The sequence below is a fragment of the Vanellus vanellus genome, assembly GCF_965231255.1.
Source record: "Vanellus vanellus genome assembly, chromosome: 3".
NCBI classification, from domain to species: domain Eukaryota; kingdom Metazoa; phylum Chordata; class Aves; order Charadriiformes; family Charadriidae; genus Vanellus; species Vanellus vanellus.
Genome location: NC_138907.1, coordinates 22,177,244 through 22,320,463, shown reverse-complemented (window position 1 = coordinate 22,320,463; position 143,220 = coordinate 22,177,244). Strand labels below are relative to the sequence as shown.

Below are 143,220 nucleotides of genomic sequence, written 5' to 3'. Positions count from 1 at the left end.
ACGAGGACTGGCAAGAGGCAAGAATGGTTGGTGCCAAACGCAAGACTTTATACTTAGGACCTGCCTTCTGAGGTATCTGTTGGCATACTGAAACATGGCTTATTTGTAAGGAGCTGGCAGTGTTCATGGTGCTACACAAGCTGTAGGAAAATATAAACAAACTGATACAAGCATAAAAGCTCTGCTGACTCATATTGGCTGAAAATTGGCCCCAAAGATTTTGTCACCCAGACAACCAGAAGGAAGCTAATTCTTCTAGTACCATAGGAATTGGCAAGACTGAGCTGTTTTCAAAGTCTTTTCTTGATCATGACTTTCAATTTTTGTTTTATCAATTATTTGGGCCCCTCCATAATGAGCTGGATTATGTCTGTCTTAACGCTTACTTTTCTGATAAATTCTCCAGGCTTGCTAAACAAAATAAGACATTTGGTGCTCAAAGCAGGTACAAATAACCCCATGGTTAAAGCGCTATCAGCATCTGTCTGTATCAAACTTCTCAGTACTTTTTCAGACTGACATAGTTGACAAGATGCCTGTTGAAATCCAGTTTGCAGTTGGATCATGTAGAGATATGGCCCTAGAGCTCTGAAGTGCTCTGACAGCAAGGTGACACCCTGCCTCTGGGACAAGGGTTTCTACCCGTTGGTTCTGCTGCAATGGAGAAAGAGGAGCTGGTTTCCTCTAATTGGCTGTACTTACAGCTATTGATACCAATACTGCTCCTCAAGTAAATCTCTCAGGGATGCCTACCCCACAGAATAGGCTGTCAGGACTAAAAGATGTGTCTGCAACTGTTCTTTCTCCCTTCTTCAACACTGACCAATACAGGAATTGATTCTGAGTGTACAACAGCACTAAAATTCAGCCAGATAAACAGCATACTTTTCAACTTCTGCATTGCATCAGAGAGGCAGAGAGGAGCAAAAGGCAGAGGGAGACAAGACAGGCCAAATCTTGGCTTTATAAAATATTCATGGAATTCTTACAGTCCATAGCACACCTTGTCTTGAAAGACTCACTACTCATTCTTCCACAAAGTAAATAGTGAGACTAACTTTCAAGGAGTTACGCTTCAGAAACTAGAATGGCCTTCCCTAAACTTCCATGATTTCACAGAAAACATACATCTGCAGACAGCAATAGAAAAGACTGGGTGGGCTCATGCCTAATCATTATGTGACCTAAATGTGTGTCTTTGTAAGGGACCACCACTGGCTTCAGCGGGACCTGAACACAACAGCAAAGAATCCAGCAACGGGTCCAAAACTCACATCATCCTCTGGATGGGCACAGGCCAGCTGAGAGTCCTGTGGGATCTGCATGAGAGTTTTGGAAGGAAATTCCCCATTTCAGCTAGAAGGGACATACTCACGCTATCCTGGACAAAGAATGGGAAAAAAAAAAGTATTTCTAAACTAGTTCCTTCTCAGTCCCTTGCATGCCCATTTCTGTGGGAGAAAGTGATTAGACCCTTGATATTTAGGTGAGCAAGCCATTTCCTCCCTCTTTCAGTTGAGATAATGCATTATAAGTATTACAGCAATTTCCTCATGAAGTTGAGGAATTCAGTACTTGGAACAAAAATATAGGAAAAGACTAGAAATAAAATTGTTTGTGGGTATAAGTGGAAACTGAGAATCTTTTATCCTTCCAAACCAGCAATATATCTACCTGCTTATTGTATTTATACAAACAAAATTATAAAAAGAAAATGGAGAGGCTATCAGAGTAGCACCGTAACTGCTGGAAAACTGTTTCAAGCAGTGCATAACTTTTGCTATAGTGTTTACACCCTGGAAAAGCAGCTTCACTGTGGAGAAGGGCATGAATGATATGCTTGCAGGCCACAGGAGAGACCCCAGCCCTTAGCCTGCTGGTGAAGGTGTGTGCCAATTATGTGGGGCAAAGGGAGACACAAATATCTTAATCTACATTGGGAAGAGGAAATCACTGTTTAGGAATGGCCAATACGTGCCTCGCTGAAGCAATGAGACTATTAAAACCAGAAGTTGTCTGGAGCATTAGCTCACCTTGCGGGCTGCTCTTGTAATCCACCAGGAAACCTAGAGCAACCTTGAGGTGCCTTTACATGATACCCCTCAGCTATAGGATTGCAACAGATTAGTTTTCACCCCCTTATGTCTGTGACACACAGCAGACAACTAGACCTATACGATGAGAGAGGTTCAGTGTACCACTTCACCAGGGTGGTGCTGATACTTCATGTTCAGATGGGATGTTTTACTCAGAGACCCACACCACACTGCATGAATATTAAGTGCAAAACCCCGTTACATGCCTCTGTAATGGCAAATTCCTTTTATTATGCAAAACTATAGGGGCTTGAGTGAAGGAAAGCCCAGTTATAAATAATTCACCCAAATAATGAAGCAATCTTAAGACCTGGGTAGAATGCTTCATGTGCAGTTCTTTCACGAAAAATGTCCTTTTTTCTTTTCTTTGCAACTTGGAGACTTTTTTTTTTAAGCAATGCCATATTTTCTGCCAAAATACCCCCAGAAAATTGACAGCCAAGTTCTTTTCTTAACCAACCAAAGTGCTAAATTTTTTGAAGGAATTGGTCCATATGAACACAATCTTTGGCTGATTTTCCTGAAAACCTTTGACGAATCTGTTTGCTCTCCAGCTCATCCACTTGAGGAATGGGTAGGCAGCTCAGCAATGTATCCATTGCTTCCTCTCTCCAGTTTCTGACCACTGGTATTGCTGCACTGGGACACACAGTGGGGCCTTAGTTATATGCAGAGCTCGACAAACTCAAGTGTCGAAATTCAAGTGTAGCTGGAATGCCTCCACCCTGCTTTTTGTCACTACCGGACAGCAAAACTTGCCCCCAATATATTAAAACTTGGGTTCTGTAACACCAAAGTTCATAGACTCCAACCCTTGCAACACCCCAAAGAGATAATATAAGCATTTTACAGAACTGAGACCCATTTCAGCCTTCACATGCTGGTCCAGCCATACAGCAGCAACTACAAAGCAGCACAGGGCCTGCACATATTTGTACAGTGCCACCATCTCTGTCCTTGGCACAGGGGCAATGTCAGGGATGGGGGTGTGATTGAGGCATTCTGTGCTCCAGAAACAGAAGCAGCTGGGTAAAGCGTCTGCAAGAGTACCCACGGGGGCTGCTCTAATTTAAACTGGCCCCTGAGCAGCTGAGAAGCTGAGGAATAGCAGCAGAGATGGCCTCAAGCCACTGTTGTACTCTCTTCCTGAAACTGCACCTTTTGAAGCACAGCAGAAAACAAGAGCAGAGTGTAAGAGAGCCAGGAATGAAGCTGGGCAGAACAAAGTCTCTTCACCCAACAAAGTTTCTTTTACCCAGACATCAAAACCACCCCAAAATTGCAGCCCTGCTGCAAGCTAGCATTGCTTGTTGCGTCACTTAAATAAGGACGAGGAAAATAGCTCAGTTTCTGATCATGTTTATCCCAGCTCCAGCACTGTACAATGTCATTTCACTTCCACAGCATTGCTTTTGAATTACCCCTAGGAAACCAGAAGCAGTCAGCCCCTCAGCAAACAGAACTGATCAAAATTTGAGTTTTGATCTAGGGATCATTCCAGACAGTCAGAGCGATCACTTTGGGACTTTTCCTAATCAGAGGAAAAGGGTTAAGCGGGTAACAAGCAAAGAACTCCACTGTGTCTTACAAGTAATGAATCTTAGTCAAGCACAGTGCACTGATAGCAGGACTGTCCATGTCTGATAGATTAGATTGGTTGCGTAAAGGAAACCGCTCTTCCCTAATAATATATGCTTTCAGTGGAAAGAGTTGTGAAAGGGGTGAGAGGGGGAGAGAGAAGGGAGCAAAGGGGAAGAAAAAATGGCAATTGAACATTTGTCCCACAACACAGTGAACATACAGAAGCTGAAGCAGGAAGCTGGAAAGTCTCCTGTGTCCCACACAAGCTCTAAGTCTCTTGGTTGCTCAGCCCTACCAGTGAGTGACTTTGGCAAACCCAGAGGGGAGAAAAGCATTCCCTCCTGCCACTGCTGACTGCTGAACATATGACAGTGGGGCACAAGTTTTTGCTTAGCAGAGGTAATTTCTCATTTGGACTCACATTGTACCTTAGAATTGGGAGGAATGGGATGGCCTCCAGATATGTCTCTAGATACAATTCAGGTTCAAGGACATGAACAGTTCAGGATTTTATTTCAAACCAAATCAAAGTTAGGCTCCTCCTGTAAATTTAACAGTGATTTTCTGGAGATTCAGGCCTGTAGAGCCTCCTGTGATCCACAGCATTTCTGGGAAATATTCTGGGAATATTCTTGGGCCTAACTGACAGATTCGAGCACACAAATGGATCCCTAGTCTCCAAATAATTTTAAATAGAAATGCTTGGTTTATTGGCCAAAATAATCTCAAAAACTGAGTCTGCAGTGCCCACAGTATGCAATTGAAAGCATTTCTCTAACCGCCTCTCTTCCCTTTCAGTATCAGTCACCCTGCCTCCCCTTGCCAGCACTAAATACAGATCATTACAAAAGAGAATGAAAACCTATTGCCAAGATTTCTTACATGGAAAGCCAGCATCCTCAAACTCCCCGAGCTGGCCAGCACAAGGCACACTGACCACATGATGAGACGACATTAATAAGCTCCCCATTGAAAGAGGGGCTTTCCTGAGCCCACCACACACCATGTGTGCACACTTGGCCTGGGAACAAGAGGGGACTCGTGGCACCCAATCTCCCCCAAGGAATCTCTTAGCAAGTGATTTACAGAGTTTCTCTGCCTCGGGGAAAGAGAGTGAGCACACAGGAACCAGCAGGCATGAAACCAGCACTAAAGTGGATTTCATGCAGCTGGTGTAGTCCTCAGTGAAAGTCACCTTCTCCTGCATGACCTTATTTCTCTCCCCTTCTTACTACGAGGGTAACCATATTCCCCTACTTCACGTGGGTGTTGCAACAGGAGGTGCATCAAAACTTCTAAGTACTGTGGTAATCAAGTAAACAAGTATTAGCTACCTTAAAAGACAACAAGAATTTGTTTTGAAAGCAGAGTGGGCTTTGTAGATTTATAATAACAAATGCAAAGCAACTAAAATAACAATGCCAATTTTTATGGTTTGGACTGGGGGGGGGAGTAACTAGTCTTTTTGCAAAGACAAGAAAGGCAAGAAAGCTGTATTTTTAGCCTAATTAATCAAAACTAATGAGCCCCTAAAACCCTATGTTTCTCTCAATCAGCATACTATCAGCAGTGACACTATACTAGCCTTTCTCCATCAAAGAGCAGCCCAGGGGCCATCTAATGACACTCCAGTGTGAATGACTCAGAGTTTCTCCATAAAGTAAAGCCTGCCTAAATTTCCAGACCAGATGGTTGAACTGTGAGACAATCCGTCAGATGGCCCTGAAGTGTTTAATACAATTAAGGATATGCAATCTGGAAATGCCCTGGGCTCAGACAATTTGTCCACAGATTTCTGTAAAGCTTCAGAAACAAATCTGCACAGTCTCCTTCTGAACAAGCTTAATGATTTCTTAGCCAACAGCAAGGGAATCAGCCATTACAAGAAGCAAATAGAACCCCTTGTTAATGCCTTCTCGCCCCTGTAATGGGCAAGATAGCAGAGGAACAGAACATCAACTCTTGACAAACATCATGAAATAGGATGCTTCTCAATAGCAAAAACTTTGTGTGCATAGTGCTTTTCATACAAGCAATGGAAACATTAACTCTCTCTACGATCCTCAAAGACTTGCAATTATACCTGCTGTGCAGTTAGGAAGACTGAGGCACATTGCTACATAGCTTGTCTCCATCCAGGGGGTCGTGGAGGAACAGCACATATGGGGCCTGCCTGCCTTTTCCTTTTACTCACTCTCTTCTCCCTTTCTTTGCTTTCCATCTGCACCACCATCAGCTTAAGGAAGCAGCTCACAAACCCCTAACAATCTCTCAAGCTCAGGAAGACAGCTTGCCTTTGACACTAGGAGAGACATAGGACTCCCACTGGTGGGGACAAGCTCACACTTCTCATTTCAAAATAGCAGAGCTGAGTGGAGAGTGACTGTGAATAGAACCACACCAATACATTGTCCCAGCTACCCTTTGTCAATCATCACACCAACAAGGGTATCTCAGTACCAGGAACAGGGGTACCTGGGAGCAACCATCCCACATGTGACACCTCTCACACATATATTTTGTCTACTGTGGGGTGAAGGGAGAGGGTTGCTGCCTAAAACATATGCCCGCATAGGCAGGAGGAGGAAAGGAAATGGGTGGAGGAGAGTCAAACTGAGAGTCTAAGCTGCTGGACCACAAAGCTAAAAACTATTACCCATGGGTGAGTTCAAGATCTCCTGCTGCCAGGTGTGCTTTGTGATCTGTTAAAGGGCAGCAGGGAGATGACCACAACACCATAGTGGGGTAAGTCAAATCCACTCCAGGCAGGGATTCATCCTCTTTGATCCCCAAGTAGAAATACATGAAGAGCTTGAGAGTGCTTACCAATAACCTGAGGTACACTGTACCTAAAGCATATTACATGTGTTTTCAAAACAAGCAGTGAAAATCCAGGATATTCAGTTTAAACAAATATAACTATGTTAGATCTGGAAAAAAAAAACAGATTATAATTGCATGGCTACAACTAAAACCTGTGTGTGCCTGGAGTCATGAGCTGTGGTTCCATGACTACTTTAAGCCAACATAACCACCAGCTGCTGACAAAAAACAACTCTCCCACTTCCCACTCCTGTTACTCCTTCCCATTCACACCAGCAACTGGGAGCTGCATCGAGCTGTATTGGTTTATGAATGCTTGTGCCAGCACCAGTAGCAGGATCAGAGAAGCAGAGGTGGTGGTGTGAGGCTGGAAGTGATTGTGGCATTGTCATTCCAAATAAATTCATCTGCCTTTAAAATATACATGCAACTGCTTTTCCTACCCCTCACCCTGACCTTGCAGCCCACAGTTCTGACTCTTCCTGCCAAAATGGTGCATGCCGTGCTTCTGCCAAGACCCATGGCCTCCTCTCTACGCTGAGCTTCACAGCACTGTTTTTTTGACACAGCATTTCCTTTTGACCCTGCAGCTCATGAAAGAGGCTGTTGTGTGGCCACACAAGTACCAAACTTAGCACTGCTCAACAACCAGAGGGGAAAAAAACCCATGAGACTGCGCAGTTGAGAACTGCATTGAGAACTGTATTTGTTGCACATGCTCAGATGGACAAATGAAGGACTTAAAGCCTTTACCACCAAACAGGCCTTACACCACCAAACCCCTGAATATTTGTTCTCATACATTTCTTTTCTGCCTCAGGTTTTCCTTTGTGATATAACTACGCATATAAGGAATATCCTCTTCCATTGTGCAAGATTTCTGATGTAGCTATTCCTGGTTAAACGGCTGTGCTATGTGTGTATGCGCTACACTTGACAGCATATCCAAAAGCAAGTGAAAACCTCCTACTACATATTTTATTATGTATAATAATTGGAAATTGTGCCTGTTAAGAACAGAGGGGAGAATCTGATACTAGAGTACAATCAAAGAGTAAACAGGCTGTAGAAGGCATTTCTGGGAAGATCCCATCTACCTAATGTCCCAGAAGGTCAGAACTCAGTTCAGTAAGTATACCTTTAACAAAATAGGATCACCAAGCCTGAAAATGCTCAGGTACCTCATTTTCAAGGGTACCTTAAAGGCTGTAAAACCAGAGGTTTGTGACACCTCAAAACTAAAAACATCTCATGCATTACTGCTTTAAATACCATGTTTTGTACCTTTCTCAAAATGCTGAGAGGATATGACAAACTTTTAGTGTTTGAGGTGTTAGGCTTGCTGCTGAATGCAAGGCAAGTTCACAGGGATTTATCAGGAGCACTTATGGGGAGACTGCATGCCTCCTTGCATTACACTGCACATGAGCCCACATGAATCGGTCACTGTTTGGAAACGTCAGCTGCTCAAAACAAGTTACAAGCTGTCTCATTCAAAGACTGGATATAGTATGAGCTCCTTTCCAACTCCTACACCACAAATTCACCATAGCACTTTGCTCAAGCTGGCAGTTGCAGCAACAGATACAAGAACTGCAGGAGTCACACTGATTGAAATGTCACTGTTCCCACCAGTAGACACTGCCATGTTTCTCCTTGAATCTTTGTACTAGGCTGATGGGTTTAAGGGGGTGAGAAGTGAGCTGGTATGATCTTATACATAAGCAAGTGACTCCATTCTGTAGAGCTGTCAAGCAGTGTTAAATTTATAGAGTTTTCATGTACATTATGTGCAAATAAGTTCAATAGATACCAGAACTTTCTTTAGTGTTACATGGGCAGTTGCACAAAGCTCAGCAGAGCTTGAGATAATTCTCCAATTTCTCCAATACATACTTGTAATCTTCTCACATGACCTGTCTCACACATTGCTTACAAGTTCCCCGTGCTCCGCATTCTCATGTCCCAAGATCTTATCCTGCATGTAACATCTGCCAAAAAACACCCTACATATAGCTCCAGGTACACTCTCAACCTGCTATACTTCCTCTCTCCCTAAGCTCATGAAAAACACCTTCCCTAGGCAGCTGTTTCAAAGAAATTCTTGTCTACAGATGCTTTGATAAACAGCCTATATTACCAGAAGAATGTATCTATTAGGTAGTGTAACCGGTAATTCTAAGATAGGGTCCCCTGGTGCACTTCCATAATGTTTTTGTATTGCTATTATTCAACAGAACTACTGATGAAAGTCAGTGGGATCATGAAGATAAATAGTAAAAGGCAAATAAAGTCTTCATGCATTGTGCCATGGTCTTTCTTTCAAAGACAGATAGCAACCTGCAAAATGCTGAGCTTCATGCTGTATGTGACCCAGCAGATTAGTGACATTATACATTATGAGCTGCCTAGCCCTGGCTGGAGTGTCAGAGAAAGGCAGGTGGGATTATAAAGGGAAAAGACTTATTTGGCCCCTGTGAGTAGTCTGGAGGTCAGCAAATCACTTCATCTTGCTCTAAATCTGCAAGGTGTGACATTTTGGCTGACAAAGACATCTCCCTTATTTTCTTTTTGATAGCAACTTTGGACAAATTTGTGTATGTGCAGTTTTATATATTCCAACTCTGACAGTTTCAGATGATGTCCTTTCCTGCACAACATGGACATTTTCAACCTCAGTGTGTAATTCAAATCTCATAATTTCATTGGACAATTGCAGATTAGAGCTCTGAAAAGCTCTCACTTTCTTCCTCCTGCTTCCGAGGCAAAAATGAAAACTGGAGGGGAGCACTTGATGAAGATTTTGCTGATAGGATCACCTACAGTTTTCTCTATTGGTACTGATCACAGCTTATAAATTCAGACATAAAGAATTATTTTTATTAAATAGCATCCCACAAGCCAAATTATTTTTTTCCATCTGGCAGCAGCTATGAGACAGAAAGGACGTTAAACATAAGCAGTCTAGTTTGAAATGTAAGGCCCTCAAAAGAATGTACAGATCCTGAGTTACATAGCTCAAATTGTCATCTAAAATCATTGGCTTAGACGTTCATATGCCCAGATTGTCACCTAGCATAGTTTACAACAGCATAGTATAAGGCAGGATCTGGGCTTCATAGTGTAAATCTGGTACACTACTTGCTCCAATTCGCTCCTGGAAGTAAGAAACTCTTATGTCCTTCACTTCTACTCTGACCTGCTATGCAACTTACGTAAATTGCTCACCCTCCACAAAGTACATCAATACAGGGACCAGTTGAACTCATGATCAGCCAGAAGAGCTTTGCGAAGCTCAACCTGTCATGTTAATTGACTAAGAGAGTCCACATTTACAATGTAGCATAATTGATGCTGCCAAGAGTACAAAGTGTCTTCACCTGTGCCTGTCACAGGAGCACCCAGAATCTAGGGTACACCCACAGGGACCTGCAAGGTAGCTACTGTCAGATAAGGTGATCATCTAAAGTCTGATAGCTATATCCAAACATAAGGAGGACTTAAGGAAGAAGCTTTCTCAAGGGCAAAGTGTTGTGGCCTTCCACAGGTGAAGACTGATACCACAAATCTGGGACTCCTTGCACAACCAGCACAAGTAAAACTGATGATAAGGCATTCAAAACAGATGGTAGGACATACACTCATACACAGTTCCAGCCTCTGAGGTTGTATTTGGGTACTATGTACTAGACCAACATCTACACATCAATTCAGCCTGGGCCACAACACACTGATCCACAGAAAGAATATCAGTCTCACTGATACTCCTTTTCCAAGCAATCCTTAAGAGAACATGAGCTTCGAGCTTCCTTCTGTTGCACCACAAGAGAGACACTAAAATGGGAACTGGGAGAATGAGCCTGAAGAAGGAATTTAAGGGAATAACCCTAGGTCAGAAGGATGAGATAAAGGTTTTCAGACTCTGCCAATTCATCTAAACAACGCTCTGGTCAGGGCCCAAGGGCTTTGGGATTTTCATCTACATAATCTTCACATTTATTAGACTGGCAAGTTTTCAGTTGTTTTTTTTTTTCTCTTGGCAAAGGTGTATTTGTAAAAGGAGAAGTATTCCAACTGAGGTGGAAAAAGTGGTCCCACCCTGTTTCCCCCAAACACACACAGAAGACACTAAGTGCACACAGCAGCAGCAAATAGCTGGTGTTACTGGTACTTTCTAACCTGTCCCCCAGCAGGTCAGGTGGAAAGGGTCACTCAGGGGTTTCTTCAGCTGACTTTTGATTGATCAGCTCTTGCTGAACCAAATTGTTTCTGTAAGTGCTTCTGTAATCAAACTAATTAAGAAACCCCTACCAGATTGTATTTAGTTTACACATTTAGCAGTGGCATCTGCACTAGCTAAATCAGACTGGAACAAGCACACCTACCTCTGGCACAGCATCCAGTGGAGAAAGCGTATTAGACTTCTGTTTGTTCACAGTTCCTCCTACTTTCCCTCAAACCCTGTGACCCTCTGTGACAAGAATTTATAGAACTAGAAGTCTAAAGGGGATCATTGCAGAGTAAGCAAGCGTAAAATGAAAATGGAAGAGGTAACTGGAGATTAGTTTAAACCTAGATTCATGTCGTACCATTATCACTGCAAATTCAGGAGTTCAGAGGAGACAGCAATGTGCTATTACTTCTCACTAAGCACGTCGGAGTGATTTAGAACAAGCGACTGTTGGTTCAACTAGAAACAGCAACTTGGTCTTGAAATTACCTTGACTTGCTACTTGCTGCTTTAAACATGAGCTGCAACGATCCACCTTCCAGTCTGCAATTTCTCATGAGGAAAAACAGCAGATCTGAGATTTTCAGCATGAGATTTGTAAAAACATCCCTCTGCTGGGACTGCTGAGGAACATTCATTGGGGAAAGAAAAAGGAGAAATGAACACCAAAGAAGAGAAAGTCTCTTTGCATTGATTTATTTTCCAGTTCACATTATTAGGCACTGAATTATCCATCTTCCACATAAAATAATGTATTTATTACCATCCATTTTCCAGACATCTCACAATATATACCAAGAATTCTCCTTAAAGAGAACTCTCAGCCCAAGGACATGTCTAAGGAGATGGGTACAAGATGGGCACGCTTCTTTGCCTTTCTTTCTCAGTTTAGTACACTAAGAAAAACTTGGGTCTCTCTACTCTTGCTTCATAGACATGTTCAAGGACTCTAAACGTTAAACATGTATGTGAGAGTTAACGGTTTAGGACTGACTATGTGCACTGCACAGTAATGCAAAAGTATCTGGTGGACTGGAGATTAAACTAGTGCTTCTGCATTACTGCTGATTCTTTTTCTATTCTCCAGAGGACTTTAAAAGCGTATATATTTATTCTGGGAAGAATCCAAACAAGTTTCATTCACTTGTCCTATAAAACCACAATAGTTGAGTGAGTCTTTAAAAGCATTTCTCTTTTTAGTGTTGTTTCCTATAGTACTTATTTATTCACCATAAATAGGAACGGATCAATTTTTATTTACTTGAAGATATGACCATTTTTTTCCAGAACTGCTTAAAAGAGACATTTCCCAACTGTAATCTCTTGTACCATATTAATGGACACTCTTGCCTTCAACCTTGAAGCAATTCTGCTTCAATTGTAGAACTAAATAAAAAGTTGATTAATTTTTTTACTAGAAAGCAATAGTCCACCACTGGCCAGATTTATCCCACTGCCAGAATTGCTTCCACCAAAAGAATAGCCAATTAAGCAAAAGGTTAAGCGTAATTTTCAGTAAGTTTTTGCCCAGGGTAGCACTGGTGGAAAGGTTCACCAGAGCTGGGTCCTCTATAGGTAAGACACATTTCAGCCTTTCTTTTTGTGATTTTTCTGGAACACCGATACAGAGTTTTTCCACTGTGTAGAGGAAATGCTACCAGAAGAAGAAAACAAGAATGCCTCATAAACACACCCACAACACAATTCCTCAATCCAGTAATGTCTTAACTGGAAGACTAAGAACATTTCATAGATAAGATGCTAAATTATTCCCTACTTTGTAAGGTAAGATGGATCTGATAGCCTAGAAAGTATAAAGCCACTGTAAGACCTAACAAATACCAGGCAAAAGATATGCCGTCTAATCTATATTTGAATTGCCCTGCTGATAAGGAACATGGTCTTAGCACACTGGGTTTCATGCTCTGGGTCACAGCAGATGACCCAACTTTGTTTCTGTCGTGGTTTGGCCTCAGCCAGCAACAAAGAACCACACAGCCGCTCGCTCGACTCCCACAGCCGTGGGAAAAATCGGCAGAAAAGGGCAAAACTCGTGCGTTGAAATAGTGTAATTTAACAGAACAGACAAAGGGAAGAAGAAAGAAAAACAATAGCATCTATAAAGGAATATAAGAACGCGATTACAGTACCGCAGCGACCGGACCGGCACCACCGCAGCCCACCCCCGAGTGGCGACTGCCCCCCTTTCCCCGGCTAGTGCCTCTTATAGCGGGGCATGGGGCACGTGCGATGGAATACCTCCCTCCCCTGCCGGCTCCTTGGGGAAATTAACCCCATCCTTGCCGGAACCAGGACAGTTTCACAGTTTATATTTCAGTGAATGGAATGATTCCCTGTTCCTCTCCTCATTCTCAATAGGAATGACTGGGGAGATTTAAAAAAAGAAAAACAACCAGTACAACAACAGATGAGGATTCCTGAAGAGCCGCAAGACATTACACCTCTCAAATGAAGACATACTAAAAGGCACACTTATGAATCCCATTGAAAGTGACACCACTTAAATATTTTGCTAATCTGAGATCTAAACAGGCTCAGAATCGTATATACAAACTCATCACCTCCTTTCAATTCCACTGGACATGTAAGTCCTGTTATTTACCAATATAACTTGTAGACTGATTTGATTATCATTTATTTCGCAGAAGTGCCTCTGCATCCTGACCCTGATCCCTTCCTACTTCTGACTACACAGAAATACTGACCCAGTCTTTCCACGGGAGCTGAATCAGTTCTGCTCCACATTGTGGAAATTGTGGGCTTGATAAATCCACTGCCCTTCAACCAGTCCTGACTGGAGATTACAAAGGAGTCACTTCTAAATTTACTCACATAATAGCAAAGTAAATTGGAACAAGTATTTCCCAACACACTAAAAGCATTAATACGTCAGTTACCGAAGTGAATTAAGGTCCTTAAGGTATCTTCTCTACCGTATGGCAGGTTAAGGCACCCTTCAAATACGTTTTGGTCAGGAGAAGAATTAATAGGCATGTATAAGCTTTGAAAGAGATCTGTCATGTATGAAGAGCAGCTGCTGATATTTATGCCCTACAGAGAAGCTCACTTGGAGTTTGATTACAATAGTCTAATGTTCTGATTTGTGAATTACACTCAAGAACCATTTATCCCCTCATGCAGATGCGATCTAACCTCATCAGTCCCATTTGACATTCTCAGTGGTGCTTTTAAAGCTTTTGGGCACATTTGAGCATGGAGTTAGCTTGACAATTCTGCTTGAGGGGATTTGTCAAAGCCATTAGAGTGTGCATTGGATGCCAGCGTCTGAAGGATGTAGTATCACCTGCATTAGCCTTCATTAGCTAGCCAGGACCTCAGTGGTATATATATCTGCACTATAATAGAGTGAACTAATTTAAAAGAGACAAGCTTCAACCCAAAAGCTTTACGCATAGGTTAATCCAAATCCTCAAGATTCAAAACATTTTCATTCATTCTCTTCCCATTCATTTTCAGCCCTGCATGACACATTACATTTGGGAAAGCCAAAGAAAACAGACAGTACCCTGAGGAATGCTGTACTTTCAGTATTTCCAACCCAATGGAAAGCAGGAAAAATGGCAAAGGAGACACAAACCCAATCACAAAGCTGAACTGTGGGTCCAAGCTTACTCAAAAGCAGGAAGGTTCAAGGGCCTGCAGACAGTTTGGTCCTTCAAAAGCGAAGGGACTTGGAAACAGACAATTACTCACTACTTTGAAAACCTGACAATACTTTGTCAGCAAAAGCATACTCTGAACAGTAGCACCTGCCTAAAAACGGAAGGAGGTGAGATTTTCCATGCTCAGTGGGCAGGCTTATGGAAACAGTGTCAAAAGAGGAGCTGATCACTCAAAAGCTGGTCTTCAAACCTTTCCAAAATGTGGCTCAGGAAAGCTTTACAGCAGCAACTTTAGGAGGAGGGGTTTCTACCAATTACTAGCATAAGGCTGAGAGCAGAATTGCAGCTTCCCAGCATTCAGGACCTATCACTTCTCAGATTCTTTTCTGGCTAATTTCTAATGGAAACCAGATCTAAGGAAAGGATACTCACCTGGTTTGCTATCCTAAAACAAAGCCATTGATAGATTTTATGCAGTGAGGCTGCAGCACATCTATGTATTAGTTGCTATTTTTGTTCACCTCATAAACAGTATATACCCAGAAATTGGTCAGAGTGTACACAGGACCCTCAGCAGTTTGGCAGCTGAAGACAACAAAACCAGAGTGCACAGAACTGCAGCCACCTGCGCAATCCATGTTCAGAACTTCAACCAGCAATGGGAACCAAGGGACTGGATTGCAGAGGAGGGCTTCAATACCACATGAAAATTCACAAGTGGGAAAGTATACAGAAACATTCCGTCCAACATTTTTGCATTTCAGTTTGTTCTGTGGCATATGTTGGTTCAGCCCAGTAACTGGGAAGATGAATATATTCTCCTGGGAGAGAAGAGCAGAGCTGCTGAGCGATATAATTCATCCACAGAACAACTGATAGGCCTATATGTAGACAGAACCATGCAAGTCCATCCAGCTTAACCCTATAAACAGAGAAGCAAATCAGTAAATTCCCATTCTCATTTGGTGTCCCGAGGCCACGACCCTACCTGGGGGCTGAAACACCGGGTCCCCATGGCTCCTCCAGAGTGTGTTTCTGCTTCAGCAGAAATGTGCCAGGCTGCTCATCCCAGGGTGGTAAGGACAGGTCTCTGAACACCTGCAGCTCAGAGCATGACTATCCCCAAGCCCAAAGGGAAAGGGATGCTGGATATTCTGAACTAACTGCACAGAAGAATAACACACGGCCACTTTTGTGACTCTAATCCACAAACTGTTGTCTCTAACAGCAAACATGGCAAAATCAGAAACAGAGCTGGGAACAAAACTGTATTTTCAGTTCATTTACTTTTCCTCAGAGAAAAAAAAAAATCACCTAGCTCCAGTTATCATGTCCAGCAATTAAGCAGCAGTTGCCTTTTCACACTTTATGTATTATTTATTATACAAGCATCTTTCCTCCATCTACCTTAAGAGAGCTCCAGAACAATTAACAATTTATTCCTTGCTTAGCATAGAGACTGTCTGCCTTTGGGACTCGGTGGTGGTTCACAGGAAAGGGAACGTGAGCACTTGAAGGTGCCTGATAGTTGTGACAGGTCTTTTATTTTGCCTTTGCCAGTAACTGAAACCCACAGCAGACCCACACATTTGTGTCTCACTTGGGTAGCTGCATCCTCAGTCGAACCAAATATTCAAATCCTTGCAAACAGGCCATGGTGGAGACAACAGTCTCACATCTACAGCCGTGCTGACCACACTGGGACACATTCCCATTTCCCTACCTCCCATTGAGTTGCAAAAAGAACTTAGTACCTGTAGCTTTACAGCTCCTTGGAAGAAACCATTACAGAAAGTTTATTTAAAACAAGGATTCTGATGCCTATTAAGCTTTGTTCTCTGTGGCTAAAAACAGGAACAGAAAAATGAACCTGTTCATGTTTTTTTCAGAGGCAGGGACTTTTGGGCCACCCTGTTGCTATATTTTTATTCCATTACAGCCCACTTGAAATCTTCTGAGTCTATTTTTATGCTGATAGTAATAAGACTTTGCATTTATAGAGCATGCTACAAACTCAACGCATCCACCATCCCTTTGGGAGGCTGGGAGGGAAGTGCTGGATAGCTATGGAAACAAGGCACAGGGTTAAGTAGCAGAGTCCCTACTGGAGTAAGGATGGGGACTCTGGATCTCCTGGTTCCTCTGCCTCACACTCATTCCTGAATTGTCTGTTTTCCGAAGAACGTTAAAAGCTTGCTTGGAAAATGTGATCAGTACATTTTTAGCTTGGTTTTCCTTGGAAAAGGGTTCATGTAACCACACTGGTTGCCATCCTCACTCCCAAATAACTTTTAAATCTGCTAACTGGTTTCAGCTGAATTTGAGAGGATTAATGGCCTCGAAGATAGTCCTACATTCCTGCACTTTTTGAAAACCAACAATTTAGCAGAGGCCTTCGGGTTAGTGTCTCCAGAGAGGGAGAACGCAGCTGCTCTACACTCTGCTTGGTAGTACAAACACCCATACATGTGTATATACATACATAAGACACAAACATACAGGTTTAGCTACAGACCAACCAGCACATGCACAGCTACGGGCCAGCTATTTCCTGCCTTGTGGACTTCTACAGGGGACATATGAGGACAAGAAGCTGGGTGATGGCAGCACACAGTTTTCAACATGCTGTATCTTTTGGGCATCTGGCCTAGCTGACATGCAGACCGGGGCTGAGGGGTACTGTGCAACCATGCTTCATCTGGTGGGAGCTCTGGGTAGATTCGACATGGTCTAGGGGGAGGAAAGCACACCCAGCCAGAGGAGAGTGCATGCAGCTTCACTGGTCAGAGCACGGCGAGACATGTGTTACAGCACTTTCTTCAGCCACCCACTGGAAGACAGCCAATCCCTCTGGTGGCTCCAGGAAGGGAAACTCTCATGCTCTCCCAGAGCAGTGAAGCGCTGGGTGATCTCTGTCCCTTCCCAGCTGGGCTCCAGTAGTGTCTCTGTCTTCAAGGCAAAGGCCAGGCATGGTCAAGTCCTTTTCTGCACTTTGAAGAACACTATGTCCTTCGGCGAAGACGCAGGCCTCCTAAATGTTTTCGACAAGGAGGAGACCTTTTTGATAGTAACATAAATAGACACAACTTCTTTTTAATCCAGGACAGGAAAAAAATAAATATTCCAGCTCTTTCTCAAACTATGTAACTGTCATGAAAACATCTTTCACTTGCAGCCAGGTTAGCCTGGAGCGGGTATACATCTTGATTTTTCAAAGATGCCAAGGACCACCAGCTACCTTATTACCACAACCAGAAACACCTTCTTATAACAAATAGCTTCAAATCTGATCTGGATCAGAGAAATAACTCTGAAGCAAGCAAAATTAGATTATTCCTTCCTTATTTCAGGAAGAAAATCATAAAGCATTTGAAGACAACATCTCTTCTGCTTGGATCCCCCACATTAAGAAAAGTGCGTAAGATGCATGTTAGCTTCAAGAAAAAAAAAGTAACTATCTCATGTTCCACAAGAGGAGAGCACAATGAGGCAGAGACAGAACCATTACTCCGGAATATGACTTGAGAATAGTGATGGCTTCTCCACAGAAAAGTACTGATGCTCAAATATGCGATGAATTTCTTTTTGCACGTGATGCTTGTCCAAAAGAAGAGTACTGAGACTACCAAAGTAATTTTGAAAGGTCACCGGACCTGTTGCATATTTGAACTTCTTTCCTATGGAAACCAAAGTACCAGAGGAAGAGGAAGGGTGCACACCAGTACCCCATGCTAGGATGGAGTAGGGATGCAAGCAGTACACAAGCTCAAACCTGGAAACAGCCTTCACAGCACCTTATCCAGCCTCTGTTACACAAGGTAACTGTTAGTGGAAAAATCATAGAAGGTTAATTTTGCTGATTTTTATCTAGTTCTATCTCATGTTCTATCCAATGTTTCAAGGACGAGTGGATCATTCCTGTGTAATTTGAACAACAGTGTTTTTTAAAAGGCTTGATTGGGTTAAAACTGCAGAACAGGACATTTCCTCAGGCACATCTTGCTCAAACAGGACTTAAAGCTTCACGTGCAGAGGAGAAGGCAGGCCTCAACTATATGTCAAGATCTTTCAATGCCTAAAATACTCCAAAGACCCGCTCCAAAACCCAGCCAAACTCAGCCGGAAGTGTTCCCTTGATTTTAATAACATTTTACTCAAAAAAAACCACAACCTTGCATTTGTACAAGACAAAGTAATCTATCAGCACTTGCGAATTAAAATGAATACAGTAAACTCAGACACTTTTAGGTTACTACTGAGTTTCTCTAAGAAACAAAACCAACAGTACTGAACCTGTCAGACAATTAAAACACCCCAGAACATCCCATTTCATAGAAAGACTGGAGCTGTGCTGCAAGTCCTTTCTCACAGAGGTTGATAAGGAAAGGCAAGCACACCAGTTTTGCTGATCTGTATTTCTGCTGAGATAATCCCAGGTGCACTAGGCTGCACCTGGGACATAAAAAATCAGATGTGAAGAGGACAAAGGTAGGCAAGCCACAGCAGCCTGTTAGGAGGCACACCATATCTGCAGAGAAAACCGTCACTGCTGTTTATTTCATACCGCTGCAGCCCAAAGCTGGTAGCTGGTTTATGCAACAAAGAACTGAATCCTGCAAAACACCAGTAAAACTGAATTCAGCAGGTAAGTGGATGATAAACCAAGGAAAGGAGTTTAGAAAAAGAGAATACTATAGTATAAGAGAATTTCTAGGGATAATTCACGATCCAGCTGTCTGAAGAGTCATTCGTTTGGTTTGCTTCCTCTGTTACCATTTGAATGCAAGATATGATAATAAGATCATATGGAATATGCATGAGATTAGCTCACTGCTCTTAACAATGAGACGGATGTAAATTGCCAGCAACGTGGTTGACATCTGCAGACTGACACCAGCTTTACACACAGTTAAACACATATTTGTTCAGTGGGGCTGCTAAGGACAGTCAGGGAGCTAATCAGGAAAAAATAAGTCATATTTTAATTACAGCCATGGTCCAGACTGAGTGCAAGACTACATCTATTGTTACGCTAGCCGCTCTATTTTCTAGCTTGATGCCTGTCTTTGGTGTAGAGAAAGTCTAGGCTAAATCTTTCAAATCCTGCTCCTTCTTAACAGCTTTCCTCAGGAAGGGGAAACTTTTCTGCACGCTGCTGCAAATAACCTTCAGCATTCCTCCCTACCTTGGGAGTGTCCGCTTTACAAAACTCTTCCATATGAAAGAAAAAATCAAACGTGTTACACCAGCAAGGCAGTTTGCAAAGGGCCTGCCTGCTTGCTTTCATAGGGCCTTTACTAAACACCTGCTATTAGCCCTCCACTTTTATCAGCATTAATTCACTGAACCAGAATAAAAGAACGTATGCTTGGGAAAGCCCCGATTTAGCAAGAGGGACACAAACACAAGTTTAACCTTACTGCAAAACAGCAGAAATGTTATAGAGCATTTATAAACGTGGATCGTTACATGTTTGGCACATCTTTAAAGGTAAATTGTCCTACAGATTTTTTAAAAAACGTGTGTGGTAAAAATGCACTCTTTTCAGCATTTGAAGTCTGTTAAAAAATTTTCCGCACCCTTTCACGCAGTTCCACGGATGGAACTTAGGCTCCATCTAGTGGCTTTCAACAGCAATAAACAGAAGATTAGATAAGCATTTTATTGCCTAAATGCTTAATTGTCAAAATCTGTGTGTTTAGTTGCAGAAATATTCATAGAGTCTCCCTTACATGTATAATTTATCTTGTCATCTCTTGGTCCTCTGATGGGAATTTTCCAGCTACAGTTATTACAGTTTAAACATCTAAAGCATAAAGGGTATTAAATTAAATTAAAGCTTATTCCTGCGCAGACGCAACTGAGAGGACGGGCTGGCTAAGAGCATTAGCAGTTTGCAGACAGGAGCTATGTAGTGCTGCTATGCTTGTTAAATAAAGCAGCTGCTGCGTCCCTCCCCAGCCAGGTCTCAGCAGAGTATCTGCTCACTAGCTGAACTTAATTGGTACAAACCTGTCACACCCAATAAGATGTGTCTCACTTAACTGCTGACATTGTCAGCATTGACTCCCTTCACAGCCAACAGAGAAACAAGCACTTCTGGACCATGATTCAGATGACCTATTGTAGAGGTTTACCTTCAGGTGAGATTAATTGCATCCAAGCAGCGTCTCATTTCCTTATTTCCATTGCAAAGAGAAGTTAGAGGGCTTACTGATAACATGGTACCTCCATCACACATCTTGAATCCCACCCAGGGTGTCTGACCAAGACTGTGCGCTACACAGCATTTGAAGTGTAGCCCACCTTGCAGTGAGCTCTATGCAGACAGCAAAAGGAACGTGGATGCAGGGCAACCACAGCAGTTACAGACTTTGCACCTAAGTTAAAAAACAATAGTGACAGGTAGCCATACTATCACAAAAAACTTGATTTCAACACTGCTCTGTTTTCAGAATACATCTCACCCTGCTGCTCAGCTCTGTCTTAGACTGATGAAGGTAGGTTTGTCTTACAGCAGAACAGTGTAAACCTACGTTAAGGTTATATAACAAGCTATGCTTCTATTTCAGTTCCCCAAGGCATTAGCAGAACACTCACCACAGACATTTTGGCCCTCTTTGGAAGAGCTTTAACAACTCTAAAAACTCACTATCATCAAAGGGAAGGGAAAAAAAAGCAACCATCAAAGAAATGTGAAACTTCACGAATTTATCAGCTGCCACATTAAAGGTCAAAAGCAGATATTTTAAAGTAATTTTAGTGTCTTACATAAACAACAAGACAGAGTTCACCAGAACTGGTCTAGGTTGTCCACAGAGATCATATCCATTTAAAGAGAAGGTGAAATAAAAAAAAAAGGAAGTGGATCTAGGTCGTGATTTGTGGAGTGTAGGATGGATGAAAGGTCTTTAACTCCCTAATGCAGCTTTTTCTGTCTATTCTCATTTCAAGGAGCTTTACTTTCAGTCACACACAATTTGAGGCTTGCACCCAACAAATCATGTCAGCTTTTCTAGAATGTGACTGCAGCGTACAGCAGAACTGCTCAAATTTATTATTCCGGAATGATATCTGTCAGTTTCCTCTCCACAGCCTACCTTTTCACCTTCACCTAAACTTCCATGGAGGAGGGCTGCATGTGACAGACCGGCTCTTTTGTGCAAAGGAGAATCTTCACTTGCTCTGTAAAAATGAAGAGAGAAAATAAAGCTACACAATGCCAATCTTGCCATTGGGTTCACATCCTCACCAGCCTAGAGTTGTGGTCTATTTGCAAGACAATCAAACCCATTTTTCTGTAAGTTATTTCACAAAACCTGAGAAGATTTACAACACAAAGTTGATTATCATCTCCTAAATTTGCAGCAGGTGGACCCTCTTGTTGATAAAGGGGGGAAGCCCCCCCACACACACATCCCCACCCAATCCCGGGTAGCTTTTCCTGCTGGAGGAAACGGGTGCGGGGGATGTTTCAGAGGCCTGGCTCTGAGCCGGGGGTGTCGCAGGCGAAGCGCCCCGGACAGCCCCGAGGGGCTGGAGGCCCGCTGGGGCCTACCGCCCCCGGCCTACACGGCCCTTGGCAGCCGCCTGGTGAGGAAACACGAGTGGGGTTTCCACAGCTCCGCTGCTGCTCGCGCTACGGACGGCAGGACGCGGGGCGGGCGGTTGGTGCCCGCCGGGCGGGTGCCGGGAGTTGGGTTCTTTTCGCCGCCGAGGCCTGAGGCGCAGCCCGAGGCCTAGCGGGAGGCTGGCGAAGCCGCGGCCTGCCGCGCAGCGCCCGCCCGGGGCCACCCGCCGCCCTGCCCGCCGCCTTACGGTCACGCAGCAGGAGGGGTGCGGAACTCTGCCGCCGCCGCCGCGCTCCCCTGTTCCCCAGGAAGCGGCCGGCAGCGCGGACAGGCGGCCCGGGGAGAGCGACAGGAGCCGTCAGCAGGAATGGTAGTGATAGGTGGCTCCATAGCTCAGTGGTTAGAGCACTGGTCTTGTAAACCAGGGGTCGCGAGTTCGATCCTCGCTGGGGCCTCCATGAGGTTTTTTTTTTTTGTTTTTTTTTTTGAGTGTGTGTTTGTTTTTGTTTCCCCCATTTTTAATTTTGCCTCCCCTGACCAAGCCGGGGGTTTCGTTCTCGGAGGGGAGAGGACGGCCCTGGGTGAGTCGCTCCCCGAGCTGCGGCAGCAGGGTGCTATTTTTTTTGCATGCCCAAAGGGCGCGTCCAGAGGGTGGCAGCAGGAGATGGGTGTCACGCTGGAACTGTGGAATGATGTCATTTGCTTTGGCTCCCTCCCAACGGCAAGGGTAAGAGTCTAGAACCGGGCCCTGGCTCTGCTACGCAAATAAATACACTTCTCTGGACAAAGAACACTTGAGGTTTGTCAGTGCCCCGCTTTCCCTGTGGGTAATGCCACCCCACGCTCCCTGACCTACCGCGTCTCCTCGCTACGCCCCACTGCACGGCACGTGTGCTCGGCAGGGGAAGGTGCACCCCCATGGCCGTGGACCCCTGCGCCCCTCCAGTTCGGCTCTAAACCCCGGGAAGAGAAGAGGCTGGGGCAGGGAGAGCTGCAGCCATGACCCCGCGCCCAGCCCTCCTCTGCTCCCCAGCACAGAGTCCAGCCTGTGCTCAGGTAGGAGCCAGGTGATGGGTCCCTCCAACCGCTAAGCTGTGACTAGCATTTTTGAGGGATTGCTTAGTGTCCGTTACTTTTGGTTGGTTGGTTTGTTTGTTTGTTTTTAAGATTTGGTGAACGAAGATGGTCAGAGGGCTGGAGCACCTCTCCTACGAAGACAGGCTGAGACAGTTGGGGTTGTTCAGCCTGGAGAAGAGAAAGCGCCAGGAACACCTTACAGCAGCCTTCCAGTACTTAACGGGAGCCCATAGGAAAGATGGAGAGACACTTACTACAAGGGTATGTAGTGATAGGACAAGGAGGAAAGGCTTCAGATTAGATATCAGGAAGAAATTTTTCACTATGAGGGTGGTGGGACACTGGAACAGGTTGCCCAGACAAGTTGTGGGTGCCCCATCCCTTTAAGCATTCAAAGCCAGGCTGGATGGGGCTTTGGGCAACCTGGTCTAGTGGGAGGTGTCCCTGCCCATGGCAGGGGGGTTGGAATTAGATGATCTTTAGGTCCCTTCCAACCCAAACCATCCTATTGGTTCCAGCCCTTACTGAATCCTTTGGAACCTGCAGGTGATCATACCTTGAAAAAAAGTATTGCTTTAAAAAAAAAAAAAAAAGTCTAATTTAATTGTCTGAAAGACAACAACTCTTAAATATACTTCTCACTGCCTTTCAGTTAAAAGAAAAAAAAAAAAGGAAAGGTGAAGTTATCAACATGTCCATTTCATATTCTTGGATAAAAGATGCAAGTGCTGAAAGTTGGAGGCGCTCGGATTTATTACACAGTCAAATCTTACCAGTGAACGTCCATCAGAGACTCTCATAACTACTTAATGTCAGAAAAGGACATCACAGCAGGATTTGCAAAGAAAGTTAAGATTAGGAGGCTGGTGCTGTTAAGGTTTAATAGAACATATACAGAAGCCGGTGACACTGACATTAATGGAGACGCACCTGGGAGCACTGGCATAGGGAGCAAACTGATTCTCTGTTATTGGGTCACTATTCAAAACATTTGTTTCACCATCTTACAAGTGGCTTGCTTTTTCTGGGAAATTCAGTGAGCTTCAAAAGCTGCTTCTTAATCTACTCTCCTTCCTCTTCTTCTCCAGTTTTTCCTTAGTTTGTGCTGCTTTCTTTGGAAGGTTATGTGGGAGCTGCTCTTTTTTGGCAAAGGAGGTGCTGGTGTAGTTCTGGAAATGCGTGCAACCTTCTCTTTCTGCTTTGGCTTGTGATGTTTAGCCTCAGCTTTGATTTTCTGTCTCTTTTTACCAGATGGAGCTGGTTTCACTGTTGATGCTTTTATTTTGGTGGATGGGGTCTTTTTAGCTTTCTTAGAAGAAACTGTTGGGGTGGCTGCAGTGGGGGTCGAAGATTTTTTCAGAGGTTTGGTTGTTGGAGGTTCATTAAGCAGCTCAAGGACAGTCTCTGAGGAAAGTAATTAACATGGTTCAGCATCCCCGCTTTAAGACAAAAGGCTAATTCAGAGATACGACTGATATAAACCCTTATTAGAGCTACAGTTAAGAAAAACAGCTGACATTCTGAAAGAAGAAATACACACTATATAAACCTCTCATCTTCCATCAATAGAGCCCTAGGTTTCTTGGAAATAAAATTTAATTTTAAAAATGATGAATGTATATTTAAGGAAAATAAGTCCAGACAGAAACCTTGCACACTTAACACACTTTGGCAGACTTAACAATATGCATTTTTCATGTTACACTAATATCTGGAAATCCCAGACAAGAGAACCTCAGCTTGCTCAACAGTGTTTCTACACAATAACAAGATGTAACTCCTGCCCTAGTTGCATGGGACATAGGACAGAAAAAGGCCAGGAGAAAGGAAGATCGACTCCCCTACATTTACAGAGGGGGGCTTATTTGACTCAAGGAGCTTGTCACAGAGCCAGGGACAGGCACTCCAAGCTTCCCAGGTGAAATCCAATGCCTGAATCAAAGCCATCGGTTCCCTTCTGATGCCCATTTACACTATTACTTGGCAACACTTAGAAGAAAAATCAGAGACCGGGATTGAGAAAAGGCTTCCATCATCTAGTAGATGATGGAAGCACACATTAAATGTGATAACCTAACTTCAAGACTGCTCCTGCTCAGTGCTTTAGTTTTTAAGACTGCTAAAGATTTCAATCATATGCCTACAAGATGGTTATATGTTTTGCTTCTCAGTAAAATGAAACTTACTTGCACGTGGAACAAATGGTATCCGTTTACTCTTTGTTTTCACTGGAACAGGCTTGTATTTACACTTCCCTGGTGGAGCTCTCCTTGTAAAACAGAAAGCCACGTAGAGATTGTTAAGGAAGCTTATTTATTTCAGAGGCACATATCAATCCCCCATTGTCACTTGCCTCTGCTGGAAGCGGCACGAGAGCACTTTAGGCACCTAGAGTGCCACTTAGGTGGAATTTAAGAGCCTAACTCAGGGCTGCAAGCCATAAAATCCCTGTCTCAATAGCAATAGCAGCTGGAAGGCTGCAGCTTCTCTTCTACCACCCTTCTGGTCAACTTTCTGCTGTCAGGCAGTCTGGACTGTCTTTATTCAATGTTGAAAGCTGGTTTGTTTGTGTGTGGGATGCTGGCCCCGCCTGTGTGAACTTGCAGCCCACCACTGAATTCAAGGGTGCCGATTAGGTGTGTTCAGCTACGTGCCCTGCTGCTGGAGGCACAGCACGATGCTGCTTCTAGAAGCCCAGTGGGTGCATTGGTTGAACATCAGACTTATCAGCCACTTTGGGTTGTCCTCACCACCACTGGCTTGTGCATCCCACCTTGAAGTGGAGGAGTCTCATCCATGCACATAAGTCTTGTCAGTGACGGTGCTTTCCACTCGCTCGTGCTGCAGCCTAAGGATCTCTGTACGTGCAGCGGCATATTCCACACAGCCCCGCAAAAGTTAGTGTGACCTTCAAAGGGTGCCGCTTCAGACCCAACATAGTGCTGCAGCAAGAGGGGTGGGAAAGGAAAGGAACAGGCAAGGAGGGAGGAAGCAACAACTGCAAAGAAAATGCACCTGCGTTCCTCCCGGACAACTTCCCACAGTACAAAAGTACCCAAAAAAATTAAAAAAAAAATAATCACATTTTCCCTGAGGTAAAGCTGACACATGTTAAATGACAGGAAGGGGGGTACAAAGAAGAGCAACAGACCTGTGTTTTCTGTTACCCACCAAAGGAACTGCAGTAGGACAAATAAGAACAGGCTCTTCCAGTTTGGCATGCTTGACATTGAAAAGCAAAACATGACCTAAGGCGTCACATTTTCTTGTGATCAGCATTCTCCTTCAGACAGGAGCAACAGCCAAGTGCTTCCTCCATACCATTTCAATTAAATAAAAAAAGGTTACTGAAGCAGGGTTGTTAGCATTGCTTTTGGTTTTTTTTTTTTTTGGGGGGGGGGGGGGGGGGGAGCTTGATGTGAGGTTCCCCCCCCCGCCCCCATCTCTCCTCTCTAAATTCTGGGGATTTGGTGCCAGTCCAGGCAGAGGCACACCAGCCCCTCCGCTGTTCCCCTGCAGGCAGCAGGGAGCACTCATCAGAGTGTTACCTGAGAAAGAGGTCTAAGTCCCAATTCTCCCGAAACACAGAGACTACGTTTAGAGAGGAGACATTGCTTTATTCTGGCCAGAGTGCACGGTGGAATATTTCCACAAATCACGCACACTCCATGCTGGTTTCCTCGTCATATTTATACATGAAAGTTACAAGGTAGCACATTCCCAGTTACAACGATTGGTTAGTAATTTACATATGATTATAATATTTGCTGTCATTCTTCTCAGTTACTGCGCCTGCACAAGGGAAGGGTCTCCACCTGGGCAAGGGTTTTCTTGGCCTATGGGTGTGATTTTTAGTATTATAACAAAGGTAGTTCAGTTTAGGACACCCAGCATTTTCACTTCTCTGCCAAGTTTGCTAGTCCTGTCAAAACATGGTAGATTAGGAGCACTCTCAATGTTCACACGCTCATCTGCTCCAGGATGTTTTACTTCAAAGACAGGTAACAATACTTGCTTTCCTTGATTAGGTGTTCTTTCTCATATGACTGAAGGATAGAATCCTCATTATCCATTAGAACGTTTCAGAAAGTTCCTCTCCTAATTAGCCCAGATACTTGTGAAGAAACATTCCCAAAGCTGACCATCTGGCCGAGTACCTAATAAAATGGTCGTACGCAAGACCCTGTATCAAAACTGCAGCTAATGCCAATAGTTAACAGGCCTAACTAACTTTAATGCTAACGAAATGGCTAAGATTCTACCTACAATACAACACTTGGAGCCAGTTATCCCAGCCCCTGCTCAGTGAGATGGAAACAGAAGAATCCTATAAACAGCATTAAAATGCAAAGGAGAAAGGAAAAAATCTCTGCTGGTGATCAGGAGGACAGAGTACAGCCCAGGATCTGGAGGTGTTAGGACTCTGTTCCAGGGCCAAGCAAGCTCAGCCTCCAGGGGAGCAGTCAGTGCTTTGCACACCCTGGACAAGCTTGTGAATTACTTAAGCACACAGGCAAGGGCAAAACTGAGCAAAGCAGCACCTAGGCTAAGGTAAACAAGGGGAACCAGAAAATACAAGAATAAATTCCAAAGAGCCAAGGGAATAACTGCCTGGTCCTGCTCTAGAAGTGGTGGATATGAAGCTCCAAAAGCACAGGGAAGAGCTGGCTTCCTTCCAGAAAGCCCTTCTGAGCAGTGAAACCATGGCACTCCCAGCAGGGGCTTGCTGCCCCTTGTGGAGTCACATAACGTGGCGCACAACTGCACACCAGCGCTGAGGCAGGAAGCCTCCTGGAAAGGCTCCCACAGGCTGCTTGTGAAACAGAAAGCTGCATTTCTTCCTATACAGTGGGAAAGAGGAGAGGATTTATCATCCTGATAGCCTTCATGGGGCATTAAGGAGTGGCATTGAAAATGTTGAAAATAGTTGAAAATGTTACATTTTGGTCAGCCGCAGTTAATGTGGTTCAAAAGCTTACTGGCAGATGATAAGCTGTTATAGGCAGGAGTCTCCTCAAGTAGTTACAGCAAGTAAAAGACTCCATTTCCTAGTTCCATCACCTTGAGTTAACTATCTAGCTTTGGATTTAACTGCTCAAGAAAACATAACTTGTTTTCTTTGTTTTGTTAGTGTCTCAGGTCTCAGCAACAGCACAGACACATTAGTACTTTATCTACTTTACAGGGTGATTTGAAACTCATTTAATGATTTTTAGCAAGATCCAAAAGCTTGGGAGGGGAAAAATTACATAAGCATGCTTATTATTCTAAAACCAGACTTTAGCAGGGATGACTGCTTAATGGCAAAAAAACATTTTGCTTGGAAAAGTTCAGGTTTGGCTCCAATTATTAATTGAACACTGCATGAACCACCAGGTTTCACTCTTCTTTGTGAAGAAAACTAAACTGTGGACTGCAATTTATTTGTTTATATGAAAGCGCACCACAGATACTTGATGCCATGTCCCTGAAGAATATGGACTGTCACTTTTAAAACACCACTGTGCTATACTTCAGATATGCAACCAAGGAGACATTATTTTGATCCTTACTGTCCCAGACCTTTAAGATATCTGAACTCTGTCTATTTCTGGGTGCACAGATATGATGAGTGAGGAATAAAGTCACTAAAACTGATTAAAGTTGCTCCAGATGTATGGTGAGCAAACAAAAACCAAGGACTGGATGTGGAGGTCAGTAAAATTATCTATCAGTAGTACTTAGCATTCTTTCTACTGTGATAGCTGGAGAATGTATGCTGATTATATAAGAATTTGGCACAGAAAAACATGTTTAATTACTAACCTTGCAGGATCAATAAACTTGTAGAGCGATCCATGTGGTGCATAGGCACTGGGATAAGAAGTAGACATAAAATACAGCTCACCTAAATGGAAGCAAACAAAGAAAACCAGTTTCAGATTCAAGTGCCCAAGTTCTCTAGTTCCCTCTTTCCTGGCTCTTCACTAATTCACGTGGTCAGAAAAGAAAACCCCTTCAGTCAATCCTTCAGTCATGTCTTACTTTCAAGAAGCGGGCTTTGGTCTCGTCCTTGCCTGTGCAGGTGGACTCCCAGGGACACCAAGTGATCTCTTGGTTGCAGGCAGAACCAGCACCCCTCGCTCGAGCACAGTGCCCGAGCAGACCCTTCATCACCTCATGTCAGTGGCCCTCCAAAAGGTTACTTTTGTCTGCATAAATATGTATTTTTTAAACTTGTTTGTACCAAAGAAGCAGTCAGGAGCTACAAATAGAGGGGAAGGCCACACAACAAATATTTAGCCATCTCATAGCCATACCAAAAAAATTCAACAAGGGCTAAATTGGCTAATCCACAGAAAACAGAAGCTTCTTATTCCTGTACGGTTGCTGAGGACAGCAACTGCTCTTTGTCTTCCCTTCAGCACCCACTTGAATAATATCCAGGCAACTTACAGTAGCTTGCAAAAGAGGTAAAGCTGCTGTTTTTCAAATTACATTACCGATACCATATTGGTTTCTATAAGAACAACCAGTAGAAGAGACATTTAACATCCACTTACTCCACGTGTTGTTAGAACAGTTAAAAATGTACTTATTTCACAACAAAGCCTGCATCTCCCTGCATCTTTGGCAGAATATGCTAGCCAGATGATCTATGATCTTTTCACTACAAGCAAATCTCTTTTATGCTGAATTGTGAAGCATCAGAGCTCATTAAAGCACATCTGGGCTCTCAAAACGTTTGCAGTCATGTTTTGTATTACATAGCTCTTTGTCAGGGGACTATATAAAATGAATAGAATATGCATTGGTAGTTTCACCTTGGTGAGAGATCTGGTCATCATGACCCTAGCAATAATCCTACGCACAGAGACATTTCCACTCAACTTTCAAATTAGTGGCTTTCCTCATCCCCAAATAAAGCCTTGGTGCATAATCCACAGTGTGAAGCGCAGCTGTTGTGAATAAGACTGAGGAATTTATACTAATGACGAGGGGGAAATTCAGATAAGATGTAAGAACTCAAGTGAGGATGAGCTATTACAATGAAAGAACAAACTGCATTGATACAGTCTTTGCATTAGTGAAACGGCATAAACAAACAACAACAAAAGGACAGGGAAAGGCTGAAACAAACAGGAGTTCAAACTTCTTAAAGAACCTGGAGCATTCAGACTGCAAGTTCACATGAGGATCTGCCTCCTGAGCTCTCCAGGAGAGCAAGCCCACCTGCAATAGCCCCACAGGGCCGGAGACCTCTCTGAACCCCATACTAACCCTACCTGCCGTGCTGAGGTAGCCACAAACCTGTTTTTCAGCACCTACTCTCTAGTAGCATGTGAGGAGCAACATAATTTTACATATTTGCCCGACAATGCAGAACTGACAGTACAGTTTCCAATAAAGGTATGGCTGGCATGATACCTACCTGCTTCATCCTCAGCAAAAGAGATGATGAATTTGCTATAAGAACTGATCATTCCAGGGAAAGCACAAGCTTTTGTGCTACTAATGCAGATATCTTGCTTCTTCCACTTATTTGTCTTCTCCTCTTCCTGTAAAGCCATAAGTCGACTAGATGAAAAATAAAACCCTTTGTTTTATGTTTCCATTATTAATATTATTTCCTGCCAAAATCATGCATTACTGGAAAAAAGTGTCAGTAAGGACCCTGACTGTTGACTGGCTTTAATGTTTGACTTTTGGAAAAAGAGACCTGAACAAAAGCAAACCTATCCTAAGGACTCTAAATTGGAGGAAGTTTAGATTCCAACCAAAACATTGTTATAATGGTCAAACAGAGCCCTTAATCTAATACAGAGACATCTGATATTCTCATTTACTCCAGCTCAAAATGTTTCAGGATGCTCCGATATGCTGGTTTGCCCAGAAGCAAATATGGGTACAAAATGGGAGCTGCTGAGCAAACAATTAGTCTCACCCATTCATGAAATCACCAAAAAAATAGAGGCCATTCAAGTTGGGCGATTCACATCCTCTGTATACATAACCTCCAGTGACTGACTTCCCCACATTGCGGCCATATGCAAATATTGGAAGAATGTCATCTGTGAAATACAGAAGCACGAGAAATGAGAAAATTTACATACAGAAAGCATCAAAAAGCAATTGCTTGATGACATTGACAGGCACAAAAATGACAAGAAGGACCACTGCAATTCAACAGCACAGTTAAATTTCATTGGGAATTCAGTAATTTACTCCAGGTCAGAACAGACCCAGGGGCTTTAAGGAGCTCTCTGTAATTGCTTATCAAGGCTTCATCATGATGAGCTTCCATAACACATAGGACCAAGATTCTCTGCATTAAGCAATGCAGAAAGGCATCAGCCTGTAGGAAGTCTTATCTTACAGGTTTGCTATTGTACCAATCATTTTAGCAGAATTTGTCTTTACAAATTACAGTGTTTTTAGAGAAGGAAATAAAACCAAACAATTCCAAGTTAACATTTTCATAGGTTTGCTGACATTCTCCGCACGGAATATGCATAAGTATGCTACCTCCATTTTATGTCATGAGACATAAAATAAGGGCTTTGCCTCTGGCAATGTTTAAATTAAACTCGGCCCTTTTTTGGGTTGTATATCAGATCCCACAAAATTTTAGTCTTGTCCTCACTTTTTCCCCCTGGATCTAGTAGCTTGTCTTTAATGATGAGGATAAAGATCACAAATGTAATTCATTAAAAAAATGTAGATTAACAACAAAATCTAATTCGGTTTTGTTATCAATTGAGGATGGGGCCATTAGAAAAACAACCAAACAAAAAAACTTGAGAGCCGTGTGAGTACCAGCATAGCAGAAGAGAAATGCTGATAACACACTCTACAACTGCCTGCTCATACAAATGTTTCCGAAACACATACATGAGGCTAAGACCAGCTGTTTTCTTCCAACAGCTTAAGCAACATTCTAATAATACCTAGTTCTTCTACCACGTTTTCCAAAGAGCTTTATGAAGACTGCCAATATCTACTCTTTTTTAAAGGCAGCAAGTGAGTTTGTCCATCACACCCACAGACCCAGAGCAGAGCTTTTAAGTGTTCTGCTGCAGCACTGTACTTGCTGGGACACACTGCCTCTTCCACAGGATTTGTTTCAGGGACTCAGCATCAGCCTGGTCCGCTCTCCTTAGCCATAGCCATGGCTCAGAGCTGCCGAGGAAAACACAATATTACTTTTCTACTAAAACCCAATCAATTGTCTTCCTGACTTCACTGGGAAAATGCTGTCTGTCTACAAAGGGGACAGCCTTTAACCCTGGATATGTACAGTGCAGTGTATGACAGGGAATTCCCCGAATAAGCTGGGCATCATTTCATACCAACACTGCAGGGCTGGGGAGGAAAAAAAATATTCTGCTAACTCCATTTAACACACAATGCTGGATTATTTAGCTTCACTGGAAAAATGGAGCTGCAGTCTAGTAAATACACACGTATAATAAAGTAATCTTCTGAAAGAACTTTCTTCCTTACCCAAAGAGGAATTGTGGCAAAGCTTTGTGTCGTAGCATTCAAATCCCTCCTTCGCTCTCCAGCCATAGTTCCCTCCTTTAACAATGATGTTGATTTCTTCAAATCTGTTCTGCCCGACATCCCCACAGAATATCCTCCCTCTTCCCTTTTTCGTGACAGGGTCCCCTCTGTCAACAGCACAGCGCCACATATTCCTGACCCCATAAGCATAAACCTCAGGGCGGGCCTTGGAATCGGACACAAATGGATTATCAGGAGGGATGCGATAAGGCTTTCCCTCAGGGCTTTTTCCATCCACGTCAATCCTCAAGACTTTCCCCAACAAAGCACTCCTACAGAGAACAACAGAAAAATACAAACCCCAGCATTAGAGTCAACTGAAAATGAACAATTCTCTCCCTCTTCTCCCTTTCCAAAGGAAAAGTTATTTGTCCAAAAGAGATAAACCAGCAGCTGGTATGTCATGCAGCCTGTTTAAGTCGCAGAAGACTTTTCCCCCTCTCAACAAATTGGGTTCCCTCAGCTTTCAAAATGTAAAATTTAAATTTTTGAAATACAGACAGATTTGCACTTTCAGGAAGTGCTCATACTTTATTCTTCCACATTGCCTCATTTCCAAACCTTGTGTCTTGGTGGACAAGCTCAAGGCTTTCAGCTGCTGTCCTACTTACTTGTTCTGGGCATTCCCAAATTTTCCAAAAGGGTCTCCAGCTTTCCCTCCATCCCCTGTGAACAGATACATATAGCCATCCACACCGAAGAGCAGCTGCCCACCATTATGATTTGCAGCTGGTTCCTCAAGCTCCAAAAGATTCCTAAAAACAGAGAAATAACTCCAGATGTAGCTACAGGAAAGGACTGAGCATTCTAGGTAGGCTGCAGAAATACCGCATGACTTCCGCAGAAGAAAGTAAGATTTCTCAGCCATATAGGCCTGTCAGCTTTGTCAATTACGGTGCCAAGTTGCATCCTGTTTGTGAGGCTGCAGCATAAGGCTGTCTGCCCGCCTGCCTTACAGCAGAGCTCCTTTCAGTATGGCATCCCTTGAGAAAACGCGTTTCCCACAAGCCATGCAGCACGACATCTGCCCCACGCACTACAGCTCCGACCTGCACTCCACTAACACCTCTTGTGCGACAGAGCTCACCCACCACGGTGAGCACAAGAGCATCACAGCTCATCTGAAAACACAACTACAAATACATAATGCGTTTCTCTGCAGGGAACATTTGTTGCCCTTTCAACTTTGATTGCAACAAGTGGGTTCTGCTTTCTTATATGAGAAGCAGTTGGTGAATTTGAGGGCTTCAGAAGCATCTTATGGTGACTGTGAAACTCGGAGAAAGTAAGTCCACTATTAACAAATGCTTCTCCATAACTGAGAATTAGCTTTTTTCTTAGCGGGGGGGCGGGACAGGGGCACACATGTCAGATAAAATGAATGTATCGTACTGTAGGGAATCATCCCAGTTCTCCTAGGGCAGTTAATTCCACAATAGGCTTAAAGCTGTTACTGCTTTTTGGAAGGCAAGAGTACAAGATAGACAGAGAAGATGACCCTGAGTCCTCTTTTCAGTTTCATTTCTAGTTTGCTGTGTGACCTTGAGCCAACCTGTCTCTGGTAGCTTCATAGCAAGCCAGTCATACATCTGGACCAGGGTGACTGGGAATGTGCAGGTTCTGCAAGGGGGAAGGACAGGGACAAAGAAAAATAATTTATCATTGTGGCACATTCAACATGAACTTTACCTTTCCGAGAGTGGATCAGCTTTGTTAACATCAGATGCTAAAACCTTCAATTCACTGATCCTGATCTTTTCCACTCGGTTCTTATCCATGTAAGAGTAATAGATATAAAACTTCCCATTGTACTTGTACTTAGGGTGGAAAGCCATTCCCAGAAAGCCTCTCTCGTCCCCTATCCACGGCGTAGCCAGCACTATACTTTTAATATCCAGAAAGGGCTCCTCCAGACGGCTGCCATCAGGTAGGTAGACCCAGATCACGCCCACCTGCTCAGCTACAAACATGCGGTGGGTATGGTCATTTGCATGCACCATGAGCACCGGGTTCCTCAGGCCGTTGGCAACCTCAGTCAGACAGAGCTGGAGGCAGCCTTTGTGGTCCTCCACCACCGAGCCCAGGTTGCGGTTGAGGGCCGTGTTCTTCAGCACATTGGGGAAGCAGTAGTCCTCGTCGTGTAGGTGAAGGAGGTTGCAAAAGCGCGTCTTGTTTGTCTCACAGCATTCTTGGATGTGCTTATCACTCGTCAGCAGGCTGATGGCAGAGCGGCAGTTGAAGTGAAACTCAGAGCAGTAGTCAAAACAAAGTCCTGGGAGGTTTCTTAGAGGTGTTCGAGGGTTTTCTGCATCATAGAGATGTGCAGCATATGGGGAGCATTCCTAGAAAGTAAAAGAAAAGAAATATGTGGGTGTGTACACACATCCAGCAGAAGCCAAGACACCTTCATGGAAGCAAACCAGTTAAAAAAATTAAAAATTAGTAAGGCAGAGAACATGATGAGTCATCTTTAAAGTGGAGTAGTAGAAGGTCACTCCACTAAAGGGGATTTGGAGGTCAATAGTTGTTTTCTTTCCCAAAGCACAATCAGCTGCACCTAAGTTACTCCCAATAGCAGTACATCTGTGGAAGCTGTGGATTCTCCATCACTAGAGGTTTTTAAGGCAGTGACAGGTAATTTCTTCTTGCAATCTAGTCTTACCTTTGCTTTTAGACATTCCCATTTAGTTTACCCTGATAGATTTTTAAATTAGACAGTTTGTAAGCTGTTCTTAACAGATTGAGAGAAGAATTTGTTAGCTCCCTCACTGCAGCAACCCTTTGCACTATGCAGAATGTTAGCCTTCGTACTTCAGACTTCTACTGACCAGCAGTACCAAACCCAGACACATCTTTCACATCAGCAGGCATCACCACCTTTTCCAGACGTATTCAAGATTTTACTTTGTTCAGCCACTTAAGCCCGTACCTAGGTCTAATCAAGTGTTGGGAAAGGAAGAAAGAAAACAAAACAAGTACAGGTTCACCTGCACCTTCAACACTACACACAGCTCTGGTCCCCCTTCCCAAAAGCAACATAGGGGAACAAATCCACAAGGACAGTCAGATACGGAACAGCTAATTCAGATGGGACTGAGAAGTCTTGCAGAGAGGTGACCAGAGTAGGTAACAGCCTGACAGAGGTCTGTAAACCTGTCACAAGTGACATTGAGAAGATGCGTAGGGATCACTTGTTCACCCTTTCCCCCCCCAGAAGAAAAATGAGGGAGCATTAGGTAAAGCTAGCAGGAGCCAGGTTAAAAAAGGAGGTGAAACTCTGCCAGAAGAAACTGTAGGTGCTAAAAATGTACATTGGTTAAACATACGGTCTAAGTCAATCTTTGGTCTGATGCTGTACAACTTCGATCATGTTCTTGCATGCATAGTATCACTGAAGCAGACTGTAGTTGAGATTTAAAACTGTTTCAAATGAGTAAATATCTTATGCAGTCCATGTAGCGACCACTGACTCTATACATGATCTTCAGGGAAAAAAAAAAAAAGTACTGGAAGCAACATTTCCAACTGTTGTGTATCTAAAATTATGTCCCTTCAAATATCATTAAGTTTTTAGCTGTGCAAAATATAGGTTAAACACAAAGTCAGGCATTGTGTTTGAATTTGTACCTAAATTTAAACTCCTCATCTTGCAGAAATTCTGGCCAGAACTTCTATAAAATATTCCCATTAAAATCCCACCTTTATTTTAATCAGCATAAAATTGCAGGAGTTAAAACAGAAACAGCTAAATTCTGCAGAAAGATTATTTTACTGGTTTTGATGCCAGCAGCCTGAAATGGTCTATCCAGAGTTTTTATTGGGCACATAAGTAGGAAGGTAAGTACATAGAGGAAGAATGAAGAACTACTACATTAGTATTTTTTTCTGCCTCATTAAACGAGTCTGCTTCATTAAACAAAATTCATTAAACAAATCTGGGGTAGTTATACAAGCACTGATTCTTATTTTTGGTGCAAGTAGCAGCCTTTCCAGGATATTTAATGTGAAGGCTACAGACCCTCACTCCAAACATAGCAGAGCAAACTGTTTCCTTTGCTCACTGAGGGCTTTTGGCCGTCCTAAGAACAGATATGACTTGTAAGCAGTAAAGCCCTTTCAACTCTTGGATGGTGTAGTAAGTGTCTCACTTTTCATTGCTGCCGTTTGGTTACCAGGCTGCACAGAACGAGCTGGTTTCTGTTGCTCCTGCATTGCATCTGTAAGGAAACTCTCCTCTCCTCTTCCCAGATCAGAAGTCCCCAGCCTGCAAAGGGGAGCCAAGTGCCCCAGGAGGCCTGTCCTTGCAGCCTGAGCCCAGCCCCAGATGGCAGAACCACACCATTTTTCCCATATTTAAGGTCTTCCTAGAAGAAGGAAGGGCACCGTTAGGCCCTGAGTGCCCAAAAGCCAAACCTACAGGTAAGTGCATTTCCGTTCTTAACTTCTTGAAGGAGAGCGGCTTTGGTGCAGGCATTCAATAACGCTTGGCTGGCATGTTTCTCCCCTGGCGCTTACTAAGGCTGTTAACCATCGCTCACTTCCTCCGCTTTCGCCAGTATACACTCACACAACATTCAAGTCAGACCTCAGGTTAAAACTGGCTTAAAAAGTATGTTGCTTTCCCTGCACTAGCTCCTATCCCATGCCAATATCATGGTTTTCACTCAGCTTGAACAAGGCTTAACTGGCCTTTTTGTTTGGAGGTTTTTTTGGTTTGGGGGTATTTTTGGTGTTTTTTGTTTGGGTTTTTTGTTTTTTGTTGTTGTTGCCTTTTTTTTTTTTTTTTTTTTTTTTTTTTTTTTTTTTTTAAGACTGCTGTAGCAGTTTTCTGAATAGAGAGAAATCCTCTCAGCCAGTAGCCTACAACAGCTGTTGTAGCACATGTAGCAAGGTTTGCATCCAGGGAATTTTTATAGCCGTGCAACTTGCACAACACCTCTTTAAGAACATTACAGGCAGTTTTCAGAGTCTCATATTCAGTTTTTAAGCTAAATCCTAGAACAGCTCAGCTGATGGTCAGACTCTAAACCCAGTACCTAGAAACACAAATGCTTAGAACAAGCGTAGCTAGCAAAAATAGACCCAGATCTTGCCAGATGCAAACTGAAGCAGCTCTACCAGCAGAGCCAGATTGCTTTGGATGCCTCTTGAAAGAGGCCTGTTAGTTTTCAAGAGAAACACGTCTGGTTTAGAGTGACAGCAGGAAATCCATGGTCCAGGACACATCCCCATTTAATCATCTTCCATCCGTTAAGAAACAGACAGCTCCACTGCCAAGGTAAGGTGGGCTCCGTGGCATCCTTTTTGGGCTCTGTGGGACCAGCAGGACTGCTGCAGTCACCTATATCAGTTTCCTCAGTGTAATGCTCAGCACATTACACCACTGGGAAGGCTAGGGAAAAAAAGTAAATTGTCTGGTTTTTACTGTCTGCTGGTTTTGGCACTGAAGGAACACCTGACTGAATGAGCTGCTTTGTTACAACACATTGCTACTACTCTGGTCTCCCCCAAAGACGTGAAATAATGTTTTTCTCACTAAATTCGAGCAGATACTAGTAATTCAAGTTTATCAAAAAGCACCTACACCTCTTTCTTGAAATTTGTTTTGTTCAGAAGACAAAAGCTGATAATATTACCATTGCTTCTGAGTCTAATCTTTGCATTCCAAGTTCCATGCAAATAATATCAATAAAAGCACTTGTCATCGGCAGCAGTTTATCTGAAGTCCCGCTGTGCACAGCAGAAATAAGCACTTGGCACAATTACATCCTGATCACGTATATGCATCTGTCTTTTTGTATTTGATGTGGCACTAAGTGCAGGTCAACATTTCATGGGTAGTGACTACAAACTATCAGGATACTGTGGAGGCAGTAGAACATAGATATCATAATTTTCCATCCCTTCCACATGAGATCATCAGTAAAAATTTGATCCAGCAAAGTGACATCACTAAAGCAAAAACATGTGGTAGATCTTTCCTCCTCCACTAATTCAACAGCCAAATAATATTTGCCAGAGAACCCAATCTTATTTCCATGGTTGTCACTAACTTGAACAGGAAGAGCAACACGTAACACAATCACAAGCTCCTCCCCAAAGATTTAACAGCAATCTTACTCTAGAAAAATATGAAAAGAGTAATCACTTATTACTTTGAAAATAGATAAGAAAATATATAGGGTGGGTTTGGTTTCTTGCTACAACATACAATGCAAAATTAAATTATGCCCTGCAGAATGAGCAGAGGCAATAGGCACATTTCTATAGTCTTTTTTTCTACCTACAACATGTAGAAAAATCTTCATAACACCAAGACTGGTGGTCCTGTAACACATCTTTTTTCTGGTTTACCAACCATAAAATGAAAAACAACCCTGATGCTACTTTTTTCAGACCTGGTGCTGAAAGGGTGTCCCCCTTACCCCAAGGAGATACCAGAATCCTGCCAGCATCCAAAAAGATTGGAAACATTTTGGTACACAGATAATTTTAGGGCTAAAGAAATATTAATTAGAAGGGTTTTGTATGTTCTTAGTAAGATTAAGTGTGTGTTTTGGCAGCTTTGTGTTTTGGCATGCAGTAAGTCCAGCTTTGCGTGACTAACAGTTGTTAAAACCGCAGGTCAGTTTTGCTCTCAAATTACAAGGAGGAGGGGAACTAAGGGAGAACAGTGCCTTTGGTACTGATCTCTAACTCTCCCTTTCACAGAATCACTGAATTTTCAGAGTTGGAAGGGACCTCTAGAGATCATCTAGTCCAACTCCCCTGCTAAAGCAGGGCTGCCTAGAGCACATTACTCAGGACTGCATCCAGGCGGAAAATTTCCAGAGAAGGGGACTCCACAGCCTCCCTGGGCAGCCTGTGCCAGTGCTCTGTCACCCTCAAAGTAAAGTTGTTTTTCCGTGTATTTGAACGTTATTGTGAAAGTTAGCAGGGCTGATGATAAGAATCCTGCTGCCGAGTTGGGCATTGCTTTCGTAAATCATAACCGCTCACAAATGTCACTATATATTGCCAGATACCACAGTGATGCACCTTACACACAGCACTTTGCAAAATGCATGCTGAGGATTAGATACCATTACTCCATCAGCCCACTTTTCCCCTGCTCCCACACCTCTTTTCACAGCAACAGAGCTTGCTATAAAAGGCTATCGGAACCACAACTGACCACCAAGTCACCCCAAAGCATAGGACGCAAACACTATTTTTCTGCCCTACCTGACACAGGATATCTTTGATATACATTCCACACAGTTTATGCCCCCGGGGATCGATATAATCCATGATGTCCCAGTATTTTGCTGCAATGCTGTTGTCTCTCTCCTGGTCACAGCAGCCAAAATTTTCATAGGCAGAGCAGAACTCCAGGTGAAAAGGGGGCTGGAAAGGCGGCCCGTAATCCAGACACTGAGGATGCCCCAGCAGACTACCCATCAGGCACAACAAGGAGAGGCAAAGAAAGACATGTGGGCAAGAAAAGGAAACTCCAGAGCTGCTGATGCTTCTCCCAGGGCACGGCCAAACATTCACTTCCTTCAGTGTAGGTTTCTTGAGGTCAGATGTATAGAAATCCTGAACTTCTTTGCAGTATGGTTCATTCATCCTCTCTGCTTTCTTAATTGCCAGCCACAGAGCTCAGCATTCACTCAGGTTTGCTTACATTCTCTCTACCTTCTTCCCTCTGAAGTTTACTACTTGGCAGGAGAGAAACCCTCTGGGCTGCCTCTCCGGTATTTCACACGTCACATAGCTGAACCCTCCCCTCTGGGCAGCTCTCATGCCCCTAGAAGCACTCATAAACCTAATCTGTGCATCTTACTCTAAACTGGCTGAGAAATCCTTCACCAAGAAATATGAACAACAGACAAAAATACAACATATGATATCTATACACAGAACCTGATAATCTCTCCCCATTTACAAAAAGACGAGTAATTTTCAATTGCTAACTACTCTTTTACTCAGCTCTTTAAATGCACCAAACTGGGATTGGTTTCATAAAGACTGAATAGGGGTCATAAAATACAACCTAATTAAGGCAGCAGTTAACCAGAGGTACAAGTAAATTCAGGACAAAAAGCTTTATAGGTATATTGCTGTTACCCACAAATCTAGGTATAAATTCAGGGTTAAAATGAGAAGAAATTCAGAAAGAGCAAAAGAGAAAATACATTTAAGGTACCAGCACAACCTGAGGTTGACTAATATTCTGTGGTAAACCTGTATTTAAGCTAATTGGTTTTAGTGGGTTTTATCTCAGCTGACAAACTGATTTAAAGATGCATGAGACTTTTCTGCCGACTTTTCCCTCTGGTGAAGAATGCCTGAGCGATCCCACCAGTCAGCTAGTGAAGTACAGCCTCAGAGGCATATGCAGGTGTCCTGTGTTTGTACACATTGTACTCTGCCTGCCTGAGAGTGACACTTCCCTAACTCCACTCTTCCACAAGCGGACCAAGAGCACCTTGATCACAACCAAGCTGCTTTATCGCTTCGCAAAAACCAAGTGTTTTCCTCTTGTACACCTCTCTACTCATAGCAAGGCAACAAACCCCCACACACCCAGAGCGATCATCAGCACTGGGCTGCACACATCACAAGACACGAGTATGAGAAGAGCAGCACACCAAGAGCCTAAGGGATCCAAGGAAGAGGAGCAAGCTGTGCTTTCCCGCGCAGCTGCAGGGGTGATCAGCCAGTCTGATGCCGTTAGGAAGCAGCTTTAGCACACACCCACTCACTAGACATTTCCATCCAGGAAAGCTTACTGGAAAGCAAGGCTTTGTGATCTGTTCTATTGCTTCTGAAACATTAGTGAGGAGCCAAGCAATTAACAAAAAGCAATTAGCTATTTCTCCTCCCCACAGATCCTAGGAGATTATAGCCAATGCACAGATACCCCTTGTGCCATTTCTAGCAGCTTCCTACTTACTGCTTTCCCTCCATGGGACGCATGCAGAAAGTGAGGGAAGGGAAGCTGCAGGGAGAATTCCACATACAGGGACTCCTCCAGTCATCCAAAACTCTTTCCCCTCTTCCCACACATCAACATTTACTCCCAGAGTCTATCTGCATGTGGCTCAGGGGGAAGCCAAAGCTCCCAGTCCTCGCTTCTCAATACAATAACCAGTGTAACATGACAGCTGAGAATACTCTGTGATTTTAAGTCACCTCAGAGTTTTGAAAAACCTCTGGGTTTTTAAACCATCACCTGTTTTGCTGTGACTAACTTGTGGCATCTTGACTGTCCAGCAGCGTGCCAATAATACCGTCTCTGCTTAGACTTCAATGAACTGGAAATACACCAATCACAAGATTCAGCACTGTGATGAGATAAAGCATTTTAAATCCCTGTATTTAAATCTGCTGAACTATCACCTTATCTCAGTTATTGCTCTCATACATTGGAGAATCAGTGAAATTAAGGCATTACTTCGGTGTCCCCTAGCAATTGACTTATTTTGAAAGCACAATGAACAGCAAGGATAATAAGCGAGGATATTCATGTACTCTTCATTTGTAACTACAGCCTACAAGTTCTCTGTGCTTTTAATTCCTTTAGCATTACTGAGCTCTTTGGGGTAACTAACATTATTCACAGGTTCAACCCATTCCTGTTAAGAGAATGTAAGTGCATCTCTCCCTTTCCTCGGGACATGCCACTTGCAGACAAAAATACTCAGAATACTTACCCGTGTAGAGAACTACACTTCCCAATTACTGAATACTTCGGACCAGGAGGCAAGAGCACTCCTTGCTACTCTGATGAGGGCAGAAAAGTTAGAATAGTTTTACTTGCATTTAGCAAGGAAAGAACGCATAACCTCCCACAGAGCCTACTGTTCGCATTACTCAAGGACTCCTTGCAGTGGGAAGTCTTTTCCACCCACCCCACCTGCCATGGGCCAGCATACCACCTCCAGCCATTCTTTAAATGCAACAACACAAGATTTAGCGGAATTTTTCCATTTACCATTGCAGATAAGAACACCAACTACAGAAAGCCCTAAAAAACTGTACATTCAAACCAGTACAAGGCACATCGATCCTCTGATTATGCAGGGTCTACTCCAATGGTGGTAACACATGAACCTGTTCAGTGCTGACAATATGCTTACACTGCTCTGAAAGCCAAAGCAAGTCCTGCTCGAGCTTCCAGTATGAGCCAGCTACTCAGAACATGGAGAACATGGTGGGAAGAGGAAGGAAGTCAAAACACACAGGGGCGACATGCTTTAAAAGCAGCTGACGCTTCGTTAGCTTGCTTTTCTTGAACTTTCTTAGAACAGGAAAGCACAAGCAGGAGCATCAAAAGCATGAATTAAACCACAGGGAAAGGAGAGGATAGAGATGAAGAGAATTGCAATTTTGTGTAACCATTATGTTAGATTTTAATATTAAAAATACCAGAACAAGAGGGGGAATAACAAGACAACAGGCACTGGGTTTGTGGACCAGAAGATGTGGATTCCCTGAACAAGTTCCTTGCCTCTGCAAAAAGGAGATCAGTGAAGAAGAGATGTGCTATTTGTTTCACAGAAGGAAAAAAAAACCCTCACAGAAGTTGTGCACACAGGATGAAGATGTCAAGTCATAAGAAAACCAAACCTAGACCACAGGATTCAGAGCCAAAGCAGAATATTCCAGTCCACTAGGAATTACCATATTCAAAGTACAACACACAAGCTTGAAAACACAGTATGCACTGAGTAACTTACACAGGGAATTCCACTCAGAACTTGTGATCTGCAGGTTTGTCTCAGGTGTAAGTACTATGGTGTCAGGAAACAGCAAGTTTCTTGCAGGACATGAAAGAGCAATGCTTGACATAGTTACATCAACGCTGGAACTGTGCTGCTCTTCTACTTGCTGACTGCAGCATGGTAGTTCTAGCACCAGGAGAGAGCATGATCCCTTGCAGCAATCCTGCTTCCACAGGTCACAGGAGAAATCCACACAATGGATTAACAGATTTTTCTCAGAGACATCAAGCTCCTCTTTTTTCTCTCATTCTCCTTACTGTTGTCTTCTTACCTCCACCCCAATCTCTGCTGTTTTGTTTCAAATTTCCTCCTCAATAAAGAGACAGTTTCTCGGCTGATGCAACACATACACATTTCCCACAGGCAGCTAAGAGGGCAGAAGGAAAATTATATGGGACAACAACATATAGCAGGGGATCTAGCATTCAATTTTTGCACTATTCTGTGTTAGGTTGTATGATAAAAACTCCTCTGCACACCCACAAAGGAGCAAAGGGAGACAATGGAAGGGGGAAGCCCAAATAATACCCTGCTGGAATGCTGCCAGGTGTATCACAGGAGAGTCACCAATCAAAGGCACATCTTTGCAAGTCCAGAGGAGTGGAGGGGCACAATGGCAGGCAGGAAGCCAAATTAAGGGCTCCAGGGACAGGACACCCTGCCTGGTTGCCTCCCAGGGTTCTCCCAGGACAGCTTTAGCCCCATTATCCAAGCGTGAAACTCATCAAGATGAGTCATTTGGAGCAACAGTTTGGATCACCTTTCAGACTACAGTGGGTTGCTTCCCAGGGGTGTGGGACATATTACAGGAGGGATGCAGGGGAAGACTGTTTTGGAACCTCACAACCTAAATTAACACAGCCAAAACTCAGGTGAAGACCTCCAACAGAACCTAGATTATTACAGATGAGGCAGCAGCATTCTTCGGGAGTCAGAACTAAACTAGCACACAGGTCTGGAATGACAGATAATTGCTACTTTTTTATAGAACATACAGTTATGGCAAGTAGCTCGCTTAACATTTAAGACACATTATCTTAAGGACGATATCACGTGACCCATATTAACCCAGACCAAAATCCCAGATAAACACTCAGCTTTTAAAAGCACAGCCGTACTTCTCCATATACCACTATGCTATTAAAGATTTACTTCATTTAGAGGTAGTTCAAGCAGTTCATCCACCTGAGTTCTACAGACCTGTCATTAAAACAGAAGTAGTGTTTGGAAACCATTTTGTTGTTGTTTACAAACAAACTAGAATGCTAGTTTGTGACAACACATTAACATTTGGTTTCCAAACACAGCGACAGCGCACATTTCAACTCGCAGGCAAGACTGCAAAAAGATTCTAGAAAGTCAAGATGTATTTGTCTAGAAACTCAAGATGTATTTGAAATCAATGCTGTTTGCATTTCACACAGAAATATGGGACTAATATTAAAGAAATACCTCAACCTTATCTGTTAATTTATATTCATTTTATTATAAAATAAATACAAACCAAAGCGTTTTTGCAGAAATATATGAAAAATTCTAGAACCAAGTCAATAGGGTCTGCCTAGAAGTTTTAGAATAGCACCAATACAGAAGTCATTTTCACAGAGAGGAAGAGATACAGCAAGAACCTTAAGGACACCTTCTAATTAATGTTGTACAGAGGAATCTGAAAGACCAGATATTCTCAGGTAGACAGGATTGTGCTTATTCACAAACTTCTTCAGTATCCGAAACCTTTTCACTTGAGCTTTGCAACCTTGGTGTGACACATATTTAAAGTATTTGCAATCTACAGTAAAAAACAAAAACAAAAACCAACAAAGCAATGTAAGTTATACCAGGATACAAGCAAATACAAAATATTTTCACTGTTTAAATAACATGCAAACATCTAAGTTTTCAGTGATGAAAGTAATAAAATGATCCAAGACATGCATAGTAGAGACATAACTGCAGCATTAAATAATCTATCCTCATTTGACCCAGAAAAATATTCCACATAAATATAACTGTATGCTGTTTGCAAAATATTTTTCTCTTTTGTTTTTACTTTCTAATCTATTTGAAGAGTAAAGTCTCAAGAGTGTAAAGAAGCATTGATTTCATACAATAAGTTATTATGTTGGATAAGGAAAACAGAGGCTTAAATTGACACCAATAAGCACAGAAACTTCATTAAAGAAAATTAGAGCTGGAACAACTTTATTAGCCATCTGGTAATAAAAGCTGGGAGACATTTGATAGCATATTACTGAAAGCAAAAAAAAAAAAAGACTTTCAACAGGAGAAATTATTTCACAAAGTCCAGAAGATAAAGTTATAGAAAAGCTGACAATGAACAACTTGCCTATCAACCAAAAGTCCAAAATGGGGTACGAGCCATGGTCTCCACACCATATTCTCGTTCTCAATTTATTAGTTGCTTCTTGGCCTGATACTCCACTTGGTTTTGGCAGAATTTCAAAGAATGCTACTAAAGAGGTCATATTCCTCACCTTCTTACCAAACCGCTGATGGTTTTCACTCAAGAGCTGCCCCCCTTCTCCTCTTTCCTCCATTATAACACCCCCACGGCCCTTAAGGACCAGCTGCTCCCCAGTATTTGCCGAGACACCGCCTAGACTGGCATCCAGCAAGCAAACCCTCCTCAGCCCTCGCAAGATTCACTCAGGAGCATGTTATGCATTTTTGAAACTGTGGTTTGAAGGTTAAACAACAAGCTAAATAGTACTGTGACTGCTCAACAATGCCAGATAAAACAGAATTCTAAACCAGGATAAGACATGTTATGCAAAATATGCCTCACTGTCAAGTATCAAACCAATTTAAATATTTTTCTCATGTTCAGCTTCAAAGACAACAATCTTTCCTAGAAGAAAGAAACTGCATTTCTTCCAGGGAGTAGATCAGCTGCATCCCACCTCATTAGGGCTAGAACTAGACATTATTTTTGTTCTACATATTGAAAAGGAAAGAACATTTCGTATTACCTTTTCCCAGTAAGATTCCAGCTACCAGAGCTTTTTCATATGAAAGGCTTTCATTTTCCTGCCAATTCCTTTTTGCCAAGTAACGGCTAAAATGGAAGGCTGGCCACCAGTCCTTCCTGGAGTTCCACTCTTGCTTGATCCAGTCAAGATGTTTCTCAGAGCTGGAAAAAGGTAAAACAAGTTACATAAAAGCTTAAATTGGGATGAAAAGATGATTAGGAGGCACTAAATTTTATAATCAACTTGCTACAAGTCTCATAAATTGCTAGCAAAGACACACTGACCTTACACTGCAGACAGAAACACTAATCTAAACAGAAATAACTTTTTTCTTGTTTTTAATCCCTGGCAATGCTAGCAAGGCAGGAGGTGAACTCTAGCAGTCTCATTTAGACTTGGCAGTAACACAGATTATGGTGTGAAATGAAGCAAGCCTTTGACTTGTGTGCCAGTTTGTCAATATTAATAAGAAAGTTTCTTCATACTACTCATTTGTTGACAAACTTGAAGGAGTTTGTTTTTAGAAAAGATTTGTGTTACCCTGTGCATAACTCAAAGACTAACATCCCAAATGCTTATCCCAATAACTGTTACACAACGAAGACCTTAAACCAAGCATTTCAGAAATAGAAGCTACCTACAACAGGGAAGTGATATTCCCATAAAACAACCAAGATGCCCAGTATATTTCAAGATACTCTAAAGTTGTGTCTTCAAACAGAAAAATACAGGCCAAGTTAGACTATCATGCCATTTTTGCTAACTCTATTCAACAACACTCCTAGCTTTAATCCACTAGCTTCTGGACCTTAGCAGCAGATGCTGTATAGGTGGAGGTGGCAATAAAACAGCAAAACAGGTCAAATTAAGTACTGAATTATTTTACTGTAAATATATAGGGCTTAAAAAACACAACACACTGTTTGTTGGACAAAATAGAGTCTAGATATTAGAGGCCTTCTGGGCACAGACTGCCTGAGATGCTTTCTTCTGAAATCAGAGGCCACGTCTGTCAGTGTTGGCGGGGACACATCAATCCCCAGGCATGCTGGCTCAACTTTTAAGAATACACTGGCTGCGTTCTGTAACAGTTACCACCATCACACAACACACCAGTCTGTACAGTACCAGCCATGCCCCTATTGCAGCCCACCAATTCTCAAACTAGCTTCAAGTAACGCATACATAGGAACAGAGCAGGAGACCCAACAACTTGGTTTCCCCCTACCCCCTGAAAGAGGGAGATTAGTTATGGGCAGCAAATGCTACCTGAACATCTGAAAAACTCTCCATAAGCATGTAACATGGTAAAAAAAAATCCCAACAACTTTTTCAGGCAATGACAATACTGGAAATTTGGGAATTCCCCTCAATAATAATTTCTTCTTTTCTCACAATGAAAGCACACTGCAGGCAAGCACTACCACAGACCTCAAGATAGGCCAGGTGATGCTTTGATGCTTCCATTCACCGGCAGGGAAGACCAAGGCTACAAAGGGTCACTTTGTCAATTTCCCAAAGGTCGAGACTTGACACACATTCAGTTTCAGAACATCATATCAGAGATGCCACACTTACATTATAATTTGTTTCACCTGTCTCGCCAAACAGCTCCATGCTTTTACATTGTCTTTCCAGCCAGCATAATCCAAGGCTGCAAAAATAACTTCTAGCCCCAGTCGACGTTTTTTTCTTTTCTCTGGAAAAAGATTAGGCTAATTAATGAATTAAATAGATCAGGTTGAGCTCAGTAGTAAGCAACAAGTGAAATACCTCTCAACCCTACCTCCCCAAACGCTGCAACCTTCCGTATTACTGAGGGTTCCCCCACTGCCTTCTGCCTCTTCCAAGAGGCAAAGTGTCATGGTTTGGCCTCAGCCAGCAACAAAGAACCACGCAGCCACTCGCTCGACTCCCACAGCCGTGGGAAAAATCAGCAGAAAAGGGCAAGAACAAAGTTAAGGAATACTTCCTGGCTCTAGAGCACAGCTCATACTAGAGACACTCTGTCCCTGCTCCCATTCTGCTCACAAACTGCTGGTGCAGAAGGCACGTGTAGGACCGCTCACTTATCCCACAATGCCTTGCTTACAATAGTTGCTGTTTCCAAAACTCACTCATCAGTGCTTCCAATGGGCACCACTGTTCAACACGTTCTTCCCATGGGAAGGAAACACAGTGCCTCTGAAATACTTCAAATTCTGAGATGCCACCAAAAAAATTCCCAAAATAAAATGTGGGACTGACACGAATAAAACAGACATTTTGCATCGGCAGTTTTGTATCAGCAGAGTTCTTAAAACAACAACCTAACATATCACAGCAGGTATATGTAGGAACAGTTATTTTAACAGTGTAAGTTTCTTAAAAAAAAAAAAAAATCAGATTGTCCTCATTAGCTACAAAAAGTTATCAAATGTATCATGCATGAACAGAATAAAGGTGTTTTTTAACCAGGAGGTTGGTTTTTTCCCCTCCCAAAAGGGAAGAGCAGAAGAGAGAGAACAATCTTGATCAAGGACATTTTACCAATCTGCTGACCTGCTGGAACATACTAGGTCACAAGACAGACAGCTTGAAATACAATTGATCAGCATGGAAAAAACAGTCTCCAAGTTGGAAGGCTTTTCTATCAGCTTGAAGATAAAACTGGAGGAGGAAGAACGAAGAGGAGGAAGATGTTGTTCTTTGATCAATAACAATGAACTAAAGCATAGATCCATCTCAATTCCTCCAAAAGAGAAAGAAAAAATAAATAAATCAGAGACCCTAAAAATGGGAATAGAGACCCTGGCATTCAGAGTAGGGTACCTCAAAAAAAAAAAAAAAAGTTAATTTTGAGATCCTGGCTGTGCCTTACAACAGTTTCCTGTGATCAGCCTTTAAAATGAGAAAGACATTTGTTTAAAGAAGTTTGTAAATGCCTGCTAGCACATCCAACTTAAAAGGTTCCTGTGACTGGGAAGTTGTTTGTTTTTTTTCCTTAACAAACAAAACTACTTCAAAAGCAGACAGAAGGCTGCAGAATAATTTCAGAATATTATTCTAGATTCACATAAAGGAAAAGAGAAAAAATATTTAAAGACTTACTTGATTTTTGAAGCATGATATTAAAATCTGTCATTAGTTCATGAGAAGGAACAATATCATGCAAGATCTGAAAAATAATAAAAAAAACATTATTTTAATGTGAAAACTTTTGAAGACTTCTACCTGATCAAGGGAAGCACAGGCTTCAGAGTTTTGATTAATTTTACTAATTAAACCACCCAATCCGGTACCTTAGTGCCTTCACACAAAGAACGAATATCTAGGTCCATTTTGCACATCTGTGACACTGCTCTGTGACACAATGCATGAAATACTTTGATGGCTGCTGAAAAACACTGCATGTGACAAATACAACATTCTCAAGGAACAGCTCAAATCCATATCCAGTGTCCACTTTTTAGAAGGCAACATCATTTCTTTCCTAGGCTAATTCTAGCTCCCCCCCCTACTGCTCTGTGCATTGGATCACAGTTTCTGAACCTTTCAGACCAGTTCTTTGATTTGTCACTATCTCATAAGAGATTAGCGTACACAATCACTGCTAAAAAGCACTGAGAAGATGGAATTTTATACATACATGCTACAGTTTAAAAGGCTACACTTTATGAAGCAGTTCTAAAACATCTGCCCTAACAAAAGCTCGTTAGTGCCATCAAGTGGCAAAACAGATTGCAAAACATTGTTTGCAAGAAGCTACCAAGATCAGTGAGCAAGGGCAAGGAAAGCAGGAATTTAAAAGCAACTATACAGAAGCTTAATACAGCAAGGCCTTGCCTGCCAACAGCCAGCAGAAATTAACTTCTATTTCAGCTCAAATGCACAGCTCATTGAAATCAAGCAGAGAAACTAATTGCTAGACAGGATCAATATGTGAAAGAGCAAACATCTAATCCTTTCTTCAATACTGTAAAGATCAAACTGTAACAGAAATCAATGTGTTTTATGTACAAGACTGCTGATACAGACTTCTGGAACCATGTTTACACGTTCTCTGAGCTTGTTTACTGACTTAAAGAAGTTATACAATGTATCAGTTAAAGTAAAACAAAGACAGTGAAGGATCCCGTTTGCTCTACCCGTTAGCATCCCTCCCACTAACTTTCCTCTAACCCTCTGCTTCCCACAAAGAATACAATAGGCTAAATAATGTAGCAGTTCAACTGAACCAAACTGTCAGACCACTGTGCAACATGAATGAACACAGACTGTATCTACTATATAATATATACCTTGAGTGCAGATATGAGTGATTTCTTTGATTCACCATGTCTCTTCAGGAACTGATAGAGGTAAACGTGAGCATTGGGATTAGCAGGAAACTTTGAGTTGTAGGCATATTCATTTAATACTTGGCGGGCTTCGTTATGGTCTCCATAGAACTCCAACAACTAAGAGAAATTAAGTCTGTCATTAGTTTGCCACATGGAGTCATAGATCATTTAGGAATCAAATTCTTACAACTAATCTTGGACTGCCACAGAACTATCTAAGAGCATGGTCGGTACCTAAGAGTGCAGCATTTAGATAAGGCTAACACTACAGTATTTTCATTTTACTAGCTACTCTTACCACAGAGAGACAAAAATTCACACATAGAAGCCACTACAGGAGAAAATTCTTTTAACGCTTATTTGCCAAAGAATTACCAGCACTTGCTCACTGGAAAGAGGCACTGAAGCAGTCTGCCATGTCTTTAAAGAGAGAACTCAACGAGAAAACCTAGCAGCTGCCAGCACCAAGTAAAATTCCCTAAAATGTGCTTAGAGAAGTCAGAGCTTATCAGCATTTACAAAAAGTAAATTATTTCAAAGAGATTTTAAGATTAACTTTATTTAATTAAAAATTCTAAGCAGATATTTAAAAAAAAAAAAAAAAACAAAAACCACAGAACACACAGGGATTGCATGTTTGGTGTCTTTAACATTTAGTGGATCCAGAAAAACATTGCCCTGCCAAAAAGAGCTAACTTGCTTTCAGGAATTTAAATACAGCAGCTGTGCTCCAATTTCTGTACTAGCACCATGAAAACAAAATATGCAAGTTGTTTGTCTATTTCTTTTTCTTGGCAATGCACAGATAGTCCTTTTTGTACTCTGTGCAGGCTCCGCAGTTCTACCAGGATAAACTGTGCTCTAAATCAAAGGCAGTGGGATACATGTATAGATGTGTTGCTTTCAAAATACTTTGTTGTCACCCACACACATATAACAAAGCCACAGACAGACATCTTAATGAAAATTAGACAGGGAAATACAAGAGGAAGATATCTGTAAAACATGCCCTTACATCCACATAGCATTTCACAAAGAGATCCCAGACTCCAGGTATTTTAATGATCTCCTTTAAGTTCACTGCTGCCTTCCGAAAGCAACTGTGCATTTCCTGTTCAACAGATAAGTCTTCAAATCCATCTTGACCTACCAAAACATGAAAGAATGCCACAGTTAGCTCTGCTAATCAAAAGGGATCTTGAAGAAGTGCTTGAAGAAACGATCATGTTTTGCTAAGCAAAGACTCCAGTCAGAGTGCTTCAAAAAAGAGGCCTCAGTTTCCTCAGTATTGAAAAAAGAGGTTTTCCCTGCTCTTATTCAAATGTATTATCACCCAGTTTTAACTCACGGGGCATGATGGGTAGTATTCCACAACAAGATACTACCAGTACAAGGTCTGTAAACCAAATTTAATACTTAGCTTTCACAGAAACAAGTAGTGATCCAGTGTAACTGATAACGCACAGCCAGCAGGTATATGCGCCATTAGACACCATACACAAGTATCAGCTTATGTCCCTTTATAGAAATTGCAATTCCAACACAAGTTTTGGGGGCTTTTCCTAGCACTCAAAATTCTAGCATCAGTCAAGCAGTTATGCACCTATTAAGACACAGCTGTAAGTGGATACATTCCTTTGACCATTATTTTAGGTGATGCTCACTGGATGTAACAAATGTGATTCAGAAAGAGTTTCAGAATAGCATTTCAGGACACTTCAGAAAAAAGCAGGTCAGTGTGCCATTTTGGCACCACCACCATTCCTGATACACCATCCACACCATCGAATTTTGAAGTCTAGTATTTCCCTTTTGTGCCTTCATGGGCACACAAAAGCAGAAGAGCAGCCCGCATGGAAGAAGCGTCATTGCTAATCAGGGTGTCTGCACAAGCAAGGTTGAAGTTTACAGTCCACTAGGACTTACCACGCTCTAACAGGATGTTCTTCTGCTTACACCAGCTATAGTAGTCCAACAGTCCCCTATAAGCCTGAATCAGTTTCATTTCTTTATCCTGAATGGCTGTTTGCTCTCCAAACCTCCAGCTTTCTGCCAGTGACAGGTTTTGGTAAGCTTCATCTATTAGTCCATTACAAAGGAGATGAAAGGCATGCTCTAAACAAACCTGCAATTCAAACAGTCCATACCACAGCATTTCACATCATAAACAGAGAGAATCTCAGCAATACAGCAAAGTTCTACACAGATGGGCAGGGAAAGAGACTTGCATATAAAATATTGCAAACACTGTTAGTTAAGTATTTTAATAAAAGCATTTTACACATATTCTTTTAGGCAAACAGTACCTTTACAAGGAATTTTGGAGAAAAATGCAGGATTGGGAGAATACCAGTGTCACTGAGGGCAGGGAGATGAGCCAAGAACCTAAGTAATTTTTTTCTGTCTGAAGATGCTGGAGAAGCATTAGTAATCAGAAGCACATCTGATATACAAAGATGTATCCCTAGGAAGGGAAAGGGCTGAAGCTTTTGAAATCTGTGGGGCAGAAATTCACCCACCAGGTGGTAGACACTCAGTGGTACTTATCAAGGCAGCAGAAAGCAGTTGTTTCAAAAATCTCCTTTTCATTAACAAGTGCCACACCTGTTTAAGAAGATCCAGAAATAACCAGAGGAAATCCACGTGGGTTGGTTTGCTGATTTTTGTTTTGGCTACCCAACTGCAGAACACCTGAAAGAGGAATGTCCTACCACCCTATAGTGTTGATTAGGAACCAGACAGAAGTCTAAACCTTCAGTTAGCTCTAGTAAATTCTTGTATAGAGCTTCCGTTGAAGGCCTTGAACAAATACAACAGAATGAAAGACAGAAGCACCACCACAAGTGAGAAGCAGTCAAGGAAACCAAAACAAGATAGCCTTGAATGAGCCACCACAGAAAAAGAACTACAGCTGGGTGACACAGGGGTCCACAGTATAAGGCCCACTTTTTTTACATACAGATTAGCTACTTGAAAAGTGATCAAAAAATGATGGCAAAGTTTAAATACAACTGTTTATTCAGGAGCACAGTGGCCAAATTAAGGCCCGGAAGCAAAACTTGGCAGGTGTTAATGCGTAATTAGATGTTATTGGGGCATGCATGAAAAAGAATTTGTTTCCAACGAAACGGTCAATTAAAGTATCTAGGCACTTCTAAGGTCTGACAATACACACCAGTGATAAAATACATAGACCAAATGAGATACAGTTAGGTATAAAATAACCCTTAAAATATCATGCCAGATGTACTATCTTTTTTGACACTATTGTCAGCAATACACTCGGAGAGAGATTCAGAAACTAATACTCAAGAAAGCGTTCAGGTAAACACGTGGAAAATCATCAAGATTGCATTAAGTACACTCACCTTCAAATACCTTTTTACTCCTAGAGTTTTCATCTGTTCTATGAAAGAGATGAACTCTTTCATGCTGCTATGGGAATGATAGCACAGAATTTCAGTTCCTATTCTCCAAATCATCTATTAATGGGGAGAAAGAGATTAAAAATAACCTTAGTACAAAAATGACAACAGTTGTCACCATGCATACAGTCTTATCAAATTTGTAGTTACTGTAACATATAAATAAATTGTATATTTGAACTGTAAATAAAAATGAATACTAAGTGTTGTCTACTGCTATAGTTACACGCTCACCGAGTAGTATTTTTACAACCATTCAGTAGGTGCTTCATAATTGTTCATTACAAACACAACACTTCATCAAAGCTTCTGAAAACTGCATTTCTCAGAATGTTCCCTCTCCTATTACTGAAAACAGGATGTTTCAAAGTTAGTGAAAACTTCTGTTTTCCCTTGATATGTTTCCACTGAGATGCAAGGTGCATATAATTCTTTGAACTAGGCAGTAAAGATTATTTCCAATTAGATGTAGCTTCCCATCTACATGCATTTGTTTTCAAGGTCTGTATACACAATGTAGCCAAATATTCCAGCAGGCTAGCCATATTCAAGTACTCTACCTCATTTATTTAAAAACTCTGATCCCTTTCCTCTTGCTTCTATCTCAGTACCTGCTAGGAGTTTTGTAAGTACTGGAGGAGCTGGTAAAGCCATAAATAAGCCACTAACTTTCGAACAGATTCTGACTGATGGCATGCCCGTGGCAAACATATTTACTGCTTTTCCATTTTAGAAGACTGCATTAAGACAACTCTTCATAAATATGCTCCTGATGGAACTTACACCAAGCCAAGTTTTCATCAGTTATGTCAAGTGCCTATGTAAGAAACCAAAACTAAACTAAACAGAAAAACCCAACAAAACCAAGCCCAGAGAACTTTTCAGGAGCACTGAGCACTCTGTCAGGAAAAACATCAGACAGAACTTCAGATTCTCAGCACCCCTGAAAGGGAGATCTCAGCAGAATTCAAGCTCCAGCAAGATTGGTTAAACCCAGAGCAGAGACGTGCCTGTGCAGCACAGACTTTTGGTGAGTAATTGGACAGCACGCTGCCTTGAGCGCTACCAATAATAAGGTCTGGTGTACCTTCTGCAGCCTGACATCCAAGTTTCTACATCAGCACCTGAATAGTTGCTTAGAAGCTTCAGTGTCTTAAGAAACTAGTTTATGAAAGTTGCCTAACTTCTCAGGTCTTACCTCCAATACCTTTTTTTAATTAAAAAAAATCAAGCCTATGATTAGTTAATTAAGACAAATGTTGGTCCTGAAGTATTATGGATGTTTCTTGCAAGTATTTTTTCAACTGCAAAAGAACTGACAAGGGACACTGGCTTACCTCCGACGGACCCATGTATTCTGTAGAAAAGTCTTTCTCTAGTGACTCAATATAGAAGGTCAGAAACTCTGCAGCCCTTTTCCATTGCTTTTGTAGCATGGCATCCTGAATGTAACTTAAACACACTTCCTTGCTCTTCTTGAAGTTTAACTTGTATTCATGGGAAGATGCTAAAAAAACAAACAAAAACTCAACCAAGCCCACAACTGTCACAGCCCTTACTCAGGTAACAAAATGCCTACCGTTTCAGTATCTCATATATGATCTCTCTCAGACACTACAGAAAGGGATCTTAAGCTACATGGTTTTGAAGTTAATACACCTACTACTCTGCAAGGAAGCAAGACTACAAAAAAAGCTGGAAATATAATACAAAATGGCATTTTCCACAAGCAGCACACAGCTACAGACACTTGAAACAATGAAGATCCAATTATTACACACTACTGCCCTACTAGAATTAGAAGGCCATGGTGCCTTGATAACTTCACAGTATGTTTTGTTATATTTTGGGGACCACTCTTTGCTTACTAATCATCATCTGATTTTGTGACTGCACTGTGCTGAAAATTTGCATACACACATAAAAACAGGCCATTCCAGTCCCAAAGGCTAAGCAATTCCTACTAAAACTAAACATAAATGTAGAGAATCATTCTTTTCTGACTGCAAGACTGGAAAGAGGCCGCTTATCCTTTGTACATGGATACCTCATTTCCATATCTGTTTAAAGCTCATGGCTGTATGCCATGGTCTAGCGTGCCCCTATAGCAATGCTCAAGCCATAGAGCCTTCTGGGAAGGACACACAGAGCTCGCCAAACCACCTCCTACCTGGACGCTGTAGGCAAACGAGTAACTCAAACGCTGTCTCGGAGCAGTTTTATTACTGTGCGTTCTACAAAATTACTTCCATGCAACCTACCTATCGGTCTGATCTTCACACCTATTTCTAACCTCAAAAGTTCCAAGCACTAATAAAATGAAACCCACAGTGACCACCACAGGATTAAGTACACGGAGGACCGTGGCTACTGTAGGTTAAGTCCGACTGTGCAAGTTGCTGAGAAGTCATCCGATACGCACAGAGTCGATGTAACAGCGTTGCGCTATCCAAAGCTAATTTGAAACAAAAACTTCTCCAGAGATTTTGCGGTCACCTGCCCCCAGAACGCCTTTTGTTATCGGTCACCTCATCAGCCCTTATTTTACGAGCAGCCTTCAAGCGCCTCGCAGGCTGCCGGGAGGGCGGCGAAGGGAGGCCGAGAGCGGCACTGCGGCCACCGGGAACCCCAACCGCCTCCCCGGGGGGAGACCGGCGGCGAACCGCCAAAGGAGGGAGGGACGAGGCGGACCGGCCTCACCGGCGCCGGGCACAGCGGGGGCAGAGGGTGGCGTTCCTCCCTCAGGGCCGGAGCGGGGGGGACGGCGGAGCGCGGGGACTCGCCGGGGCCGCGCCACCCTTACGCGGTTGGTAGAGCTGCGGAGGCAGGAAGGGCAGGTGGAGGGCCGGCAGCAGGGCGCTCCCCGCCGCCTTCTTCTTCGTCGTCGTCGTCGTCATCGTCTCCTCCTCCTCCTCCTCCAGGAAGCTGTCCATGGCGCCGCGGGCAGGCCGTCACGCCCGCACTCACCGCCTCACCGCCCGGCCGCCGCGGGAAGCGGCCATCTTTGACCCTGAGGGCGGGATACCTCACGAACCTCCGGCCGACCCCGAGCTAACCCAGCCGCGCCGAACGCCGCCAGCCGGCCATCCCGTGAAGGATGCGGTCGGACGGACTTGCTTCGCCGCAGCTCGGTTTCGACGGCGGCCGCCCCCTCCCGGCGGCGAACGGCGGAGCCCACAGCGCGCATGCGCGGCGGGAGGCGCCGGCGTCCTGAGCAAGATGGCGCCGGTGGTGACATGAGGGGAGGAGTGTGTAAGGGTGGTGTTAGGGCGATGTGGTGGGTGTAAGGGTGATGTGGGCTCTGGAGGTACAATTGCCCGGCTGGAAGCTTGCTGAGCTCCCGGCCATGGCTGCCTGGGAGCTGGTGGCTGAGCCTGTGGAGGCGCCATAGGCCGTGCTTGGCTCTCCTCTGCGTGCGGGGAAGGAGAATGGCTGGCAGAGGGTGAGGCAGGAGGGATCCGGGGGAGCAGGGGGGGTGGCTGGGGGGTGCTCAGTCGTGTAGCAGAGAGCTGTTTAGTTCTACACTTAGCCCAATCGGAGCGTGACTAGAACTACGACTGATGCAATGGATACTCTAAAAGTGATAGTTAACTAGATCCCATTGTCACTTTTTCCATTAGCCGTTTTGGTACTTTTCTGTTAGTTTGTAGTTTAGAAGAATCACGTTCTACAGAAGAAAAGGATTCTGAATTAAAATCTTGTGCATTGCAGAGCAATAATACTGCCTGTGCTCCTGCAGAGTACCTGGTTTCTAGAAATCCACCTGCCTTCACCACAGAACCTGGTTTGTACAAATTTGTTCTGGAACTTGTTCCTTTAAATCCCTTTTTGGAGTGTTTTGGTATGAGTAAAGTCCAGTTTTCCAAGTAAGAACGTACAGGGTTTTTTTCCAGAACAGCTCTGCCATGTGAGGGTGAGTAAATAATAAACTGGCTCAGATTAAAGGTTCATGTAATCCAGTATCCTGGTTCAACAGTGATCAATAACAAGTGTCAAGGGAATAGTACAAGGCAGAACAGTTGTTCGTAGCGTCTAAACATTTAACCTCAGTATCATACCTTAATATGACATTTAATAATCTATGTGGGGATAACAGAAGTATCCCTGTCCTTTTTTTTTTAATCTTCCAATACATGACCAGCATTTCAGTTCACAAGTATTCTATATAATTAATTGTTAGTTAACTTACTTGATGATAAACTGTTACATAGCACCACTTCTTTAACAGTGTCATCTTCTTTGTCCGTCCTGTACAATTTGTACCTCGTATGAGTGACTCATTGATCATTGGTGTTGCCCAAGTGTGGTGTCACTTCCTATAACATTTCTGATATTTTGTTACGTCAGTGCCCGAATTTCACTATTATTTCTTAAAGTTCTCACATTTGCTTAGAAGCACATTTACATTTGGCTTGTTACTTCTGTCATCCTGTGTCATACATGAGAGAGTCTTTGCTGATTCTTACATAAACTAAGCCAACTGATCTTGTTACTGGGTATTAGTAACTTTAGTAGGTACTTTAGAGCAAGAGAGATGGGAGAACTGCTTTGTAACTGCAGACACATAGATTCTTCATGTACGGCAGCACTGCTCTCATAGCGGAATAAGTCTGTTTCCAAGATTGGGGTTGAAGACTGAAGGAAATTTTGTCTGAAATATCTAAATTGAACAAAGTGAAATATTTCTGGTTTATGTCACACACTGGGGAAAGCTAGGTATGTTAATAAGTGGGTAAATATTACCGTGAAATACTTGAAATTGTAGGGAATGCTGGACAGTTGCAGTGGTAAACTCATGTATACGTATCATCTGTGAGCAACTTGTTATTGCACAATAAAGGTAATGACTTAGGCAAGAAGTATATGATCTTGTTGCTCTTGACATCTCCCTTTCTTGCCCTTGTCTTTATGACCAGAGACACCGTTACTTTTTATCTTGGTCTTTTAATAAAGATAAGCTTGGTAACCTTGTACTGACAGGAAATTACTAAATGGCTCTGTCTTCACAAGCAAGTGGACCTAAAGATCAGGCTTGGAATTAAGCCATAAGAAGTGTTAATGTCAAGGGAAAAATAACTTGTGTTTCATTCATATAGTCATCATAAATACATTAAATGTATTTACTTCCATATTGTAAATTGTGATTAAATTCACCTCTAGATGTTATGAGTTTGGCTTTCTGAGAGCTTTTTATCAGCCAACATCAGCAATGGCAAATAGGTATCACCTCATTTTGCAGGATGTGAAATACAAAAAATGTCAACAAAATTCCAGGGGGGCTGGCAGCAATGCCTGCGTGCTGCAGCCATGATACTGCGCTAGGCCAGGAGAATGTGTGTGGGCACTGGGCGAACGAATCATTGCATCTCTGTAGTGTGTGGATGTTTCCTTAACCTTGGGATGGACCAGGCTGTAAGCAATGGCAGGATGTCCAAGGTGCGTTTGGCAAAGAGGAACCAAAGCCATTCATTGCAGCACTAAGGAAGATGACCTGTTCCTGCCTTGATGCTTTTTCATAATGTGATTAAAATATTAAACTGCTTTAGAGGGGGGCGTACATATTTTTCAGAGATTACTTAGCAGTAACTAAGCTTGGATCTCAGGCCCTGTATGATGAGGCTGTAGAAATGAGAGTGTAGAGCAAAAATCAATAATCATGAGGATACGATAAGAACACAAGCAGTGCCTCTAATGCCATTAGCAGTGGTGATTGCTAGCTCTTGTGATGGGAGCTGGCAATAAGTGGAGCAGTAGGATCAACTGCTTCTATCACAGTTGCAGAACAAACCCCACATAGCTCAAGTTAAGAGGGCTTATCATTTAACAGGGCTCTTAAAAAAAAAAGCCTCAGCTGTCCACAGTTGTTCTTTGACATGCACAAAACAGCAGAATCCTTCACTTTGACCATCAGTTTTGCCAAGTGCCTATTCAATTTGGGAGCAGCTTTAGAATTTGCCCTTTGGAAAGTGATTTTTTTTTGTTGTTGTTTTACCATTTGATAAAACAGCAGGGGACTATAATATTACCTATGCCTTCTTCGGTGCGTCTCTTATTCCCTTTGTCCAGTCAGGGACTGTGCTGAACAAATCACATGGCTCTGAAAAGAGGAGGGAGAAGAAGTTTTGTTCATTTTTCTCCTGTACGTGACCGTTGTGACTTCTGCTGTTATTCTACCATTTTAGACCTCTAAAGCAATATAAATGCAATGTAAAGAAGAGCTAATAAAAAAGGGCAGGCACGCGTCTAAGTGGCACATCTTTTAGTTTGCAAACATCCATAGTTAAAACGTAGCAGCAAATGGAAACCGAAGCTACAGACGGGCAAGACGAGGCCTGTTGGGGACCCTGCGTTTCCAGATGGGCGTGCAACCCTTCATTTGCCTGCGCTCTCCTCACTGGGGCTGCGGGTGAATGAGCTCGTACGCCCCCATTACCGCAGGTTTAACCTCAAACTCTCAGGAGGTTGCTGGGGCAGATGCCATGCTTGCTTGGTGGCGGTTGTGCCTCTTGAGCGCAGATGGGACCTTCTTGGTGGAGTGGGAGGGAGAGCAGTGGGGTGGATGTTTGGATCCGTGGCATCCTTACCCTTGCGTGGGAGGGTGCGGGGTGCACGGGGGCGATCATGCCTTTTTCTGCACCATGGTCAGGCCGCTGGGCCATTCTTGTTACTTCAGCGGTCCTCTGCTAGAGAAAACCGCCGCACAAGTAAGGGGCAGGAGCCCCTCTCTGCTAGGAGGGACCCTGAAAAAGAGCCGGACTCTCGCCTGGCACAGGTGTCTGGAGTGTCCCTTCCCAGCAGGATTGGGATTGGGATTGGGATTGGGATTGGGATTGGGATTGGGATGCCGCCGAGAGGGAGGGTCCGGGCGCTCCCCTCCTCCTCCTTCTCCTCCTCCCGCCGTGGCCGGTCCCTCCCCCGCCACATCGCCCTCCCGCCGGTGCTGCTGACGTGTCTGCTCCCTCCCCGCCGCCGGCGCCCGCCAACATGGCCGCAGCCCCGCCGCCGCCGCCGCCGCCGGACCCCCGGCTGCTCCTCGCCCTGCTCCTGCTCCTGCCCCCGCCGCCCTCCCTCCTCTGCGCCGCCGCCGGGACCGACCTGGGCCGCCGCTTCGCCGAGCGCAAGCGCTGCGCCGACCCCGAGTGCAGCAGTGAGTGTGGGAAGGGGTTGGCGGGGGGAGCCCGGCCCGGGAGCGGAGCGGGCGGTCGGTGCTTGCCCGGTCGGTCCCTGCCCGGTCCCCGGCGTTCGGCACAGCCGGGAGGCCTCTTCCCGCGCCCGGGAAGTTGTTACGGGAAAAGATGCGAACGCCGCATGGCTGGCGGGGGCATTTCCCAAAGCTCCTCTGGCTCTGGCACGGAAATTGGGGAGAATCGGGAAAATGGAAACGCGGCGCCGACCCGCGGCGTTCCTCGTCTTTTCACCAAGTTTTTCGATCCCCACAGCTCCTTTTTTTTTATTTTTTTAAATTTTATTTTACACGCCCCCCCCCCCCCCTTCCCCCGCAAAACCCTCTCTTAATAAACGCGTGTTGTTTATGCGCTGCATAGTTTCAGGGCTGCTTCGCTAGGACATAGATGTCATCTTTCAGCCCGTCTAATTTAATATTAATAATTAGCTTCATAGCGCGCTTCTGAAATGTAATTCTCAAGTGCTTTGTCAAACGCTTGTCTTGATCAGTGAGCTTGCTTTTATTATTTTTTTAATAGTCTCTTATTCTAGTTATACTTTCAGTTAAGTTCTTATCTTTTGACCCAATCTGGAAAATAGAACAGTGCATGCGGCAAGGTCTTGTTTTCTGCCAGTTAGCAAAGACCCGTTTCATGAAACTGTTTTTTTATTATTATTATTATTAAAGTAATACACTTCATTTCGTTTTCTTTGGACAGTGTTAATGTGCCGAGGGAAGGCAATGCAGGATTTTAAAGGTCCAGACTGTCGCTTTGTAAATTTTAAGAAGGGAGAAGCGGTGTACGTATATTACAAACTAATAGGAAAATCAACCGAGCTTTGGGCTGGAAGTGTAAGTACTGTAAAGCATTTGTTCTGCTTGCTCTTCTCGGGGCTTTCCGTTGGTAGTCTTTTTTCCTTCCTTTTGCCTCATGGGAGAACACTTTGGGTTTTGAACATAGCTAAATAATGTAATGAAGGCCATTTTGTCTGGAGACCAGTGTGAAATGGGATGCGGTTTGATCAAACCTAAGGCATTAAGTGCTGTGAAAAATGGGCACCACAAGTGCCCTCTAAAAACTGTTAGAAAACTGCCTTTGTGTTGAAAACCTCCCATTGCAGCTCTGTAAGTGGTGGCCCGTGAGCCTGCCTGGAAGCTGAGCCTCCCTTCCCACGAGGCTTAAGCCTACGCTTGCATTTACCCCTGATGTGGGCTCATCCTGCGCTCCGTAATCCTACTAAAGATCATTCCATGTATGTACATGTTTTAATCACGTTACTCTTCCTAATATTCAGCTGCTGTCCTTCCCCTTTAATCTAAGCTGCATGCAGAGTTGGTGGAAAAAAAGTAGTAAAAATAAAAAGAATTAAGGTAAATTTGGGTTGGGTGTTTTTTTTTTTTTTAAAAGGTCTGTCTCTCAGCCTTAGTAATGCGTTGTAGCAGCTCGCAGAGCAGCAGCTTTGTCTGAGTCGTTGTCTTTGGGCAATCTGAGAGGGTGCTGTTAATGGGAAAGAAGGTTTGCCAGACTTGCAGTTATTTCATAGAAAACTCATCTTGGCTTTCACAACAAACACCTTATTTGCCCAACAGAAGCAGAACTGAGATACCCTGGAGGAAGAGCAGTTTTTGTGGACTTCCCTTGAAAAGGCTGGCAGTCTGGAGGTTGCTTAGACCTCGTCCCTGTTGCCCTCTCCCTGTGCTTCCCCTACACACTTTTTTGTGTCCAAATCGTTTACTTCAACCTCCTTTCATACTCTGGTCTTCTACAAGAGATAGACAATTGACTCTGACAGTGGTCTAGGCTGCTCAAAGCCACACTTGGGTGTTGACCATGGGACTAGTGGTTTAGTGAAAAGCAGGATGTATCACTTTCTCTAACCTGTTCAGGCTGGGTGTGGGCAGCCAAGCTCTCAGCAGGAGCTGAATCCAATTAGAACAATACAGAAGAGAGCAGAAAACTGCAGCACGTGGTTAAAGAAGAGTTTATAATTGTATCATGCTGGTAATTCCCTTCTGACATGTACTGTACCATAAATAATCTGGTTAATTAGCCGGTACTGGTTTCCAGGGCTGCCAGTACTGAGATGCAGAGTAGCAACGTGGGGCCAATTTTGCATCTTCTAACAAGGTGTAATGCAGGCTGCAAGATCAGACAGCAGGTTTACAGTAATTGCTGAGTTAATATTCAGTTTAACTATTCACTGATAGGAAGCTCATGCAAGAGTTAGGTGTGTCTCCAAGTTAAAAGGATGTTTGCTTTAACAAGTACAAGCTGAAGTTGGCAGGTCTAAAATAATTGCAAGGCTCCATTTTATTTGTTGTCATTTTTTTAATTGTGTTACACTATTTTCTATGTTCCTTTTAGAGCAGCAATGACAGACAAATTCCTTTCAGTTGGTGGCTATAATTTTTTTTTTTTTTTAACCCAGTTTGACTGCTTCTGTATTAATCATAATACTGCAACAACCAGCGTGCAGACGCTGCAGCGGGTCCGAGGTGCCTACCCTTGCATGTTGAGTAGGGCACTGGCATGTGTGACCCTGTCCCTGAGTTGCAGATAGCGCTGGGGTCTCTCTCATCCAATGTGACTTCCTATGCCAGGTTCAGCTGCACAACTTGATTTATGCAGACCAGCCGTGCACACTCTGTGTAGTCTTGGAGCTAGGGGGAGGCTGAGGCTTGCTAATTAAAAGCAGGCTACCTAGCGAGGTCTGCGATCAAACAAATTCCAATGGAAGGCACGTTACCTTCTGCTGCAGCTCTTTTGGGGTCTCATGGCATGACTTTATATGTGCTCTTGTGCGTCATTTGGTCTCGTGCATCTACCCTACTGCCTTTTTCCATTCCCCAAAGTTTTTGGGGAAAGTATTTATGAGGGCATAATGGAAACTATGAAATCAAGGGATAACTGGTATTCTGATCTTCGGATGGGGGCAGAGGTGAGGGAAATGTGTGTACAAGAAGCTTGAACTACTGCAACCTGGGGCTTATTTCAAACAAGTTGTAAATACAGGCTCTAATTCTGAAATTGATTTTGAGGAGCAATGAGAAATACAATAGTATTTCTGACCTGAAGGGAGATGATCTGATAAAAAAGGAGCCTTTCATCAAGGCTGAAAAATCTATAGCAGTTTGGTCTGGGCTTTATTTGCCTTTGCTTTTCTAATTCACTCCACCCTTATCAAGCCATTGTTGATTTTTTTTTTTTTTATTATTTTTTTTTCCCTATGCCAGCAAACATGCTGTATTTTAACAAAATAGATATTTATTTTATGATCCCAGTCTTGTATACTTTATTGCTTGCAGAACTCCCATTGAACTCAGTGAGTATTTTGCATGTGAAAAAATTCTGGAACCCAGTTATAATATATATTCTATACATTATATGGCATGCAGTTTTTAGCAGAGCTGTCTAAACCTTATTAATAAAGCAAAGCCAAATGCTTGGGCAATATTTGTGGCTGTTATTTAATAGTGATTTTATGTTATGAATTTCATTAATATGTCAGTTCCTGGAAAATACTTGATTATTTCCCAAAACTGAAAGGTGGAGCACATCTAGTACTCTCACTGTAGTTCTGAGGAGAAGGATCTGGGGGTCCTAGTAGACAGTAAATTATCCATGACCCAGCAATGTGCCCTTGTTGCCAAAAGGCCAATGGAATCCTGGGCTGCATAGGGAAGAGCGTGGCCAGTAGGTCGAAGGAGGTCATTCTCCCCCTCTACTCTGCACTGGTGAGGCCACAACTGGAATACTGTGTCCAGTTTGGGGTCCCCAGTTCAAGAGGGACAGGGAACTGCTGGAGCAAGTCCAGCAAAGGGCAACTAAGGTGATTAAGGGATTGGAGCATCTGCCTTATGAGGAAAGGCTGAGAGAGCTGGGACTCTTTAGCCTGGAGAAGAGAAGGCTGAGGGGAGACCTTATTATGGCATACAAGTATCTAAAGGGTGGGTTGAAGGAGGATGGAGCCTGGCTCTTTTCAATAGTTCCCAGTAACAGGACAAGGGGCAATGGGCACAAGTTAGAACATTGGAAGTTCCATTCAAATACACGGAAACACGTCTTTACGGTGAGGGTGACAGAGCACTGGCACAGGCTGCCCAGGGAGGTTGTGGAGTCCCCTTCTCTGGAGATTTTCAAGACCCGCCTGGATGCAGTCCTGAGTAATGTGCTCTGGGCAATCCTGCTTTGGCAGGGGAGTTGGACTAGATGATCTCTAGAGGTCCCTTCCAACTCTGAAACTCCGTGATTCCGTTATTGTCCTGTGCACCGTGTCCCGCTCTAAAACTAGGCTCTTCTTCAGCATCCACCTTACATTGCTTTATACCATCAAGTTGTGTGATGTAGACTTTCCTCCTATGCATCTCTCCTGCACTCTGCCCTCATCTTTAGCAGGCTCCAGAACTATTTCGGATAATTCCAAATAAAAACTGCTGCTTTTTAACAAAACATTTTAGCAAAGACACTTTAAATTACTGGTGCAGAAGATTATTTTCTTATGGCAAAGAGCTGAACTGTATTCCTTTGATTCAAGGTTGAGAAAACTATTTCTGGCATCGCATTACAAGAAATGGACTTGGCTGCAGATTGTGACTTTTTTTATGTGGGTGGTTGTTTTGTTTTGTTTTCAAATCTTATACATAGGGTAATAAAAAGGAAGACAGGAGGGGTAAATTTAAGGTAAGACAGGAAGACAGAGTATGTCTGGAGGACCTAGAGGATCAGGGATTTTTTTTTCCTATTGTTTCTGTGTTTTCTTAATGCCAGCATTCAGCAAGGGGAGACCAAACCAACTCTTCTTTGAGCAATGTTCTGCAGTGTTAGGTACCTGGGATGCCTGTGCTTTAGGGATGTGGACTTCAAGATTGAAAGCATTTGAACATTTTCTTTCCCAGCTGTCTGTTTTCTGTCACTGAGGTAGGTGGTGTGAGGGTCTGGCTTCTTGGTCAGTGGTAGTGGTTGAATCTGCTGCAGTTGGCTGGCACACGTGGGCCCTGGTGGGGACAGATGCTGTACACACAGCTACGTGTTTTGTCCACCCACGACATTTAGCTGGGAAGAGAGTGAAACGAAGGATGCGCTTTTTTGTCTGTTATTTACTTGGCATTCATAATGCCTTTCCTCTATCATGTCTGTAGAGAATGAAGAATGTTTCCTTTATTTGCACAATGAGGCATTTTTTCTCTTACAACAGAGGACTTGTAGGGAGAGGAGCAGATGAAATTTTGGGCATGCGGATCCCATATGGCTCATAAACCACTTAAGTGGCAAACTGGGTCACTGCAGAGGACTTGTATGGTCAGCAGCTTGGATTACACTAAATGAGTTTCAAATTGTGATGCCTAATTATAATGGTAGTCACGGAGATTAGTCTGTAAGGAGGCTACTTTGAAGCTTTGGCTTTTGTTTTCAGAAAGATCATTTAAAACTGAAATAGAAGTTTGTAGAAACAGACCAATTTAGAATAAAACTGTAGTATATGCACACAGACAAGGTTTTGATTTGACCTGTCTAGTTTAATTTCCCATTCCCAATAACTCCCAATACCTGCATACATTATCTCTTTTCTGTGAGGAAGTATCTCTATGTGTTTACAAAAGGTGGGGAGGTAATAGATTTATTTTTTTATCTATGTAGAACTAACCTGAGAGTTCTCAACTATGGAAGGTAAGATTTGCATGAGAAATACAGTGCTTACTTTGCTTGCATAACAGCAACATCAAAAAAGGTATTAATGCATATTATTTACTGGATATGATTTTCCTTCCTTTTCTGCCATTGTAAATCCAGAAACTTCAGGTCAAGTGAGCCTATTTCAGTGATATCAATGTAATAGTACATATATGTATATATCCCTAATTATTTTGGCATAACTGTCTTCCTTTTTAATTTGATCTTTAACTGACTGCTCTTCCCAAATAAGTTTTTCAAGAAAATTGGCAATTGTCATCTTCCTCCTATAACAAAACATTGACCAACACTTTTTTACCCCCGGATATTTTGGTGTCTAGGAAGTCTGTACCTTTCTAGGTGTGTCCACCAGGCTCTAATTGCCTGGATTATCTAATCTGTGTAGTGATAGCATGCTATTAATATTGGCTTCTTGACAGCTGTTGTCAGAAGTCTCAAGTGAGAGCATTACCGTGTAGATCTTATCCAGTGAGTGATAAGAGAGATTCTTGTCTTCCACTGTTTGCCTTGGCTTAGCACGTTGACTTGCTTGAAAATAGCCATCTGCAACCGATTTTTGCTCATATTAGTCACTGAAGAGCAACAATGCATTTGTATATTTTTCCATGCAGGTTTTAAAATAGATTATTATTACCTCAGGTACAATTTTGCGTTTTCCTAAAATCTGCTTTAAGAATTTTTTTTTCTGAAGCTACAAAGTGAGCCTATTTCAGACTATAATATTGTATGTGGATGTAGATCTTATTAGCCAAAGTTCCTCTTCTTCTTACTACTTGAGAAAATACTTGAGGCATACGTGGTGCCAGCGAGAGTGCACAATAGCAGTTAAAGCATGTGAACCAGAATGCTTGGGCTTCACTCCCAGTTCTTCTTGTAATTTGTTGTAAGTCAAGCTTTAACACACGAATAGTAAAACTTACCAACTGCACAAAGGTGTTGTGAAATCTAAGTATAAAACCTCAATGAAAACAAGGCATTGCTAATCTTATTTTATTCACTGTGTTAAACCTCATTTAGAAATACCTGAGAGTGAGTTTGATGCATTTGTTACTAGTGTCTGTAATTAGGATTTTAACATAATCACATGATTTCAAAAGCTTCTTTACTGCTTTTTGTTTGCTTGTCTTTGTTTTCTGGCAGGTTGGAAGTGATTTTGGATATTTTCCAAAGGATTTACTTGAAGTAAATCATAATTATTCCAATGAGGAGCTAGAGTTACCAACAGATGTAAGTCTTAATTGTTATTGTTTTAATTGGGCTGCTTACTTACCTCAGCATTCAATAAAAACCTGAGGAGAATGGGAATATCAGTCATCCTTAGTTACCTTTTGTTACTAAGCAGCTACATATGTGCAGAGATGCACATATGTGTCGGGGGGTGGAATGTTTGTGCAGCTATGTATGCGGATGGGTGTGTAAGCCCAAAATTTGGTCAGTGATCTTTCTTTTCTTGAATATTCTGGTTTTCTTTTAACAAAATCTGTTTGGATTGAGCTCTAGAAATGCTGCTAGCTGTCTCGCACATAGGCTGTTTGGTATGTATGCAGAATTCTTTCTTTTTCCAAACTTTAGAATTTTAAAGTATTATCAGAAACAAACAAAACCTGAAACACTGTTAGCCCTTGATTCTAGAATTGGTCCTTCAACCCTTACACACGTAAGTGACTTTCATGCAGTAATAGCTAGTAACTTCAGAGTTGTGCGAGTAAGGCCGGTTTGTGGTTGCAGCTTCAGACCCATATAAAATCATATTCTGTGGTTTGCACTGCTGTTTAATTTATTTTTCAGAAATTGTGTGACAGGCAGCTCCTGCTTGGAGGACTTGGTCATTTGAGGGGAGACCAACTGAAAGAGATTGGGACAAGCAAGCTTAGTGATGTTTTCCTTCTCCTCACTGGCATTCAACAGTAGACTTGTTCTTAATTCAGGATATATGTGATGATTAATGTATAATACTGTCAACCCCATTGCTGACTTCCAGTTTGTTCCTCACTAGGAGGTCTTTGAAGGGGCTAAGACATAATATTTTTACTTAGGTTTTAAGAGTCCTTGGGCAAAACTTCACTGATCAAAGAGACTTTTGGTTAAGGATGCAAGGGGTTAATTCTGCACAGTTAATACAATTTATTTTGCTGCTGCATCTCTCTCTAACCAAAAAAAAAAAAAAGGATTTGGTCTCATCACTGTAATAAAGAAAATAATATTTGTGACTACATATTGTTTTTCATTTCAGGAAACAGACTTTGTTTGCTTTGATGGCGGAAGGGATGATTTTGATAATTATAATGTGGATGAGCTTTTGAAGTCATTACAAGAGACAATAGCAAATGAAGGGGAAACTGAATCAAGTGACCCAGGGACAAAATCAGCTGAAGGAATTCAAAGGGATGTGGATATTGAAAAGGTTGATACAGTAAAGTCCCTTGATGCTTTGGAGACAGACAATCTTGAGCTAAGCACAGAAGAAGACAAGGAAGCCCTCGTCGTGACAGAGGGAGCAGACAGTTCTCTTGCAGAAGGAACTGAAAATACTGGGGGAGACTCCAGTGTCAATAGTCATGAAGAAGACTCTCAGGGAGATCAAATTGCACATGAGCACTTGAAAGGAATGCTACATGGGAAACTAAAAGGGCTAGAAAGTGAAAATACCAAAAACACTAGTATTCCTCAGGGTGAAACCAGACAACTTGACAAAGAGAATGAAGAAGTCAATGCCTACACACTTTTAAACAGAGAGCTCTCTGTGAACTTGAAAACAAAATTTGGCTCAACTGCTGATGCTGTTGTGTCAGATGATGAAGTGACTCGCCTTGTTACATCACCAGAAGATGATTTTAATGAAGATTTGAGCATTAATGCACATGATGCAGAGGAGGAGCCAGACTTTGCGGATCAGTCTGAAGAAATCCCTTTGCTGTCCTTTACAGCGGAGGAAGAAATTGCATCCCCAGCGGATTTAGAAGATGATGAAAATGATGCCATTGAGTCACAAAATCATGACGAACCTGATGAAGATGTAAAGGGTGCTACAGAGCTAAATAACCAAAGAGACAGTGAGGAAGAACTCAATTCAGATGTATTAATTCTAAAGGATGCCTTCACTAAGAGGAAGAAGTCGGGTGATGGTGTAAGTGTGGACAGGTCCGAATCTAAACAACCAAAAGAGAAACAGGATGAAGTGATGCTAATTAGTAAAAGAGAAGCACCAGCAACAACTCAACCTGAGGATCTCTCCAAAGAACTCCTTAGAGAGGAACCTGTAGGTACAGGTGATCCAGTTTCAAAAGAAAAAACAAACAAAACTGAACAGTTTGAAGAGCAGCTCATGGTTGATGGAACTGAGCCACATACTGAAGAGCTGAAGAGTACAGCTGTGCCTGATCTTCGTGTTGTGCCTAGTCCAGGAGATGATCTGGAGTCCAAATCATTTGTTAAAAGCAAGCAAGATGCTGTAAAACCACCTGGTGGTGATACCAATGGAAGTCCAGAAAGAGTGCCACTTGCTCAAATAGAGAAAGATGAGAAACAGCTTGAGGATGACACCTTGAAAGAGGTCTTGGAAAGTGATTTAAAGCACAAAAAGCTATGGGAGAAAACAAAGGAGAAAGTAAGAGCTGAGAACAAGCCTTCTGTTGATGTTCCAGTCAAACCAGTGGAAGAGGTAAAAAATGCATCTCAAAGTGACTTAGGAGATACTGACATCTTGAAAGAAAAACTGGAGCATGGAATGCCCACTGTGGAGAAGGAACTTCTAGGACATGAAGAAGATTTGAAACAAACAGGGGACAACGATCATGAAAATCAAAACCCCACCTCACTTAACAAAGAACCTGAAATAGAAAGGAGAAACATGAAAGAAACCCCTGCAGGGGAGGGAGACCCAAGCCATAGAGGAGCTGTCGAGCAACCTAGGCCATGGGAAAATGAGACTGAGTATTCAGAGGCAGATGTGAAAGAAGAGCTTTCAAGAAATCTTGGCAAGATGACAGTATTTGAAGAAAGCATTGAGAAAAGCTCCTCTGAAGAAAAATCAAAAAGCACTACACAGAATACTAATACAGAGAATCTTACTCAGCAAGGAACTTCTCGTACTGAGGATGCAGATTCAGACAGAAATCTTGGCACAAATCCAGCTAAAGAAAGAACACTAAGACCAGAATTGCAATCTGACGAGCCAGATGACGAAGACAACCCTGACCTGAAACAAGTACAGGAAGAGCTACTGGAAGATGAGAATGCTGCAAGTGCAAAGCTCTCGCAAGCAAGGGCTGCAAATGTACAGGGTGATAAACTAAATGTTAAAAGTACAAACCCTGAATTAGAAGTACTAAGCGAAGCTGTTTCAGCAACGGCAAATCCTACTTACAAAACAGGAGAGGAAACAAATTCATTTTCTAAGGAGGATAAAAAACCAGTCGGTATGCAAGATGCAAGCAAGACTGGGAACAGAGAGGTTGAGGTACCAGTGAGTGAAGATGCTAAATTGGATGAGATGGAACATGTCATGGAAGATGATGAGGAATCTTCTGAAGCTGAGGAACCATCAGCTGTGGAAGAACGTAATTTCCAGTCTCCTGACATGGAAGACAAAAATGACTTTAACCAAAGGAAAGATCATCTCCCAGAGGGCATTTCACAGACCGACTCAAAAGAGGTGCAAAATTTAGAGCATACAAGAAATCACCACCAGCAATTTGCACATTTCCCCAGCCCTGATGATGGCTCAGCAGCCACAAATGACACTGTAACAGACTTCAGTGAGTCTGTGAAACGGCTCACAATAATGAGAGATTTTCTTGATGAAAAGCGTGTAATACGTCTACAAAAGTACCTTGGGCTTCAACACGTGGTTAGGATAGAAGCCATGTTTCATGACATGAAGGTAGAGATGGAGCTTGCTCGGAAGGCAAGCCACAATAATGAAGATATAGAAAAAGCCTTGGACCAGATACTTGAGTTTTCAGAATCGAGTATTATGGATGTTGTGGGAAAAGTTCTGGATTCCAGAGTGGCAGAAAATAAAGAGGAGGTGGTGAAAGAGATGGATTTGTATGATGAGGAGAGCGCACTGATGGATGATATTCAAGAATTAATATATTCTTTAAGGAGTAAATATTCATCTGCTAGTGAGAGTGTCCCACTTGCATCTATTCCAGAACAGGAACATGATCAGCTGCACGTTCAAGGTACGATGTTAAACCATTTAATAAATAGATGAAACAGACCAGACAACAATATGTAGCCTAAAGAAGCTTTAAGAAGAGGGTGAGGGAGCAGAATTGAAAGACACCCTGTGGAATCTGCTGGGATTTTGCTTATTTTTAATGTGTATTTTTGGCATTGTGGTGGGTGACCCAGGGACAAACCCTGAGAGAAAACGTTGAGCTCAGCATGTCTGTTCTTATAGGCCAGGTTCTGTGCAAGGAAGTGGGATCTGTGCATGGATATGGCTAGATGGAGCCATTCAGGTCATGTCTATGTCTCCCCATCTTGAGAAATAGGGATTCACATACACTAATGTGCTGAATTTTCTAGAGGGTTTAGAGCAGTCTTTTTTTCTGCACTAGCTAGCACGTAATTATGAGAGATCCAGTGATTAATGCAAAGTTCACGCACTAAATCCATACACCTAAAATCTCAGGTGTCCCTATCATTTTACTTTTGCCCACATTCATGAAAGAGTGCATAAGCAGAAATACTGAACAAACAGCTCCTTGGCTGGTTCTTCCCCCCATCAATAGAGCCCCCTGCAAACTTGCTGTTTTTTCTAATTAATGCACAAAGTGGTAAGACACAGTCTTAGCAAGGCTCCTTTCACAGCAGTGCATGTGAAGTATATGTTCTCTGATAAAGTCATGAACACTGAAAATATTTCACTTTGCAATATTTCATTGCAAGGTCAGTGGTTGATACCTTGCATAAATTCTATACAAACATTTAATTAGATGTTAATGAAGATTGATTGAGAATATATTGGAAGCAATACACAAGCTGAAGTGTTTAAAAGTGTGAAGAATGCTTTGTCAAATGCAGTATTTCACTGGAGACAACTGTGGGTGAGAAATACACATTAGCTCAGTGCTTAATTGTCTCCCTGTCTGTCATAGATGGTGCAAAAGAGGCTGAGTATGACAGAGTTTCCATCAGAAACCCAAATGCCATTGATGAAAGCAACCAGAAATTTCAGTGGCTTGAAGATGAGAGGCCAGAACAGCCTACTGAGAAGGAGGAGGAGAGGGCTGTTAATGTTCCACCTGAGCATGAAGAGGCCAACTTGTCGGGTAATAGAGAAGCCGAAGAAGGGTATGATAGTGAAAGAGGATCACTGCTGGAAGATAGTTCCTTCGGGTCAATTGATTCAGGAGAGAGTGCCAGGGAAGATTTTGCTGCAGGTAACCTTTTGGAATTTGGTTATTTTGTTCTTTTGCGCTTAAAGAGGAGCATGGTTGAATGTTTTTTAGGCAATTGCCAAGGTTTTTACTAATATTTTCATTTTATGTTGCTGTAATACTAATGGCTTTCAATAATCTGTAACAGTCCCTCTACTAGCAGTATTGTCTCACTACCACTTATCTCAGCAGAGTGGTTTTTCTACTACCGTTTTGCACTAGAGAAATAAGTTCTCCTCTAAGTGTCATAGTCAGAGCTCTGTGCTCGGGCTGATATACTGTGTCTCAGGATGGTAGTGGATAAAGAGCAGAAATCACTGGAAACATACCATCAGCCTGTGTTTCCTTCACCTTGCAGGGGGACTGATAGTCTAACCATTAGGCTATTGAATCACCGCACTATCTTCTTCTTAACCAGTGTCTCTGGGCTACATTACTTACCAGAAAAGATGGATTGTAGCTTCCCTCAAGCAGTTCAGTAATTTCTGGCTAAGGTATTTGTTGGAGTAGGAGAAATGTTTGACTCTGTTCTTCTGAGGCTTTCTCCCTCTGGAGCAAATGTGCTGACTGGTCATTATGCCAATGAGGGATCCTATTACCATCATCTTCCTTAGCTCTGTTTTGGCATGAAACTACCTTTGACTTCTCTTAGTGCTAAGCTCAGCTCTGCTGTTCTGCATTCACCTCTGATTATGCTACATAAAACAGATTTCACTGAGCATTTACACAAAATTCAGGCACATCTTGCTTAGCTTTCTTATGCTATGGAGCATAAGTACAATCCCCATAGCTAAGCACTTTTGAGCATCTTCTAAGTACTGCGGGAAACTTTAGGTTGAATGCAAAGATACCTAATGAATTTCAAATGGCTAGTGGATTACTTATGTGGTTAAGCCATTGGATGTTCAGTTGTATTTTAGACCATCTTCCTTCCTTCACGGTGGTTAAATGCTGTTTGCCAGGCATTCCTATGAGGACTGCCAGAAGTGCTGAGAAAAAACAGGACAGATGCTTGTAGAATTGCTGGTCAAAGCTGTTCCACAATGTAACATCAGGCTAGGCAGGTGGTTATTTGAATCTGCTGTCCTGAACTCATGGCAGCAGTAGCAGTGAGAGGAGGAGGCAGGGTTCAGATCAGGGTAGAAGTAAAGGCAGTTTAAAGCTTGTGCCATACTAACAGTGCTGTAAACGCATTAGAAGATGTCACTTCGTTGATTAGGATGTTGCCTCGCTGCTGAGGCTGTGTGCCTTTTTGTTGTTGTTGTTGCCTCGCTGCTGAAGGAGTTAGCCAAGCCTGCCCCAGACAGAGCACAGACAAGTGGCTTGTCTATGTGCCTGTCCCTCTCTGCGGTACCTTTCCTGAAGCAGCCCGTGGAATATCGCTATCCTTTCTAAGGACTTCTACCTCTTTCTTCGATGCTCTGGAGAACCGTAATTTGAAATTTCGCCTCAGATGCCGCAGAAACGGCGGGGGGCGGTGGCGAAGCAGGTTCCCCGTTGCAGCCCTGCCCTGTCTGGGCCCGGCTGGCGCGGGCGCGGCCGCTCCGTCAGGTAACCCCTCTCTCCCTCTCCCTCCAGGCCCGGATGAGGGCGCCGGGCGGCCGGCAGGCCCTGGGGCGGAGGCAGGCGCCGCCTCACGGGGAGCCTTCGACGAAGCGGCGCCCGCGGCCCGGCAGCTCCTGCGGCGGGTGAGTGGCGGAGATGGCGGCTGCGCATGCGGGTCGATGGCGCGTGCCGATGACGCGCGGGCAGGGCGGTGTATATTGGGGGGGGGGGGGGGGAGAGGTTGTCACTCTGGGCTGACGTGTGCCTGGAAGTTGGCTCGCGCCGCCATGGACCCCGCGGGCGGCGGCGCGCGCCTCGCGGAGCCCCCGGCGCGGCGGCTGCTGCAGGTGCGCGAGGGGAGAAGGGGGGCGGGGAGGGGTGGAGCGCGCCGGCCGTTGGGAGCCGTTAACGGCCGGCGGCCGTGACGAGAGGCGGAGAGGCCCCGCCGGTCCAAACCGGGGGACTCGGCGCCCCAAGTGACAGCCCGCCCCCCGCCTCGGGGGAGACGGGCCGGGGCGGACGTGGCTCCGCGTCCCTGAGGGGATTCCCCCCTGCCCCGCTCCCGTCGCAAAGGGGCTGTTTTTCCTCGCCCCCTCCGCCCCCAGCCCCCCCCGGCGATGTGGGGCAGTCCCGCGGGAGCGGAGGCGTCTGCCGGCGTCAACGGGGGTAGGGATGGCTGCCTGACCTCTTGCCGCTCCCCGGCACCCGGAGGGAGAGGGTGCCTGCGAAAACGCCAGCACGCCCCTAGGTCGGGCATTGGAGGGGGAAGTGTGTGCCCGCATTTTAATCTCACGCTCCGGCCAGTTGCGGCCAGGGAGAAGGCAGCGGTTTCTGTGTGGCTGCTACAGTTTATTTTCCGAGCGCCATGTCTGTATCGGCCCTGTAATCCGTACCAGGTACATTCGCACTTTTTTCAGGCAGTTGGTGCTCTCTGGCCTTCAGAGAGACGTATGACGAGACACATATGACCCTGTGACCAGGGTGAAAGTGGGGAAAAGATATGAGCCATTTTTACTAGATTGTTACAAATGTCCAGATGTAAAGCTGTTTGGGTTTGTTTTTTTTTCTATATTTTTCCACCCTTATAGCTTTATTTGGAAACCGATAAAATAATGTAGCGCTGTGTAACATACAGTGAGTGTATCAGCTTATTTTGGTGTAGCTGTTCTCTGCCAGCAGATTGTTACTGTCAGGTGTCTTCCAGATACTCAGAGTTCTGAGTTAAAATGCAAGCATCAAGCTGCTTTGTGGTTTTCTTCATTTTCAGTTTTCAGCATACAGAAAAACTGCAGGAAAGCTCTAGATGGTTCTCTGGTTTTATGAGAGGAATAAAAGCATTTGGCAGATTACTTAGATTGCCTGAGTATTTAATGAAAACATATTCATAGTTGTCAATGTTGTTGTTTTTCAGCTGGTTGCTACGCTGCCTGAGGAAATTCGTCCTGGGCCTGATTTCCATGGACTTCCATGGGAGCCTATTATTATCACTGCCTTAGTGGGAATTGCCACACTTGCTATAATTTTCTGGAGAACCTGCCTTTCAGTGAGTACACTTCATGCTTGCAAGCCTGCTGATATTTCACTTACTGCACAGTCTTTTGTACGGTTAAACTGTTTCAGCATTATGGGTGTCAAAGCAATATGTGGTCTTTCATGTTTTTACTTTTTACATTTAGAGCATTAACGTGAACTAAATGCTGGGCTTAATAGTTAAATTGTAATTTTCTTCAAGCTGAGAAGCGTTTCCTTTAAGCTATTAATTGGAGATTTTTTTATAAGGGTCAGTTTTGAAAGCAAAATAAGGGAGTATGATGTAAATCAAGAAAGCTGAGGAAAGGGTCAGCATGTCTTTGAAATGAGAAGCCTTCCATGTGCTTGAGCCTGTTGCTGACTATCTCCAAAACAAGCAGTTAATCCTCCCCCGCCCCCGTCATACTGTCCAGCTGCTTGTAGGTGCCGTATTTAGGACCCTAAGCATCTGATATTAATTCTCACTGGGGACTCCCTCACTCTGCACTTGTCCCCCTGTTTTCTACATGGATAATTTTATGTGCAAGAAAAGTACCATCACCAGTTCTCAAGTATAGCCGTGCATCTCCTTGGGAACTGATAGATGAAAATCTAATAGGACAGTTTATTTTACAGCTGTCCAGTTCAGTGACTATATGCTCTGGAAGTCTGTGGAATACTTCATCTTTGCTTGACAAAAATAAATTAAAACTAAATATGATCTGTAACAACACTGGTATTTTTTTTTTTCATTACTTAGTTTTGATATTGCGTATACTAGGTCAGTTTCAAATGCAAATTAGTGCTAATGTAACAACATAAAAAGAAAGCTGCTGAAATTGTCCTTTAATGGTGTTAATTTCAAAATGAGCAACTGACAGTAAACAAACATTGCTTTAAAAGGATCAAAACTGGGATGTAATTTTTATTTTTTTTATGTTTGCAAGTTCATGATTGTTGTTTGATGCAAAATGGCTTCATTTTCTTTGGAAATTGGATGTGGGCAGTTACTGCTATCCTTTTAGTGACTGAGTAAACACATTTACTAAGGCTCTAGGACAGGGCATTAACGTAGAAGCTTTTATTAGAAAACAGCTTAAGCTTGTTTGTAGTGTTATTCAACACTCTTGTTGGCAGCATTAGATGCGTTTTCCATATGCTTCTTTAATCCACATATAAGTGGTGATTTTTTTCTATAGGGAAATTTAATAACATTTTTCACTTATCACTTTTTACGGCTAATTCTTCTTTTTTTCTTTTTTATTTATTTCTTCTGTAGGTAAAGAGTAGAATATATCAAGGTAAGTTTTGCTGTCCTTTTCAGTGTATTTGATGCGTAGGCGTGTAAAAATTTTGAAGATTTGTTTCAGAGGACCAAGCATTCATCTTCACTCCCTTTCAAGGAGAACACTAAGTTTGAGGTTATGATGTAACCTAGGCCAGTAGATGATACTTAACTTGAATCTGAGGATTTCCATTTTCCTTTTGATAATGCTTTGATTAAGAGAACAATGCAACTCATACCTGCAAATTAAAGGTCAAGGAAAAGCTCCTTGTTCAACATAAATGTGATCCATTGGTTTACTGGTATGATGGTAGTGGAACAGAGTTTGGTTTGGTTTTCTGATTACCAGTGGATCTGCTTTTGCTTGTTGCTTCTCACAAAAAGTAGCAGCTAGTTCCTCTTGCTTTTTTGGATTGAGGGGAGCCTGAAACTGACTGCTGTGCAGTTGCAAAGACACTTTCTAAATGTAGACCTAAATATGCAGCTATTCCTGTGGCTAGCACATCACTTTTTACAAGAACACTTTTCCAGCTTCAAGTATATAAAGTTGAAATGTGCTGAATGGAAAAGAAATAGAATTTAAAGTAGGGTGATTGCTGAAATTCAGAATTGAATACAAAACAAAAACATGAAAGAATTGTCTTCATGTGAACTCTCTGCCTCTTTCTTCCTCACAAACCATACTGTCTATCAGTCATTCCTCTCTAGTTTCATTGTAGTTATACTGCAGTTTCCTTCTATACAATTAATGCAGAATTGATGAGCTGAAAAAAATGCCTTAGATATGTAAAGTAATTTCTGTACTGCAAAACAATTTTTTTTTATTGGAGGGGGAAAAACGTTGGTATTGGTGGTGTAGAAATTACTTAGCAGCCTGCCCAGAAAAAATGAGGAACACGGGTCTAATCCTCTTTTTTTCCGCCAAAATATTCTTCTGTATGATACTGTATAGAAATCAGTAAAGCTAAGAACAAATAGATATTCTTCAAGCATGGTAAAGGTCATATTGTTATTAAAATCTTTATCCAAAATAGAGGAATATTAACAATGAAGTACCAGAGACAAAATCTATTATCTACTCCCCATGGCAGTAGTAAAATTGGGAGACCAAGCTAATGCAGGGATTCCTGCCTCCCTTAAACTGCTGAGAATTATCTTGTACCTCAGCAGTTGCTTGTTGGCTCTCCCCTCCCCAGAGCAGGAGGGCTCTCTGACCCAGAAGCCCTCATGTGGGAGGGGAGGGAGGAGTAGCAGTTGCCATTTCAACCTGTGGGATGCAGTTGGAACAACCAGTGCTTCCTGTTTGTCCTGCAGGATTTGCTGTGAGGCAAATGAGGCTTGGGGTGTTCATACCGGGGTGGTTTAGGACTTGAAAAAGAACGGCAATTGGATGTTCTTTAAATTAATTTGCAATAATAATTTAAGTATGTTAATGATTTTTTTTGAATCCTGAGGCTTGGTTGGCAACTTGTGTAGGTTGAGAAACAAATGCATGCCTAAAGAACTGTTGCTCGGTCATAGCCCTTTTGGAGGTCTGTTAGAAAGCAGTGCTGTTCCTTGAGGCTTACTGATGCTGTCTGCTAGCTGACAGTCTCTTTTCTATTCCAACTAAGTCTTTCAGAGCTTTCATCCTATTATCTTTGTTGATCAAACGTTCAGTTTCAATACAGCAGGAAGAGGTGGTTGTTAGGGAAGGTGTTGCATCTCCCTGAGTATCACAGCAGCAGTCTGACACTGCTCTGACATCTTCACCGCCAGTTCTTCCCTTGAACACACTTCATCTGTGTGTAGCCAGCACCTTACTCTGTTCTACCATGTGTTCTCTGACCAGCTTCTGTGAAGTGGATGCCAGAGCTGTATGCTTTGTGTCAGTGTTCATGGCTTTACTGTTTTGTTTTCAATCCTAACTTTAAATGAAAGCTGGAGATGCTTACAACTCCTGCAGAAAGGGCTGACTGCTAGGGAATTGACACTATCCTGATTTATGCTTTAGTCCTTACTTGAAAATATGCCCCAAAGTGGTAGTAATGATAGCTCTGATTTTATTTTATTTTTTTTTTCTCCAGGATATGAAGTACAGTTACTGTAAACTTTCTTTTTCTTCCTAGTGACTGAAAAGCAACTTGCTGAAAAGATTAAAAACCTTCTACAAGAAAAAACAGAAATCTTAGAAAAGATTTCAGAATATGATCAAAAGGTACTGTTCTAGGTTCTTCTCTCTTGCTTCCTAATTTTTTGTTACTGGTTTAATGATGCAGTCAGTGCAACAGCTAATATCTTTATTTCCTATTGCTGAATATTACGCTGTCAATTTCCTCAATTTTGTTTGGTTGTTTGTGTGCTTAGATAAAGGAAGCAAAGGAGTCTGTGAAAGTGGCCCAAGAACAAAAAGACATTCTGTCAGATGAAACTGCAGGGCTTAAGGTAAGAAACAGTTAACTGTCTCTGTACCAAAAGCAAAAGTGTTAGTAAAATAGCTTGCTTTAGGTGGTCTTTTACATACACTTCCTTTTTTTTTTTTTTTTTTAAGGACACTGTTAAAGGACTAGAAGAAGAAAATCGTCAACTAGATGACAAAGTAAAAAATCTGCACACATTGCTTGAAACAGAAAGGAAAAAGAATGAGAAGAAACAGAACAAGGTAAGGGCAATCACACTTATTTCTTACATTGTTCTTTAAGTTAATGTGCCCTAAAAGCTGGTCATGACCTAATGAGTGAATAGAGAGGAGTAGAGCAAATGAGATGAACCATCTCAAAAAAAAGAGAACTGAACTGAAATTTCAGGTTCATCCCAAGCTCAAGGGGGAGAATCTATTGATTGTATCTTTTTTTTTTTTTTTTTTTTTTTTTCCTCCTTAAGGCTGATTTTCTGTAACAATAGTAAGCTCCAACAAGTTCTTTGGTCTTGTTTTGGTCAAAGGTTGTTGCTAATGACAGCAGCACCTGGTACTTTCGCTCTAGACTGTGCAGGTGTACAGGGAACTTTCCCAACGTCGGACAGGCAGAGTCATAGGGGGAAGTTGATTCTAATGTATTGTGCGTTCCTATTGCTTGCCTTGCTGATAAGGCAGTGCTGTGTTGCTGCTAATCTAATGGCTGCTCTAAATGGAAGTTTGTCGGTGTTTTGACTTTCCTTTTATGCTTCCAAAATATACAAGTAAAGTAATTACACACTCGGGCTAAGGCATGTACCAGGCTAATACAAAGTCACCACTCATCTTTTTCTTATATAGATCTCTGAAGCCCAGAAGTCCTTGGAGAAACTTCAAGAGGCTGTCAGTGTGCATTCTGTAGAGCTTTCAGAGGTAAAGCATTATCTACACCCTATTAACAGTCACAGGTACATGTGGTTCTACCAGGAAAATTTGTATCTAGGATGTAATAGAAAATGCTAGCTTGGCAGCACCAAGTTGGTTGTGCATGAATACCTTTTTCAGTTACCAAGTAACATGTAGCTCTTGCTCCATTGCAGTTCAACTTTGTCTTTTTTGTTCCTTTTTGTATCATATGTAGGTGCAGATAGCCCTTAATGAAGCTAAACTAAGCGAAGAAAAGGTGAAATCTGAGCTTTACCATGTGCAGGAAGAGAACACTCGGCTGAAAAAGAGCAAGGAGCAAGTAAGTTATGCCCAGGCCAGGCAACTTTGTTTCTCTTTTGAACAAAATATCAAGGCTTTGTTCCTAGTTTTCTTGAGTATAACTTCAGTGTGTCTCCATTTTCTTAATGTGTCAGAATTCCATATTATCAGGATAAAATTTAAACCCTTGTGCCTGCCTGCACAGGCTTTTTGTGCGGGTGAGCCACATGTCTTCAGTATGAGGGCTTTGTCAGTTCCAGTGATTCAGTTTTTGTCAGCAGCTTCACAGAAAGTCTGTGCTGATCACTGCATGATCAAGAGATTGTTACTTGGGATCAGGACTGAAGGAAGTAATGGTAAAGAATTGCCAAAAAGCAATTCTGAAGCTAAGCTAAATGGGGAGGATGTTTAGCCCTGAAATGTCATGAAAGTTCTTTTACAGATAATTGTAAATATCTTTCTGTTTTCTTTTGCCATACATGAAGTAGGTGGCCTTTTGGAATGTGGTTTGATTACCTCTGGACTGCAATTAATTCCTGTTATTTTTAAGTGTGTGAGCGACTTGGTTCTGATGTTGGGATATTAGCTGAGAAAATGTCAAATTTGTAAAATCACCTAATAATATAAACTGCAGAAAGATTCCCAGCATCTGGTTCTGCCAATGGACTAGAGATGAGTGTGATAACTGTGAAGTTTACCCTTTATCTGTGATTTGTGGTGATCAGTTATCACCAGAGCTGGCAGTAAAATAGAGTTTAAGTACATATACCCTGTACTAAAAATAAAATAAGTAATCATCTTGCCTTGGTGCTTCATACAGCTGCTAAAAGAAGCTGAAGGTTGGAGTGAGAGGCATAGTGAGCTCAGTGAGCAGATCAAACTGTATCAGAAATCTCAGAAGGACATAGAAGAAGCACTTGCCTACAAGGAAAATGAAATTGAAGTAGGTTCTTTATAACAAGCTTGCTTTAAATATTACACATCATAAAATACTTTGGAATACTTTACAAAATGCAGAGCAATTCTTCTTCAATTAACCTTTGATTTCATTACTAGGTTTTAACTAACTGCATTATGCAGCTGAAGCAGCTGGACATGGATTCGGCACCTGAGTCCAAGAAGGATGGTGAGGGGCGTGAATGGAGCACAGGAGAGGATCTGGCCAATGGAGAGTTGCCAGGTACAGTAATCCTACCTGCTGGCTGATATGCCCAGTGGCTAAAGCTTACACGGCAGCATGTCATGTTATATGGGGAACAAGAGGAATCCATGCATTTAGCTGACTGTGGGTTAAGACACTGACAGCTTTAATCCTCAAACACAAAATGTCTCCTAACTGAAGGGAGAAACCATTAAAAAGGCCAATAATTGCTGTTTGATAACCTTTTAGGTATATCATAAGTGTAATGACACAGTTTTAAAGATTGCATATAAAGGTTAGTAATTAACATTCCAAAAGCTGAGAATCTCAGTTTTGTTGTTATGCTACATTTTTTTAATATTATTTTTTTAATGAGCATTGTGCTTACCTCTGAATAGATAACTAATTTAGATAATCACGTCTTTTAAATCTGAAAGACAGAAATAAATGTTTTCAAAACTACTCAGGAAGTTTGTCATTCCTGATGTTGCATATGTATTTGCTACTTCTCTGGTTTTGAAAACCTCTGATTTTTTTTTTTTTTTGGTGGTGTTTTTTTTTGTATGTTTTTTTTTTTTTTTCTTTTTTCTAACTATACTGTATATGTGGGCTGGAAATTCCCACTTCTTGATTTTCAGCCACTATGTCCAGTAACACATACTGCATTCACATTAATTAGTGTGGTGGCTAGAAGAAGTGACAAGAAGGAATCTTCTGAATGCCTTTTTGAATAAATTAATAGTTACGTTGTGCTGGTCATGGAATTGGTATTGTGCTTTGTTCCCCACATCCCTCTCTTTTTTTTTTTTTTTTTTTTTTTTTTTTTTTTTGACCGTGTAAAGAGACCTATCCCAGATTAAAGTGTGGGGAGTGTTATTTTTAACAGCCCTAGAGTCTAGAGAATTTGGGCTAAGAAATGGGGAAAACAAATAGATTTTTCTCTTCTAGATAACGAGAGCGAGAAGATGAAGACTCAGATTAAGCAGATGATGGATGTCTCCAGGGTATGCTGCGCAAGATATCTAGTAAACATAGCCACGTTACTGCTATACCTAAGATTATAAACTTTGCGCTCCTCTTTTCAGGTAAAAACTATGTTATCCATAGTTGAAGAAGACAGAAATCTTCTGCAATCCAAACTGAGTGATGAAGTAACAGCAAGACATGAGCTGGAAGGTAGGCTTAGCAAAGGAATGTCTTAGGATGAAATGCTGTATGTGGTTCGAAAAGAAACAGAGCATTTAAGTAGCGCAATGGTTCTCGCTGCAACTTCCTTCAACTCCCTCACCTACCTTTGCTTCTCCAACAGAGCAAATAAAAAAATTAGAACATGACTCCTGTTCGCTCCAGTCAGCCAAAGCTCGACTGGAAAATGAGTGCAAAACACTACAGCAGAAAGTGGAGATTCTTGGTGAACTTTACCAGCAGAAGGAGATGGCACTCCAGAAGTAAGCCTTTCATTACTCTTCCACAGCATAGCATATTGTATCATATGGACTATCCAAATGCCCTTTGCTCAGAAAGGTCAAATAACTTGAAGTTGTATTTTGAATGAAAGGGGATGACTACTGTTTCAGTATGGTTGACACTAGTACCCATTTTTTACTTTTTCCACCATTCCAGAGATTCTAAAAAGGCTGTCACTTTGCACACACAATATTAGCTTCTACTAGTGAAAAAACCAACCAACCAAACAACAAACCACTTTTGAAGAGGGGAGATGGGTGACTTGGTCTGCAAATTCTGTGGTTGCTCTGTCACGTTGTCCAGAAAGTCAAGGAGAATGTAGTTGCCATTAAGATTTGTTTCTCTGACCTCAGTTCAGTGAGTCTAATTCATATAATGTAGAAACATTAGGTATTTTTAGCCTTGTGAGCTTTTCGCGTTCTCAAAAGGCTAAATTAAGGCTGAGTTCGTGGTGGCAGCAGAGATGAATGAATTGGTAGCAGTGAAAAACTCTGATTCGTTCCTCATTTATTTATTCATTTATTTGCTTACTGAAATGTCTGTAATAACTTCTCAATTTTGTGGGGGAAATCTGAGATAGCTTTAGGGATGTTTTCAGTCAAAATCTGTGGGAAAGCTGAAATCATGGTGGAGAAGCAATTGGAAGTTCTAAGGTTCAAGTGTGGGTTGGGGGAAGCACAGGGCTGGAACAAGCTAATGAATTAAGGCTATACAGCACCTCAGTAGTGAAACTGCCTGGCCTGATAACTTCAGGATCCAGGTGTAGTAAACACATAATGGAGAGGTGAAGGATAGCCCACCTTTCAAGGAAAAATTCCTTTTGACCTCCCTGAGGGATTTCTGTTCCTTCCAAAAGTTTTAGAAAGTTACACTGCTTGTTAGTACTACTTGATTAGAATGAAGCACTTCCTGCAATGTTTTGCTCAAAAACTGTTTCCACATGTAGCCAAGGAAATGGATTATGTTGAACTGGCTATTAGCAATAGTTCACTTACTACTAGTTTAATGGTTCCAGTTTTGTGGGATAGCTATTGTAAATTAGGAACACATTATGGGCCTCTTAAATACTTCCAGAAAAATGTCAAAAATGAGAAAATTGGTGAACCATGAGGTTATAAAAAGACTGTGGAAACTGGTCATGTAATAAAGTGGTATGGAGAATACTTAAAGCTTCTTTCCACATGGTTGATGATTATTGAATGCATTTGTCACTTGGACTCTAAATTTCCCCCTTTTTCACTACACATTCATTTCTTCATTTGCCTTGGTTAGATGTCAGTTCTGCGTATTTCCTTGTTTGTACCATTGTAAATCTGGATTACCATTGTAAATCTGGATTACCATCTGTAGAATTGGTAAGTAAACTACAGGATATGAAGAGACGAACTGTCTGCTATTGTTAGATTCTGACAAATCTTTGGATGCTGACAGAACTTCCCAGTCAACTCTGTATCCTTAATTTTCAGGTTTTATATACAAAGGTTTTGTCTATTGGTTTCAAAAGACAGTATTTCTGTCTCTTAAAAAAAAATAATCTGTCTTTATTCTCTCTGTATTCTCATGCATTATTATAGATTCTGATATCAGTATTGTTACCAGGGGAATACCTTGGTTTTGAGTTATAATAGGTATAGGATGGTGGAATATACAGTGCTTTTTTATTTTTCCCACCCCCTATGCAGAAAACTAACCCAGGAAGAGTATGAGCGTCAGGAGAAGGAGCAGAAATTGTCTGCTGCAGATGAAAAAGCCGTGCTGGCCATCGAGGAAGTGAAAGTTTACAAGTAACTTCATTTTCTGAAAACTGTTGTTCTAATTTATTTCAGCTATTGAATAATATTCATTTAAACTTCTCTCCTTCCCCTCTTTTTCCTTTTGTACAGGCAAAGGATCCAAGATATGGAAGAAGAATTGCAAAAAACAGAGAGATCTTACAAAAACCAGGTAAACTTCTTGCTTGCTGGTTATTGGGTCGCCTTTTACTGCATCATTCCAATGCTCTGCAGTGAGTTATTGGAAATACTAGTATTTGGACAAAGTAAACTAAAATGCTTCTTTGCTTCTCAGATTGCTGCTCATGAGAAAAAGGCACACGACAATTGGGTAAGAATCTTCTTCCTTTTCTGACACAAACAGTTTGTATTTGACTTCAGGTTGGTACAGTTAATGCAGTCGACAAAATTTTCCCTAACAGCTTATTGCCCGCTCTGCCGAGAGAGCCCTGGCTGAAGAAAAAAGAGAAGCAGCCAACCTGCGACAAAAGTAAGTACAGTACAGACCATTTTTATTGCTCTTTGAACATGCTGTGTGTTGCTCGGGAGAGAAGGAGCTCAAACAATGCAAGGTGCTCAGTTAGCTTGCTTGCTCAGAACGTGCAGTGCGTATTTGAGTTACTAATTTTAAACTACTGTGAAACTGTTTTGATGGTTAAAGTAAGATTTCTTGGTGGAAGCTGTAACATTTTACGATGCAGTTTGCTTTGTTACATTATAACAAATATAACTCACATGTATTATTTGAATAAAAAAAGCCTTTATTTTTAAAAATTAGATTAATAGAAGTAAACCAAAAAATCGTCATGCTTCAAAGGCCATTAATTGTAAAGCCAACTCCAGGCAGACCCGATCGCCAGATCCCGCCACGACGAGGTAAATGCTGCTGTTTCTCCCAAAACCTTGGTCTTTGAGTCAGTATATCCTAAAAAAATAAAGGTATGATAAATGGTAGAAAAGAAAACCAAGTGTGTTTTTTTTTTTCTTTGGCATAGGGCCCTTAAGCAGAGATGGCTCTTTTGGCCCATCACCTGTGAGCGGAGGAAATCCATCACCCACACAGATGATAGAAGTTCCTGCCCGGCCCCTTTCTGCTCCTCGAAGGGAAGGCTCAAGAGGTGAATTTGGTAAGCAGTGGAGCTTCCCTTCCATGGTAACTATCTTGTACTACAAACCCAAGAATGCTAAGGTCTGGTCTTGGTTCTAGGGATAGTGCTAAGTATTGAAACAGATGAGTGGTGGTGGTTGGTGCGTGTTTGTTTTTTAAGTAGAAATAGCTCATACACCTCTTGATTGGTATCTCTGTGGTTCTTGTTTCCCTTAAGGTACAGTGGTGGATGGGCCCCCTGCTCCACGAAGGCCACCAGAGTTACCTGGAAGGATGTCTGTTCCTGGTAAGTTATGTGGCCTGCAACCCAACTGCAACTAATTCAGCTGTTTTTTCACTTCAGAAATGCAATTTAAAAACCATGTCTCTTACCCCAAGCATGGCAAGACACGCGTTTGTGGCTCTCTTTACAGATCTTGGGCCTGCTGTAGCATCCCTGATCAGTAGCGGGCCAAGAACCTCCTCCCCTTCCACAGCAATGGATGGAGTGGTAAGCTGAAAAAATCCCAACCTTCAGGAAGCATTTCTAATATGTGATTCACTGTACTTCCTGCTGCTTCTTTAACTGTATCATGTTCTGTCTTGTCTATATCCTGTCACTATCCCTATTTGCTGTTCAAAAAAAAAAAAAAAAGCAACCCTCTCCCAAAGAGTCTGAAGCCCCCTGTGTAACTACTGATTCACCTTCATCTATTGAACCATCTACAGTGAGTATTCAGAGGCTGAATATGGTGTTACTCTGCTTTGATGGAGAGGAATAACAGGCTTGGTGTTCTGAACTGCTAAATAACAAAATGCTCTGCAAAACTAACCAAAGGCTTATAGCTCTGTCTCAAAAGGTTTCTCTAATGCTGAACAGTTGCTGTCTGGGTTTTATGGCATTGAGGAAATGAGATCTTTCTTGTTAGGGACTGCAGGCAAACACTTTGGAGTGACTACTACAGTAATCCTAAGAAGCTCACTTACCTGTGGTATTTAAGCACAATTCCATATGTAATTCAAGGTGCCAGGCCCTTTACCAAAGGGCCGTCCACCAAGGACACTTGAAAAGGGATTGAACTTTTCTCTAGTACAGCTTTAGCTACAGAAAACTTGTCATCTCAGAAGGTACACTAAGCGCTCACTCCTAGGTAGTGCAAGCAGTGTTCTGGGTGAAGGGACAATAACTTTCCCCGTTTTCTACTTGGTTAATGTGTTTTGGGGTGTGGTATTTTCTTTTCTCCCCGCCCTCCCCTTCTCTCACCTCTTGGCCTTTTGGGTGAGTGGTTGTGGTGTTCAGCAGTTGTCAGTACTTCTCTGCTGCAGTAACATGCTGAAGCATTAACCTCATCTCGCACAGGCTAGTGCTAGTCCCAAAGGCCCACCGTCTTTCCCTGGGACGCCTATCATGACCTCCCCAGTGATGGGACCTCCGCCTCCACCACCTGTTCGCTATGGACCGCCGCCAGCACCTCTCCGTGGGCACTTTGGGCCTCGACCTCTTCCTGTGCCCCTAGGTACAGTTGTGTTGCCATGTGCTGAAACTTAACTTTTCCCATTGTGCTTCTGGGAAGCCTGTTGCGGATCTGAGATCTGCCAGCTGTTAGCACACAGCATCCCCACAGGGCACGGGGTCTAGGTGTCTTGCTCAGTAAGCTGGGACAGGTGTGTTGTTTCAAGCCTCCTTAGTGCCAAGGTGATTTTTCCCTTGTTCAGTCTAAAATGGAAACCAGCAGCAAAAAGTCACTAGAATGTAATTCATGGCATGTGATGGTGACCCACCTCAGAGCTACTCCAAAAAATGAGGAGGGAGTTGGGAGCTTCACTGTTTAGGTTAAAGCAAGATGTCATTTAACTTCGTATTTTCCTTTCCTTTCCTTCTAGTTCGTGGTGCTCCCATGCCACCTCCAGCCACCAGAGACTTCCTACCTGGTCCGCCCTTAGGAATGAGAGATCTGCCTCCCGGACCACTACCGCCTCCTGCAGATCCAAGAGGCTATGGACGTGGGCACCCTCCTTTTCGACTCCTAGGCCCTCCTGGCCCAAGAGATTATCCTCCAGGCCCACGGCTCCCCCCACCTGGTTCAAGAGACTATACACCTTCTCCTAACAGAGACTTGCCTCCATCGGGACCTAGAGACTACCCAGCAGGCCCGCCGCCGCCACCACCACCGCCAGCAGGCTCAAAGGACTACACACAGCCTCCAGCGCAGAAACCCTAACTGCAGCCTCTGGTCAGCAGCTCAACAGAATGGACTCTAGCGCACTTCCTGCGGTCAGGATTTTAGGAAATGGTTCTCTATTTGAAGGCATTTGTCTCACTTCAGTATATTTCAGCTTTTGCAGGATTAATTTTTATCTAATTGCTACAGACATCTTATGTGCATTTATGATCACCTTAAACTCATCCATCCACTTGGGCTGCAAGAACCTTTTTGTGATGGACTTGAACCTACTCTAAACGTGCAATAGAAAGGAAGTACCTGTGTGGCTAGTTTTAATTAAATGTAGCCTCTGTAACCAGTTGGTGAATGAACTAATTTTGTGACAAATGTAAATCAAATCATTTCCTGTGGAAATAATTTTTAAGTAAAATGCTCTCCTACCTGCCTTCTCCATCGCATCATTAAGCTGCAGTTACTGTAGGCCGGGGTTTACATGAGGACTGTGAGGTGGTCTGGGTTTTTTTTTTTGTTTGTTTTTTGTTTGTTTTTTTTTTTAATTTTAAAAAAGATGTCTGGTCAGAGATCAGAAGCACAAATGACACTGTATTCAAAGGAAAGTTATAATAAAAAGCAAAATGCCTTTTGCTAAACCCTGAAGGCTTTGTTTCAGTGCCATTTTTTGTTCAGAAAGGACATTAGTTCAGTAATTTAACTAGAGTGCTACAGCTGTCACGGAGTTCAGGAATTGAATTGAGGCTGAATAACTACTGCCGCTGCTGCAAGACTAATGATTGCATTACCCTCATGCTGAACTACTCTGGCATGTTACGGACTTGCTTCATGTAATGAGGACAATGGGGGCTACAGCCCTCCTCAGCTGAAGGTAAGCACAGAGCTGGAAACCCTTATGGGGTTGTGAGGTTAGTTTGGAAATCACAGGTGAGGGCTGCAAGATTCTAGAACCTAAGAAATTTCATAATTGCTTTCTCCTTTTGAGACAGGCTTGCAGCATTAAGCAAGGTTTGAGTCAAGTTTTCATCTTACTCAGCGTTTAAGACCAATTGTGCTTCCTTGGCAGAGTAGGGCTGTATTTTATAGCCTTTTTCACTTACATTAAAAAGAAAAAAAATAGTTTTCCATAAAGCAGAGTGGATTTATGTAAACCATATGAACCTGTATTGCTTTGGATCAGTTTGCATACACAGAACACTGGATAGCTTTAAAAACACACCCTACATTTGTAGGTGTTAAAGATGTCCCTGAATGTAAGTGTTAACACAAGGATGAGTATGTGGCATTTGGCACAGCAGGCCACTCACTTATCTAGACACTAATGCTTTTCAGAAGCGCTCTGTACAAAACTAAGCCTTAGGGAAGAAAAAAAAGGAAAAACAACTAGGAATAATAAAAACCCCTACTGGAAGGCCATTACAGCTTTACTGCCAGAGTACAAGCAGCCATTAAATGTGCCATCTAGGTGTTACAATCTTACAGTACAAGCATTAAGCTTTAGATTTAAGATGAAAGATAAGCTGGAACATCACTAAAGCGTAAAACATTACAAGAGCTTGTGTTGTGGGGAGCAGGAGTCCCTTCAGGGAAAGACAGTTCACAGAAAAGAACCGAAGGATAGAAGCAACTTTAAAAATGGTATTTCACACTCTACAGCCATTAATTCACAATTAGTTAAATACAAAGCTCTACTTGTGTATTTAACAAAAAATACTTCAAAGTTGACATTGCATATAACTGGAGTTAATACAGACATCTACAAGCTGGGAAAGAGTCAAGGTAAGCAGCTGAGACCATGAGCTTGTAATGCAAGTGAAAGCTTCCATTTGTGTAGTGGCCAATGACACACACTGATGAACATTCATATTTGAAAGTCAGGTTCCCCCAGTTTGGAATCTTTCCTTCCCCAACACCAAGCTGTCTCCTCCCTTCCCCACCCCACCTAGCCTTCACAACTTAAAGCTGGGTGCAATCATCCTCCGGCAGCAGCAGGAGTCACGGGGGCACACTGCTGAGGATGGCAGGGCCAGGACAGAGCCCCAGCATTGTCCCTTATGGGGGACAGGGAGAGAAAGAGACCCAAGGCAGACAGGGAGCAGTGGCAGTAACACAGCTGCCATCCCAGCTCAGGTCTGTCTGCAGCCATAGACCGATGCTTTGCTCCATCCTTCCAGAGTTCAGAGCATGATTTTTATTTATTTTTTAAGAATGTATGTGGCCACCTTTTGTCTGGTACCCAGAGCACTGCTTTCAGACATATTGCCATAACTCCTAGGGGTATCTTTTCAGGGCTTGATATTGAATGTATCATCAGATGTAATACCACTGGGGTATTGTAAAGACCTGTAAACAGGAAAATTCAATTGCACTTTTTAATTTCCCCTTCCTCTAACCAGTAGTGGAATTTGAAGAAGTGTTGCTGACTTTTGTCATAACACTCTACATAATATCATCCCTAGTTATACCAGAACAGAGGGAAGGCAAGAAGATTAGGACATTAAAAAATAGATTTTTTTCCTAATCAATATGGTAAAGCTAAAAATGCTGAACACCTGCCTGTAGACAGGCAAATATCATAAGGAAAAGTAACATCCCATTAAAGCACAATGCAACAACTTGGAGTTACATGACAGAGAAGAGGAATCAGTGATACATCTGCACCCAGACTGTTTAAAATAAACCAGTATTTGACAATATTTTGGGAGCTGGGTCTTCTGTTAGCAAAGCAGAGTATTTAGGCACTAGTTAGATACACAAGAAATATATCAAACCTTAAAGTATTGTATTAAATATCCACGCAAGTATATGAAAGATTTGACTGGGTTCTACTTCTGTCCCTTTATTAGGTCAAAAAGTGAATGCAAGTGTGTCATAATAAGCCAATGTCCTGCAGCTTATTACATACCAAAAATATAGAAAATAAATGATAATCCTATCTACTTACATAAAAAGGTAATTTTTAGAGTAAGTTTCCAAACTTGCACAAAATATGCAGAAAACTGCATACAATCAGTTTCCATAAGAACAGCAGTTTCATGTAAAAGGTGGGTCAACCTGCTAGCCAGGTCTACTTTACCAAAAGCTCTGGAAATTTGATGCTTGAACACCAAGGGGCCTGTCCTGCTGCCACTGCAATGGTGGAACACCCACCGCTATGAGGCTGAAGCCCTGGAGAAAGCCTCCCTCCATCCCCTACCCACCTTTGCAAATTGCTCGGTGATAAGACACAGAAAAATCAGCTCTGTTAGGGAGTAATGGTGATTTAAAGGATTGTAACATGTATTGTACCCAAAACTCAGCACGAGTGGATCAGGCAAGGCTGTTAAAATCATAGTTCAGTGGTCTCATCTGCAGTTGTCCTCCTGGCCCGACCAAAGCAGAAGAGCTGACTGAGGTGCTCTTCTGCAGCCACCCTGCTTGATCCAGCATCCTCCTCTCTCTCATTTTAGATCACTTGCAGTACCTCAAGCTCCTTCCCGTCCCACCTCCTCTTTCTCCCAGCCTTTTGCCACCCAGCCCGCTACAGAGGACTCCGAAATGCAGATGAGAGGAACTACAATAGCACAGCGAGTGTAAACAGTTACTAGGCCTGCCACATCTTTATTGCAGGTTTGGCAAAGGGGCAGTCTCCATCCTTGGGTAGAGTTTGAGGCAAAAGGATAATAACCGTTAAGATAAAAAGTGATGAACAGCAAAATTAGGAAAAGCAGTCAACATATTTCAGGGCTCTCAGGAAAAAAAGAAAAAAAACCCAAACAAACTACTGGATCTGGAAGGTACTGAACAAAAAAAATCTTGCAGTTGAATGGTCGGCTTGCCTCTGACCCTGAAGTAGTGCTGTGCAGCATGGGATGGTCCCGTCTGACCTACTGGCGTGAATACAGTCGCTTTCCTGCCCCTCGAAGGCTAAGGCTACTACACACAGCTACCATGACTCGTGGTTCAGTTCACAGGAGTCTCACAACTAGGGTCATTCCTTGTGCAACGTTTGATGGAGGTGAAGGTAAAGTGGTTTCTTGGTCAACAGCTGCAATTTCTTCCTTTTAAAGTCAGTGGGTTTTTTGTACCTGTAACCACAGGAAAGTAAGTTAATCCAGGTGCTAACGGCTGCGTAGGAAGATGAAAGCACACTAGAAAGCTTGTCCTGTACAGCTCTTATTACCATAATCTTTTAAATACATCTGACAAGACTTACTGGAAGTGACAATAATGAGTAAATTTACAGGAAGAAACTCAAAACAGTATTTTCTCCAGATTATTATTTTAACAAAACAAATATTTCAATTTTTAAATGAATGCAAGGATTTCATAAGGAGAATTCCCAATATGATAATCTGGATTGTCAAAGATGCAGTATCCATTACTCAGTGCTTCAGCAGCACTCCAGCTAGCACAGACTAAGCACTTTTTACCTAGAGATGCCCAGGATTACAAGGTTCACCCTCTTCCTGAAAAAAAGACCTCAAAAACCTCACTCAGACCTTCAGCCACACAGCAAGGGTAGGATGCACATCATAACCCCCCGCAGTGTAACTGCCTAATCTATTTCTTTGTATAGTTAGAGCGGGGAGAAAACACAACCATCCAACAATGCTTTGAAACTTTCATAAAATTCAATTGCAAATCAGTATCCCATGGCTCAAATCAGATTTCCCTTACAGAAGTTCTGTACCAAAAGATCACAAGAGTTGATTTTTGTTTATTTTTTTTAAATATAGCTGATCTGACACTCAAGCTAAGGTAAAATTAAAGTCTCCTATACAGAATTTGTTAATTTCATACAAAATTTAATTACCAACACCAGCATTTTATTTGGTAATAGCCTAGTTTTTGAGAAGGGTCTCTAAGCCATTTTATTTGCCTAAAAGTGTTTTATTTTGTTTATTTTTGCAATTTATATTGTTTATTATTTATATTGTTTATTAAAAAATAAAATATTCCTTACAGAATTCAATCTAATGAATCCAAGAAACCTGCCTTGATGCAACAAGCCACACATTGTAACTGAAGTCTAGTTCATTTCCTCTGTCATTGGCATCTATAATTGCAAGTCACTTACAGTTCTATTACAATTGCCCCAGGTTTAATTTCATCCATCTCCATGAAAGCAAAGCACTTGGTGCTAGTAAACCTTTTCTTAGGCTTGTAGTGTTTGAATTCAAAGAAAATAGCTGCACCTAGAGTGGAAGATGATTTAATAGAAAAGTTAGCAATTATGGCCGACAGTATCAGAAAGCTTCTCTGCCATTAAGATGCTCTTTGTACACTGGAGGGAATTATCTCCAACACTTCTGTTATTTACTCAAAAGCTATACTGCTTTCTTACAGCGCTCACCACACTCACAAGAGCTTGTACACTTCACTCAATTATTCATATCCAGGTAACCATTGGTCCAATGACTAAGGTGGTGATAAAACAGCTCAATACCTGTGTAGTAGAGCAGACTGCTGCATTTTTCATCTCTTTTCATTCCTCCCTCGTCTGCAAGTCATCACAATGACCAATTTAGAAAGAGACAGGATGCAAAGGTCTATTTTTATGCTCATCTGGATCTCGAGCCCTGCAGCAGCAGCTCAGGCACAGCCTGTTCATTCGATCAGGAGCAGCCAGTGTCTACACTTTCAAATCCCCTGGGCCCTGTGTCAGGTCTCTGATACCTCATACCTTTTGTTAGTTTTTCAATGTGTTTCTGAATCTCGATGTCCACATTAAAATGGACATACGTGTCCTCCTTCCTCAAAGCCACAGGAGTATCTTGCACAGGAGTCAGATCTATCCCATTCAAATCTGCAGGAAAGAAACAGCATGAGAATGGCAGAAGCTTCTCAGACTTTAAGGTCCTGCTTTAAGAGTTTCATGAATCACTCCTAACAGTGCCACAAAGAGTTAATGCACACCTGCATTTTTCCTCTCATCTAAAAAAAAAAAAAAAAAAAAAAAAAAAAAAAAGGGGCAATCGTGCCCCTTCACAGTCAGTGCATTTTCTTTTTGATGAAAAACCCCACGGCACAGTGGGGCTGTGGTTTGGACTCCAGCTCTCAGCACCGGCCACCAGTCGTGCTGCTCAGGCACAGCCACCACAGACGATATTGTTTCTCACTAAGCCTCTGCTGTTCACACAAGTACATTTTGTCCTCTTACTCTCTCCTCTCATTAGTGATCCCTTTCCCTCAGGTGGAGCAAAGTTGCTAACGATGTGGCCAAGATTACAAGAACATAGCACATGCATTGTGCCCGAGGTACAGGCTAAGGCTGGGGCCCTGGAGCACCACTGATGCACTTCATCCAGGGAGCGCGCTGGGACCACCAGTGTTGCAACAGGAACAAAACTCTCTCCAAACCTGCAGAAGAGCAGCCTGGTATAGAACCAAGGGAAATGGCTACTAAGCATCTTCAGACTCCTAATAGGGACAAAATTACTTTTCAGAGTTACTTTTCCTCACCAAAAATCTTGAGAAATAAAGTATAAAAAGTCACCATTAGCAGAGTAGGTGATAGCCCGCACCCTCCCCCCTCTTCCTTTTTGATCTTATTTTCTACATCATTACTTGGCAGCCATCATTTATAGGAGCCTGTAAATAGAGAGCCACATGTTAACAGAAAGACTTGTTGGAAAAGTAAGCCTAGCAACCTATAGTCTCCCCTAAGCTCCAGAAAGGAAATGAGAGCTAGCTCTGAAGGCAAGCAACAGGTTTAACAATATGTAATAAGTTAAGAAAGACAAACATTTCAGTGGCAATGAACAACAAATGTTTGCTTTACAAGGTCTGATAAGTTCCAGGATCCAACGTTAGAACCCCATTAGGGCTGGTATTTTCCTGTTGGCCAAGAGAAACTCAGCATGAAAGAATTAAATCTGATTAAACCCACACCCATCCAGCTAGCCCCATTTCTGAAGGCACCCATCCCTGGGCTTTCTGGCATACTAGAGGCAAAGAAAGATCCACCAACAACTAGAGAAGCGAGGCCCAAAGAATAGTTACATGATCTAAAAATAATGCTGCAAACCTAAGGCAACACCATAAACAAAGAAATACTGCACATTTCCAAGACTGAAAACACAAAAAGGCAGTTGTATCAGCTGGGGAAGGCAAGAGTCATGCTCCAGCTTCCACCCCAACCAGGTGAACGCCTCAAAGATGCAGAGAGAAGTGGAAGGTTTCACCATTGGAAAAGTCATCACAGGAAGCGTGATTAGATAAAGCTTTCTATCTATATATTTTGGCAGGTAACACTTCAGAACATCACTGGGATTCAAGTGACATTCAATACTGTGACCCTTACTTCTGCCAAAGAACTTGTCTGGTGGAGGAAGCACCTGATCACATATCTAACAAGTGTTTTATGCCTATGTTCGGTATCCAATAGCACATCTAAAGAGGAAACATAGAAGGTCACTATCACAACTGAAAATAACTAGAGGTTGTTGGCTCAGCTACAAATTTTTATATGATAATAAACAAACAAAAAAAAAAAAATCATATACCTCAACAGATTGTAAAGCTAAGCAGACGCGAAGCAGGGCAAGTTAAGGGTAAGCAATTCTGACCACAGGAGCTTCCTGCTAAGAAATGCAAAATGGGGAAGAGGCAGATGCTCCCACTAGAAAGAGCCTGAATACCTAAAATCTCAGCTTCAAGCAAAAGACATCAACCATGTTGTCATCTGAAACAACAAGAAATCCTAATGTTGCCTATCCTGAATTGACAGAGAGGGAGAGGTTCTTCCAGATCCAGGGAGGCTCTCAGAGGGGGAGGCTGTTAGCCCACCAGGCTTTGGCTGAAATATTTCACTGCCAAGGCTGAAACATATTTTATATTTTATTTCACTTGCAAGCTTTGCTTCCCAGCTTCATACCCATTCCGCTAAACCCTAAGCCTTAGTAAGATGATCTTTGTTTAACTAAAAAATTAGTTTAATGACAGGGCAAGAATGGAGCCGGTGGACTGTGGTTCACTGTCTCCAGAAAGCACAGAGACCAATATGTGTTGGGGAGTACAAGCAGTCCAAAGACATCTGTACTTAAGAGTCAGCTGAAGAAGCTGGAATAAAGAAGTACAGTCTGCCAAGTCACTGATGCTCAGCTCCCAGCATGGGGAAGGCACCCCAGTGTGCAGAGAAACATGTCTTCTGCAGTGATTCACCTCCCACTATCTCTCAAATACAGAATTTTTCCACCCTTGATTAAAGCAGTAGCCTTAAGTCCACAACAGAAAATGCAAGTACCAACAAATATTTTTCCCAGCAGGCTGAAAAAAAATAATCAATATAGCTTTCAGAAAATGCACTCTCTCCAAACTAGAAATGAGGAGCCAGGAACAGAAATCATTACCCTTTACACTGACTGTGATGTAAGGATCAATGCACTGCCCAGCATCTTTCAGACCAATTTTCTCTATGTTGATGGTGAGTAATGTCATCCCGGGTTCAGATGGCAATCTGGGTAATAAAGTACCTGGAAAGAGTAAAGCATATTATTAACCCTATGTGTCATCTTACAGCAGAGGCCTTGCTTATCCCATCATCTCTCATGGAAGATTCTGTTCTCCTTAGGGGTTCAAAGCCTGAGGATTCATAACCCAATAGCACACAGCACTATGGGAAAGTGTGTGTGTGCAGACACACATCATCGACAGATTTCAAAGCCCACAACAACAAAAAAAAAAAAAAAAAAACAGGACTGCCTCAAATCAAATTAATTAATAGAAAACTAATGTCATAAGAACAGAGAGGAGCTTTGTTTAAAGTGTTCTTTCTTGCTCTTGTGTAGAGCAACTCATTCATGGAGATCACTTTATGTCATTTTCAAGGATTGAATCCAGCCTCCCAAATTTAATCTGCAGTTGCAGGAAGTTCAGACACTTAATCAGGAGTCTCACCCCATTGAACATGACTTGGCTTCATGTTGAACATTTAGTCTGGGAGAATAAGGATGAAAATGGCATTGTTGCAAATCCCACTGGACACGAAGGAACAAAAAGAGAGATTCTTAATTATCTAAGTTCTACTGGCCTCTACTTAAAGGAAGGAAAAAAAAAAAAAAATAGTGGTTGCATCCCCCAGGTTCCCTTCTGTCTTAAGGAAGGAGTTCTCAGCTCCGCATCAAGAGCATTTAGCATCAAAACTTTATGGTCAGCATAAATGAATCCTCACAGTGCTGAGGAAGACAGCACAGCTGGCAAGAAATCCAAACTGTTCAAACTCACTAAAAGCCATGAGATTCAGCAACAACAGAGTAGGTTTCTTCACGATGATTTTAGTGAAAACTGGCAGGCTTCAAGCCTCTCCCCAGTATTAGATGGATAAGCACCAAGACAGAAAATGCTTAGACTGATGAGCAAGTTTAAAGTTTTGGTTTTCTAATTAAAAAAAAAAAAATGTTATCCCAAGGCTTGAGATCTAAACAAAGTAATAGTTTCCTTTGGCACGTGCAACATGGGTTTTCCTTGATACTTTCCCCCCCCTCTTAATCTGCTTGAGGAGCTGGAGGACCAAGAAAGTTTTGTCCTATTAGAGAGACTAGCTTTGCAAGACAGGACCATGTATTCTAGAGCCACAGCTTCACCAAGATTTCATGAGCACTCCCACACCCGGTCCCTCTTTCAGGATCATCAGCAAGACTTGAATTAACACCTATGATGCAGTACGTTTCTTTATTTCCTGTCTTGGCTGTTAGCAGACTCATGACCGCCAAAGGTACCAAATCTGCGGACACTGCACAACATGTTGCACAGCAGAATTCAACACACCATTCTGAAGTGATGGGACAGGCTTCTCACTATAGTATAAGAAATGTTAAAAAGCAAACTTATTATAGAGCACCCATTTCTGCAAAGCAGCACACACGCTCTAGTTAATCTTGCTGTCTCTCTTGAACAGATGTTCAATGACAGAGTTCTTATTTCAATCTAAATGAAGGTAGAAGCAAGTCCATCTCTTCAGCACAACACTTTGCTCTGCCATCTTTCAGTTGTTTCCTAAAAGCAGCATACCACACAAGAGCCTAGAACAACCGTAACTTTCAGTTTTCCTATCCATCACTCAAAGTGGCTAAGTGATGGAATACTTGACAGAAAAATCACCAAAAAGATGCATCAGACTGGCATTTATTATAAAAATAGTGGCTTAAGAAAAATCATTCTGTTCTTGAGAAATGCTTTCCAGAATGTGTAAAACTGCAGAGTTGCAATGAACAGAAAAGTCAAGCCCACTTCCAGCAGGTAAGAGAAGAGTAGGACAGATGGTGTCCAAGGAACACCATTTCCTTTCTGCCTCAGCAGGAGGAACAGCCAAGCCAGCAATGGACTAAAGCAGCTGACTGTAGCCTGTGTCACACAAGCCACAACCACCCAAGCAGGTCTTCCACTGAAGTCTCTCTAGTTATTTCACATAGGAGCCATTAGCTGACAGTAACTTTACTAGGGCAGGACATGTGCTGCCAGTTTGCCATCATGGCTTGGGCCCATTAGCCTTCAGCAGGCTGACAGTTTTCTCATGAAAAGCCTCACTGTAAGCCATTTCACACACAACCACAGGGCATCATTGCCAGAGGGGGAAGGGAGCACCTACGAATGAAGTAAGTGTCCTCCTACAAATGCATTTCATATACACAAAGGTGAGGCAACCCAACAGCTCACTGCCACCAACACACAGGCATTCATTCTCTCCATTCCCAAACCCCAATTCAGAGAAAGGGGAAAAAGTGACAATGTTTCCTGCTGCGTTCACAAATGGAAATGGTTCACAGAAGAATACATTGCCAGCACTGCACTGGAATAAAGTAGTATATAACCAGGAGGAAGGCAGGAAGCCTTTGCTGTTAGAGGCAGCAAGCCATTGGTCAGTTCAGCTCCACACAGCACAGAAGTCTAACTACATAAGGACTCTTTGTGTAAGGTTTACCATAAAATGTGTATTCCACCTACCTTTGGCTACAATGCAAGTCAGATTGTCTTTATTAGCACAGTAGGACTTCTAAGGTACGTAAGGTATGTCACCAGATACGACCGTCCCTTTTTCTGGTACTGAAGGCAAATGAAGATCAGCACATAGATGCCTAGTACTATGACTGTTACCAAAGATTGTATTTTAAGGGTGGAAACTAAGAGCTGAATGAAGAGCATCACAGCTACATGAATATGATCAAAGAAATAACTGTATATACTAAAAGGTTATCATACCTTCATTGGCTCCTGGGTTAGATGAATGGTGCAATGTGATAACGATGAAGCCATGCATGTAGAAGACAAGACCATGATCAGTTAGACAATACAGTTATGCACTATGGATTAAAGGCATATAGAAGCAAAGAGTGCAACACAGTTCTATCATTTCAATATAGAAAGTCCACTTTACTTATAAGGCTCACCCCAGAAGGCCACAACTGCTTTTGTTTAAGCCTCATGGCCCAGAGAAAGAGCAACAGACCAACCTCCAATTAGGTAAGAAACACCACAATAATTTACTTTCACTAGAGAAACAAAGTCAGTGTTCAAGTAGTACAAAACCGTCTTAGGGGTTTAGATTATTGTAGCTATAGGGAAGTTTACCCTAATACAAAAAAAATCAGAAAAGTCAGATATGCAGTTTATAAAGTAGATGACAATGTAAAATATCAGTAAATTCAGGAGTTGCTCTCACCTCCTCTTAAAAGCATGGTCTTAATGAGGAATAATTCTGTAAGAAACTATATGGCCCAAACCCCTCTTCCCAATTTGGCTACCCTAGTTCTTTGAAAATGATTTAACTGTTAACTCAATCTGACTATCACCAACTTAGACTCTTTCTTGAGCACATACACAGCTTTTATGTCCACTATACGCATACAGCTCTAATGAGTTGCACAGAGGTAACTGTTGGCACTATGGTAGTGGTCACAGCCTTATTGATTTGCCACCATACCAAGAGCTACTCAAAGCCTCTCTGCTGTGTTTTGGACAGACAGAATGCATCTTCATAAATGGATTTATCGTGGTGAATAACAAGGATCAAGACACTAACTGTCAGCAATAAAATATCACAATATGTTATAGACTATTCGTGAGGTTAGCTTAAACAACTGTAGAATGTGCATATCTACACAGTAGAGCCTTCAGGGATAGCATTCAGTAGCATGCATTGGGTCAAATCTAAGGACAGAGACATGTTTTCTCCAGGCATGATTAATACAATACCCCAGCTCTTCCAACCATAATTCCAGTACTAGTTTCCCTACTTGTTATCTCCTTCCCGAAATACAAAGTTTGCCAACCTGCTCTGAAACTAGAAACTCGTTTCTTCTGCAAAGAAACTACACCAGGAAACAAAAGAACCTCTGCTGGAACAGCCTAGCCTTTTACTCGGTAAATTGGAGAAAGCTGAATTTATAGGAAGACCATCTCTAGAATCTGTAGGTATATCCTACAAAAAAAAAAAAAAAAACAAAACAATTGCTTTCACACGGATAAGGACTTAAGCTGTGAAAACCAAAGCTACCCTCTCTTTATCTTCTCAGAGGTTGACTTCAGTCTAAGCCATTGTCTCACCAGCTGATGCAACACAAAAATATCCAGCAACAACTTATCACATCTCTGGCAGGATGTGGTGCTCCTTGCAGGAGAAACATTGCCACAATTTACATTTGAACGCGTTTGAAACACTTCACATAGTACAGTTAAGAAAGTGCATGGAATGAAAATACTGAGTTTGAACAAGGAATAAAGACTAATTATTTAAGGCAGATGGTACCACGCTCACAGGATATCCGTAGAACTGTTTTGTAATAAGATAGTTTGCTAAGAAAAAAAAAAAAAAAATCCACTGACCACCTTTGCAGTTCTCCAATACAGCATTAGAATTTACATTAGCCCATTGCTCCTTATCCAAACTTTTCAAATCACAAGTGGAGAAAGGGGCTTCTCAGAGACAGAACTTACATATGCTACCTAGGCTGCCGCGACAAGGCTAATGCCCCTACCTGGAACTCTAGCAGGAAAAGAGTCTGGAGACCCTGCTCCAGCTCCTCCTTCTTCATCATCCTCCTCAAACTCCAAATGTTCCTCTTCTCCAGGTGCTAAAATCTTCCTGTAAAACATGAGGAAGAAGAATGAGACCAAAGATCATTCATCACCTGGTTTTCAACTCACAAATCAGCACCTGAGTATAGAGCAGGGGCAACATGCTTTAATGTCATTTCATGCTTTTTATTAACTACTACCTGTACATATAGACCCTAACAGAGATTGCAGGAGCTCAGCCCAACAGAAAGTACAGAGTCTAAAACCAAGAGACAACACTGGAAATTTCAGAGAGATGTGGGGATGCACCAAGTCCTGATTTTACCAAAAGCACGGGCTTGATTTTGAGTGGTACCTTAGACAGAATTCAAAAGTTCTTTTATTAACCAGTTTGCCCAAAGCAGTACAGCAAGTAGGTGGCTTTAGAAATTCTAGTGTTTCAGATGTACACCAGATCCCAGGGTACGGTCTCTTTCAGATACATATCTGTGCATGAAATGACCCAATTCTCTCTTACCTGAGCGGAACAGGCTGAACATCAAAGGGGAACTCCTTATTGTAAGTGAGGATATTCTTTAAAACTGCAGAGAGGGGAAAAAAATAAGAATCTACGTCCATAAACTAGCATTAATTCTACTTTGCACAGGTATGCGCATTCTCACAGCATCTTCACATACACAAATAATAATCAGATCATACAAAAGAAATCCACGCTTCTCTCATATTTTAAACACTAGTACAGTCCTGATCAGAGCTAAATCACTATAAAATTCCAGACAGGCTAACTGTAACTCCAGTACATAATCACCGCCACACTTAAATAGACAGGGAAGATAAATGTGGCAATAACCAAAAGCATCACAACAAAAAGCTACAGGCCCTGGGGTAATGGTAGCAATCTATGGTGGCTATTGAAAGGAGGGTGGTGCTGTTACTGGCATCAGCTCCAAACAGATTGAACATGCAGCCTAGATGTGTGCTTAAGCGTGTCAGTTCTGGAGACTTCAGACAGCCACTGTGGAAGTCCAAGCATGCTGGTAACACACAGCTTAGTTGAGATTTCCTACTTCTTCGTGAAGGTGTTTTAGTTTTTTTTTTTGTTAGGGTTCTTTGTTTGTATGTCTTTTTCTGCCCTCAGATGTCTGGGCAGACTGGCAAAACTCAGAACAGATACAGTGCAACATCTGAGCATCAAGCCCCAGGGACATTGACTGGCTTTGCCATTTGTATTGGAAACTTGAGTAAGCTTCAGTAATCACAACTTTAGCTGTTATTTCCAAAAGCATTTAGGAGTAAAAGCAAAACTTACAGAAGCCTATGAAAGAAATAAGCATTTCACAGTGGCTAAAGGGCCTAAAAATTTATAAGAGAACACCTGCAGGGAGAGGCACTGTCCTACCAGACAATGAGTATCCCAGACTGGGTAAGGCGAGACTAGGTAGAAAACCTGGAGTCCTCTCACTGAGCCTCACTTTGCAATAAGCCCTCTCAGAGCACGGGAAATCTCCCCTTAGGACTACTGAATGAGAACAAAAAACTGTTTTAAAATGATGTTAAGATTACACAAATACCCAGAGGTACTTAAATACCAGTTATGTTTAAGGAACCACTGCCAGGCCCCTCTGCCTCTGCACACTCCAGTTAGCCAGCGTAAGAGCACTTCCCTGTCTGTCTTTATATTCACATCACTCAGCGTGGGCTCCATCATTAACTTTCCAGACACCATCTGAATGCTACAATGAATAAAGAATCCCTCAGGGAAACTATAAAGAATCCAAAAAGTCTTTCCAGTCTTTACTCATTCTGATTATTTCTTTTTCCTGATTTCTGTACCACCACCTGAGAGGTTAGGTACTGCCTGATTCCAGCTAGACGGAATACATAAATACATAGAAAGCTTCAAGTTGCCTTCAGTCAGATGTGACAGACAAAACTGATGCCAAGTCTCTCTCTCTCTCCAAAGACTTCTGCTCTGAAGGATCAGTAATGCAGGTTTCAACATGGTGGTGAAGAATCATAACCACTTCCCAACAGAAAAGTAGCTGATTAATAGCAGACAGTCACCTTCCAGTGCAGCTGAGGTTCAGAAAAAGAAGGGTATTTTTATCGCGCTCAGAATTTCCCAGTTCTTGGAGAGCTAAATCGTAATGGAGACAGAAAGTGAAACTGCCCCAGGCAGAAAAATCTCAGTAAAGTGAGATCTCTTACAGATCACAGCCACGTTATACAGAAGCAATAGAAATTACAGCAGTCTTTCCCTCATCTTCCAAAGGCTGGTAAGCACTAGATTGCTCTCTTCCCAGTAACCGGTTTTTCTCACTAAGTGTATGAAGATCCCCTGAAAAAAACCCAACCTTCTAGTAATTCATCTCAGTCATCACTAGAGGGCGTAAAATACGCCACCGCTACGAGCACAGGAAAAAGGCAAACAGTTTTACAGCGCCTAAAATCCTGATGCTGCCTGCAGGCAGAGCTGAGCTGACACCCTCCTGCCAGAGCTGCAGCCACGCACACGGGTGTTGGTACCGGACCTGCCCACGGGAGTACGCCGCTTTCAGACATCCTGGAGGCGTTGGTAACAAAGGTGATGCTGCACGTTTAGCTCAGAAACACTTCTGGAAACGTCATCCAGAATCTCTAGCCTTTTGCCGCAGAAAGCTGTGGATCGAGTTTTTAAAAGGCCTTCAACTCTGTCTCATCACCAATAGCAAATAATTTAGCAAAGATGTAATATGGCGTTTTACTAGAGGGCTCCTTTAAACATCATCAGGATAAAATGTGGATCTACAGCACTCAGCCTGGTGAAATACTTATTCAAAGTCACTAAGAAAAAGCAAAGCAATAAAACAGCTATGCAACAATCATCCTCTGAGGAAAAGGAAAATCCTCTTCACATCTATCACAAGTGCGAGTTTTAAAAAAAAACACTTGATTAAAAAACAAAACAAAACAAACCAAACACAAAACCAACACAGATCACAGAAAAAAACATTAGGTTACAACAAACAGGAATCTCGCAATACTGCATAAGACACCCAAACTTTAAGAGGTTGGTTTGGGTTTTTTTGGTTTTAGTTTTGTTTTTAAAAACACACATCGCCTCTGGGAGGAAGAGCACCTCCCCTCTATAATACGGCTGCTGAGAACACAATTCACAGAAAGTTCTCCACATGTGTAACTAATGGGCAGATCCCAGCAACAGGTCCTCCATTTATGTTGCTTTTCCAACAGAATCTTTTTAAAATACTGTTCTGCAGGCTCTCATGCTGAAGTTCCCTTTTCTTTTGTGACACTGGACAATATCACATTGATTTTATCAGCAGTTGGCTCTCTCTTGAAAGAAGTTATTAACATGAGCCATAAGACCAGCCCACACTAACTTGGTAAAGACCACTGTCCATTTAGATTTTTAGTGACAGCCTATGATACCTGTACTGATTTTTTTATTTTTTTTTTTTTTTAAATTACCAGACTCCCTAGTACAAACCAGCATCTACTTCTCCTACAATACATATACACTGAGTTTAAATTTAGTCGCTTAGTGCCTGGAATCATCACACACAAACATAGGCGCACAGGATGTCCCAGCCTATTCATTTGTACTGTGTTTTATAACACCGATATAAACTTTCACAAGAAAAGGATTTGCGAGATCCAGTGTGTTAGCAATGATTCCACACAGTGTAGTCTCAAAAGAACTATTTGTATGTATGGACCCTCCCGTAGCATTATTTTAGCACAAAAGATTCAGTGACAAATCCTATAAACAAACAAAACTAGCCAACTGCTTCACTTTCCAAGCAGTGTGAAATGCAAGCTTAAGTAGGGAAAGTCAGAACTTGACAATAAAAGATAAAAAAAAAAGTTTAAATCTAAGGGCCCTGGTTGCTATAACAACACCCAAACCAAATTTCTCAGCCATTTTGACAGCTTAAGGCACAAAAGTAATTAAAACAAGCCAAATTGTGTGAATAGCTGTTTTCATTCCACCCTAACAGAATGGCTTAACCTAACAAAGGAATCGCTTATTTGCGCTGCCAGCCCCGATATTTTTGGCTTTTTCCTGGTGGAAACCAAGAGAAAATTGACAACACAAATTAAAATACTTCAAGATGTATTTTATGAACTGGCTGGTGTTGGCCTGATTAAGATTTACTCTACTCAAGATATACTTAAAAAACACAAAACAAAGGCACAATTGAGAGAGAAAGAGGCCAGAACTATCCAAGTCAGACAGCAGCATTAAGAACATCAATGTTCAATTGTTGTTGTAGAAGCACCCATTCTCCTCCAAGGAAAACAACTCAGTGTCTTTGAAAACTGATGGCCACACACTCTTCCCCAGTTTTAATATAGTTACTTGTTGTATGAAGTGTGGGCTCAGTGTGCTTCACATTGTTGAGCAGATTTTTTGACAGCTAAAAAAAAAAATAAAAAAATCATCGATGCTCTGATGGAGGGCAAGATAAGCAACAGGGCTCTTGCACCATAACTGAGATTTTGGCTTTTAAGAAAACGACGCATTTCAAGGGAAGCTTTATGTCTGTCGGCAGAATGTAAATTCTGACTAAACCCTTCAACAGTCACTTCCTTTGGTTTGTAGAACAGTTTGATCAATTAAAACATGATTCCTCTCCTTCCACCATTCAGTCACTCACAAGGCATTTGCACAATGGAGTCTAAAGTCCACAGTCATTAAATGATTACAACATTTTAAGTATTTCATAAACAGACAGCAGGAGTATCTATAGAAAACAATCCCAAATCAGAGGATGTAGAGGCCAAACATGCAATATGCAGATTGAGAAAGACCTAATACATCCAACACACAGTTAAACCCTTTCCTGAGTTATGGTCTTCACAGACCTAGTGGTCTTGTAACATACCTTCACTTTCAATTTTCAGGGAACAGTTTAAAAGCATTTGGACTCTATGCTTTGGTGGAGGCATGAGGAACCTCAGTTCAACACCCTTCTTCTTGACAAGCTTCCCTGTAGGATCCTGAGCCAGTTACTTAGAGAATGGGAGTGCAGAGAAACTCAGCTTATTCATAAAGTGGAAAGACTTGCCTGCCCATCATGCTTATCCCCAACATCCCCCTTAATGATACAATTGTGACAGCAGCAAAATAAAACCAGCTTTTGCCAGCATGAAAGAAGCTCTTCCACATCTCCTGTTCCCCAAGAACAGATTGCAAGCATGCTTTGAGAATAAAACAGACAGTGTTATGGGAAGAAAAACGTAGCAGATAGATACTTCCTATGTGAAAAGGTTATTTCTGGACTAACATACCAAGAACTGACCCAGGATCAGTTGGGAAAAAACAACATCACACAAAACCCTTCAAAGACTGACTCACATCCTCACTTTGACTCTTAACTTCATTAGTCTGGTAGCATTACAGTGGTAGAAGACAGGTGATTGGCCACCGTGAGCACAAGTTAAATATTTTCAAAAGAAAAAATAAATTTCACACTGCAAGGAGGAAGACCACAAAGCACTGACATTTCAAATAAGAAACGTGCAGGTAAATTTCCCAGCTGATTATATACTGGACTACTGATAGCTTAAATTACTATTTTGTGCAAAAATTAGCAGCACTTACTTGAGAATAAAGACAAATACATTATATGAAACATTAGAACTACTATGCTTTGAAATTACCCACATTATATTCCTTAATACACATCAAGTTTTGTCTACGTGGTAACAAATATTTGGAAGAGCCACCTAAAACCAGCATTACTGTCAAACTACATTGTGGTCAGTCAGTATTCATAATGCTGCCATATTTTCCACTGTAATGATAAATGTCACTCGCTTAAAATACAAAGATACTACTTACTTGGTTCCAACTTCTTCAGATCCTCAAGCTTAAATTCATCCTGTGATTGGGTGGACTAGGACATTACAAATAAAGAGTTAGAATTTAGTATGCATCTTCCCCTCAGCCAGAGCTGCCATATCTTAGAACAAGCATGCAAGGTGCTTCCTTTGTTCAAGCTGTGAGAAACGTGCTCACTGTATTGAATTTTAGTCCAGGGCAAATTTGGTGGAGCAAAGAATATTTATTACAGCGCTGGGAGTTACACAGGGGATTTCTCCTCCTGTGTCTCATTTTTCCCTTTACAAACGCTTGTTTTTATTTCGTATTCCTGTTTCTTCTTGGAAGATAGTTTGCATAATCAATGAGTTTTTGGAACGCGACCCACCCCCAAATACATAATCAATGACTTCTTGGAATGCAACCCACCCCCAAATACATAATCAATGAGTTCTGGGAATGCAACATGCCCCCCTCCCTTCTACTGGCGCAGGCAATAGGCTTCATCAGGGGTCTTCATGATAGTCGTGGGAAGGAGGGCCAAAGTCTTTATCACTATGTCCTTCTTGTGGCTTCTTCATTCTTTACACCTCTGTGGTTATCTTAGCTAATGACACCACCCTTTGTTTTTCGGTACTTTTAACTGTTGCTTTCATCTGATACCCTATCTAACACTATTCCTTTTCCAAAGGCATAGCAAGCACATAACTATCAGTAGCTGAAGCCATAGCGAGCACATATCCATTTTAGCTGAAGCAAAATTCTTTTGCCAAGTTACTTATTACAAAGCATACCAGGTTACTTCAAAGCTATGTCATAAAAAAATGGAACAAAACCTCCCCAACAGAGGCTAGGTTCACAGGTCAGGCAGAAAGCACATCTCATTTATTGAGAACAAACTCATCCCATGTTCTAAGCTCTAATGCAAGGTAAGTATTTTTAAAGCAGCGAGTTGATCTTTCATACTTACTGCACACAGGAACATTAAGACAGAGGGACCTGTTTTAATTCTTCTGCAGTCAAGTTATTCTGAAGTAAAATCAGCTGTAAGACTGCACTGCAAAGTGATGCTCCAACAGGAGCATTCTCAGTTCAAGACACATCCAACAGTATACAGGACAAGCTTGACAAAACACTCAGCTAAGAGCTCACTGCAAATAGAAGAGGGATTACCATCTCTCCTTTCTCCAACTCTGATGCTGCAGTTTCCTCATCTGTCTGTAGCATGTCTGCTTCTCAGTAAGCCTATTTGACTTACGAATTCAACAGAAAAGTGTTTGTTTTTTTTTCCCTGAGGTAATTCACTGACAGTTTGGTAAACTGAACTAGCCTATTCTGAGACAAGAAGTGGCGAAGCTGGCATAAGAAAAGTGGTGCAAACAAAAGAATTGACACTGGACATCCTCTTTTAGGCTGAGGATCAGGTCTTATGTATTGCCTCATTGCACCCTTGGCATCTCTTAAGATTACCCATTGTTTTCAACATTTCTTTGAGGCCCAACATTTTTTGTTTCCTTTTTTTTTTTTTTTCTTTTTCTTGATTTTGCCCAAGTGTCCACAGGGACCTTCTGCAAGACTACAGAAGTACAGTAAAGCACTATTCTCATTCTTGTAACAGTATGGGTAAAGATGACAATACTCTCTAATTGTTTTAATCTCTGCTAAGAAACTGTAACAAAACTGCAGCACGTAAAACATTCCCCAAAGTGAAGTGGATGAGAAGTCATAGTACCCTCACGTGAGGTTATAAAATCCTTGAGTTACTGCTAAGGAACCAGCAGCAAGGAAGGCTGTTCTTGCAATACATCATCTCTTCAGTTTGGCAGGTTATGACATTGCTGAGCCATCTGCTGTTGCCCTGAGACGTGACCTGACCCACGAAGCTGTCCCACAGTGGAACACACTTGCCCTCATCACAAAGTCACAGGGACTCAAAACAAGTGCAGCACTGTTCAAACACCCCATACTAAATCAAAACAGAAAGACAGGTAGAGCTAACCAAATAATTCTTCAAACGCTGCCCAGCCTCAATACTGGTCAGCCCCCACCTCATTAGTCCAGCTTCAGCATGCTGCCTAAATTGTCACTGCATCCCAGCCTCTCAGACAACTGAAGGCAGCACAACAGAGCTGCTGCACCTATACAGCAACAGGAAGTACTCAGGAGCGCTGCTGTAACTCAATGCAAAATTTGCCTGTGGCCAGTTTTTGTCAGTAAGAGGTAACCCAGTAAGCCAAACTTTGCTTTAGCTGATTCATCCCTCCCCCAAACCACTCTTTTGGAAATTTCTCTCGCTTCCCTTTTGTTTTGGTGATAAAATTGTGCTGAGAGAAAAAGAAATTTCCTTCCATGACATCTACTTTCAGTCCAGACAAAAGTCCAAAGAGTAGCTTCAAAATCATTATTTTCACACATTTGCCTACAGCACTGCCAGTTTTCATGACTGCTACAAAGTCATTTTTATTCTACACACATATTCTTCCTTGTGCTCTGTTATGATTTGTGAAGTGGCTGAATTAGTGCAAGGGTCACTCTGGGGAATCTTTTTACCCCTGAACACAGGTTAGGAAGTCAAAGTAATCAGTTCTGAAGGAGGAAAATGAGGCAAAAAACCAAAGACATAAAAGATGCGGTTAAATTCCTGTACAAACTCCAATACATGCTCATACAAGCACTTAAAAGTTTTTAAAGCAGCAACCTGGGCCCTCATGTTGACAAATTGGAAAGTCCAAGTGTTCAAGTGTTTGTTCACTCTGTTTTCAGAAGTTTTGGCTATGTCTGAAGATACTAAGCTAACTTAAAAAAGCTCTACAGTTACCTATCACTAAAATATGAAGTCACATAGGAAAAAGAGCTATACCTGTAAAGCTGCACTTCTCAGTTCCAAGCATGTTGCAATTTTAGCTATGGTTTTCTGAAAAACAAACAAGCAAACAAACACCAACTTAATTTAGCACTGAAACTGTATTCTTCCATATTCACATTTGTTTAAAATATAAATATGAACAACTGTTTTTTCTTGCAAAGATTTCAGATCTATTATCCAGTACCAGATCACTCAGCAACAAAAGCGTTTTTATACACAAGCAAGATTTTCTGAAAGTGCAATAGATGAAACAGACATCTGCCACTTAACTCCCCTCCCAAAGCTCATCAACACAGATGGGGGTCATTCACTCAGCAGAAACTGTAATAATGCCTACCACAAATCATAAATTGTTTATAAACTCAACTGCTCTGAAGCGATATGGGAGAGTAAGAAAGAAGAGAAATCCAAACCAACCAGCATATTACCTTCTGAGAACTGGAGTGGTTTGTTCTAATTTGCCCTTTTAGGAGTCATACCCACAATTCTTCTGATGGGCTTACAATCTCAGTAGACCAAGCCAGCCCTCCTCAGAAGTTACAGAAGCCCAGTATCTCGACACTGAAAAAATACGGGCCACTTTTGTGGGTTTTGGTGGGACAGGAAGTATAAAGACAGATTTTTTTCTAACTTTCTATTTTTCTAATTTTAAGACATTTAAACTCTGAGTGAAGCATGAAATAGATTCTTTGATTCAAACTTGTCAGAACTGTGAAGCAATTTCATTTTCATTTAAAAATGTAGAAGACACGGAAGGGGTTCAAAATAGCCCAATGCTAGCAGTCTTACTTTGAAGACAGTACTACTTAAGCTTTTATGTCTCACAAAATAAGAAGCTCCATCAACAGTCACATTTGTTTCTATTACTACCAGCTGAAAGGAGGAGTTGACTTCCATAACTGACATCAAGCGGACATAACTGCATGGTGTATTTTACCCTGCTTGACCATCACAAGTTTGTTCATTAACAGGTTTTATTGAAGAAAAACTGGGACTATCTGCAGAGATAAGGGCCAAATATAATTCAAAATGCTCTGTGGAACATTTATAGGGCAAGAAAAACAGCAAAAATGAAGCTACAAAGAAAAGCAGTTTATTTTCAAAGTTCTCCCCCAGAAGGAAGATTAAAGTTGAAATACGCACCTGTAACTCATTCTCTCCTTTTAAATCAGGCAGTATGAAAACAGCTCCCCCTGAAGCTGGATGCAAGGGGAGGAAAATATTTCCTAGAGCACAACTCTAGCATCAAAGAACTTAAAGAGTATGGGCATCTGGCAAGTTATGTGGTATCACTCAAAAGCCAAAACCTACCTTTAAAGGAGGGTTACATTTTAGGACTCCAAGAGGTCTGTAGCAGCAGATCAAAACTAGGCATGCTTTCACAGCCACCTTCCCAGTCACTTCCCCTGACTCTCCTGCAAAGGGATGTCACAACTCTTCTCAATCAGCTCCTGGGCCACCACTAGTTTCAATAGGCTGGGCTAAAAGCTAAGTGGCTCCTGTTTCAGTTCACCTTATGCCACACTGAAAGTTGAAAGAGTTCAGGAGTTGAATCATAAGCAGATCAGACATCAATACCTCAAGGGCAGAGCCACCAGCTGGAGTGTGTAAAAGCCACAGACACATGATTTTTATCTGCCACCACAGGCTTATCAAAGCTTTCAAAGCCATTTCTCCCCAACCGGTACCTCCTCTTGTCTTAAACACTCTGTTACGACATGGCATTATCCCAGACTTCACATCCTCGTAGTTTATATTACTGTCCATTGTAGGGAGGTCTCAAAAATTCAGGTTTTTTGAGTGCCTTCCAGGAAAGTAGCAAGTGATGCATATTAGCCCAGGACAGACATTGTTTTCTCTTCTACCTAGGATGCAGCATATGCAGTGGTGTGCTGTATGGGAATTTTAACATAGAGCAACGTGACTTGCTTGCATGCATGCAACATGGCAGAGTAAAAATATTACAGCTCCATTTCTGTGGAGGTTCATTTTGTAGTCCAGGTTCAGTTAAACCTCTACCTCCCCGAAATAGATTCTGCCACAACAGAATTAGCTGGATCTCCAACATACCTTGGAAAAACACAGATTTTTGAAAGAGAAAGGAATACGTACAGTCCTGGACAGATTTTGGCACTTTCAGACCCACACTCCATACAGGAGTGTTGTGGATTTACATGCACCTTTAGGCTGGACGGGAGGACACCAGGTAGTACTACTGAAACAGAACCGCAGTCCCCAGGGTAAGAATGTATTACACCCATCTAATCAGCTGCAGTGTAACAAAAGGAATTCCTTTTGATATTTGAGAACATCTGGAAAGATACATTGCAAAGGTAGAATCTTAAAGAGGAAGGTGTGAAGTAATGGGTAAAAGAAAGGAACCCAGAGGTTCCCCAGGGAAGGGAGGGGAAGTCTCTAAGGTTTGACTGCAGCTCCAACATTTGCAAAAACCCAGCTGTTCTGATGGTTTGTGTGTTGACTGCTGAGCAAAGAGCATGCCTGTTCCGTGTTAGATCAAAACCCCTCCGACTGCACCACAGAAAGAGGGCTACGAGCTCGCAGGGTGCCAGCACGGTCTCTCTGCTCCACCACAGAAACAGAACATGTAAACAGATTTTCACATGGCTCTTCCCCTCCCAGTCTCACATGCAGAGCATTAAGCTCACACCATACATGAGGTCTCAAGAAGCACGGCTCAACCCCTATCTCCTTTGTCAATTCACCAATAAGCTCAGCAATGCTCCACTTCCCTATCCTGCAGATTCCAAACTGTGTATTCTTAAAGCTGCCTGAACTAGTTACCTCCTAACAGGACAAACAGCTATACAAAACATGTGTCCTCTGGCTCCTGGGGGCTGAAGGGCAATAATGGCTCTAGAAACAGATTAATTGAAGAGAGTTTGGGAGTCTTAAAATAGTAAAGAATAGGTTTTATATGGAATCTATTGAAATATGGCAAGCTCCCAGCAGGCATTATTCATAACTATTTTTTTAAGGGACCACACCCAACCCAAAAGTTAAAAATGCAGCTAAACGCTGCTATCATTTTCAGCTGCAACTATCCCATGCAAAGGCTCCTTTCTGCAGCAGGGAAAACATTCTGCATCTCATTAGAAAGACTGAAGCCATAATTAACTTTGCTAGTTTAAAATAAAGTTAAGATTCAGTTTTATGTAAACTCATGATTAGACAGGGAAAAAGTCAGTTGATCTCGTAGTCAAGGCTTCTTCAGTGCAGTTGTGTGAGTAATGACTGTGCTAACTGTAATGCAGTCAAAGATGTTTGCATAAATACAGAGCCAGAGCACAGTTTGGCTTTAAAGAGAGGTCTAGGCTGTTAGGAGACCAGTAGTTTAATGAATCATGCTAAGACTGTTCAACAGTGCTCTTATTTCAGCAAGTTACCATTGCATAAAGAAAGCATGATTTTCTAATACTGAAGAAAACTCAGCCTAGCACAAAAACAGTTACGCGAGAAGCAACAACTGCGGTTACAAGAGGGCTTTAAAGGTCAAATTTATTACATAGAGAACTGGGTGAGAGTAACTATAGCTGGAGGCAAGCTGACAACCATGGCCAAACCTAACGGGAACAAATCATGTAGCAACACACATTGATCATGAATGAAGACAGGATTTTTTAGAGAATTGAGATAAAATAAAGAACAGCAGGATGCAGATGTTGAGACTGAGGTAAATCCACCAGTAACTTTATCTGTTAATATTCCAGGCACGCAGCTTCTAGCGATGAAATTCTTGCATTGCCTCCTTAAAGCTGTTGCAGGGTGACTAGATTTAAACCCAATAATTTGCTGTTTACAGTATTTCTCTGCAGAGAAATTCTTCAATGAAATTCACAACCACTAATGAAGATTCCAGCACTGTCAATTATCCACGTCAAGACAGAGCCTTCCCTGAGGACCAAAACTCCAGAATTGCATCCAGCAGTAGATATAAGACAACAACCCCCCAGAAGCTGAAAATCAGGAATGAACAGCAAAGTTCTGGAGACTAGCCTGCTCTATCAAGTGAAGCAGCATACAGTGTTTCAAAATAGACCCTTCAGATCAAGAGCAAGAAGGCAAGATATGAATATTCAAAAGTCTGAATTCTTACCACAAACAATACATTTGTTATAACATAAATGATAACTGGCTCACAGTATGCCTAGGAAAGAAATTGGTGGTATCTGTCAAGCATTGTTAGATTAACAGATTGTATGATTATATTAGCAAGTAACACACCATCAATTATGGTGTGGCCATATCTGCATTACCACCTGTGATGCATGAAATAAATCCAAACACGGTAAAAGTTTATACAGACTGAAGATTTGAACCTAGCCTCGTCCTTTCCCTGTAGCTGTAAAGCTCGTAGTTTTCCCTTGGTACAGAGGAATCACTGCTGAAATCCATCTTCCCCACCAAGTACGTCAAGTAAGAAACAATGACAACCTCACAGTAATTCTCAGCAGCACGTATGGTCCTTTGGAAAACACCTAACTGCAAATCTACAGACTGGAACGAGGCTATATCAAGCAACTGGAAATCATAATTAGCTTCACAGCCTTGCCTTCTCCAATCTATGAAATTCTGTGCACAGCCTTGGCCAGTAATATCAGATAAGCAAATCCTGAAGTTTACACTCTTCTACATTCAGAAAAATAAAGAGGTGGCTTTTATATGACATACAGAACCTCAGAAAGACAAGTTATTGGGGAAAGAAACTTTCTGGAACCAAAAGGAAATAGCATTGGCAGGAACTTATTTGAGCAAATGTACTGTTTTGGCATGTAGACTTTTTTGAAGAGTGGCAAGAGAGAAGATACACATTTGTTTAACCAAACTGCTTGAAAACCCAGAAGCGTGCTAAACTCTACTCCTACATGCCAAGTGAATAATACTAGCAATGATAGTAACTGGTCATGATCAGTAGGTTATACTGGCTGAGATCCTGCAGAAATAGGGAAGACCAGAACAACAAGGAGCTTAACATCAGACTGAAAGATTTTGCCGTGTAGAGTTTTAAGTGCTTCTTTTAAAGCAGCAGCAACACTCGTATTTTTGTTGTGACTTGCATTCCTCATAGTAGAGGAGGGAAAGAGAATGTTCTCTCAACAAAATGTTGGGGAATTCGGCTGTATATGTGGCTAATGAGATAGGCACCACCATTTGATAACCAGGCTCAAAGGTTTCAGTGCATCATTCCCTTACTGATCTGCAAAAAAAAGCAAGTCAACCTCTTTTGTAAGTTCCATCAGCTTCAGAAACAGGTATCACTCCGCAAGGATTCAAAACAGCCACTCCTTAGTTTTTCTTTTCAGAAGACTGTTGCCTTAAGACATGATCACAGTTGTGCATCTAACATCTGAGGTCAGTTATCTCTGCTTCCTGAGCCCCCTAGGCCTTTCCTCATGGCTGACCTCACTCACTTCCACAGTCTGATCCAACGTCCTTTCCACAAGATTCAGAGAACGTCTGGAAGCAAAGCCCTATGTGGTTCTGGTTGCCATACTCACAGGAGATGATGCCTCTGGAAGTGAGATTAACAGCTTGGCCTTTATGAAGTAACCATATTTTCAAAAGTATACACAGAGGGGAAACATACAGTAAAGATGACTATAGCTATGAATGAAGGAGAAAGCTACCAGCAAGGGACAGAGAGTAGAAGCAATCAAAGAGTAAACAGCTGTCCAACGTTAACAAACCTCCAAAGCCTTCAGTTCAGAAAAGGTGGACCAAATCCTTCTCCAAGATTATGACTCAATTTAAGACAAACCTGAGCCTTTTCTTCTTTGCAGAAAGTAAACAGAACATGGAAGACCTGCTCTTTGTTTTTCTTATTGGTACACCTCAAGGAAACAGTTAACACCCCTGTCAGACTCTATGTAAAGGTGTATTTCTTTGTAATGAGTTTCTTTGAACACATCAAGTTCATCTCCAATTTCTGTAGCCATGACCTGCTTTCAGGACCAACGTTTCCAAACACAGATCCCATTACTCTAGCACCCTATTAACCATAGGTGACATTCTGGGCTAGCAAAAGTCATTTTTCAGGCAACACCATTGCTCAAGCAAGTGATCTTATAACTTGGAAATCTGCAAATATGGTTCTCTAATTTGGTATTCCTAAGAAAAACAGGCCTTTATATGAGACACAAAAATTTAGCAGGGCCTCATATCTCAAAAAAAATACATTCAAGCATTTTCAGCAAAATAATGAGACCTCAACTAGCATCTTCCTCTTAAATCCTGTCACAGAATTGCATTAATATGACGCTGAGACGAGACACAGCCTTTTCAACTGAGAGGAGGGAGGAAGGAGTAAAATAATTTCAGTATTTTGAAAGATTATAAACAAATAACACTCTAAGAGACTACTAGGGAGTATTCCATCAGGCCCCTTCCTAGTCAGGTGTCACATGTTAAGCTAATATCCTCCTTACACACCCTCAACATCTGCAGTTCAAGACATTTGTGAAGTATTCAGACTTCACAACGTAAGTTGTGCTAACGTTGTATAAGCAAGTTATCAAAAGGTCACCCAAAAAAAACCCACCCAGGTTATGAAGGACTCTGGTCAGCATGCATGACATTCAGTACTACACAGCAGCACATCTGTCATATCTAATGCCAGCAACTGTTTTAGCCGTGTCAGGCTCTGTTTCTGTACATATAGTGAGGGCGTAAAAAAGGTCTCATAAGGCTGTGGTCTGCGAAATAAAAAAACAACATAATACACATCAACATCTACAAGTTAAGCTCCTTGACTGAGCAAGCAGCAATACTCACCTTTTGATCTTCTGTGAATTCTGAGTTGTTGTGCTGAGACTGCGCCTCTTTTTGTAGATGCCTTGCTAATCTGGATGGGGGAAGAAAAATGTAGAGTGGGAAGGCAATACAGAAACACACACATCCCCCAGCCTTCAGAAAACATGCCAGCCAAAAGGTCCACAGATTGCTGCTCCAAACAGGTTTGGTTTTGTTTTAACAAAGATTTCTATAACCACGGTAGGCCATGCTTAAAAAAAAAACACCAAACAAACAGAAGATGGACAAAGTATGCAACTACATTAGGCAGGAAAGACTACATATATAACGCATCATGAAGGGTGAACAGGGAAAAAGGTCCTTCTAGCCAACAGCCCCTTTTACAAGCACTGACCTTTTTCCTCTCCCCATCCCCTTATTTTATAATAACAAACCATACCGCTTGTGAAGACCCACTGTGCAACAAGCCCACATGCATTTCACAGGGAGAGACTGAGGCAAGTCTGATTGCCTAGGGTGCCTGCACCCACACCTCCTGGCAATGGCCACACGCTCTCCCAGCACTGGAACTCAGGCGCAGGGTGGCCTGGCCCAGGCTGGTGGGGTTGTTATCAGCTCTCATTTGCGCCTGTCAGCATCACATGCGGAGCAGAGACCCCACCCCGTGTCACCACGGAGACAGGAGTACCAAGGGGTTTGGAAAGCAGCAGTAAGCAAACTGCTCGAGAAAGCGAAAGGAAGCTGGAGAGGGAAGCTATGGGAAGAGTTACGGTTTCCGTCTGGGGAGGAAGGAGAACATTAAACAAGCAAAACCTCTGGGCAATTGTTGCCATTCCCTGTAAATAATCAAAGAAAAAAAAAAAAAGCAGAGGGGGAGCAGAAACAGGAGGTTGAAGGGAAACCCAGGGACAGCAGCAGTACTCAGGGCATCACAAAATACACTTCCGTCTGGAACCTCACAAGTTTGCATTGTTGAAGGGATTCAGCTTCTCGCCACCATTGCACTGGGCATTACCCTGGTTTTTGGAGGGCGGTTAAAAGACATACACCAAGATGCATACACCAAAACAGATTACTGCCAAAGCCTGTGTCAGGAGCAAAAATCAGAACTCTATTATTTCTTCGGTTTTTCTAAAAATAAGCTCTCTTAAAAAGACACAAGGATTGAGGCCACTGTAGCTTTTAACTACAAAACCAAAGAGGACAAGGTAACTATACAACTCATTGGTGTTGTCCCCTTTTTTATAAAGAGGGAGGAAAGATGGTGGCTGAGAAAAGACAAGAAGCACAAACACACTTGAACCCAAACATACACTCCTTCCCTACTGCCCTGCTGATAGGATACACAGGACATATAGAAAGGGCATTTAAAAATAACGATTTAAGAAAACATATCACCATAGCAGCAATATACCACCCACAACAGGCAGCATCACAGTATTAACACGTCTGCAAGCATCAGTAACACATCCCTCTTTCCATTTGTCACTAATACAAAAAAAGTCCACCCTAATCCAAATAAACACATCTGGCATCTCACTTGAAGCTTGTTCAAAGTCGGATCAGACCAAGTTTTACAGACAGGGACATTCACCAGGGAAGGCACTGCTGACAGCTCTGAGGGCTCCTGCATGAGTGAGCACCTGAATGAACAAGGGCCAATCTTTGCACCAAGCTTCCTGCACTTCCAGGATCAATATAAAGACCTGAGCAGATGCAGGTCCCCCTGGACACAGGAGGTAATTGTTTTACATCAGCAGCCATTAAATCCATGGACTGAACTAGCTTAGATTCAGGGAAATCCTTCTCAGTATCAACAAGGTCACCGTAAACAGCTTCTCCCCAGCCTCCCTGTGCTGATCATTACAGACCATGCCAATGTTAGCAGCACCCGGCAAACTGCAGCAACACACTTGTTCATCCCATCTCAGGTTGCCATTTAAGAAGGCAACAGCATAAAGCCACGCTGTTATGTCTCTCCAGAGCTACAGGTAGGTATCTTGCCTTGTGCTTCTTATTTGCAACTTCTACCTTATACCTTGAAATTGTTTTTAATTTACCAGCTGTATCTACAAGAAGCAGATACGCACACTGAAAAGGTTCTGCTCCTCCCTAGGAAATACCTCCCTGTAATCCTTTGATCTTCTCTCCCCTTTCTTCTTCCTCCTGGAACAACAGAGCCCATCTACTTACGACTATTCAGTAGAAACTCACTGATAAGGCTTGCAAGAGCAGCTTACAATACTACTACCCAAGAGTAGCTTTCTTACAAAGACATCACACTGCTCCAAAGTCAGAATAAAGGGCATGGAGATCACCTCAGTTCTCCTCAGACACAAGTGATGCTGGGAGGAAGGGAATAAAAGTTACACTGACTCTCAACCTGGACTGTGTGCAAACATTTAGTGACCTTATTTCTCAATGAAGAGAGCTCAGAATGAGAGCCTGAAGAGTTTTAATTCTGAAGAAACATCATTACACGAAACTGGCTGCTGAGACTGCCAGGACAATTTAAAGCATTAGGATCCTACTGGACTCCTCATAGATGTCCACATAAGGGCAGTTATTAAAAATATCTTCTTTTACTTTCTGATGATTTTTTTCTTCTTCTGAGATACAGATCTGTAAGAGAACTTCTTTTCATCCCTGTGCCAAGGTTTGTAGTAACAGCTTGCCCTGCTCTAAAGACCATCAGCAAACTGCAAATAACTGAACTCGCATCATCCTGCCCGGTGAGTGAATGAAATGAGATTATAGCATCTCATGACTATGCCGTGCACAGCTAGCTGGCTAGTTACTCTGAATGGCAAGTGAACTGGTAGTCAGTGCGGTTACAGCCCAGAACTTGAAGAGTCACAAATAGTGCTGGAAGATCTCTTGGAGAGTATCTCTTCAACTGACTTTCTCTTGGGGAACGAGTGTGAACCCTCCAGACTCCTTCCAGAAAACGCACCATAAGAAACAGCCTGCAACACTCAGATCACAAGGAAATAGCTTTTATCTTCATGGCGAACAGAATACTAGAGGAGAGCATTTGACTAAAATTACCAGGTATGTTTCTAAGGATACCGTCAATGGTGTCGATGCTTGTCTGATACCAAGGGATTCATGGATGGTGTGAGCCAATGTGACTGGGGCCGCGCCTGTCGCTGCCCTCCCACCACCATGTTCCCCGCTCTCCCGCCCCAGTTTCACCAGAAGCGAAACACACAAGCAGTGCGATGGGTCAGTTTTCACCCCGATGGGTTGTTTGGCTTTTTTTCGGGGGGGGGGGGGGGGGGGGGGGGGGGGGTAAGGCTCATGCTTCAGTAGCCCTTTTCCCTCAGCCGGGTCCCCCCTTTCCCCACACACAGGGTGCCCAGCGGACAGAGCAATGGGACGGGGGTACCCCAGGACACCCGTGCCTGTCGCCGTGGGGATCCACCGGCCAGCCTCCTCGACAGCCCACGCCCGGGGATGGGGGGGGGGGCCGCGGTTTCACGGCCGCCACCCTCACAGAAGGGGGGGCCGGCTCCCGCCTCGCCCCCAGCCGCCGAGGGGGGCAGCGCCCGGCCGAGCACCCGCCGCCGACCGACGACTCCGGCGGGGCGGCTCCCGGGCGACCCCGCTCTGCCTCGCCTCAGGGGGACACCCCGACCCACAGCCCCGCGCCTCATGTAACGGCAGGGGGGTACCCGCCGGCAGGGCCTGAGGGGTGAAGGGGGGCCGCGGCCTAGGCCCCGCGGGGGCCCCCCCTGCCCTGCCCCGCCCCGGGGCCGCTCTTCCCCTCCCTCCCGCCGCGCCCCGGCCCCTCGCCCGGGGCTCTGGGGCCGTGCCGGGGACCGGCGGGGCAACGGCGGGAGCCGCCCGCCCCCGCACTCACATCTGGTACTCGTCGATCGCCTCCACTAGCTGCCCCCAAGAGTCGAAGTCGGTGCCCTTCCTGAAGCTGGCGCCCCAGCGCTGCAGGAGGCTCCGGGCCGCCTCCGACATAGCCCCAGCACTAGGGCACCATGCTCACCCCGGGCCGGGGCACCCCGCCGGGCAGCCGCTCCCGCCAGCGCCAGCCCCGCGCTCGCCGCCGGCCCGGCCCAGCCCAGCCCAGCCCAGCCGCCGCGACAACCAAACGCGGCGAGCGCCTCCCGCCAGCGCCGCCCAGCGAGGTAGGCTGCGCCGGACCGCGCCCGCCCGCGCCATCGCTACCGAGGCGGCGGCCGCGACAGAGCCGCCACTTCCGCCTCGGTATGTGTCATGGCGGCGGTCACGTGGCTCCTGAGGGAACCCGCCCTCCCAGCTGAGTCGCGGCGGCGGCGCCTTTTCTCCGCTCTGCTCCCGGTCGTGCCGCCGTGGGAGGTTTCCCACAGGTAGGCAGCGGCGCCCCTGTGCCGGGTCACCCATCCGGGAGGGCTGGTACCGCCGCTGGGCCGCCGTTCCCTCCCGCTTTTATTTGTGGCGCTGAGAGGTCCCTTCCGGGGGAGGGCTGCGGGGCCTGGCCGTGCCTCCGTCGGCTGTGCCGGGGAGAGGCCCCAGCCGAGGGGCTGGCGGCTGCGGGGGCCTTGGGGCAGCCGGTGAGGGGGGCGGGGGGGGATAACCAGCGGGATCGATGCTGTCGGCCCGCCGTCCCGCGCGGGACGATGTCATCGGCTCTCCTCTGGCGCTGCCTGCGGCGGCGAGCGTGTGACGCACCACCCGGGAGCGGAAGTGGCGGCGGGTCGTTACCGGCAGGGTCCCGGCGGCTGTGAGCGCCGCCTGTGCCCCACTCGCTGGTGTCGGCGGTGCTCGGGGAGCCGGGCGGCGCGGCAGCTACTGCTGTGAAAGGGGCTGCGCGCCGGGGCGGGCGTCGGTTGGTCGGTGTGTGCCGCTGGCGGCGAGGGCCCGAGGCGGTCGGCACCGGGCAGTCTCCCGCCGGGCAAACCGCCCCTGTGCTGTGTCGGGTGCGGAGGGGGTGAAGGCGGTTTGGGCACGGAAGATCGCTTGTTAACCTCCTGTGGCCTGGCTTGGGCGCCACTGAGCCGTGTGACAGCTCCTCTCCCTTGCGCAGGTGGGTGACGGTGTCGTGATAGGTGCTGACATGGTAAACAAGTCGCCTGCGCGGTCAGGAAGACCTGGACGGTGGCAGGGGGTCGCTGCTTGGCAGATTTCTTTTTTATTTTTCTTAGCAAAGCTGCAAAATGTTTTATCATGATGAACTTAGAGATTGATAAAGGATCGGAAGGTGATGGAGGCCTTGGGGGGGTCTCTAGTCCGACGTCTTGCTCGGAGCAGGGGCAGCACTGAGGTCAGACCAGGTGAAGCTCTTTGGGCAACTTGTTCCTTAAGTTCCTCTGTCCTCACGGTGAAGAAGTTTCTCCTTTTATCCAGTACAGAACTCCATTGTTTCAATGTGTGCCCGTTATGTTTCATCCTCCCACCGTGCACCACTGTTGGAAGCTCATTGGAATGCTTATGTTATATGTGTTTAGTGAAATTGAGGTAAAAGATGGTCTGTTTTACCTGTACTCTACCAAACTTCCAGGTCTGTTACACGTATGTAATTGCAGTTTCATCTATATCAATGGTGCCCCAATAAAAGCTACCAATAGATTGACCAGACACCATATAATGATCTCAGTGAATTGAGATATACCTGTAAATTACATGGAAAATATGCAGCCTTATGCAGGAGGTAACAAATGTGGGTTTTTTTGAGTAAGAAAGTATGAAGTAATACAGAGTAAAGTAGGTTAAAGCTTTTGGTCCAACTTAAAATAGTTGTCTTAGAAACCATATGTATTTCAAGAGAGTGAAATTCTTAAACTAAGCACATGGATGATGAAGACAAGGTATATGGAAGTGTAGTGTTTCAAATGGAAAAAAAGAAATTAATTTTTTCTGTGTAATTATATACAACTTTGCAAATTAATTTTTTTCCTAATTGTTTACATTTGGAATATATTCTTGTGAGCTGTGGAGCGTGACATGTATATCATCTCAGTTGTACCTGTTCCTGCAGCTATTCATTTCTTTCCGTGCTTTAGGTTTGGCGTAAACAACACTACAGAAAGAAAATGACGCACTGGTTTCATCGCAACCCTTTGAAGGCTACAGCTCCTGTTTCATTTAATTTTTATGGGGTAGCTACCACTCCAGCTGCAGTAAAGGTTTGCAAGTAAGTGTACTTGCGATTAACTTCACTCTGTCTCTCACAGTTTGAAGGACCTCCTTAAAATTAATGGTTGCTCTTCAATTTTTGTTCTGAAGATGACTAGAAATGTGTAGGCTGGGAGACAATAAGACACTGATGACACTGAACATTTAGTTACAAAGAGCGAATTATCGAGTTTTCAAGCCTCTGAGTATATAGCAAGGCCTATTATAATAATGCAGAGGCAAAAGACTAAACATTTCATTGTCTCTCCGATGACTGTGCATTCTTCTGTGAAAGATTACTTAAAGTAATTTCCATAAGTGAATAAGGCATGAACATTCTATTGTAGATAAGAATATAATGAAAAGAGATCTCAGCCTATTTTGCAGGTCTGTTCTTATCTCTTTCATATGCTCATCCCATTCAAACGATGAAGACTATTTCTGCTTGTTACTTCCCTCCCCTCCCCCTGCACCCAACCTCTTGGTAGATAAAGGCATAGTTATTTTAGTTTGTGTAGAACAATAGATTGATAATGAGTACTGATTATCCATTGCTGTCTGTCCAAAATGGATTATACTTTAAACCAATATATACCCAGAGGAGAAAGGAAGATTTTTTCTGATTTGTTGGCATCTTCCTCATGAAGTACCTTTCCTTGCCTTCAGATAGTTAAATTGAATGCTTAGCTTCACTTTCTTAGCCAAAAGGGTGGTGGCATACATGGGTTGGTACTTTCCTATTAGTACATTTTTTAGTAGAATTTCTTATGTTTCTTTTTTCTTTTTTTCCCCCCTTAATACAGTGATTTGAGGTTATCTCGAACACGGCTGTTGGAACTGTTTACAGACTCGAGCTGTAATCCAGAAATGATGAAGAATGCAACTGACTTGTACTTCTCACTCTTGCAAGGTAGGAACGTTTAGTAACAATACTGCTAATACGTGAAGAGGTATATAATTTGAATTTTAAGACACTTCTCAGAATGTGTCTTGTGCTAATCTTCTGTAAAGAAGCTTTGCACTTCCCAAGAGAGTATCTTCATGGGTTCTGTGCTTGATACCAGTCCTGGGTACTCACCAAGCCCTTTCTGCAAGTTTCAGTGTCCTTTGTGACCCTGCCAGTACTAAGTGTTGGCAGTCCTGTCCTCTTGCTTTTAATCTCATTCCGCTTCCTGCTGGAGGGGAAAATGTTTGTCTCTTTGATTGTGGTGGATTGCTCTTTAAGTATTAATTGGTTAGTTGATAGGAGTTACTCTTTGGTGTAAACTTATGGTTTGTCTAATGCTAGATAATAGTCTTGTAAGTTTACACTTCTGCTGCTGCTTGTCTTGGGTGTATATATAGGTACTCATTAGCATAGTATCTACACTTTCAGTAGATGGTCACCTATGATAACTCATTCCCTTGAAACCTTCCTCCTGCTGATATTTTGATAACTCTTACTTAGCAGTCGGGTGCTCAGACAAGTTTCTTAGGGCTGAGTTTTCAGGAATCACTTTCAGTCTGTGGGAAGTAAAGCAGCTCAAGTTGGTTTAGTTCCTTCAGTCCCTTGGAGGGTGTAAGCTAGTGTGGCATTCTAGATGAAGGTAAGATAACCATTCATGTTGCTGCAGACAAGTTTTGGAGAGTTTCTTCAGGAAAACATCATGTTTGGTCTCTAAAATCTTCTGCAAGTGAAAGGAACAAGTATTTTCTGTCTTTATAAACACGTGAGGGTACCTAGAGCTATAGCCACAATAGCTGCTGTTGCAAGTTCTTGAGTTCTTGGAAGTCTGTAAGAACTGATCAGACCAAGGCCCATCTTACTTCCTGAAAAATTCCTTGGGCCTGCTTATGATAGGATTTGAACATCCCATAGCATGAGCTTCATCGCACTGACTGCTGCTTTCTGGGCTACTGGACATAAAGAACCAATTTCCTGTAGCCCTGGAGACAAAAGAGATGATGACTAGGTGAGTCCGTGCTTACAAGCCCTTTTCCCTTGCCCTGTTGACCAAGCAGCTTTTCCTGGAATTTCCCGATCACAACTATGGTGGGAGGGATAGTCATTCACTCACCTCAAGCAACCTCAGCCATCCTGTACCTGGGTCAGTCCAATTCCCAATTAATCACCATACGGGACATGTGGACCTCTGCAAGGTTTTCCTTGAGCAATCAAGACTCACAGAGTTGAGTTGGTAACCTGCTGGGCAAGGAGTTTCTTGTAGTAGCCAGTTTGGTTTTGTGCACATCTTGTTCTCAAGATACTGAGGAATAAAAGCCTCAGGAAGTAACACAGGTTTTTGAGTAGTACAGCAAGAAACATTCCTTTATCTATATCCGTATTCTCATTGATTGCCATTCCTTCATTACTTGTTTTTTACTTTGAGATTGTCTGTCAGTACATTTTTTCATTCTATAGGTTTTATCTTTTCACTGGATGACTCTTCCCAAGAATGCAAGTTGAGATATATTCAGAATTTCAAGTGGACAGACACTTTACAAGGACAAGTTCCAAGGTACATACGCTTTTATGATTACAGGGTATGCAGCTGTTTTCTTCTGGTCTGTTATGTATATGCACATGTGCCAACACAAGTGTGAAGGAAACTTAGAAGTGTAGCAAAATGTTGAACACAAAGTAGTTTCTAAAAACTTGTTGCTTTGCATTATTGATAATTGCCATACTGTATTAAGTGTTCTGAAGCATATGTTGCCTTTATGTAAAGGCATGATAATGCATGATAGTAGTAGAAGGATCCATAGCGTCTTAGTTGATCTACAAACTTTATCTACAGTTGGCTAGAGCAGTACAAAGAAGAACCTTGAGAGTGTTGGTGAATTGAATATGCTAACTTAGATTAGTGTAGTGTAAAACTTTTTCATTTGGCATTATTGCCTGACCAGTATCTTATGAGTTTTTTGAAGTACAAACGTTGCTGAAGATCTGATTTTGTTCTTATCCTTCAGAGCTCTTAGTACATGTATTCCTAGTACAAACAAACAAAGCTTCTGTTTTAAGGAGGAATCTGTAACCTTCTGTATTATTCAGTTGTCTCTTGCTATTGTAAGTAATTCTGTTGTGTAACCATACTTACAAATTTGTCAGGCTTTATCTAGAAGTGCTCAACTTTCTCAAAGCTTTTATTCCCTTTGGAAAAAAACTCTGTTGATTAGGATTCTCTTCTAATTTTCTCATGGTCATACACACTCATACTTGTGCCAGCGTTATTCTTCCCACTCCCACACCTTTCTTTTTAAAATTTACTCGTTCCTAAGATAGACCGAACTTGTGATTGCAAGTTCAGTCTTTTCAGAGACCATGTTTTTAGCTTCTGAAATTTTCCACTAGTTGCACATGCTGTTTGACTGCAGTTACATAAATACTTGCAATAACATTCATTTGAGGGAGATGTAATACACTCTGACTTATTAACTTAGCAGCTACAACTTTAAAGTAGACATTCCACAGCAAGGCTTCCCACAAAATGTGCAATTTAAAAAAAAAAAAAAAAAAAAAAAAGGAAAAATGTTGTCAGCCACACCCAAAGCTAAACAAATCTCAAGTTACTGTTTTAAAATAAAAGTTCCCAAAAAGGAAGGGTAGGCATCTGAATGTCAGAAATTATAATTATGAGCTCTTAAAGAAAATAAGTAAAAATTGAAGTCTCTTTTGGGCAGTTCAGCAAGTAGGAGGTTCTGAATTGGAAATTGTTGACTTCTTAAATGAAAAATATTTTATGGAGGTAAATGTCGACTTACGCTGTGTGAACTATCAGCAGAGAGAGCACTTGTCAGAACAAAATGGAAAGCATTAAATTGTTTGGGGCATTTTGTCTGTCTTTCTTTAGTGCCCAGCAGGATGCCGTGTTTGAACTGGTTTCCATGGGATTTAATGTAGCTCTGTGGTACACAAAATATGCATCAAGACTTGCTGGAAAAGAAGAGTAAGTGTTTTTCTTTTCTTAGTAATTCCATTGCAGCAATATTCCACCAAAAAATTTAAAAGGTTCTGAGTTTTGCCTGCTGTAGTGCCTGTACAACTGAGACAGTGGGAGTTCAAGGAGGCACTTGGACTTTATTCATGTGCTGTACTGTCGAAGTGCACGTCAGTCCTTTCTTGCATCAGTGAACAAAGTGTACTAGTACCATGTGATTGTGGTACAGAGAAAGTGTCAGTTGTGAATAAACCCTTCACCAGTCCTGCTCTAAATGTCCAGGTACAAAACGGAGATTCTCAAAATCAAAGCTCTGCTGAGTTTTAGCCCTACAGATTTCTAAAGCTTTGGCTTTTAACAGTGAGGTTTCCTTGTACTTGAAAGTCATTACAAGGTCTTAACTTTTCTTTTTTCAAGTGAATTCTATTTGATTATTGAATGATTGGATGCTGTAAGAAACCTCTTTACCATGAGGGTAGCACAGCAGTGGGACAGGTTACTTAGATGGTGGACTCTCCATTCCTGAAGGATTCAAGATTCATCTAGGCAAAGCCGTAACTGACCTGATCGACTGTTGTCGATAGTCCTGCTCCAAAGCAGGAGGTGGGACTAAATGACACCTAGAGGTCCTTTCTAACTATAATTTCATTGATTCGTTCTATATCCTTAGTATAACAGAAGATGAAGCAAAAGATGTTCACAGAAGCCTGAAGATAGCAGCTGGGATTTTTAAACACTTGAAGGTAGAAAAACTGTCTTGCTGTCTGTTCTTTAAGTTGCCTCCAAGTGCTTGACTTTTTGTCTTAGAAAAGCCTTTGCTTTTCTGATGAGGTTACAGAATAAACAAATACCTCAGACTATCTGAATGATACAGGAAGAAGAAGGGTATTAATATGTTGTGCTACCATTCAATCCCTGCTACTCTTTCCCAATGGCAGTGGAAGAGTAATCCATCTGTCTGCCCAGTAGCATGTGCAACAGTGCAGCCAGCCTTCTTGGGACCTTCACTCAGTGTCTCATCCATTTAGCAGTAAGGGACTTGCTTTGCATTGACAGCAGTGACATTAAGCCTAAACTAACTTTGAGACTTGCTTTGTACTTAGGAAAGTCACATTCCAAAATTGATTACACCTGTAGAAAAGGGAAGAGATTTAGAAGCTCGACTTATAGACTCTTACATCATACAGTGCCAAGCTGAAGCTCAAGAAGGTATCTTCAAATATATGTTTGTTGGGAATGGGGAATGACAGTCTTTGTGGGTTACTTTGGTGTCTTCTGAAGTCTGCTTGGCAGCATTGGCTTTTTTTTTTTTTCCTTCTGAAGTACTGTGGCTTAGTGGGACGGGTTGCTGTTAAAGAAACTTAAGTTACAGTTATAGGAGGAAAATGCCAAAAATCAGTCTGATATTACAAATGTAACCACTTTGGAAAAACTTGTGTGTGACATTCCTCCCCTCTTCTTTTTTCCTTTCATGCAGTCTCTTCACCACCATGCTTGCCTAACATAAATTCCCAGTTCCTTTACTTTAAAATATTGGCTGCTTCTGGTTACTAGCTAGTCTTCTGACTAACCTTCCTTCAGCTTTTCTATTAATTTGTAATAATTCTATCCAAGAAACAATCTGTCTTTATTCTGCAGTTTGCTTGACTGCACAATGCTTGTTTTCTGCTCATGCAGGGCTTTTAAAATGCTAAATGCCTCTGCTGATTTGATGTGACATTTTCAATTAAACTTTAATACTGTGGTGTGGAATTTTTTTTCAGTGACAATTGCTCGGGCTATTGAGCTGAAACACAATCCAGGACTAATAGCTGCTCTTGCTTATGAAACAGCTAACTTCTACCAAAAAGCTGGTAAGTGTCTTGTTTTGTATCCTTAGTGGCCTGGTTTTTGCATTCTTGCCAGCAGACATACTTCACCCACCTGTCAATTGCGATATTAACATTGTTTCTCAGTGGATATGCTTTGTATATTTAGCTTCTATTTAGCACATTTAAGGCTTCAGTTATCAGCGTAACAGATATATTTTGATAACGCCTTTTATTTTAGTGGAAATCTTTTTCTGTAGCTAATGGTAGGAAATGTTAGTGAGTGGAGACAGAAGACAGAGTAATGTCTTGAGAATACGTAATAGCAGCAAACAAATGGCTTGAAGTAAATGGAGTGTGTTTCAGCTGCCTTTGGGCAGCAGATTATGATGCAGCCTGTAAAGTGTGTAGCAAGTTAATCCTGTATATCCTTCCAGCTGATTAAGTTGATCTGTGGGCTTACTGAGGCAAGTGGGAAAAGTGCAAAAATATGGGAATCAATATCATAGAATCATAGAATGGTTTGGGTTGGAAGAGACCTTAAAGATCATCCAGTTCTAGTCCCACTGCCATGGTTAGGGACACCTTCCACTAGACCAGGTTGCTCAAACCCCCATCCAACTGGCCCTGAACACTTCCGGGGATGGGCCATCCACAATTTCTCTGGGCAACTTGTTCCAGTATCTCACCATCCTGACAGTAAAGAATTTATTCCTAATATCTAATCTAAATCTACCCTCTTTCAGTTTAAAACCGTTACCCCTCATTCTGTCTCTACACTCCCCGATGAAGAGTCCCTCCCCAGGTTTCCTGTAGGCCCCCTTTAAGTACTAGAAGGCTGCTATAAGGTCTCCCTGGAGCTTTCTCTTCTCCAGGCTAAACAACCCCAACTGTCTCAGCCTGTCCTCGTAGGGGAGATGCTGCAGCCCTCATATAAGAGATGGAATATTGTAACATATGTAGGCTTTTATAGGTCACTACCTGAAATTAAACTAGGAACAAGCTTTGAAATGCTGCCTAAAAATACTTAGGAGAATTAGCCCTCAAACTTAGTGGACAGCACTTCCAGGGATTCTAGGGACAACTGCATCACAACTCAATAAACTGAATATTTTTGTTTTTTTCTCATAGTTTCTCTATGCCTTTGCAGGAGTAGCGTATGTCACTTGTTTCTGGCTACTTTATAGTTAAGATCTATTGCTAAGTTTAAGAATTCTGGTCTTTGAGGGTGTGTGGGATTTTTTTTTTTTTTTTGGAAATGTCTTTAAGAATATCTTTATGTATATGTTCATAGATCAAACATTATCCAGTTTGGATCCAACCTATGCAGGTAAATGGAGGAAGTATTTAAACTTGAAGACCAGTTTCTATATGGCCTATGTAAGTACTTTGGTTGACAGCAGTCAGAGTTTTTAATGTTGTCTAAGGGATGGATAGGGAATGGGGGCTAAGTACTGCCTTGATGTTCTTTCAATGCTGTGAAGAGAGACTGTGCAGTGTCAGTGGCATTTGAAGTGTTTTTGCTGAGCGAAGTGGAATTACTGCAGTGTGGAATTTATTGTGATCACGTATCATTAAGAGAAGCAATTCAGGTTGAGCATAATACTTGTCTTCCATTCTCTGCATCCCAGTGATTCTAGGCATAATTCAGAGCTGATAATCTTTTTGAAGGCCCCGAATTAAAGTGAATCAAGTAATGTTAAGTACCGTTCCAAGTGCTGTGCCTTTTTGCATGACTTACCTCTTAGCAAGTGCGGTGGGGCTCTGAGGATCATCAGCTGCTCAATTTGCTGTTTATTTCTTGTGGCCTGACACAGCCTGTAATCTGGCTCTTTCTTACTGTAAAAAAGGCCCAAACTAAGCAGTTAACACAATTGTCTTTCTCTTACGTTAAACCTGTAGCTAAAAGTTGTTTGCCTTATTGCAAGCCTGAGAGGTGAGGGAGGGCCAGAGCTATGGTACTTTTTCTTCATTTAAATTTGTGTAATATGGGCAATTGTAGATTTAAGTAACACTTGCTATACTGTGAGAACAGACATTAAAGAAAGGTATGCAAGGTAGGCATTAGTTCATGGGATTGTTCCTTTACCTATGGGATTTAGTATTTAAACTCAACAACTCCTGATAATAGGAAAGAGGCAATTCAGTTCTCACTGGAATGCAATCATATCTTCAAGTATAAGTGTGAAGGACAGGGACTTTACGGGGTGGAAAAGTTATTTGGACTATGGCAAAATACCTCAAGCAGCAGAACACCTCACCTCTTCTGGATTCAGTGATTTTTGTTGCAGATTCAGTTTTTTAATATTCATGTAGTTTTAGTTTTTAGAGTCTTTGCCTTGTAAACTCAACTGGGGTTCATCCTCTTTCTGCGTTGGGGCTTAATGCTGCACATTGATACAGGGAGAGAGAGAGGTTTGAACTAGTGCTTTTGGTAAAACACCCTTCCTGAAGCACAAAGTTACTCTTGGCTACTAGACTTGACATAGTTTGCTTCATACCTACCTCACGGTGTTTATGTTTGTTGAATTGCACTGTTTGGTGTGCATTCTCAAATTGTCAGCTATATGTGGGGAATGGCAGCTTCTAAGAGATGCAGCTTTGACGTAAAGAAGAACAGAAGTGAATTGGCACAGGAAGTGCCCAGTCTTGTTGGTAATGATTTTGTCCTCTCCCATTAGGCATACTGTTACCATGGTCAAACTTTACTGGCGAGTGATAAATGTGGGGAAGCAATCAGATCTCTGCAGGAATCAGAAAAATGTAAGTGTGATGGAGACTGGATTACATGGTTTGATGATGACATGCCTGTTTTATTTTGCTGTATTGTGTTTATTTGGTCTCCCGAAGACTTAAGATTTTATCTGTCACCTGATGAAAATCCAGCACACTTTTGAGTAGAGACAGTATATTTTTTTTTTGTCTTCCCAAAGCCTGTCTTTCATAACAGTGCTGCACAAAATTTCATCTTCCCTTCTCAGCCTGTTAAAGACTGGCTTTGAACTGCCAGCAATACAGTGTAAAAATCAATTGTCTGGTCATCACGTTTTCTGGTCTCTGTAAGTTACTGTAGCCTTTTCTGCTTTGGAAATTGCTCTGTCTTACATTAAATAGTAAATCTAAGCCATGTTTGTTTGTTTTTAAACAGGTTTCAGTAACTTATTTCCTTTCTATTCATCTGAAAGGTAGAGGAAGGGAAATTTGCGGTGGTTCAGGGTCATCTGCCCATCTGTCTCTCTTCAAAGCTATTGCTACCCCAATGGCCTGCACTGCATAACTTTACCACAGTGTATAAAAATGCTCAACTCATCAAATTGGAAACTTTAATATTAATTTTAAAATAAATAAAAAGAGTTTATTAAGAACAAATTGAGTTGGATTACTTGCAGTAAAACACATGCTGTTTTTTACTGTGCCTGCTGTTCAGAGAAGAGTGCTTCTTTTCCCACTCCATATTAAGTGGTGTTTGGTTTTGGGCATCAATTGCGCACGGACACCTTTGTACCCTCTCTTTTTCCCTACCATGTGGCACAGTTCTTGGTCTTACTGTTGCATTTTGCCGCACATGTAAGAATGCTTTCCTGCATCTTCCCACCCAAAAAACCTATCTTTTTTTTTAATGTTCCTAGTCACTTTTTGGATGTAAATCTTGGCTGAAAGTGCTGCCATGGAGCTAGTTTATTTTTGTTTCTAAGAAGTGAAAAGCCTGAATGGATTCTGGTATCTCCTAAAACTGAAGCACTGTAGATCAGAACCATGATTTAATAGAGTCATGTAAATTATTTTTATTACATTTCTTTCTTGCAAAGTTTTTGCCAAGGCTGAAGCATTGTGCAAAGAATATGGAGAAACCAAAGGGCCTGGGACTACTGCCAAACCTTCTGGACATCTCTTCTTTAGGAAATTAGGAAGTTTGATTAAGAACACATTAGAAAAATGCCAGAGAGAGAATGGATTCATGTAAGTAATTCGTGGTTGGTACAGTACTCTATATGAACTGTTATTACCTCAAGATGGGATGGTAAATTTTAGTCCTCGGTTCCTTTAGGACATGGCATGTAACTAAAAGATAAATTTGCAATTCTGTAATTTTCTCTTAGCAGATTTGCTGTGGGTCTGTGCTATCATCCTCTCTGGGTTCTGTGCCAGTTCATCAGGGTAGGTTGGACTGACATGCTGGAGAGGTTAAGCAGTTTTCTTCCTTCATTTCTCAGCTACTTTTTCTTTTCTTTCTGCACAAGAGAAAGTCCTGCAGAGGCTGCTGTGTTGCTCTCATGCGCTCTTCCCAGCTGCTGGGATCTGGTGGGCAAAGAAGACAGAGGGGAAATGGAGAAGACTGGTAGCTGATTCTGCCTTGCTAGCAGGGAAGTCAAGACACAGTCATGCCTTCAGTGAAGAATATGCTTAGGGTGCTAGGAGCTTTACCAGTCTAAGTGTAACTAATATTGTGAATAAGGCTTTCTGTTAGTTAATGCCCCTTCCAAAAAGAGTTTGGAAGCAGTTTAAAATAACAAGATTAGTTTGGCTTTAGAGTTCTTTTGCTCATTTCTTTCTCCCCTCCTCTTATGATTTAGTATTCCATAATAGGTTCATTATTTCCCTTTCTATGATACTTAAAGAGCTGCATAATAGGGGAATTGACTAAATAAAAAGGATTGTCAAGTACATCAAACTGAACTGCAAATAGGAAAAGAAATTCTCCACTCTGCTTTGATTCCAATAACCGTTGTCATAGCTTGTAACGACAGTGTACAGGAGATTTCAACAAATCCATGTCCCTCTAGAAACAAACTTTGAAAGAGAAACCAGATAACCAGTGACTGTTTTGGGAGATGTGCCTGCCACAGAGTAAGGTAGCGTGTTGACAGTATTTGTCAGTTTTCAGCTCTTGTTGGTTTGCTGAGGCTAGATTTATATGCTCATTCGAGCTTTGTGGTGTAGCAAGCCTTTGTGGGTGTTGCAGTGTCATTGCTTTTATGCACCATGGCACATTAAGACTGATTTAGGGAAAGAACTGTCCTCTTCATCTTTCTTGGAAAGTATTTTAAATCCTCATTTGGATTTTGAAGGTCTTTTGGACAAAAGGTGCTCTTCTCCTTGAAGCACTGGGAATAATGGTTATCAAGTAGGAAAAAACCCACCTAGCTATTAGGGGATGAACAATACCAAGAAGAAATTGCTTTTGTTTTTGTGAGTCTTGCTGACAGAATGCGTGTTGGACGGTGCCTTAACGAAATGGAAGAGGGCAGCAATGATTGCTACTGTAAAAACCGAGATTGTTTTTCTTCAGAATTGCAAACAGGACTTGCGGAGATAGTACATTGTGTTTTAAATAATTGCTGTATTTATTACAGCTATTTTCAGAAGGTGCCAGCAGAGGCTCCCCAGCTGGAACTGAAAGCAAACTATGGCTTAGTAGAGCCTGTTCCTTTTGAATTTCCTGCCTTGAACGCACACTGGACTCCTGAAACACTTGCGGCATTTGATCTCACCAAGAGGCCAAAGGATGACACTGTAAGATAATCTTATGTCCTGTTCTTTCTCTTTAGCTTTAATCTGCTTATAATACAGAGTTGCTATTTTGCTCTTCTGTAATGTTCCCCAGCTCAGTGCAGGATGTAGACACAAGACTACCACCCAAGCTCCCAGTTCTGCAGTGCCAGGAGGCAAGTCAGTTAACCTCTTTGCTACACTGTCAGCATCTGGAAATTAAGAGTCACCTTTTTCTAAGTCCTGAATAGAAGGAAATTCTTTAATGTGTATAAGATGCTGAAATGTTACAGGAGTCAATGCTACAGAAAGATCCTTTTTTAGAAATGGATTCATTTAAGGATGCTGAAAGAGAATATTTGGCTTTTCCCCCTTGCTTGAGGCTTCTTCAAAGTCTTCAGCCTTGAAAAGAGAAGGGACTATTAGATTAGAATATGTAAAGTTAGCCGTGCATAAATACTGTGCAGACGGAGTGGGTTGTACTTGTGGTATTTAGGTGGTTTTTTTTTTTCTTGTTTGCAGGCTAAACCAAAACCAGATGAAGAAGTAAAACCTCTGAAGGAACCTGATATAAAGCCTCAAAAAGACAGTGGATGCCAGATTTCTTAAGTGCCATAAGTGCTTTGAGTTCACTCCAAAACTGTATTACTTGGACTCTGGGGCTTTAGTTCTGATCTCCCTTTTTCTGATTCTTCTTTTTTAATTTAGAAGACTAATTTAATTTACTTTTGTTAGTATGTGTCTATCTTGCTTGAGAATGTGGGGGATTTCTAAGAGTTTATTTATATCTGACTTATTTTTGGTTTTAGTGGGATAACATAGAATGAGTGGGCTTAAATGTTCCTATGGTGCCTCTGGAGAGTTTCTTTTTGTGGGTTTAGTTTCTACCCACAAATAGCAAAGGAATTATCATGATTGTAACACTTGAGGATTTTTCCATTAAATTATATGCTATATAATGTCAAATTCTGCAAACAAAAGTTTGCATAAATGGTTATATTTGTTCAGGTTTTGTCATTCAGGCTTAACACCCTGTCATGTTCCAATTCACTTAATCGTAGTTAGCAAAGGAAATCTTGGTTTGGTTTGTAACACCCCTATGGTATTTCACAGGACTTTCACAGAACTTAGAAAACCTTAAGTTCCACATAACTGGAGCACAATTTATATTCTTCTGAAACGATTAGCTTTTGTTCTTTCCTCTTTAGGTTAGGGTTCTTGTATCAGAACTTGTAGTAAGGTACTTTAGCTTGTTGGTCCTTGTATTAAAATCCTTTAATATCAAAGTGTATGTGAAAGTGATGCAGCAAGTAGTATGAAAGCACTTAAAAGTAATGCATCACGGTGTCATTCATTCTGAATTTTTGAATCTTGTAAGATTTGGTAAGTTTGAAAGCTGCAGATAGTTAAAAATGTCCTAGTGCTAGAAAAGCTCCATTTGAATTCATGAAGCTGTCGTGCATAAGGTAATGGAATTGTAATTAAGATGCTGTGTTTCCATCTGGGTAGTGTTTATAAGAAGCTGTTAGGAGAACAGGGAGGAAAGACGAGCTGACGAGCTGGTGGCACAACTGGGAAACAAAGCTCTAGATCTCCTTTATGCCATATTTAAACAGTGCTATTTCTCAGCTTTTGCAGTATTGCACTGAAATCAGCTCCTTATGAAGAGAACTAGCCAAAAGCCAAACCCAGTCAAGATTGAGGAAAAAAAGTATTTTGTAGAATTTGCTTCTTCCATTTCTGCCTACTGTGGAAAATGTGTTAACATTCTTTAGTGCTGAGCACTGCAAAACACCCGTGTCAACAAAAACATAGCTTACAAAACATGGAAATGCAAAAGAATATGATGCATGGGTTGAAGTGAGGGCCTTGCAGTCTCTGGGTACCAGTTGCTGCACTTCACTTTACCCGAGAAAGAAACTAAACAGACTGAAAATGTACCCGTTTCAACAAAACGTGATGGTATATGCACTTATTATTTATCCTGTAAATACTCTTCTCATTTTATACTGCTTGGATTGGTTCATCTTCCCCTGTGGTGTAATTCAGTGCTGCTGTTTGCAGTCTTTCATGGAACTTAACGTGACTTAGCTTGAAGGGCAGGCTCCTTGAAGGCCTGTGGAACAAAAGCTGTTGAGGAGATTAATAGGAAACTCAAGACTCTTCCTGAGTTACTGGACCAAACTACAGAATTTGTTGCTGCAAAAGGCAAGGACGCTCTTAATTCCGGCTGTCATACATGAATGAAATGCAGAAGTCATTGCTTCCAGTGATGGATTTTTCTTTCAGCCAGTTCTGCACACAAAAATAAGTGTAAAATTGGCTGAATTGCTTTGGAAGAAGTTTGTGTTCTGTAACGGCTTAGGTGGGTAGAGGATAATGAGCATCAAGAAGAATTTATGTTTAAAATTGGTCCGTTTCTTCTGATGTTGCACAGGGGTCTGGAGTATGTTGTATGAAGAGTTACTCAGATCTGTTCATAACTTGATCAGCTGAATTTTAGACGTCTTGTATTGTTAAAAGACCATCTTAGGTTTTGCCAGAACAGATCGTGGAGCTGCTTTGCTTATACAGATTTTAATTCTAAAAACTTATTACAGCTGTAGTCATCTACATGTGCTTAGCCTGTGCCCTTTAAGGATCCAGATGCAGTTAACTCAGCTTCATAATCATGATTTTGTAGTTACTCACTGTTTTTCAGATGCCTGTGTGTGTTAATACGTACATGTCTCAACCTAATTGATTTTCTTTCTATGCAGACTAGATTCCATTTTCCCTCCTCCCCTCATTTTCCCTTCCATCTGCTACACACTGGCACAGACTTACCCTTGTTTGCTAATGCATGTGTAGGTCCTGGGACTCATTTCCAATGAGGCTTTTGTCCATGGGTGTACTTCAGTATATGAATATCTTAAAATAAAATGAACAGATCATGACTAAATCATTCCCAACCAACTTCTTAGGAAGGATTATTTTATGGACTTGCAATTCTCAATTCTTTGGACACTTTCTTGAACCAAGTGGCTTGTTTGAATCGAGTTCACTGTAAATAGTTTGGGGCATAACCAAGTGGATTCTGTCAGATTATGGCATTACTTAAGCCTAGCCATGTAACCTCTTATGCCATAGCTGTTTCAGTAAATATGAAGTAGTAGTTTAAAAATAGACTAATGGAACAAACTAATTCACTTAACGTGTTGCTTTTCAAGACAAACTTTGTTTACTTGTAGTTAAAATCCTATGGCAAACAATGGATAGTTTTGCCCAAAACCAAGAAACTGGAGACTGTTTAGTTTGCAGACTGTAGAGACCTGTGAGTCAACGAGCAGTTTTCTCTTTTGGTTTTGTTGGCTAGTGGCAAGAATTATTGTAAATAATATGTAGATTAACTGTCCAATATGCTTAAGAATATGGGTGAATTGACTGGGAGTTTCAGTTAATCTGGAAACTTGGCAGCCACATTCCTTCTATTATGATTTCCTTTAGTAATTTTTAAGAATGAGGTATTTTGAATGGTGACTTTTTAATACTCTAATGCTGCAAGAGCCTGTTTTTGTGATCTTTCTCTGGTTTTAGAGGCTCCCATGGCTAAACCTGCAAATGTTGTTGGTGTAAATAGTCTTTAAAAATTTGTGCCCGGTCTGAACTAGGACAAAACTGCAGTTAAATAAAATACGGAGTGCTGGGCCCTCTATTTTGTGCTTTTAAAAATGCAGTGATTGTCTTTAACCTCCTATAAAACAAACCGTTCTTTGTAAGATTTCTGTTTAAATACCTTCCTCCATGTATTTAAATACACTTCCTCCTTGTTTCACATTCCTGGGTTTATGGTAGTTAATCTCCATCCAGCATGTGACACTCCTAGAACAGAGGGACTGAATTTGACCCTTGGATGCTGATGTCTGCCTCTCACTGGATTCAGCAGAGGAGTTTTGCCCGTCAGCCTAAGGATGACATTTGGTCACTGAAATGTTCAGCATGGATATGTGGTGCGTCTCTATTGATGGTAGTGGTTCATACTATAAGCAAGAAAATGGATCCCTGTATCTGTGTAGAATATAGCCAACTTTGCACTTTAGAAATTTCTGATCTTGCAATTTCGGTACAATACAATATAGTTGTAAATATTCCTTCCTGTCATTTTAATTTTGTTGCACTGATTTCAGTACTGTGCTATTGATAAGATTTTTATGGGAAACATTACTAAAATGTATTTTTAATTGTCTGTGTATAAAACAAACTCATGAAGCATATCTCTACTTTTAGTATTGGGGGAACCTGAGAGGAGGCTGTAGTTCATCTGCCTTCCGTGTCAATTCAGAGAAATGAAAAGTTTCTGTCTGTTGGCTGAGGGATGAGACATTTCACCCCATCCTTGCATCTAGTATCTAAACTGAAGTTTCAGTATTAACATAAATCTTGTTCATGCCTATTAATTATTCTTTTAAAAAATTCTGTCTCTAAAGATCATTGCCAAATTATCATAGCTCCATAAGCTGCTTTTTTTCTTTTCTTTTTTTTTTTTTCCCCTAACGAGCCCAGTTGAGTGAGGAATAAAGCACAGTGGGCATGACTGGCATGGAAAAGCCCCTGCAGCAGGTATCTGTCTCCAGATTTTGAGTGCAGTATAAGGGCCTTTCCACAATGACCATTAGTTTCCCTCAGATCTTTCCCCATCTTTTGTGATGCTCTCAAATTCAACAAATGTGACATGGTAACTGAGGGGACCCTTGAGGGGCTTTTTATGCAGGAAGGCCTACCTCCTTTGGTGTTGGTGCCTTCATGGATAACAACCTTCTTGAAGCCATCCTCTACTCTGAATAATCAAACTTCAATGGAATCAGCTCTGATAAGATTGACCGAGCAGCCTTATTTTGTGAAGACAGCCACCATGCAATCTTAAGCTTCATAGTTTGAAAATTTGTATATAACCTCGAATTTCAGAATACCATTTAAAATAAACAATCTTAATGTATCAGGTTTTGTCTCATCATTCAAAATTTTAAGTATAGTAGCAAGAAAAATGGTCTGTCTTGAATGTTACTTTCTCCAATTTAATGCAAATGTAATAGTTTTAGAAAATATTTTATTCTTGCAGTATGCCCAAAGGAGGACTTAAATGAGCAAGATTTTAAGTGAATTGTGTGCACATGGAAGTGGTGGCTACAATGAAGCACTTCAAGTCATCGGGCAGGAAGAGAGGAGATGGAATTTCCAAACTTCTGTTTAAAAAAAAAAGTAATTAGGTATGGTTTTGTATGCCTATACAAAATCCTCGTGCTTGCAATGCTCTCTGAAATTGTGGGATATTCTGTATGCCACGTGAAGGGGTTATTTGGGAAGTGCAGGTTGCTGGCCACTCCTCTACGTTGCCAGCAGGTGGCGAGTAGATTTGTAGGAAACGTTTTTTCATTTTCAGAGTCATGGTTGGCTCTCTATTTTTTGTGTAAATACATGCTAATGCCTTTTTGCCTCTCAGGCTTTAGCACAGTTTCTAGAAAAAAAAAAAATCATCGGACTCTGATGTCTATTTCCTTCTGAAATAAATCTTTCTACCTCAACAAGGTACATTGAAAAAACCTACAGAAAAGGTGTTTTCATTCATGCATGTTGTGACTTCAGTAAAAGTATCTATAACTGATTTCATAGTATTTTTCCTCCCTCCTAGTAATTTAAAGGATTTAAATTTCTGTGTATTCCTTAGAGAATAAGAATAGTTTGGCTGTCTAAAACTATCTCTACTTAATTTTGATAATATCAAATAATGTTATAGGAATGTGAAGACTGGACTGTTTTGAGTGTAGCATTGGGAATTTGACGATGTCCTGGATATCAACTTTAAGACAAACCTTCCTCCCCAATTTAGAAACTAAAATTTTTCTACTTCACAGGGTTTTTTTTTTTTTGATCTGACATCAGATTCATCCATTCAACCAGGGAGCCAACCAAACGGGTCATTACATTTGGAGAGTGTTCATAATTTTAGCATGTAGCTGCTGTACTGGATTTTTGTTTTCCTTTCCTCCATAAAGAAAGTAATCAGCAGTCAGCAATCAGCAGTCATTTCAGCAGCAGTCTGTGCTGAAACACATTAACTCTGAAACGGATTTCCAAGTCACAGAAAGTTGCTGGTTTATGTTGGGAACTCCTGAAGACCCACAATTTCCCTCATGTTGGTTTGAAAACAGCTGTTGACTTAGAACACTTTTCTTCAGACTTCAGAAAGCTGAGCAGCTCCTTGCATGTGAAAGACTCTACCTGTCTTACTGTGTGCTTTTTCTAGTGCCTTGCAGGCTGCTTTTCCTGCCTTCACTTCTAAGTGATGGGGGAAAAAAAAAACTAGATTTCTAAGCTTTACTGCTTTCCTTATTTTCTTGCACACTTGAGTAAGAAGTGAAATAACCACCAGTGATGCTTGTAGCTAACATCATTGGGATAAAGTGGATGAGTGGACAGTTCAAACCATAAAACTGCCTTTTCAGATTATATATAGATGTCTACGCATTTCTTGCTTCTGTTTATATTTCGAAATTTTCTGTTGAAACCAGAACAAATAGAGATTTGGCTTGATGAAAGTGAAAACTGAGATTCTGGTGGAGACCTGAGTAGCCAGTCCTAGACTCATTTGTTTTCAATACCTTTGGAAAATGCAAGGCTCACTGCTGTTATCCTGAGCTGGATGATGTAGGAAAAGTCCTCAGGATTTTTGCTCTGAACTGTGACTTTAAATCAGATAAAGCTGATGGGAAGCCTAAATAAATTGATCGTCTCAGGCTTTTGTGACTAGCACATTCATGTCACCTTGGCTGATGATTTTGCTCAGATTTCTAATTCAATCACAAATCGTACACCACAGTACTTTTTCCTGAGATTGATGCAAGATGGCATTCTTGTGCTTTTTGTTGTGTGCATGGTGTGTGTGGGAAATATTCTGACAGCACAGACTTCCTTAAATTATTTGCCTTTTGTTTTAATAGCAAATCTTACAGTTTTCCCCTAGTTCTCAAAGGCAGCTGGTGTATAATTTTAACACAAGAAAGAGATTCTCTCTTGTGCAGCTCCACTTTCCCCTACATCAGACGTGCCTAGTAGATAGTGTTTTAGTAAAGTCAGATGAAGCACAGTTTATAGAGGTTGCTGTTTCCTGTCAGTGAAGAAACAGCTTGAGGAAGCACAAGGATAGCAAATGTGGTCTCCTGTTGGTTGCCTAATAAGCAGGTAATGCAGATGCCCAGTTGTGAGGCACAGGGCAGCTGAAGTTCAGATGAAGACAAGTGGTGGGATGGCTTTTCATTACTGCTGCAACACACGAGATGTTCATGCAACTAAATTCCAGTTAGGGCAGAGCTACTGGTGTCCTGGCAGAGGCCAAAGCAGTACAGTGGGATTGACTGGCAAAGATCCACTGTTGCTGCTGGGGTGACCTGAAGAGCGTCGGAAGCTTATATGATGTGCCTGTGCTTTGGAGAGCTATGGAAGCAGTGTCCTTGTAGTGGAGTCAGCCTGGAGCAGTCAGCTCTGCTTGTCTTCTGCTGTGGTGGGGAACATCTGTTTACTGTCAGTTGGCTCATACCAAGAACATAAACCATTTTGGTAAGAAGCTATCATTCTGGTCAGTGTTTCTGTAGCATTTATCATGATCTGACTGCAGTCCAGTCTGGGAGATCTCATGCAGAAAAGCTCTTGCAAAGAAGCTCACTTTGGTAGCCAGTTACTTATTACACATTTTTGGTGTCAATATATAAGTGGGCCCAGGACATCAGTTCCCAGAATAGTTGTTGCTGACTCCTGTTTTCCTGGAAGATGGGTTTATGATCACAGTTTCTTTGTCCTGGATTCATCAGGGTTTCTTCTGTCCAGACAACTAATTCCTGTCACAGGGGTTTCTGCTGAGCTTATCACAGATATCTTGGGACACTGTCTTCATGTCTCCAATCTTTCTGTCTGTCTTTCCCAAAGAATGACTTGTCTTCAGTTTACAGGGTCAATTTTGATAGCCCTTAGATGTAAGATTGCATTTGCTCTGTTGAATTCCTGTAAAATCTTAAGGCCAGGTACCTTCTCCTCTCTGATACCTGGATTGTCTTCTCGGCTGACAGTACTTCCCCAACTTTTGCCTGCAGCAAGTTAGTCAATACCTTCCCCTCCCCCCAAAAATGTAATAGCACCAGCACAAGAGCATTCAGAATTGATTAAAAAAAAAAAAAAATCCCACATAACTCCACTACTCACTGTAGTCGAGTTATGGCCACTAAGGGTCAGCAGAGATTATATTTTCCTGCACTTTTGTGGTTTCTGGTCAACAGCATGAAGTCAGTAGAGGCAGCAGGCCCTCCAGATGGCTGCGTAACACAAACGGTATGCGCCCAGGAGCGGTATGGCAGTTTTAAAACGGGAAGAGGTGTAACAACTTACATCTTTTACATCAGGTCACGCTGAAAAGGACATCTTTGTAATTACTTTCGTGGTGACATCCAGGAGCCCATGCATGCTCTCTGACCAGGTGAGCAGCTACCCTTTCATACAGGTCACTGCCACAGCCATGGAGCAGGAGCTCTGACA

At 42.2% G+C, this 143,220-nt stretch overlaps 5 protein-coding genes across 7 annotated transcripts; 2 read left to right on the top strand and 3 right to left on the bottom strand.

Moving 5' to 3' along the window:
- Window positions 1–23,773: 23,773 nt before the first annotated feature.
- On the bottom strand, window positions 23,774–40,174 carry HHIPL2 (HHIP like 2; the record flags this gene model as incomplete). The annotated part of the gene is made up of 9 exons (XM_082480537.1): window positions 23,774–24,427; window positions 25,210–25,292; window positions 28,829–28,910; window positions 30,435–30,580; window positions 30,948–31,074; window positions 32,507–32,838; window positions 33,178–33,321; window positions 34,256–34,908; window positions 39,791–40,174. The coding sequence occupies 9 exons, from the start codon at window positions 40,172–40,174 to the stop codon at window positions 24,081–24,083; spliced, it is 2,298 nt and encodes a 765-aa protein (XP_082336663.1). The 3' UTR covers window positions 23,774–24,080.
- A 2,890-nt stretch (window positions 40,175–43,064) lies between these two features.
- TAF1A (TATA-box binding protein associated factor, RNA polymerase I subunit A) lies at window positions 43,065–57,208 on the bottom strand. Of its 2 annotated transcripts, XM_082480820.1 has the most exons (11): window positions 56,876–57,208; window positions 55,410–55,579; window positions 54,016–54,129; window positions 52,574–52,772; window positions 51,663–51,793; window positions 50,606–50,764; window positions 49,416–49,482; window positions 47,904–48,024; window positions 46,326–46,486; window positions 44,964–45,124; window positions 43,065–43,702 (listed from the first exon to the last, which is right to left on the bottom strand). In XM_082480820.1, the coding sequence occupies exons 1-10, from the start codon at window positions 57,003–57,005 to the stop codon at window positions 44,982–44,984; spliced, it is 1,395 nt and encodes a 464-aa protein (XP_082336946.1). In that variant the 5' UTR covers window positions 57,006–57,208; the 3' UTR covers window positions 43,065–43,702; window positions 44,964–44,981. The 2 variants fall into 2 exon arrangements, with proteins under 2 accessions (XP_082336946.1, XP_082336945.1); XM_082480819.1 differs by lacking the exon at window positions 43,065–43,702 and having other exon boundaries at window positions 44,776–45,124.
- A 3,845-nt stretch (window positions 57,209–61,053) lies between these two features.
- On the top strand, window positions 61,054–89,873 carry MIA3 (MIA SH3 domain ER export factor 3). Its single transcript, XM_082480398.1, has 29 exons — window positions 61,054–61,219; window positions 61,956–62,089; window positions 68,070–68,156; window positions 69,163–72,115; window positions 73,037–73,321; window positions 74,897–75,006; window positions 76,275–76,406; window positions 77,652–77,673; window positions 79,766–79,854; window positions 80,004–80,081; window positions 80,188–80,298; window positions 80,893–80,964; window positions 81,173–81,277; window positions 82,058–82,180; window positions 82,294–82,417; window positions 83,327–83,382; window positions 83,464–83,554; window positions 83,688–83,826; window positions 85,528–85,629; window positions 85,729–85,789; window positions 85,913–85,948; window positions 86,040–86,107; window positions 86,396–86,493; window positions 86,613–86,744; window positions 86,943–87,011; window positions 87,139–87,215; window positions 87,361–87,432; window positions 88,065–88,221; window positions 88,589–89,873. The coding sequence occupies exons 1-29, from the start codon at window positions 61,057–61,059 to the stop codon at window positions 88,924–88,926; spliced, it is 6,084 nt and encodes a 2,027-aa protein (XP_082336524.1). The 5' UTR covers window positions 61,054–61,056; the 3' UTR covers window positions 88,927–89,873.
- Window positions 89,874–91,498: 1,625 nt separating this feature from the next.
- On the bottom strand, window positions 91,499–121,388 carry AIDA (axin interactor, dorsalization associated). Of its 2 annotated transcripts, XM_082480399.1 has the most exons (11): window positions 121,198–121,388; window positions 117,357–117,426; window positions 110,562–110,615; window positions 107,723–107,777; window positions 102,395–102,458; window positions 101,838–101,944; window positions 100,063–100,074; window positions 97,215–97,337; window positions 94,547–94,669; window positions 93,941–94,058; window positions 91,499–92,948 (listed from the first exon to the last, which is right to left on the bottom strand). In XM_082480399.1, the coding sequence occupies exons 1-11, from the start codon at window positions 121,305–121,307 to the stop codon at window positions 92,852–92,854; spliced, it is 933 nt and encodes a 310-aa protein (XP_082336525.1). In that variant the 5' UTR covers window positions 121,308–121,388; the 3' UTR covers window positions 91,499–92,851. The 2 variants fall into 2 exon arrangements, with proteins under 2 accessions (XP_082336525.1, XP_082336526.1); XM_082480400.1 differs by lacking the exon at window positions 100,063–100,074.
- A 1,947-nt stretch (window positions 121,389–123,335) lies between these two features.
- BROX (BRO1 domain and CAAX motif containing) lies at window positions 123,336–135,806 on the top strand. The gene is made up of 12 exons (XM_082480542.1): window positions 123,336–123,462; window positions 124,247–124,353; window positions 125,845–125,941; window positions 127,274–127,369; window positions 128,031–128,103; window positions 128,464–128,569; window positions 129,124–129,213; window positions 130,463–130,548; window positions 131,850–131,931; window positions 132,978–133,128; window positions 134,523–134,682; window positions 135,181–135,806. Exons 1-12 carry the CDS (start codon window positions 123,362–123,364, stop codon window positions 135,265–135,267), a joined length of 1,236 nt encoding a protein of 411 aa, XP_082336668.1. The 5' UTR covers window positions 123,336–123,361; the 3' UTR covers window positions 135,268–135,806.
- The last annotated feature ends 7,414 nt before the right edge of the window (window positions 135,807–143,220 follow it).

Coding starts and splice junctions, on each gene's coding strand:
- AIDA (XM_082480399.1), bottom strand. CDS start 121,307: ATGTCGGAGGCGGCCCGGAGCCTCCTGCAGCGCTGGGGCGCCAGCTTC. Junction 102,459..107,722: donor TCTGAAGAAGTTGGAACCAA/GTAAGTAGTATC, acceptor CCCTCTCTGCAG/TTTTAAAGAATATCCTCACT. Junction 92,949..93,940: donor GGGGCAATTGTAATAGAACT/GTAAGTGACTTG, acceptor CTGTGGTTACAG/GTACAAAAAACCCACTGACT.
- TAF1A (XM_082480820.1), bottom strand. CDS start 57,005: ATGGACAGCTTCCTGGAGGAGGAGGAGGAGGAGACGATGACGACGACG. Junction 55,580..56,875: donor TCCGCAGCTCTACCAACCGC/GTAAGGGTGGCG, acceptor TTGTTTTTTTAG/CATCTTCCCATGAATACAAG. Junction 50,765..51,662: donor TTGTGAAATGCTATGTGGAT/GTAAGGGCATGT, acceptor AATTTCTCTTAG/TTGTTGGAGTTCTATGGAGA.
- BROX (XM_082480542.1), top strand. CDS start 123,362: ATGACGCACTGGTTTCATCGCAACCCTTTGAAGGCTACAGCTCCTGTT. Junction 131,932..132,977: donor TCTGCAGGAATCAGAAAAAT/GTAAGTGTGATG, acceptor TTTCTTGCAAAG/TTTTTGCCAAGGCTGAAGCA. Junction 133,129..134,522: donor CAGAGAGAGAATGGATTCAT/GTAAGTAATTCG, acceptor TATTTATTACAG/CTATTTTCAGAAGGTGCCAG.
- MIA3 (XM_082480398.1), top strand. CDS start 61,057: ATGGCCGCAGCCCCGCCGCCGCCGCCGCCGCCGGACCCCCGGCTGCTC. Junction 85,790..85,912: donor AGAGATCTTACAAAAACCAG/GTAAACTTCTTG, acceptor TTTGCTTCTCAG/ATTGCTGCTCATGAGAAAAA. Junction 86,745..86,942: donor AGGCTCAAGAGGTGAATTTG/GTAAGCAGTGGA, acceptor GTTTCCCTTAAG/GTACAGTGGTGGATGGGCCC.